At 44.1% G+C, this 142,581-nt stretch overlaps 1 protein-coding gene and 29 non-coding genes across 33 annotated transcripts in view; 1 reads left to right on the forward strand and 29 right to left on the reverse strand.

The window, feature by feature from the left end:
• LOC137381320 (zinc finger protein ZFP2-like) overlaps positions 1-11,316 on the forward strand; it is a 13,265-nt gene extending 1,949 nt beyond the window's left edge. For 2 of the 4 annotated variants that reach the window (XM_068053709.1, XM_068053710.1), the window contains 2 exons: positions 5,878-5,959; positions 9,009-11,316. In XM_068053709.1, coding sequence (XP_067909810.1) covers positions 9,343-10,254 — 912 coding nt within the window. In that variant the 5' untranslated portion in view covers positions 5,878-5,959; positions 9,009-9,342 and the 3' untranslated portion in view covers positions 10,255-11,316. The remainder of the gene's footprint in view (positions 1-5,877; positions 5,960-9,008) is intronic. The other 2 variants (XM_068053712.1, XM_068053711.1) reach the window with 1 other exon arrangement.
• Positions 11,317-32,704: 21,388 nt separating this feature from the next.
• Positions 32,705-32,777, reverse strand: trnav-cac (transfer RNA valine (anticodon CAC)). The gene has a single exon. It is a non-coding gene; the product is annotated as a tRNA-Val (tRNA).
• Positions 32,778-36,170: 3,393 nt separating this feature from the next.
• Positions 36,171-36,243, reverse strand: trnav-cac (transfer RNA valine (anticodon CAC)). The gene has a single exon. It is a non-coding gene; the product is annotated as a tRNA-Val (tRNA).
• Positions 36,244-46,583: 10,340 nt separating this feature from the next.
• trnav-cac (transfer RNA valine (anticodon CAC)) lies at positions 46,584-46,656 on the reverse strand. The gene has a single exon. It is a non-coding gene; the product is annotated as a tRNA-Val (tRNA).
• Positions 46,657-53,545: 6,889 nt separating this feature from the next.
• On the reverse strand, positions 53,546-53,618 carry trnav-cac (transfer RNA valine (anticodon CAC)). The gene has a single exon. It is a non-coding gene; the product is annotated as a tRNA-Val (tRNA).
• A 3,393-nt stretch (positions 53,619-57,011) lies between these two features.
• On the reverse strand, positions 57,012-57,084 carry trnav-cac (transfer RNA valine (anticodon CAC)). Its single transcript has one exon. It is a non-coding gene; the product is annotated as a tRNA-Val (tRNA).
• Positions 57,085-60,478: 3,394 nt separating this feature from the next.
• trnav-cac (transfer RNA valine (anticodon CAC)) lies at positions 60,479-60,551 on the reverse strand. The gene has a single exon. It is a non-coding gene; the product is annotated as a tRNA-Val (tRNA).
• Positions 60,552-63,960: 3,409 nt separating this feature from the next.
• trnav-cac (transfer RNA valine (anticodon CAC)) lies at positions 63,961-64,033 on the reverse strand. The gene has a single exon. It is a non-coding gene; the product is annotated as a tRNA-Val (tRNA).
• Positions 64,034-67,440: 3,407 nt separating this feature from the next.
• trnav-aac (transfer RNA valine (anticodon AAC)) lies at positions 67,441-67,513 on the reverse strand. Its single transcript has one exon. It is a non-coding gene; the product is annotated as a tRNA-Val (tRNA).
• A 3,407-nt stretch (positions 67,514-70,920) lies between these two features.
• Positions 70,921-70,993, reverse strand: trnav-aac (transfer RNA valine (anticodon AAC)). Its single transcript has one exon. It is a non-coding gene; the product is annotated as a tRNA-Val (tRNA).
• Positions 70,994-74,400: 3,407 nt separating this feature from the next.
• On the reverse strand, positions 74,401-74,473 carry trnav-cac (transfer RNA valine (anticodon CAC)). The gene has a single exon. It is a non-coding gene; the product is annotated as a tRNA-Val (tRNA).
• Positions 74,474-77,870: 3,397 nt separating this feature from the next.
• On the reverse strand, positions 77,871-77,943 carry trnav-aac (transfer RNA valine (anticodon AAC)). Its single transcript has one exon. It is a non-coding gene; the product is annotated as a tRNA-Val (tRNA).
• A 3,398-nt stretch (positions 77,944-81,341) lies between these two features.
• trnav-aac (transfer RNA valine (anticodon AAC)) lies at positions 81,342-81,414 on the reverse strand. The gene has a single exon. It is a non-coding gene; the product is annotated as a tRNA-Val (tRNA).
• A 3,402-nt stretch (positions 81,415-84,816) lies between these two features.
• On the reverse strand, positions 84,817-84,889 carry trnav-aac (transfer RNA valine (anticodon AAC)). The gene has a single exon. It is a non-coding gene; the product is annotated as a tRNA-Val (tRNA).
• Positions 84,890-88,298: 3,409 nt separating this feature from the next.
• On the reverse strand, positions 88,299-88,371 carry trnav-uac (transfer RNA valine (anticodon UAC)). The gene has a single exon. It is a non-coding gene; the product is annotated as a tRNA-Val (tRNA).
• Positions 88,372-91,780: 3,409 nt separating this feature from the next.
• trnav-cac (transfer RNA valine (anticodon CAC)) lies at positions 91,781-91,853 on the reverse strand. The gene has a single exon. It is a non-coding gene; the product is annotated as a tRNA-Val (tRNA).
• Positions 91,854-95,262: 3,409 nt separating this feature from the next.
• Positions 95,263-95,335, reverse strand: trnav-uac (transfer RNA valine (anticodon UAC)). The gene has a single exon. It is a non-coding gene; the product is annotated as a tRNA-Val (tRNA).
• A 3,407-nt stretch (positions 95,336-98,742) lies between these two features.
• On the reverse strand, positions 98,743-98,815 carry trnav-uac (transfer RNA valine (anticodon UAC)). Its single transcript has one exon. It is a non-coding gene; the product is annotated as a tRNA-Val (tRNA).
• A 3,400-nt stretch (positions 98,816-102,215) lies between these two features.
• trnav-uac (transfer RNA valine (anticodon UAC)) lies at positions 102,216-102,288 on the reverse strand. Its single transcript has one exon. It is a non-coding gene; the product is annotated as a tRNA-Val (tRNA).
• A 3,408-nt stretch (positions 102,289-105,696) lies between these two features.
• trnav-uac (transfer RNA valine (anticodon UAC)) lies at positions 105,697-105,769 on the reverse strand. The gene has a single exon. It is a non-coding gene; the product is annotated as a tRNA-Val (tRNA).
• A 3,407-nt stretch (positions 105,770-109,176) lies between these two features.
• On the reverse strand, positions 109,177-109,249 carry trnav-uac (transfer RNA valine (anticodon UAC)). Its single transcript has one exon. It is a non-coding gene; the product is annotated as a tRNA-Val (tRNA).
• Positions 109,250-112,656: 3,407 nt separating this feature from the next.
• On the reverse strand, positions 112,657-112,729 carry trnav-uac (transfer RNA valine (anticodon UAC)). Its single transcript has one exon. It is a non-coding gene; the product is annotated as a tRNA-Val (tRNA).
• Positions 112,730-116,129: 3,400 nt separating this feature from the next.
• On the reverse strand, positions 116,130-116,202 carry trnav-uac (transfer RNA valine (anticodon UAC)). The gene has a single exon. It is a non-coding gene; the product is annotated as a tRNA-Val (tRNA).
• Positions 116,203-119,609: 3,407 nt separating this feature from the next.
• On the reverse strand, positions 119,610-119,682 carry trnav-uac (transfer RNA valine (anticodon UAC)). Its single transcript has one exon. It is a non-coding gene; the product is annotated as a tRNA-Val (tRNA).
• A 3,692-nt stretch (positions 119,683-123,374) lies between these two features.
• On the reverse strand, positions 123,375-123,447 carry trnav-aac (transfer RNA valine (anticodon AAC)). Its single transcript has one exon. It is a non-coding gene; the product is annotated as a tRNA-Val (tRNA).
• A 3,692-nt stretch (positions 123,448-127,139) lies between these two features.
• Positions 127,140-127,212, reverse strand: trnav-aac (transfer RNA valine (anticodon AAC)). The gene has a single exon. It is a non-coding gene; the product is annotated as a tRNA-Val (tRNA).
• A 3,408-nt stretch (positions 127,213-130,620) lies between these two features.
• trnav-cac (transfer RNA valine (anticodon CAC)) lies at positions 130,621-130,693 on the reverse strand. Its single transcript has one exon. It is a non-coding gene; the product is annotated as a tRNA-Val (tRNA).
• Positions 130,694-134,085: 3,392 nt separating this feature from the next.
• On the reverse strand, positions 134,086-134,158 carry trnav-cac (transfer RNA valine (anticodon CAC)). The gene has a single exon. It is a non-coding gene; the product is annotated as a tRNA-Val (tRNA).
• Positions 134,159-137,565: 3,407 nt separating this feature from the next.
• Positions 137,566-137,638, reverse strand: trnav-cac (transfer RNA valine (anticodon CAC)). The gene has a single exon. It is a non-coding gene; the product is annotated as a tRNA-Val (tRNA).
• A 3,408-nt stretch (positions 137,639-141,046) lies between these two features.
• On the reverse strand, positions 141,047-141,119 carry trnav-cac (transfer RNA valine (anticodon CAC)). The gene has a single exon. It is a non-coding gene; the product is annotated as a tRNA-Val (tRNA).
• Between the last annotated feature and the right edge of the window lie 1,462 nt (positions 141,120-142,581).

Raw genomic sequence — 142,581 nt, forward strand, 5'->3', positions numbered from 1 at the left:
CTTCTCAAAGGCAATTAGGGATGAGCAATAAATGCTGACCTTGCCAGTGATGCTCACATCCCATGAAAGAATAAGAAAAACTCTATCTCTAATTATGAAGCCCGAGATCCCATATGCTTTGCTAACTACACTCTCAATATTTCCTTCCACCTGCAAAGTTCTAACTGTGCCATTAAGTATATGTTGCCACTCTCTAATCCTTCTGCCAAAATGCATCATCTCACTCTGAGGGATGTATTCACTGGAATTCAGAAGATTAAGGGGTGATTTGATCAAAGCTTTCAAGATATTAATTGGAGCTGACAGGGTATTTTATTTTATATTTAGAGATACAGCACTGAAACAAGCCCTTCGGCCCACCGAGTCTGTGCTGACCAAGAACAACCCATTTATACTAACCCTGCAGTAATCCCATATCCCCTACCACCTACCTACACTAGGGGCAATTTACAATGGCCAATTTACCTATCACCTGCAAGTCTTTGGCGGTGGGAGGAAACTGGAGCACCCGGCGAAAACCCACACGGTCACAGGGAGAACTTGCACAGGCAGTACCCAGAATTGAACCCGGGTCGCTGGAGCTGTGAGGCTGTGGTGCTAACCACTGCGCCGTAGTTGGAGAGAAACTGTTTCCACTGGTTGAGAATTTAAGACTAGGGGGATAGCCTAAAATTTAGAGCCAGACCGTTCAGGAGTGAAGTTAGGAAACACTTCTGCACACAAAGGGTGGTAGAAGTTTGGAATTCTCTTCCACAAACAGCAGTTCATGCTAGATCGATGTTAATTTTAAATCTGAGATTGATAAGATTTTTGCTAACCAAAGGTATTAAGGCAGGTATATAGAGTTAAGTCACAGATCAGCCATGATCTCATTGCATGGTGGAACAGGCTCAAGGGGCTAAATGGCCAATTCCTAGAATCATAGAAACTTACAGCACAGAGGGAGGCTGTTCAACCCTTTGTGCTTGTGCTGGCTCTTTGAAAGATTAGTCGTGCTTAGTCCCACACACCCAGTTATTGTTTGGAATCCTGTAAATTCCTCATTCTCAAATATCTGTCAACTTTCCTTTTAAAATTGCTGATAAAAAGGTGGTGGAACCTGATTCTAGATGGAGCATTCCAGATCTCAACAACTCTGGTACAGAAACTGCTGAATTCTGTTGAAATTGAAAGATGAGCTGTTGTTCCTCGAGCTCCCATTGAGCTTCATTGGAACAGTGCAGGAGGCCGAGGACAGGGAGGTCAGAGTAGGAGTGGGACAGAGAATTAAAATGACAAGTGTCCGGAAACTCGGGGTCAGCTCGCAATAAGTATACTAACAGATAAGAGTTTCTACAAGCATGTAAAAAGGAAGAGAGTAGCTGAAAGTATGTGTTGGTTCCTTCGAAGATGTATCTGTCTCCATGGTAGAAGACACTAAAAGCATCCCAAAAATAGTAGAGAATTAGGGGGCAAAAGAGAGGGTGGAATGATAAAAACAATCACTCGTAAAATGCTTTTTAAAATTTGTTCGTGGGATGTGTGCCTCACTGGCTAGGCCAGCATTTATTGCCCACCCCTAATTTCTCAAGAAGGTGATGGTGAGCTGCCTTCTTGAACCGCTGTAGTCCATGTGAGGTAGGTACACCCACAATGCTGTTAGGAAGGGAATTCCAGGATTTTGATCCAGCGACAGTGAAGGAACGGCGATATTTCCAAATCAGGATGGTGTGTGGCCTGGAGGGGAATTTGCAGGTGGTGGTGTTCGCATGCATCAGCTGCCCTTGTCCTTCTAGGCAATGGGGGTCGCGGGTTTGGAATGTGCTATCCAAGGAGCCTTGGCGCGATGCTGCAGTGCATCTTGTAGATGGGTCACACTGCTGCCACTGTACTCAGTGGTGGAGGGAATAAATGTTTGTAGATGGGGCGCCAGTCAAGCGGGCTGCTTTGTCCTGGATGGTGTCGAGCTTCGAGTGTTGGAGCTGCACCCATCCAGGCAAGTGGAGAGTATTCCATCACAATTATGACTTGTGCCTTGTAAATGGTGGACAGGCTTTGGGGAGTCAGGAGGTGAGTTACTCACCTCAGGATTCCTCGCCTCTGACCTGCTCTTGTAGCCATGCTCGTGATATGGCTACTCCAGTTCAGTTCTGGTCAATTGGTAACCCCCAGCATGTTGATAATGGGGGATTCAGTGATTGTAATGCCATTGAATATCAAGGGGAGATGGTTAGATTCTCTCTTGTTTGAGATAGTCTTTGCCTGGCACTTGTGTGGCATGAAAGTTACTTGTCACTTATCAGCCCAAGCCTGGATATTGTCCAGGTCTTGCTGCATTTCTACACTGACTGCTTCATTATTGGAGTTGTGAATGGTGCTGAAGATTGTATCATCAGCGAACATGCCCACTTCTGACCTTATGAATGAAGGAAGATCATTGATGAAGCAGCTCAAGATGGTTAGGCCTGGAACACTACCCTGAGGAACTCCTGCAATGATGTCCTTGAGCTCAGATGATTGACCTCCAACAACCACATCTCCTTTGCACTAGGTATGACTCCAACCAGTGGAGAGTTTCCCCCGATTCCCATTGACTCCAGTTTTGCTACGGCTCCTTGATGCCATACTCGGTCAAATACTGCCTTGATGTCAAGGAGAGTCACTCTCCCCTCACCTTGAGTTCAGCTCTTTTGTCCATTTTTGAACCAGGGCTGTAATGGGGTCAGGAGCTGATGGCCCCCGCGGTCACTGAGCAGGTAATTGCTAAGCAAGTGCAGCTTGAAAGCACTGTCGACAACACCATCTGTCACTTTGTTGATTGAGAGTAGACTGATGGGGCAGTAATTGATTGGGTTCGATATGCCCTGTTTTTTGTGTACAGGATAAACCTGGGCAATTTTCCACATTGCTGGGTAGATGTCAGTGTTATTCCTGTACTGGAACAGATTGGCTAGGGGCGTGGCAAGTTCTGAAGCACAGGTCTTCAGTACTACTGCTGGAATGTTGTCAGGGCCCATAGCTTTTGCAGTATCCAGTGCCTTCATTTCTTGATATCACATGGAGTGAGTCGAATTGGCTAAAGACTGGCATCTGTGATGCTGGGGGCCTCGAGGTAGGCGAGATGGATCATCCACTTGGCACTTCTGGCTGAAAATTGTTGCAAATGCCTTATCTTTTGCCCTCATGTACTGGGCTCCCCCATTATTGAGGTTGGGGATATTTGTGGAGCCACCTCCTCCAGTTAGTTGTTTAGTTGTCCACCACAATTCATGACTGGATGTGGCAGGACTGCAGAGCTTAGATCTGATCCGTTGGTTGTGGAATCGCCTAGCTCTGTCTATCGCATGCTGCTTACACTGTTTGGCATGCAAGTAGCCCTGGGTTTTAACTTCACCAGGTTGACACCTCATTTTGAGGTATGTATGGTGATGCTTCATTGAATCAGGGTTGGTCTCCCAGCTCGATGATGACGGTAGAGTGGGGGATATGCTGGGCCATGAGGTTACAGATTGTGATTGAGTACAATTCTGCTGTTGCTGATGGCCCAAGGCGCCTCATGGATGCCCAGTTTTGCATTGCTAGATCTGTTCGCAATCTATCCCATTTAGCACAGTGGTAGTGCCACACAACACGATGGAGGGGATCCTCAATATGAAGCCGGGACTTGGTCTCCACAAAGACTGTGCAGTGGTCACTCGTACCAATACTGTCATGGACAGATGCATGACAAAAGTACTCTGAAAACTAATGGGACTAAAGGCTGACAAGTCTCCTGGACCTGATGGCCTGCATCCTAGGGGTCTTAAAGGAAGTGGCTGCAGAGGCACTTGAAGGAAATAAACTTGCAGGGCTACGGGGATCGAGTGGGGGAGTGGGACTGACTGGATTGCTTGGTGGAGTGCTGGCATGGACTCAATGTACTGAATGGCCTCATTCTTTGGTGTAAGTGACTCTAATGATGCCTCTAATGAGAGATGACAGATGCACTGGTTGTAATCTTCCAAAATTCCCTAGATTCTGGAAAGGTCTCAAAGCGCAAGTGCCACTTTGGGAGGGTGTCTTATAAAATGAAGTATCCTCTCTGGGATTGGCCGGCAGCTGTTGGAAGTGGAATCCCCATCGTTAAAGGGATTGGGATACCCATGCGGGACACTTAGGCAGTAAAACAATGGAAGATTGCTCCGGGGGCAGGGGGGACAAAAATGCCTAGGTGGGGCTCCCGCCGCCGGGAACCCCGCCTCCTCCACAAAATCCAGTCCAAAGATTCTGCAGTGGCATTTAGATAGATTAAATGAGTGGGCAAAAATTTGGCAGATGAAGTCTAATGTGAGAAAATGTAAGGTTATCCATTTTGGTAGGAAAAATAGACGAGCAAAATATTATTTAAATGGGGAGAAACTGCAGAATTCTGCAGTACAGAGGCATTGGATGCACTCGTTCATGAATCACAAGAAGATAGCAAGTAATTAGGAGGCGGCATAGTGGTGCAGTGGTTAGCACCGCAGCCTCACAGCTCCAGCGACCCGGGTTCGATTCTGGGTACTGCCTGTGTGGAGTTTGCAAGTTCTCCCTGTGTCTGCGTGGGTTTCCTCCGGGTGCTCCGGTTTCCTCCCACAGCCAAAAGACTTGCAGGTTGATAGGTAAATCGGCCACTATAAATTGCCCCTAGTGTAGGTGGTAGGGGAATATAGGGACAGGTGAGGATGTGGTAGGAATATGGGATTAGTGTAGGATTAGTATAAATGGGTGGTTAATGGTCGGCACAGACTCGGTGGGCCGAAGGGCCTGTTTCAGTGCTGTGTCTCTAAATCAAATCAAAATCAAATTAGGAAGGCAAATGGCAAGTTGACCTTCATTTCAGGGAGATGGAGTATAGAAGTAGGGACTTCTTGCTGCAACTGTACAGGATGTTGGTGAGACCCCATCTACAGTTTTGGTCTCCTTATTTAAGGAGGGATATGCTTGCAATGGAGGCAGGTCGGAGAAGGTTCACTAGGCTGATTCCTGGGATGCAGGGGTTTGTTTTATGAGGAAAGGTTGAGCAGGTAGGGCCTGTATTCATTGGAGTTTAGATGAATGAGAGGTGATCTTATTGAAACATATAAGATTCCGAGGGGGCTTGATAGGGTGGATGCTGACAGGATGTTTCTCCTCATGGGGAAATCTAGAACTAGGAGAGCAGACTTTCAGAATAAGGAATGTCCCCTTTAAGACAACGATGAGGAGGAATTTCTTCTCTGAGGGTCATTAATCTTTGGAATTCTCTACCCCAGAGATCTGTGGAGACTGAGTCATTGAATATATTCAAGGCTGAGATAGACAGATGTTTGAACTATAGGGGAGTCAGGATTTGTAGGGGCAGGCAGAAAAGTGGATCTGATGCCAAGATAAGATCAGCCATGGTCTTATTGAAAGGCGGAGCAGGGTCAAGGAGCTGTAGGGGCAACCTCCTAGTCCGGCTCCTATTTCTTGGGTTTTCTTCAGTCCCTGCTACAAATTCTGCTCCCTCGCTGCCAACACCATCTCTCTCTCCCTGGCAACTACCTGAGGCTGAAACAGACTGTTTGCAACCTGAGTAATATGTTTGACCCTGAGATGCGCTTCCAACTACATACCCGCACCATCACTGAGACCACCTGTTTCCACCTGTGTAACATCGCCCGACTCTGCTCCTGCCTCAGTGCATCTGCTGCTCTAACCTTGACTATTCCACTGCAATCCTGCCGAGCCTCCCCCAATTTACACTCCCTAAGCTTGTGCTCACCCAAAACTCTGCTGACCCGTTCCTGTCCTTCCTGATGCTAAGATCTGTTCACCATCATGCCTGTGCTTACTGGCCAAAATTAGCTCCCAGTTAATTAATGCCTCAGTTTTAAAGTTGTCATCCTTGTTTTCAAGTTCCTCCATGGCTTCGCCCTCTCTATCTCTGTAATCTCCTCCAGCCCCACAACTGTCTGAGAACTGACTAAAAAGAGCAAAGGTAAGAAATGTAAGCAATTATAGATGAGCTGTTAAGCTTGCACTGTGTTACTGGTAGTCTACTGTTTTGAATTTGATGCTCTCTCCAATGTGGCTAGGGTGTGATTCCTGCTCCAGGGCTTAATATTTAACAAGATTGCTTGTCATTTTTAAACCTTTTCAAATTAATTACATTCATCTAATGAGGGGAAAATAGAATAACTGCACCAGAAAGGGCCTCAGATATTTACGATCTATTTTAATGACTTTGATGAAGAGAGCAAGAGTAATGCATCTAAGTTTGCTGATGATGCAAAGCTAGGTGTGAATGTGAGCTGTGAGGAGGACACAGAGAGGCTGCAAAGAGATATAGACAGGTTAAGTGAGTGGGCAACAAGATGACAGATGGAGTATAATGTGAGGAAGTGTGGGTTATTCACTTTGGTAGTAAGAATAGAAAAGCAGAATATTTTTTAAAGGGCTTGAAACTTGTAAATGTTGATGTCCAGAGGGACTTCGAAACACTCATGTAAGGAACACAGAAAGTTAGCATGCAGATACAACAAGCAATTCGGAAGACTAATAGCATGTTGGCCTTTGGAACAAGAGGATTGGAGTACAAGAATAAGGAAGTCTTGCTACAATAGTACAGGGTTTTGCTGAGACCACGCCTGGAATACTGTGTGCAATGTTAGTCTCCATATCCAAGGAAGGATATCCTTGCTTTGTAGGCAGTACAGCGAAGGTTCACTAAATTGGTTCCTGGGATGAGAGGGTTATCCTATGGTAGGCTGAGCAAATTGGGCCTTTAATCTCTGGAATTTAGAAGAATGAGAGATGATCGCATTGAAACGTACAAGATTCCGAAGGGGCTTGGCAGGGTAGACACTTAGAGGTTGTTTCTACTGGCTGGGGAATCTAAAACACGGGGGCGCAGTCCCAGGATAAGAGGCCAATCAGTTAGGACTGAGATGACGGGAAATTTCTTCACAACAGAGGGTTGTGAATCTTTGGAATTCTCTACCCCAGAGGGCTGCGGAGGCTCAGTCATTGAGCATGTTCAAGACAGAGATCGATAGATTTCTAGATATCAAGGGGATATGGGGATAGTGCAGGAAAATGGCTTTGAGGAAGAAGATCAGCCATGATCTAGTTGAATGGCGGAGCAGGCTCGAGGGGCTGCACGGCCTACTCCTGCTACTATTTCCTATGTTCCTATATAGAATGAAAAAGAACCAATCACAGGGTGAGAAATAGTGCACATATTCTGTAGGTCAACGCACGTTCAACTTGTCTGACCTATGTGACTCCTGCGTGCACCTGAATGAATAGTGTAAATGGGGTTAGGGGCAATTTATTGGCTTGGATCGAGGATTGGCTAACCAAGAGAAAACAGAGTTGGGATAAATGGGTCTTTTTCTGGTTGGCAAGATGTAACTAATGGGGTGCCACAGGGTTCGGTCCTCGGGTCCCAACTATTTACAATCTATATTAATGACTTGGCTGTAGGGATAGAAGGTACAAGAGCCAGATTTGCCGATGACACTAAAATAGGTGGGATGGTAAGTTGCAATAAAGAAATAAGAAATTTACAAATGGATATGGATAGGTTAGGTGAATGGGCCAAAATTTGGCAGATGGAGTTTAACGTGGATAAGTGTGAGATTATCTATTTTGGTCGGAAGAATAGAAAGGGATCTGGGCGTCATTGTGCATGAATCGCAGTAAACTAGTATGCAGGTGCAGCAGGTAATAAGGAAGGCAAATTGAATTTTGGCATTTATTGCTAAAGGAATAGAGTATAAAAGTAGGGAAGTGTTGCTGCAACTGTACAAGGCATTAGTGAGACCACAAACTAGAGTATTGCGTACAGTTTTGGTCCCCTTACTTGAGGAGGGATGTAGTTGCATTGGAGGCAGTTCAGAGGAGGTTCACTAGATTGATTCCAGAGATGAGGGGTTTATCTTATGAAGAGAGATTGAGCAGTTTAGGCCTTTACTCTGTCGAGTTTAGAAGAATGAGAAGAGATCTAATTGAGGTATATAAGATGATTAAGGGGATTGACAAAGTAGATATAGAGAGGATGTTTCCTCTTGTGGGGCAATCTAGAATGAGAGGTCATAGTTTTAGGATAAGGGGTAGCAGATTTAAAACAGAGATGAAGAGAAATTACTTCTCTCAAAGGGTCGTGAGTCTGTGGAATTCACTATCCCAGAGTGCATTGGGTGCCGGGACATTGGGTAAATTTGAGGAGAGAGACAGATTTTTAATTAGTAATGGGTTGAAGGGTTATGGAGAACGGGCAGGAAAGTGGAGTTGAGGCTGAGATGTGATCAGCCATGATCCTATTGAATGGCGGAGCAGGCTCGAGGGCTGAATTACCTACTCCTGCTCCTTGTTCTTACGTTCGTATGCGCTGTGGGAATGGATTCATTTGCCCATCTGAGCTGAAAACCCATTAATACAGTCATTTCAAGCGGATCACAGAAAATTATTTCCCATTCATGCTGGACTGTATCTGGAGCATGCGTAGTGTCACTTTGATTAGAGCCATGTGAGTGCTGGGTGAGAGTCTGTGGGGTGCAGGGGAGGAATGGAGCAGGCGGGTGGGCGAGGAGGCTTCAAAAACACCTGGTGTAGACCTCAAGCTCCGCATAAGAAGCTCCCAGTCCCGCATTTGCTCTGGGGCTATTTTCCTGGGAACAGGCCTAGGTTAATGGCTGCTGCCATGGTTGAGCGGCCATCTTGATGATGGCACAGTGTGGGTGGGGCTTCAGGCTCCCAGTGACCAGACAGAAAATCATTGACTCATTGATTTTATTCTCACTCTGCACACGGGCTGGAGAACTGAACCCAGCCAGAGTTGAGGGAGGGAGAAAGCTAGCAGTGGAGGAAAGTAATGGTGCAGATGGGTTTAGGTTTCAGCACAGGGAGAAGCGAGAATGTGTGGGACGGAGATTTACAGCTTTGGGGAACAAGAGAAGAAAAATTGTACCATAGAAACTAGAATTGTCTGTTCTGAATTTCTGTCCTGTACTTACGGTGATGACTTTTGTAAACTCCTTTTACAGGATATTTATTAGAAGGGAAGACTTTGCAGATGGGGGAAGCTCAAACCAAACATCACATCAAGATCTGACAGAGTTGGTCGATTCATTAGGACCTGATTGGCCTTTGAATGTGGAAGGAGAAATGTTTGTCAGTTCTGTGTGTGGAAAACGATTTCAAACATCAGTGTGACTGGAAAAGCACTGAGACACACACACCCGAGTGAGTGTTCCAGTGCACTGACTGTGGTAAAAGCTCTATCCTGTTACACAGCCTGAAAAAAGTATTGCACCATTCACATCGGGATGAAACTGCATGTGCTTTGTGTCTGGACGACGCTTCAATTGATCATCCAACATGGAGAAGCACAAGGATACCAGCATCAGGGAGAAACAGTGGAAATGTGAGGACTGTGGGAAGGAATTTATTTCCCTGTCCCAGCTGCAAACTCATGAGCACATTCACACTGTGGAGAGGCCATTCACCTGCTCCGTGTGTGGGAAGGGATTCACTAAGTCATCCAACCTTTTGAGACACCAGCAGATCCACACTGGGGAGAAGCCATTCACCTGCTCCATTTGTGGAAAGGGATTTAATCAATTATCCGCCCTGCAGACACACCAGCGAGTTCACACTGGGGAGAGGCCATTCACCTGCTCCATTTGTGGAAAGGGATTTAATCAATTATCCACCCTGCAGACACACCAGCGAGTTCACACTGGGGAGAGGCCATTCACCTGCTGTGTGTGTGGGAAGGGATTCACTCGGTCATCCCACCTGCTGACACACCAGCGAGTTCACACTGGCGAGAGGCCATTCACCTGCTCTGTGTGCGCGAAGGGATTCACTAAGTCATCCCACCTTGTGAGACACCAGCGCGTTCACACTCGGGAGAGGCTGTTCACCTGCTCTATATGTGGGAAGGGATTTAATCGATTGTCCAACCTTCAGATACACCAGCGAGCTCACATTGTGAACAAGCCATTCACCTGCGCCGTGTGTGAGAAGGGATTCACTCGGTCATCACTCCTGCTGACACATCAACGCATTCACGCTGGGGAGAGGCCTTTCACCTGTTATGTGTGTGGGAAGGGATTCACTCGTTCATGCACTGTCATTGAACACCAGCGCATTCACACTGGGGAGAGGCCGTTCAACTGTTCCGTGTGTGGGAAGAGATTCATTAGTTCATCCAACCTGCTGAGACATCAGCGAGTTCACAAATCAGTGATGGGGTTGGATTCTGCTGTTAATCCCATTCAGGACTGAACCATGTTAATTCGGATAGTTGGAGTTTGTTTCTGGTGATAACCCCAATGGTGGAGCAGGTCTGACTGGCTGAATGGCTTTCACTTTATCTCTCTGTCTGTCTGTCTATCTCTCACTTAGTGTCTGAACCTATCATATTTGGTCTCACTTTCAAATACACTGATTAGGATTCTCCACTTCAGATAGAGTAGCTGCTACTTCAAGGTCAACCTAAAAATCATCATCTGGCAAGTAAATCGTAAGTGGGTAGTAAAAGGTGGAGTTAGGCCTATTAGGGACAAATAGGGTAATATATGCTTAGAGGCACAGGACAAGGCTAAAATACTTAATGAATACTTTGTATCAGTGTTTACTAAGGAAGAGTAATCTGAAAAAATATTGGTAGAAGCAGTGAGAGGCAACGGACAGGGTACAAATTGAGAGGGAGGAGATAATGGAAAGGCTGCCTATCTGAGGGTAGATAAGTAACCTGGTCTGGATGGCTTGCCTCCAGGTTGCTAACGGAAGTTGTGGTGGAGATAGTGGAAGGGTTTACCATAATCTTCCAACCTTTCCTGGATATGGGGGAGGTGCCAGAGGATTGGAGAGCTGCAAATGTGACTCCTTATTCAAGAAAGGGTGTAAGAATAGACCTAACAACTGCAGGCAAGTTAGTTTAACATCAGCTTTTGGACAGAGCTGTTCATTATTCTGTCATTAACACTCTGCACTAATGCTTTGTCTTTCACCACACCATTAGCACACTGCCTTTGCCTCTTCCCCATGACCTCCTCGTCAGTTAATCTCTCCTGCCCTCTGCCCAATCACACACCTTCATTTTTGTTCTCTTCCACCCCCACACCCACTTCACTTGCTTAAAACCCGTAACAAGTAAATTGCTCCTAGTTTAGGTAGGTGGTAGGGGAATTGAGGGAAGGTGGGGATGTGGTAGGAATATGGGATTAATGTAGGATTAGTATAAATGGGTGGTTCATGGTCGACACAGACTCGGTAGGTTGAAGGGGCTGTTTCAGTGCTGTAATTCTAAATAAATAAAAATAAAAAAATAAAATAAATTTCTAACCTTTGCCAGTTCTGATGAAAGGTCACAGACCTGAAACGTTAACTCTGCTTCTCTCTCCACAGATGCTGCCAGTCATGCAGAGTATTTCCAGCACTTTCTGTTTGTATTTCAGAATTCCAGCATCTGCAGTATTTTGGTTTATTTTAGTTTAACATCAGTGGTGGGTAAGGTTTTAGAAACAATAATCATGGAAAATATCAATGAACGCTTAGAAAGGTTGAGTAAATTAAGGATAGCCAGCATGGACTTGTAAATGACAGATCATGCTTGACTAATCTAATTGAATTTTTTGATGAATAACAGTGAAGTTTGATGAAAGGAATGCGGTGGATGTTGTTTATATGGATTTTTAAAAAAAAAGCATTAGATGAGGTACCACATAAAAGGCTGGTTAACAAAACTGAGGCTCATGGAATAGGAGGGTCAGTGTCCAATTCAATAAAAAAATGGCTTAAGGACAGAAAACAGGGGGTCGCAGTAAGGTGGTAGACAGTGGTGTTCCCCAACAGTCGGTGCTAGGGCCATTGATGTTTTTGCTGCATGTAAAAGACTTGGATCTTGGAATACAGAGTAGAATTAAAAAATTTGCTGATGACGCCAAACTACGGGGTGCAGCAAACAGTAAGGATGATATATGAACAGCCTGCAACAAGACATAGATAGGCTAGTAGAATGGGCAGAGAGATGGCATTTAATACTGACAAGTGTGAGGTGATGCATTTTGCCCGAAGGAATAGGGAGAGGCAACATATACTTAATGTCACAGTTCTATAGAGTGTGCAGGAACCGAAGAACCTGGGGGTGCATGTGCATAGATCTTTGAGGGTGACAGGACATAGTGAGAGCATGGTTGGTAAAGCATATGGGATCTTGGGCTTCATAATTAGAGGTATTGAGTACAAAAGCAGGGAAATTATGCTAAACCTTTATAAAGTTCTGGCTAAGCCCTAACTAGAGTACTGCATCCGGTTCTGGTCACCACACTTTAGGAAGGATGTGAGGGTCCTTGAGAGGGTGCAGAGGGGATTTACTAGAATGGTTCCAGGGATGGAGGATTTTAGTTACAAGGTTAGGTTGGAAAAACTGGTTTCTTTTTTTTAATTTGTTCATGGGATGTGGGCATCGCTGGCTAGGCCAACATTTATTGCCCATCCCTAATTTCCCTTGAACTGAGTGACTTGCTAGGCCACTTCAGAGGGCATTAAGAGTCAACCACATTGCTGTGGCTTTGGAGTCACATGTAGGCCAGGCAGATTTCTTTCCCTAAAGGACATTAGTGAACCAAATGGGTTTGCACAACAATTGACAATGGTTTTATGGTCACCATTAGACTAGCTTTTAATTCTAGATTTATTGATTTCAAATTCCACCTTAGAACAAAGGAAATTGAGGGGAGGTTTAATAGAAGTGTACAGGATTATGACAGGCTTAGCTAAATTAAACAAGGAAACACTGTTCCCATTAACAAACCGTACAATGATTAGGGGGCACAGATTGAAAGTTTTGGGGAAAAATGCAGAGGGAACTTTTTTATGCAGCGGGTGGTAATGACTTGGAACTCACTTCCCACAAGGGTGGTGGAGGTGGAGACTATCAATGACTTCAAGAGGAGGTTGGATGGCCACCTGACAGAAATAGACTTGCAGGGCTACGGGGATGAAGCCGGGGACTGGAACTGACTGCACAGCTCCGTGGAGAGCCGGAATGGACTCTATGGGCCGAATGGTCTCCTTTTGCGCCATAAATGACCAACTCTAAGTGTTAAAAATCATGAACAGTTTTAGACTAAAAAATGTTACGACTGACCACTCCTGTCAGAGCCCCCCAATCAAAATATACGATTCTGATCGTGGTGGGACAAACGCACTGTTAATTCAATCTCATCGTTCCACAGATCGGCTAACATATCATTTAAAACTTTCCAAATTAAAGAAACGCCCAACCAAATTGTACCATCTGTTAACCCTCGAATGAGGCTAACCAAACCAGGTGTCTTTAAATCAATAAATTAACTCTTTAATTAGCAGAACTAAATTCTTAAACACTATGAAGATATAAACCACATTTAAAATAGAAATGTTAAGAGTCCTTGAAAATTTACAGTCCAGTGTTGCTCGAAGTCCTTACCGGATGTTGCTCGAAGTCCTCACAGGATGTTGCTTTCCTTCTCCAGTGAATTTAAACAATTAATGACTTGCAAACACTTTTAACAGAATCAATCTGACTTTAGAGTTTTTGAGGGATAAAAGATGGTCACAGTTTAACTTCCCTTCCTTCGGTTTAAATTACCAGAGTTCTCTGTTTTGGGCTTGAATTTTTCTTAGAAATTTGAGAGATAATAAAACAGACTAAAATCCTATTCCTTCAGTTTAAATAGTTGAGAGCTCTTTTTCAGGTGTCTGAACACCACAGCTGCGTCTTCTATCTGTGTGTTCTGTTTGGACAAACTGTCTCACTAAAAGCCAGTTCAAACTGAATTGAAACAAATGTATCGCATCAGGTTCACTCCCAGTGGCTGTTTCCATGGTATCAAGAATGCATCCTTTGCATCACAGTTTCCAAATGGCTGTTTCTAAGGCAATGAAAATGCACCTTTCTATAACTCCTGAGGCTTGTCGGCTCTTAAAGCAATACTGATCCCTTGCAGGCCTTAAAGGCAAATCGCATATTCTGAAAAAAACAAACAAACTACACGACCATGACAATAAGGAGAAAGATTTTCCAGTGGCAGAAGGATCAGTAACTAGTGGACACAGATTTAAGGTGATTGCCAAAAGAACCTGAACATTTTGTTATGCAGTGAGTTGTTGTGATCTGGAATGCCTTTCTTGAAAGGGTGGAGGAAGCAGGTTCAATAGTAACATTCAAGAGAGAGTTGAATAAACAGTTGAAGGGAAGACATTTCCAAGGCTATGAGTAAAGAGTAGGGGAGTAGGATGACTTTGGCACAATGGGCTGTACGGCTTCCGTTAGCTGCTGTACCATCTGACAACAATGGCAGATGATCTTACCCAAAATATTCCACACGGTAGAATATGACCTATCTCCATCAATAGGAATGCAATGCACAGGCTTGGGTTTTGCTATTTCTCTCCTGAAGATGCTGTGTGATGGTGGGATTCAATCCCAGTCACTGTTTAGCCTCCAGTACCTTACCAAATATAATTCTGAGCTTGTGATGCTATACTGAAGCTGCTGTGTAATGATGGGGTTCAATCCCAGTCGCTGTTCACCCTCCAGCAGCTTGCCAAGTGGGAATTCTGAGTTGCAATGCAGGAGGAGGCCATTCGGCCCATCGTGTCTGCAGCGGCTCTCCTAATTAGCATTTCACCTAGTGCCACTCCCCTGCCTTCTCCCCATAACCCTGCACATTCTTCCTTTTCATAGTCTAATTCCTTTTGAATGCTTCAATTGAACCTGCCTCCACCACACACTCAGGCAGTGCTTCCAGGACTTAACCACTCACTGTGTAAAGAAGTTTTTCCTCATGTTGCTTTTGCTTCTTTTACCAATTACTTTAAATCTGTGCCCTCTCGTTCTTGAACTTTTCATGAGTGGAAACTGTTTCTCCCTATCTACTCTGTCCAGACCCCTCACGATTTTGAATACCTCGATCAAATCTCCTCTCAGCCTTCTCCTCCAAGGAAAACAGTCCCAAGTTCTCCAATCTGTCTTCATAACTGAAGTTACGCATCCCTGGAACCAGTTTCATGAATCTTTTCTGCACCCATCACATCCTTCCTAAAACGCAGTGCCCAGAAATGGATGCAATACTCCAGCTGAGGCCAAACTAGTGTCTTATACAAGTGCAACATAATCTCCTTGCTTTTGCACTCTATTCCCCTATTAATAAAGCCCAGGACGCTGTATGCTTTATTAAACGCACTCTCAACTTGTCCTGCCACCTTCAATGACTCATGCAAATATACATCCAGGGCCCTCTGCTCCCCCACCCTTTAGAATTGTACCCTTTATTCTATATTGTCTCTCCATGTTCTTCTTACCAAAATCTATCATTTCACATTTCTCCACATTGAATTTCATTGCCACCTGTCCGCCCATTCCGCCAGCTTGTCTATTTCCTTTTGAAGTTTTATACTATCCTCCACATAGTTCACAATGTTTCCAAGTTTCGTATCATCCACAAACTTTGAAATTATGCCCTGTACACCAAGGTCCAGGTCATTAATATGTATCAGGAAAAGCAACAGTTCAAACACTGACCCCTGGAGAACTCCACTACAAACCTTCCTCCAGCCTGAAAAACATCCATTGACCATGACCTTTTGTTTTCTGTCACTCAGACAATTCCATATCCATGTTGCTACTTGTCCTGTTATTCCATGAGCTATAACCTTGCTCACAAGTTTGTTATGTAGCACTGTATCAAATGCCTTTTGAAAGTCCATGTCCACCACATCAACTGCAGTGCCCTCAGCAACCCTGTCTGTTACCTCCTCAAAAAACTCCAGCAAGTTAAACATGATTTTCCCTGAAGAAATCCATACTGGCTTTCTTTTATTAACCAACATTTGTCCATGTGATATTAATTTTGTCCTGAATTATTATTTCTAGAATTTTCCCCATCACTGAAGTTAAACTTGACTGACCTGTGGTTGCTGGGTTTATCATTACACCCTTCTTTGAACAAGGGTGTAACGTTTACAATTTTCCAATCCTCTGCCACCACCTCTGAGTCTAAGGAAGACTGAGAAATTATGGCCAGTGCCTCCGCAGTTTCCACTCTGACTTCCCTCGGTATCTTTGGATGCATCTGATCCAGTCCTGGTGCCTTATCCACTTTGAGTACAGACAACCTATGCAATACCTCCTCCTTATTAATCTTAAATCTTTCTAGTGTCTGAATTACCTCCTCTTTCACCATGGACTGGGTTGTACCTTCTTCCTTAGTAAAGACAAATGCAAAATATATATTTTTTATTATTTATGCGTTCATGGATGTGGGCATCACTGACTAGGCCAGCATTTATTTCCCACTCCTAATTTCCCTTGAGAAGGTAGTGGTGAGCTGCCGCCTTGAACTGCTGCAGTCCTTGGAGTGTAGATATACCAACAGTCCTGTTCGGAAGGGAGTTCCTGGAATTTGACCCATAAAGTCAGGATGGTGTATGGCTTGGAGGGGAACTTGCAGGTGGTGGTGTTCCCATGCATCTGCTGCCCTTGTCTTTCTAGGTGGTAAATGTCATGGGTGTGGAAGGTGCTGTCGTAGGAGCCTTGGTGAGGTGCTACAGTGCATTGTGTAGATGGTACACATTGCTGACACTGTGCATTGGTGGTGGAAGGAGTGAATGTTGAAGGTGGTGAATGGGGTGCCAAAAAGGTGGGCTGCTTTGTCCTGGATGGTGTTGAACTTCTTGAGTGTTGGAGCTGCACCCATGCAGGCAAATCACAATCCTGACCTGTGGCTTGTAGATAGTGGTCAGGCATTGGGGAGAGAGGAGGTGAGTTACTCACTGCAGAAGCCCTAGCCTCTGACCTACTCTGATAGTCATAGCATTTATGTGGCTGGTCCAGTTCAGTATCTGGACAATGGTAACCCCCAGGATGTTGTTCATGCCGGATTCAGCGATGGTAATGCCATCGAATATCAAGGGGAGATAATCAGATTCTCTCTTGTTTGAGATGGTCATTGCCTGGCATGAGTGGCACGCATGTTACTTGCCACTTATCAGCCCAAGCCTAGATGTTGTCCAGGCTTTGGTGCATCTGGGCATGGGCTGCTTGAGTATCTGAGGAATCATGAATGGTGCTGAACTTTGAGCAATCAGCTGTGAACAGTCCTACTTCTGACCTTATGATGGAGGGCAGGTCATTGATGAAGCAGCTGCAGATGACTGGACCTAGGACACTATCCTGAGGAACTCCTGCAGTGAGGTACTGGGACTGAGATGATTGACATCCAACAACCACAATCATCTTTCTTTGTGCTCGGTTTGACTCCAACCAGTGGAAAGTTTTTCCCTGATTCCCACAGACTCCAGTTTTGCTGGGGCTCCTTGATGCCTTGATGTCAAAGGCAGTCACTCTCATCTTTAATAACTCAGATATGCTCTCTGCCTTCATGCGCAAATCCCACTCCTTTTACCACCATTTTACTATTTATATTGCTACAGCCAGGTGAGGAGGGTGGTCACAGTTGCCCCTCTTGTCCTTCCTCTTATTTGACCGCAACAGAGTTTTTTTTTTAAACGGTAGTTGTACTTACCAACTCAGTGAGTGTTTTATCTTTCTTCTTTAAACCTGAGAAAGCCTGTTTCTTTGCATTATAATTGGAAAGCTATGAACAATGATTCACAAAAAGGGGGAGCTCAAAACACAGTGTGTTTAAAAATAAAACTCTGTTATAATAAGACCAGGTAATGACAACAAAAGACATCAAGATACATTTCTCACCTGGTCGTAACAGAAACTTGGGTGATAACGTCTGGAATTTTACCCACAGAGGAACGAGTGAAATTGGAAGTGGGAAGCCAAATTGTTCCCAAACAAAAAGAGCAAAATATCAATACAGGTTTTCCTGTGGTTGTGTGAGATTTAATACTAACATGTCTGCAACTGAAGTGAGTAGCTCTCCAAGCCAGGGTGAAGTAACTTGGGATAAGTCAAAATCACTGTCTATAGAGGAGCTGAGAAAAATGGCTGAGCAGTGTGGGATCACTGTACGTGGCAAGGCTAGGAAGTCTGAAAGGCTAGTGGCCGACCATTTTTCCCTTGAATCTGAAGATGCAGAAGCAGTTTTAGAAGCAGACAGGGTACTACTTGTAAAGTTACAATTGGAACAAAAGAAACTTGATTAGAAGATAAGGAAAGAGAAAGGGAGAGACAGGAAAAAGAGAGAGAGAGAGCCTTCCAAAAGGAATGTGAAGAGAATGAAAGGCAAGAGAGATAGAGAGAAAGAATATTCCAGAAAGAATCTGAAGAGAGAGAGAGCTAACGTGGCTTGAGTTAACGAGGGATGACAGAGTAACCCGAGTGAAAGCATAGCCATTATGGAGGAGCACAATTCAGGGCTGGGTACAAGATTGCTAAAAATCACTCAATTAATTCCAAAATTCAATGAGAAAGATGTGCAAGAATTTTTTGTGTCTTTCGAGAAACGGGCAAGGTAGCTAAAATTGCCAGCTGAGACCTGATCTCTTATACTGCAAAGCAAACTTACCAGAAAAGCACATGAGGTCTATTCCTTGTTGCCAGATGCGAGTTAATTAAATTATGAACTGAGGAAAAACTGCTATTCTCAGGGCATATGAATTAGTAACAGAAGCTTATCGCCAAAAGTTTAGAACCCTCAAAAAGCAAGCCAATCAAACTTATCTGGAGTTTGAAAGAAGTAAGCAGCTGGCTTTTGACCAGTGGCTGAGGGCTCTTAAAATAGAGTTCAGCTAGGAATTTAAAAACTGTCTCCCATTCCCAATAAAAACTCATGTAATAAAGCAGCGGGTTCAGGGAGCCTGGCAAGCAGACGTTTTGGCTGATGAGTTTGCTTTAATTTATAAGTCAGTTTCCCAGGGGAGGACCTTTCCTAATCACCCCCACAAATCCGAAAAGGACTAGGGGTAGGAAGGTGATAGAAGCCCAGGCAGTCCTGGTAGAGAAAGGAAAGCAGGAGACACAGGAGGCCCTCCTCCAGCCAAAAAAGAATGTGCTGTGAGCAAGGGTGAGACCTGGAGACCTTTGTGTTTCCATTGTAATAAGGCAGGGCATTTAAAAGCTGACTGCTGGAAACTAAAGGGGAAACTGGTAGGGTTAATCAGGGCACACCCGCTCAGTGAAGGTGTGACCCTGATGGAAAACACAGAACAAGCTGTGACTTTAACTACAGTAAGACTGCAACCCAGGAAGCTTACTATGGCCAGTGCAGGAAAAGTTAATAGGAGTCCTGAAGGTTATATCAGAGTTTTGTATTTGAAGGGAAAGTAACCCCAAATCCCTCGAGTGGAGCAAGCAAACCCATAGTGATTCTTAGGGACACAGTGCCACCAGATCCCTTCTACTGGGAAAAGGCCTGACCTTTCCTCCCAAAAGTGCAGTGAATACCAAAATGGTGGTGATTGGTATTGGAGGGAAATGTACAACTGTACCTGTACACCAGATGCACCTGGAGTGTGACCTGATTTTGGGTCCAGTGACTGTAGGGATTGTCCCTAGTTTGCCTGTGGATGGGGTTGACCTGCTCCTAGGTAATGATCTGGCAGGGGTAAAGGTGGTAGCCACCACCTCCTCACCCCGCCCCAGTAGTGAAAGAAAGACCACAGGAGGTCAGAGAGACAAGGCAGTGGTAGGAGACGGTCCCATGCAGAGTCCTTGAATGTGTAGTGGATCAGGCCATGATCAAACCAGCTCCTCCAGAGGAGATTGCATTGGCACTGTAGGCAAATGACCATGAGGTGTGCCTGTCCTGAGACTTTCTTTGGAAAGATAGGAGACCCAGGAAATTAATTAAATGGATTTTCCTTTGGTGAGGCTCAATGAGCCGACCCAGTATTGCAAGAATTAGCACAGGCTACCCAGTCTGAAAGTGAAGCAGAGGGTGTCCCTGATTGCTACTATTTAAAGAATGAGATACTGATGAGGAAATGGAGTTCTCCTCACAGACCTGAGAGCAAGGAATGGACAGTAGTTCACCAGTTAGTGGTGCCACAGAGGTACCGGAGAGAAATATTAAGAAGGGCCCACAAAGACTACAGCGGCTGTACATGCTGGTATACAAAAGATGAAAGCCCACATAAGACAATGGTTTGACTGGCCAAAACTCCACAAAGATGCAGTGGAGTACTGCAGGAGTTGCCACATGTGCCAGGTTGAGGGGAAACCCCAACCTACAGTGAAACCTGCACCCCTAAATCCTTACTGGTGTTAGGAGAACCCTCCAGCAGACAGCTGGTGAACTGTAAGGAACCCCCTCAAAAGGGGACAGGCAAGCACATGGCTGGCAAAAGTTTAGAAAGAGAAAGGGAAAAAGTGACCCAGAGGGCAGGTTAAAGGAAGTCCGGGAAGAATCCCAGATGAAAACCCCTTCTGTCCAGTCAACCAACCCCGAAAAATGTGAAAAGTTAGACCCCACATCCTCCTATGTAAATGCAGACTCTAGAAGCATCCCACCAAAGTTGTGAACAGCATTTACAGGAACCTGCAGAGACAAAGTGAGACCTCTTGGGGACACAGAAACCATGAGGGTGTTGCCGCACCTAGTCAAAATGCGACAGGAGAGTGCAGCCAAGTCTTCCCAAATACCTGCAGGTAGGACTGTCCTAGAGAACAAAGTGGGGAGTAACAAGACTCCTCCACCACAGTCAGAGGAAAAGGGAACCACCATCCCCTGAAGTCAGAAGTCTTTGCATGACTGAGAGTTCGGGATGGACCCGCCCACTACTGCTCTCCTGAGAAAAAAAGGGGAAGTTAAAGCCCTGGCACCCAGAACCAACCATTTTTAATAAGCTAGGACTGAGGCACACATTAACAGTAAAACTTAAAATTGCAAGCCCCTGACTGGAAAGACATTCGCATAGTAACCAACGGTGTTGGAACAGTGGGGACCCAGTTGTTGCTTCCCCAATACATAGAAGAAATGGTCTGACCAGTTTTAGTCACGCAACTAACTGGCTGTTGCAGAGATTTGAATTTCCAACAGGGATTTGGAAATCAGAAAGGCGTGTGCTCCCGGTTGGAACAGAATCTCCTGTCTGCCTGCTCACCTCTCAGGGAACTGAATCCTGTGAAGACACGTGAACCTCAAAGAGAGAATAGTCACCTACAGTGAACAAGGTTTAAAACGAATGCTGGGCCTCAACGAGAAGCAAGACTACTTACAAAAGGACTACAGTGAGCTCGAAGCACAGTAAACAAGAAACAGAAACTAGCCACAAAAACGCCACAATGGTTTGACTGGCTGAATCCAAGGTTTCAGTGCTGTGCTCACTGAGACTTCTCCTCCCAACGATGGGGTCATTGTCCAAAACAGGAGGGGGACCGGGTCACAAATAGCCACATTGGAAACAGGCAGTTCTGCACTAAGCTCACTAAGGCTTCCATTCCAGTGTGCGTGACTGGATAGGGTCAGGATTTTCATGATTGTATGTGTGCGCTTGAGTATCAGAGAATATGTAGTACTTAGAAGTGAAGCTTACAGGAACTCAGTGTTTTGGGGAAAACACCACATTTGGGGGCTGTTTTAAGGTCAGATAAGCATAAGCTTGTGTAGTGAGCAACATTAAGCAAGACCTCTACAGAAGTTTTTCTTTTTAGTAAAACACTTGTTAAATCTTTGTTAAAGTTAGATCTGTGACTTCAAGTGTGATTCATTTCAGACTGAGATGTGACAAGGGTCATAAGAGACCATCGAATAAAAGACCTTTATTTTTCACACAGGAACTACTTTTAGAGGAGGGTCGAATTTCTGACCTCTTTAAAGCTGTTTGGTAAAAATCAATATGACACATTTCAGTAAGCAAAACGTCCAGACACTTTCACTCCATTCTCACTGGTAAACTGATGTTTGCGATTATTTGACATGAATGAAACCTGTGTAACTGTATGGATTTCCCCTCTCCACGCCCCTGAATGATACATCACAATTGCATCAGCGGAGGATACAGCTATAGTCTCGGATAGGGGCCATTAGACAAGGGAATTAGATTGCTCTTTGCAGTTGAGTTCAGTTTATCAATGTTACTATGGAAACAGGGCATCTGTACGAATAGAACTTGGGGCAAAATACATAGTTCCGAAAGAAAAAAAATCACTCACTGTTCATAAGTTCCAGCAGGAAATCAATGTTCCAACAAAAAACAAAATCCTGCAGGTTGTAAGAAATGGGACCCTTTAATAAATGATACTTAGAGTGATATAAACTCGATAGAAACAGTAGGTATAGCATGAAACAGACTCACAGAGAAGCTGTTTTCCCCCTCTCTCTCTCTCTCAAAAGGGACGGAGAGGCAGTTTCTAAAGCCAGGGTCATTGCTGGTGTAAGCAAGATAAGGGGAAAGAAGTATGAAATTCCCCAGGGGGGTTATATAGAGGTCGCGAGACGCCATAGACGTTCTTAGGCTGATCCAAGGATTCTTCTAGTGCCTTGTGCACCCTCTTATCTGTAAAAGGGTCGAAAGAAAGCTAACATTTGGCCTCCATTAAGAGTTGAAATGATGGACAAGTGGGAGGTGACCACTCCTGACACCTCGGGTATTCATTGGTTAGAAGGGTTCGAACAAGTGATTGACATAGGGCGAACTACCATCCCCGAGAAATTAATTATTTAAACGGGTCCTCGGGAGGGAAATAGTCTTTTCAGGACAGAAAGGGAGCTTCCCGAAGAAACTAAGTTTGTAAGAGGTGGAGCAGCTGCTGCAGTGTTAATGCACAGTGTGCCATCATTGACAAAGATTCCCTTCCCCAACCACACCAAGACATCCACTTGGGATTCTCGCCAAGTTCTGGATTTCATTTCTCATTATTTACTGATTGCACTGACACATATTTGTGTTTTTAAACTCTTTATTTTGATCAAATGCGTCCTTATTTTGCTGAGTTGCTACATACAATGTGATTACCCTAGCAGTAGAATGCGAAACAGAGGCAGTTATATAATGGGGGCGAAGCTTCGCTACAGCTATATAATGTCCTGGTTAGACCCCACCTGGAGTACTCTGCATAGTTCTGGGCATTCCACTTTATAAAGTATACAAATTGGCCTTGGTATACAGGGCAGTTCAGATCCAGCAGAATGTTTTCAGAGTTCAAATGGTTAGATTAGGAGGCCATGTCCCCGCTTCCACAGAGACAGCTGTTGGTTTCCACCTGGTGCCTCACTTGCTTCTGAATTTCAAGGTGTAGAATGAAATCAAGCAACGTAACCCTAGTTTGCAATGCATTCCACGCAATCATCAACCACATCATTCCCGTCTTCCTCACCTTAGCTGCACAGCCCTCTAAACGTTGCAATCCACGTCACACAGGATTTGTTCCAGGATTAAACTTTCAGTAGGATTATATTAATATCTGTGCCCGCATCTTGAAATGAGATTCTCAGCGATATCCAACACAAATTGAATTGCATAGATGACAGGCAAATACAGGAAAACAGGTCAGAATGCAACACAATCCCATGGTGCCCATTTTCAGATGCACAATATTAATCTTTTCCAGCAAATGAAAGAATTTTTCAGTGAATCATTTGTAAAGTCAGTGTTAATGGCATTTGTGCCTTTCTTTCTTCTCGTTTTGCAACATACTGGCGCCTAAATCCAATTAATGTATATTCATGTTTATTGGGGAGACCAAACGCAGACTGGGTGACCGCTTTGCGGAACACGTCCGCTCAGTCCGCAAGCAGGACCCAGCTTCTGGTTGCTTGCCATTTCAAGACTCCCCCCTGCTCTCATGCTCAAATCTCTATCCTGGGCTTGCTGCAGTGTTTCAGTGAACATCAACGCAAGCTCGAAAAACAGCATCTCGTTGACCGATTAGTTTAGTTTCGTGATACAGCACTGAAACAGGCCCTTCGGCCCACCGAGTCTGTGCCGACCATCGACCACCCATTTATACTAATCCTACACGAATTCCATATTCCTACCACATCCCCACCTTCCCTATATTTCCCTACCACCTACCTTTACTAGGGGCAATTGAGAATGGCCAATTAACCGATCAACCAGCAAGTCTTTGGCATGTGGGAGGAAACCGGAGCACCCGGAGGAATCCCACGCAGACACAGGGAGAACTTGCAAACACCACACAGGCAGTGCCCAGAATTGAAACCGGGTCGCTGGAGCTGTGAGGCTGCGGTGCTAACCATTGCACACGAGAGCGTGCCGGACTGAATATTGAGTTCAATAATTTCAGATCATGACGGGCCCCCCATTTTACTTTCACTTTTTGTTATTTTTCTTTTTTACATTTTTAACATTTTTTTGTATGTTTATTTTATTTCATCTTAGTTTGTTCAGTTTACTTACCCACTGTTTTGTTTTCATGTTTGTACTTGCTGCTGTTCAATTTTCAGTCCGTTAACAGTCCTATCTGTATTAATGCTTTGTCTTTCAACACACCATTAACATATTGTTTGCCTTTGCTCCATGACCTTCTGGTCAGCTATTCTGTGGCCTTGTCCAATCTACACCTTCTCCTTTGTTATCTCTTGCTCCACCCCCGCTTTACTTGCTTCTAACCTTTGACTTTTCTAATATTTGCCAGTTCTGAAGAAGGGTCACTGAGCCGAAATTTTAACTCTGCTTCTCTCTCCACAGATGCTGCCAGACCTGCTGAGTATTTCCAGAATTTCTTGTTTTTATTTCAGATTTCCAGCATCCACAGTATTTTGCTTTTATTCATGTATATTCTTCCTCAGTTCAATATGAAGGAGCGGTTTGATATTGAGTGGAGCCGCAGTGCATCTCATTTTCAACGCCACCTTGTTCGTTTTCCTGTTACTCGCCGAATGAAGAACAATACAAAGTGATAATTTGGCACGTCTGCCTGTTTCCTTAGCTTCAGTTACAGAATCAGCTGTGTCCGTCTTTAAGGGAGGCAAAGTACTCCTCGCGGCTCTGTGTGACGCTGAATAGTTATGTTAAACTGCATCAATAAACCCAGGTATGTCTCTGTTACTGACTGAACAAAACGCTAATAAGTCTGTGAGCGACTGTCATAACTTAAATAACTTTTCCCCCTCTGCGTGTCATGAACCTTTACCCCTTGTCATAATTGCGGCTGCATGTTAAGAGCTGCGTTATCAAGGTGCTTAAGACACCAAGAATCTGCTGCAGCAGTGGTTAAATTGAAAAGGATTTTTGCCCCTTTTACCCAAAAAGAAATGTTCAGGAGGAGCATTTTCCCCAAACTTGTTTCCACCGGAGATTCATCATTGCAACTCAAAGAAAGTTTCAGTCACTTGGGTGTTCTGTTCGAGCTGCTCGGAGGTTTAGTGGCCCGGATATCATGTGCCTACGTTTTGCTGAGCCTGTGCTTGGTTTCTGGGGAGATTTGGCCCGGGTTGTGCTATTTTACCTCCCTGAGATGGCCAGTAACCTGTTGATTGAGGCAGCAGACCCCTCTTGCTGCTAGCAGCGAGTAATTGGACAGTGCGGGTCAAAATATTGCGGCGTGCCCCTGTCTCAACGAATGTGGAGCTGGCGAAAGTGAATTGCTGATGTGCTTTTGCCTCGTCTGAAATGAGACTTAGATCAGCTGTTACTCAGCAAGCTAGTGTTGCAGGTTTCTATTCTAATCTGAGCCAAATGAAGTGCAAGTGCTAGGTTTTGAGGAACTTTCTGCAGCATCAGGACAAGAAAGAGGAGCGATTGCAAGGCATTGTGCACACAATGTGCAAGAGAAATAGGACTTTGAGAAATTGTGCTGTGTTAATGGGGAATGTCAATGATCGCATACATCGTGGTCAGAAGTTTGGGTTTGTTTCGAAATTGTTTCTGCTCAGTTTCGAACTGGGGACCTTTTGCGTATTAGACAAACGTGATCACCACTAGACTACAGAAACCCAGCACGGTTGCAGGTCTGAGGAAGCTGCAAGTATTGTTAAACTATACAGTCAAGATCTATTTGTGGTGCTTGTTTCATTGAAATGCAATTCCACTGTGACATTTTGCAAGGCTGCAGAGGTATTGACCCAGCAATGGACGCTCAGCAGTGCACAACACATTGCCAGGCCATTGAGGCCATCGTACCATTGCCAGTTTTTTCAAAGACTTGCCAGTTGGGCCCATTTCCTTCGCTCTGCTTTTGTTTGCCTCTCCTTTCATGCAATTATCCAATTCCCTTTTTTGTCAACTCTCACTTAAGAAACTAAGTTTGTAAGAGGTGGAGCAGCTGCTGCAGTGTCAATGCACAGTGTGCCATCATTGACAAAGATTCCCTTCCCCAACCACTCCAAGACATCCACTTGGGATTCTTGCCAAGTTCTGGATTTCATTTCTCATTATTTACTGATTGCACTGACACATATTTGTGCTTTTAAACTCTTTATTTTTATCAAATGCGTCCTTATTTTGCTGATTTGCAACATACAATGTGATTACCCGAGCAGTAGAATGCGTAACAGAGGCAGTTAAATAATGGGGGCGAAGCTTCGCTACAGCTATATAATGTCCTGGTTAGACCCCACCTGGAGTGCTCTGCATAGTTCTGGGCATTCCACTTTATAAAGTAGACAAATTGGCCTTGGTATACAGGGCAGTTCAGATCCAGCAGAATGTTTTCAGAGTTCAAATGGTTAGATTAGGAAGCCATGTCCCCGCTTCCACAGAGACAGCTGTTGGTTTCCACCTGGTGCCTCACTTGCTTCTGAATTTCAAGGTGTAGAATGAAATCAAGCAACGTAACCCAAGTTTGCAATGCATTCCATGCAATCATCAACCACATCATTCCCGTCTTCCTCACCTTAGCTGCACAGCCCTCGAAACGTTGCAATCCACGTCACACAGGATTTGTTCCAGGATTAAACTTTCAGTAGGATTATATTAATATCTGTGCCCGCATCTTGAAATGAGATTCTCAGCGATATCCAACACAAATTGAATTGTATAGATGACAGGCAAATACAGGAAAACAGGTCAGTATGCAACACAATCTCATGGTGCCTATTTTCAGATGCACAATATTCATCTTTTCCAGCAAATGAAAGAATTTTTCAGTGAATCATTTGTAAAGTCAGAGTTAATGCCATTTGTGCCTTTCTTTCTTCTCGTTTTGCAACATACTGGCGCCTAAATCCAATTAATGTATATTCATGTTTATTGGGGAGACCAAACGCAGACTGGGTGACCGCTTTGCGGAACACGTCCGCTCAGTCCGCAAGCTGGACCCTGAGCTTCTGGTTGCTTGCCATTTCAAGACTCCCCGCTGCTCTCATGCTCACATCTCTATCCTGGGCTTGCTGCAGTGTTCAAGTGAACAACAACGCAAGCTCGAAAAACAGCATCTCGTTGACGATTAGTTTAGTTTCGTGATGCAGCACTGAAACAGGCCCTTCGGCCCACCGAGTCTGTGCCGACCATCGACCACCCATTTATACTAATCCTACACGAATTCCATATTCCTACCACATCCCCACCTTCCCTATATTTCCCTATCACCTACCTTTACTAGGGGCAATTGGGAATGGCCAATTAACCTATCAACCAGCAAGTCTTTGGCATGTGGGAGGAAACCGGAGCACCCGGAGGAATCCCACGCAGACACAGGGAGAACTTGCAAACACCACACAGGCAGTGCCCAGAATTGGAGCTGTGAGGCTGCGGTGCTAACCATTGCACACGAGAGCGTGCCGACCTGAATATTGAGTTCAATAATTTCAGTTCGTGACGGCCCCCCATTTTACTTTCACTTTTTGTTATTTTTCTTTTTTACATTTTTTGCATTTTTTTGTATGTTTATTTTATTTCATCTTAGTTTGTTCAGTTTACTTACCCACTGTTTTGTTTTCATGTTTGTACTTGCTGCTGTTCAATTTTCAGTCCGTTAACAGTCCTATCTGTACTAATGCTTTGTCTTTCAACACACCATTAACATATTGTTTGCCTTTGCTCCATGACCTTCTGGTCAGCTATTCTGTGGCCTTGCCCAATCTACACCTTCTCCTTTGTTATCTCTTGCTCCACCCCCGCTTTACTTGCTTCTAACCTTTGACTTTTCTAATATTTGCCAGTTCTGAAGAAGGGTCACTGAGCCGAAATGTTAACTCTGCTTCTCTCTCCACAGATGCTGCCAGACCTGCTGAGTAATTCCAGAATTTCTTGCTTTTATTTCAGATTTCCAGCATCCACAGTATTTTGCTTTTATTCATGTATAGTCTTCCTCAGTTCAATATGAAGGAGCGGGTTGATATTGAGCGGAGCCGCAGTGCATCTCATTTTCAACGCCACCTTGTTAGTTTTCCTGTTACTCGCCAAATGAAGAACAATACAAAGTGATAATTTGGCACGTCTGCCTGTTTCCTTCGCTTCAGTTACAGAATCAGCTGTGTCCGTCTTTAAGGGAGGCAAAGTACTCTTCGCGGCTCTGCGTGACGCTGAATAGTTATGTTAATCTGCATCAATAAACCCAGGTATGTCTCTGTTACTGACTGAACAAAACGCTAATAGGTCTGTGAGCGAATGTCATAACTTAAATAACTTTTTCCCCTCTGCGTGTCATGAACCTTTACCCCTTGTCATAATTGCGGCTGCATGTTCAGAGCTGCGTTGTCAAGGTGCTTAAGACACCAAGAATCTGCTGCAGCAGTGGTTAAATTGAAAAGGATTTTTGCCCCTTTTACCCAAAAAGAAATGTTCAGGAGGAGCATTTTCCCCAAACTTGTTTCCACCGGAGATTCATCATTGCAACTCAAAGAAAGTTTCAGTCACTTGGGTGTTCTGTTCGAGCTGCTCGGAGGTTTAGTGGCCCGGATATCATGTGCCTACGTTTTGCTGAGCCTGTGCTTGGTTTCTGGGGAGATTTGGCCCGGGTTGTGCTATTTTACCTCCCTGAGATGGCCAGTAACCTGTTGATTGAGGCAGCAGACCCCTCTTGCTGCTAGCAGCGAGTAATTGGACAGTGCGGGTCAAAATATTGCGGCGTGCCCCTGTCTCAACGAATGTGGAGCTGGCGAAAGTGAATTGCTGATGTGCTTTTGCCTCGTCTGAAATGAGACTGAGATCAGCTGTTACTCAGCAAGCTAGTGTTGCAGGTTTCTATTCTAATCTGAGCCAAATGAAGTGCAAGTGCTAGGTTTTGAGGAACTTTCTGCAGCATCAGGACAAGAAAGAGGAGCGATTGCAAGGCATTGTGCACACAATGTGCAAGAGAAATAGGACTTTGAGAAATTGTGTTGTGTTAATGGGGAATGTCCATGATTGCATATATCGTGGTCAGAAGTTTGGGTTTGTTTCGAAAATGTTTCTGCCCAGTTTCGTACTGGGGACTTTTTGCGTGTGAGATAAACGTGATCACCACTACACTACAGAAACTCAGCACGGTGGCAGATCTGAGGAAGCTGCAAGTATTGTTAAACTATACAGTCAAGATCTATTTGTGGTGCTTGTTTCATTGAAGTGCAATTCCACTGTGACATTTTGCAAGGCTGCAGAGGTATTGACCCAGCAATGGACGCTCAGCAGTGCACAACACATTGCCAGGCCATTGAGGCCATCGTACCATTGCCAGTTTTTTCAAAGACTTGCCAGTTGGGCCCATTTCCTTCGCTCTGCTTTTGTTTGCCTCTCCTTTCATGCAATTATCCAATTCCCTTTTTTGTCAACTCTCACTTAAGAAACTAAGTTTGTAAGAGGTGGAGCAGCTGCTGCAGTGTCAATGCACAGTGTGCCATCATTGACAAAGATTCCCTTCCCCAACCACTCCAAGACATCCACTTGGGATTCTTGCCAAGTTCTGGATTTCATTTCTCATTATTTACTGATTGCACTGACGCATATTTGTGCTTTTAAACTCTTTATTTTTATCAAATGCGTCCTTATTTTGCTGATTTGCAACATACAATGTGATTACCCGAGCAGTAGAATGCGTAACAGAGGCAGTTAAATAATGGGGGCGAAGCTTCGCTACAGCTATATAATGTCCTGGTTAGACCCCACCTGGAGTACTCTGCATAGTTCTGGGCATTCCACTTTATAAAGTATACAAATTGGCCTTGGTATACAGGGCAGTTCAGATCCAGCAGAATGTTTTCAGAGTTCAAATGGTTAGATTAGGAAGCCATGTCCCCGCTTCCACAGAGACAGCTGTTGGTTTCCACCTGGTGCCTCACTTGCTTCTGAATTTCAAGGTGTAGAATGAAATCAAGCAACGTAACCCAAGTTTGCAATGCATTCCATGCAATCATCAACCACATCATTCCCGTCTTCCTCACCTTAGCTGCACAGCCCTCTAAACGTTGCAATCCACGTCACACAGGATTTGTTCCAGGATTAAACTTTCAGTAGGATTATATTAATATCTGTGCCCGCATCTTGAAATGAGATTCTCAGCGATATCCAACACAAATTGAATTGTATAGATGACAGGCAAATACAGGAAAACAGGTCAGTATGCAACACAATCCCATGGTGCCTATTTTCAGATGCACAATATTCATCTTTTCCAGCAAATGAAAGAATTTTTCAGTGAATCATTTGTAAAGTCAGTGTTAATGCCATTTGTGCCTTTCTTTCTTCTCGTTTTGCAACATACTGGCGCCTAAATCCAATTAATGTATATTCATGTTTATTGGGGAGACCAAACGCAGACTGGGTGATCGCTTTGCGGAACACGTCCGCTCAGTCCGCAAGCTGGACCCTGAGCTTCTGGTTGCTTGCCATTTCAAGACTCCCCGCTGCTCTCATGCTCACATATCTATCCTGGGCTTGCTGCAGTGTTCCAGTGAACAACAACGCAAGCTCGAAAAACAGCATCTCGTTGACCGATTAGTATAGTTTCGTGATGCAGCACTGAAACAGGCCCTTCGGCCCACCGAGTCTGTGCCGACCATCGACCACCCATTTATACTAATCCTACACGAATTCCATATTCCTACCACATCCCCACCTTCCCTATATTTCCCTATCACCTACCTTTACTAGGGGCAATTGGGAATGGCCAATTAACCTATCAACCAGCAAGTCTTTGGCATGTGGGAGGAAACCGGAGCACCCGGAGGAATCCCACGCAGACACAGGGAGAACTTGCAAACACCACACAGGCAGTGCCCAGAATTGAAACCGGGTCGCTGGAGCTGTGAGGCTGCGGTGCTAACCATTGCACACGAGAGCGTGCCGGACTGAATATTGAGTTCAATAATTTCAGTTCGTGACGGGCCCCCCATTTTACTTTCACTTTTTGTTATTTTTCTTTTTTACATTTTTTGCATTTTTTTGTATGTTTATTTTATTTCATCTTAGTTTGTTCAGTTTACTTACCCACTGTTTTGTTTTCATGTTTGTACTTGCTGCTGTTCAATTTTCAGTCCGTTAACAGTCCTATCTGTACTAATGCTTTGTCTTTCAACACACCATTAACATATTGTTTGCCTTTGCTCCATGACCTTCTGGTCAGCTATTCTGTGGCCTTGCCCACTCTACACCTTCTCCTTTGTTATCTCTTGCTCCACCCCCGCTTTACTTGCTTCTAACCTTTGACTTTTCTAATATTTGCCAGTTCTGAAGAAGGGTCACTGAGCCGAAATGTTAACTCTGCTTCTCTCTCCACAGATGCTGCCAGACCTGCTGAGTAATTCCAGAATTTCTTGCTTTTATTTCAGATTTCCAGCATCCACAGTATTTTGCTTTTATTCATGTATATTCTTCCTCAGTTCAATATGAAGGAGCGGGTTGATATTGAGCGGAGCCGCAGTGCATCTCATTTTCAACGCCACCTTGTTAGTTTTCCTGTTACTCGCCAAATGAAGAACAATACAAAGTGATAATTTGGCACGTCTGCCTGTTTCCTTAGCTTCAGTTACAGAATCAGCTGTGTCCGTCTTTAAGGGAGGCAAAGTACTCTTCGCGGCTCTGCGTGACGCTGAATAGTTATGTTAATCTGCATCAATAAATCCAGGTATGTCTCTGTTACTGACTGAACAAAACGCTAATAGGTCTGTGAGCGAATGTCATAACTTAAATAACTTTTTCCCCTCTGCGTGTCATGAACCTTTACCCCTTGTCATAATTGCGGCTGCATGTTCAGAGCTGCGTTGTCAAGGTGCTTAAGACACCAAGAATCTGCTGCAGCAGTGGTTAAATTGAAAAGGATTTTTGCCCCTTTTACCCAAAAAGAAATGTTCAGGAGGAGCATTTTCCCCAAACTTGTTTCCACCGGAGATTCATCATTGCAACTCAAAGAAAGTTTCAGTCACTTGGGTGTTCTGTTCGAGCTGCTCGGAGGTTTAGTGGCCCGGATATCATGTGCCTACGTTTTGCTGAGCCTGTGCTTGGTTTCTGGGGAGATTTGGCCCGGGTTGTGCTATTTTACCTCCCTGAGATGGCCAGTAACCTGTTGATTGAGGCAGCAGACCCCTCTTGCTGCTAGCAGCGAGTAATTGGACAGTGCGGGTCAAAATATTGCGGCGTGACCCTGTCTCAACGAATGTGGAGCTGGCGAAAGTGAATTGCTGATGTGCTTTTGCTTCGTCTGAAATGAGACTTAGATCAGCTGTTACTCAGCAAGCTAGTGTTGCAGGTTTCTATTCTAATCTGAGCCAAATGAAGTGCAAGTGCTAGGTTTTGAGGAACTTTCTGCAGCATCAGGACAAGAAAGAGGAGCGATTGCAAGGCATTGTGCACACAATGTGCAAGAGAAATAGGACTTTGAGAAATTGTGTTGTGTTAATGGGGAATGTCCATGATTGCATATATCGTGGTCAGAAGTTTGGGTTTGTTTCGAAAATGTTTCTGCCCAGTTTCGTACTGGGGACTTTTTGCGTGTGAGACAAACGTGATCACCACTACACTACAGAAACTCAACACGGTTGCAGATCTGAGGAAGCTGCAAGTATTGTTAAACTATACAGTCAAGATCTATTTGTGGTGCTTGTTTCATTGAAGTGCAATTCCACTGTGACATTTTGCAAGGCTGCAGAGGTATTGACCCAGCAATGGACGCTCAGCAGTGCACAACACATTGCCAGGCCATTGAGGCCATCGTACCATTGCCAGTTTTTTCAAAGACTTGCCAGTTGGGCCCATTTCCTTCGCTCTGCTTTTGTTTGCCTCTCCTTTCATGCAATTATCCAATTCCCTTTTTTGTCAACTCTCACTTAAGAAACTAAGTTTGTAAGAGGTGGAGCAGCTGCTGCAGTGTCAATGCACAGTGTGCCATCATTGACAAAGATTCCCTTCCCCAACCACTCCAAGACATCCACTTGGGATTCTTGCCAAGTTCTGGATTTCATTTCTCATTATTTACTGATTGCACTGACGCATATTTGTGCTTTTAAACTCTTTATTTTTATCAAATGCGTCCTTATTTTGCTGATTTGCAACATACAATGTGATTACCCGAGCAGTAGAATGCGTAACAGAGGCAGTTAAATAATGGGGGCGAAGCTTCGCTACAGCTATATAATGTCCTGGTTAGACCCCACCTGGAGTGCTCTGCATAGTTCTGGGCATTCCACTTTATAAAGTAGACAAATTGGCCTTGGTATACAGGGCAGTTCAGATCCAGCAGAATGTTTTCAGAGTTCAAATGGTTAGATTAGGAAGCCATGTCCCCGCTTCCACAGAGACAGCTGTTGGTTTCCACCTGGTGCCTCACTTGCTTCTGAATTTCAAGGTGTAGAATGAAATCAAGCAACGTAACCCAAGTTTGCAATGCATTCCATGCAATCATCAACCACATCATTCCCGTCTTCCTCACCTTAGCTGCACAGCCCTCGAAACGTTGCAATCCACGTCACACAGGATTTGTTCCAGGATTAAACTTTCAGTAGGATTATATTAATATCTGTGCCCGCATCTTGAAATGAGATTCTCAGCGATATCCAACACAAATTGAATTGTATAGATGACAGGCAAATACAGGAAAACAGGTCAGTATGCAACACAATCTCATGGTGCCTATTTTCAGATGCACAATATTCATCTTTTCCAGCAAATGAAAGAATTTTTCAGTGAATCATTTGTAAAGTCAGAGTTAATGCCATTTGTGCCTTTCTTTCTTCTCGTTTTGCAACATACTGGCGCCTAAATCCAATTAATGTATATTCATGTTTATTGGGGAGACCAAACGCAGACTGGGTGACCGCTTTGCGGAACACGTCCGCTCAGTCCGCAAGCTGGACCCTGAGCTTCTGGTTGCTTGCCATTTCAAGACTCCCCGCTGCTCTCATGCTCACATCTCTATCCTGGGCTTGCTGCAGTGTTCAAGTGAACAACAACGCAAGCTCGAAAAACAGCATCTCGTTGACGATTAGTTTAGTTTCGTGATGCAGCACTGAAACAGGCCCTTCGGCCCACCGAGTCTGTGCCGACCATCGACCACCCATTTATACTAATCCTACACGAATTCCATATTCCTACCACATCCCCACCTTCCCTATATTTCCCTATCACCTACCTTTACTAGGGGCAATTGGGAATGGCCAATTAACCTATCAACCAGCAAGTCTTTGGCATGTGGGAGGAAACCGGAGCACCCGGAGGAATCCCACGCAGACACAGGGAGAACTTGCAAACACCACACAGGCAGTGCCCAGAATTGGAGCTGTGAGGCTGCGGTGCTAACCATTGCACACGAGAGCGTGCCGACCTGAATATTGAGTTCAATAATTTCAGTTCGTGACGGCCCCCCATTTTACTTTCACTTTTTGTTATTTTTCTTTTTTACATTTTTTGCATTTTTTTGTATGTTTATTTTATTTCATCTTAGTTTGTTCAGTTTACTTACCCACTGTTTTGTTTTCATGTTTGTACTTGCTGCTGTTCAATTTTCAGTCCATTAACAGTCCTCTCTGTACTAATGCTTTGTCTTTCAACACACCATTAACATATTGTTTGCCTTTGCTCCATGACCTTCTGGTCAGCTATTCTGTGGCCTTGCCCAATCTACACCTTCTCCTTTGTTATCTCTTGCTCCACCCCCGCTTTACTTGCTTCTAACCTTTGACTTTTCTAATATTTGCCAGTTCTGAAGAAGGGTCACTGAGCCGAAATGTTAACTCTGCTTCTCTCTCCACAGATGCTGCCAGACCTGCTGAGTAATTCCAGAATTTCTTGCTTTTATTTCAGATTTCCAGCATCCACAGTATTTTGCTTTTATTCATGTATAGTCTTCCTCAGTTCAATATGAAGGAGCGGGTTGATATTGAGCGGAGCCGCAGTGCATCTCATTTTCAACGCCACCTTGTTAGTTTTCCTGTTACTCGCCAAATGAAGAACAATACAAAGTGATAATTTGGCACGTCTGCCTGTTTCCTTCGCTTCAGTTACAGAATCAGCTGTGTCCGTCTTTAAGGGAGGCAAAGTACTCTTCGCGGCTCTGCGTGACGCTGAATAGTTATGTTAATCTGCATCAATAAACCCAGGTATGTCTCTGTTACTGACTGAACAAAACGCTAATAGGTCTGTGAGCGAATGTCATAACTTAAATAACTTTTTCCCCTCTGCGTGTCATGAACCTTTACCCCTTGTCATAATTGCGGCTGCATGTTCAGAGCTGCGTTGTCAAGGTGCTTAAGACACCAAGAATCTGCTGCAGCAGTGGTTAAATTGAAAAGGATTTTTGCCCCTTTTACCCAAAAAGAAATGTTCAGGAGGAGCATTTTCCCCAAACTTGTTTCCACCGGAGATTCATCATTGCAACTCAAAGAAAGTTTCAGTCACTTGGGTGTTCTGTTCGAGCTGCTCGGAGGTTTAGTGGCCCGGATATCATGTGCCTACGTTTTGCTGAGCCTGTGCTTGGTTTCTGGGGAGATTTGGCCCGGGTTGTGCTATTTTACCTCCCTGAGATGGCCAGTAACCTGTTGATTGAGGCAGCAGACCCCTCTTGCTGCTAGCAGCGAGTAATTGGACAGTGCGGGTCAAAATATTGCGGCGTGCCCCTGTCTCAACGAATGTGGAGCTGGCGAAAGTGAATTGCTGATGTGCTTTTGCCTCGTCTGAAATGAGACTGAGATCAGCTGTTACTCAGCAAGCTAGTGTTGCAGGTTTCTATTCTAATCTGAGCCAAATGAAGTGCAAGTGCTAGGTTTTGAGGAACTTTCTGCAGCATCAGGACTAGAAAGAGGAGCGATTGCAAGGCATTGTGCACACAATGTGCAAGAGAAATAGGACTTTGAGAAATTGTGTTGTGTTAATGGGGAATGTCCATGATTGCATATATCGTGGTCAGAAGTTTGGGTTTGTTTCGAAAATGTTTCTGCCCAGTTTCGAACTGGGGACCTTTTGCGTGTGAGACAAACGTGATCACCACTACACTACAGAAACTCAGCACGGTTGCAGATCTGAGGAAGCTGCAAGTATTGTTAAACTATACAGTCAAGATCTATTTGTGGTGCTTGTTTCATTGAAGTGCAATTCCACTGTGACATTTTGCAAGGCTGCAGAGGTATTGACCCAGCAATGGACGCTCAGCAGTGCACAACACATTGCCAGGCCATTGAGGCCATCGTACCATTGCCAGTTTTTTCAAAGACTTGCCAGTTGGGCCCATTTCCTTCGCTCTGCTTTTGTTTGCCTCTCCTTTCATGCAATTATCCAATTCCCTTTTTTGTCAACTCTCACTTAAGAAACTAAGTTTGTAAGAGGTGGAGCAGCTGCTGCAGTGTCAATGCACAGTGTGCCATCATTGACAAAGATTCCCTTCCCCAACCACTCCAAGACATCCACTTGGGATTCTTGCCAAGTTCTGGATTTCATTTCTCATTATTTACTGATTGCACTGACGCATATTTGTGCTTTTAAACTCTTTATTTTTATCAAATGCGTCCTTATTTTGCTGATTTGCAACATACAATGTGATTACCCGAGCAGTAGAATGCGTAACAGAGGCAGTTAAATAATGGGGGCAAAGCTTCGCTACAGCTATATAATGTCCTGGTTAGACCCCACCTGGAGTACTCTGCATAGTTCTGGGCATTCCACTTTATAAAGTATACAAATTGGCCTTGGTATACAGGGCAGTTCAGATCCAGCAGAATGTTTTCAGAGTTCAAATGGTTAGATTAGGAAGCCATGTCCCCGCTTCCACAGAGACAGCTGTTGGTTTCCACCTGGTGCCTCACTTGCTTCTGAATTTCAAGGTGTAGAATGAAATCAAGCAACGTAACCCAAGTTTGCAATGCATTCCATGCAATCATCAACCACATCATTCCCGTCTTCCTCACCTTAGCTGCACAGCCCTCTAAACGTTGCAATCCACGTCACACAGGATTTGTTCCAGGATTAAACTTTCAGTAGGATTATATTAATATCTGTGCCCGCATCTTGAAATGAGATTCTCAGCGATATCCAACACAAATTGAATTGTATAGATGACAGGCAAATACAGGAAAACAGGTCAGTATGCAACACAATCCCATGGTGCCCATTTTCAGATGCACAATATTCATCTTTTCCAGCAAATGAAAGAATTTTTCAGTGAATCATTTGTAAAGTCAGTGTTAATGCCATTTGTGCCTTTCTTTCTTCTCGTTTTGCAACATACTGGCGCCTAAATCCAATTAATGTATATTCATGTTTATTGGGGAGACCAAACGCAGACTGGGTGATCGCTTTGCGGAACACGTCCGCTCAGTCCGCAAGCAGGACCCAGCTTCTGGTTGCTTGCCATTTCAAGACTCCCCCCTGCTCTCATGCTCAAATCTCTATCCTGGGCTTGCTGCAGTGTTTCAGTGAACATCAACGCAAGCTCGAAAAACAGCATCTCGTTGACCGATTAGTTTAGTTTCGTGATACAGCACTGAAACAGGCCCTTCGGCCCACCGAGTCTGTGCCGACCATCGACCACCCATTTATACTAATCCTACACGAATTCCATATTCCTACCACATCCCCACCTTCCCTATATTTCCCTACCACCTACCTTTACTAGGGGCAATTGAGAATGGCCAATTAACCGATCAACCAGCAAGTCTTTGGCATGTGGGAGGAAACCGGAGCACCCGGAGGAATCCCACGCAGACACAGGGAGAACTTGCAAACACCACACAGGCAGTGCCCAGAATTGAAACCGGGTCGCTGGAGCTGTGAGGCTGCGGTGCTAACCATTGCACACGAGAGCGTGCCGGACTGAATATTGAGTTCAATAATTTCAGATCATGACGGGCCCCCCATTTTACTTTCACTTTTTGTTATTTTTCTTTTTTACATTTTTAACATTTTTTTGTATGTTTATTTTATTTCATCTTAGTTTGTTCAGTTTACTTACCCACTGTTTTGTTTTCATGTTTGTACTTGCTGCTGTTCAATTTTCAGTCCGTTAACAGTCCTATCTGTATTAATGCTTTGTCTTTCAACACACCATTAACATATTGTTTGCCTTTGCTCCATGACCTTCTGGTCAGCTATTCTGTGGCCTTGTCCAATCTACACCTTCTCCTTTGTTATCTCTTGCTCCACCCCCGCTTTACTTGCTTCTAACCTTTGACTTTTCTAATATTTGCCAGTTCTGAAGAAGGGTCACTGAGCCGAAATTTTAACTCTGCTTCTCTCTCCACAGATGCTGCCAGACCTGCTGAGTATTTCCAGAATTTCTTGTTTTTATTTCAGATTTCCAGCATCCACAGTATTTTGCTTTTATTCATGTATATTCTTCCTCAGTTCAATATGAAGGAGCGGTTTGATATTGAGTGGAGCCGCAGTGCATCTCATTTTCAACGCCACCTTGTTCGTTTTCCTGTTACTCGCCGAATGAAGAACAATACAAAGTGATAATTTGGCACGTCTGCCTGTTTCCTTAGCTTCAGTTACAGAATCAGCTGTGTCCGTCTTTAAGGGAGGCAAAGTACTCCTCGCGGCTCTGTGTGACGCTGAATAGTTATGTTAAACTGCATCAATAAACCCAGGTATGTCTCTGTTACTGACTGAACAAAACGCTAATAAGTCTGTGAGCGACTGTCATAACTTAAATAACTTTTCCCCCTCTGCGTGTCATGAACCTTTACCCCTTGTCATAATTGCGGCTGCATGTTAAGAGCTGCGTTATCAAGGTGCTTAAGACACCAAGAATCTGCTGCAGCAGTGGTTAAATTGAAAAGGATTTTTGCCCCTTTTACCCAAAAAGAAATGTTCAGGAGGAGCATTTTCCCCAAACTTGTTTCCACCGGAGATTCATCATTGCAACTCAAAGAAAGTTTCAGTCACTTGGGTGTTCTGTTCGAGCTGCTCGGAGGTTTAGTGGCCCGGATATCATGTGCCTACGTTTTGCTGAGCCTGTGCTTGGTTTCTGGGGAGATTTGGCCCGGGTTGTGCTATTTTACCTCCCTGAGATGGCCAGTAACCTGTTGATTGAGGCAGCAGACCCCTCTTGCTGCTAGCAGCGAGTAATTGGACAGTGCGGGTCAAAATATTGCGGCGTGCCCCTGTCTCAACGAATGTGGAGCTGGCGAAAGTGAATTGCTGATGTGCTTTTGCCTCGTCTGAAATGAGACTTAGATCAGCTGTTACTCAGCAAGCTAGTGTTGCAGGTTTCTATTCTAATCTGAGCCAAATGAAGTGCAAGTGCTAGGTTTTGAGGAACTTTCTGCAGCATCAGGACAAGAAAGAGGAGCGATTGCAAGGCATTGTGCACACAATGTGCAAGAGAAATAGGACTTTGAGAAATTGTGCTGTGTTAATGGGGAATGTCTATGATCGCATACATCGTGGTCAGAAGTTTGGGTTTGTTTCGAAATTGTTTCTGCTCAGTTTCGAACTGGGGACCTTTTGCGTATTAGACAAACGTGATCACCACTAGACTACAGAAACCCAGCACGGTTGCAGGTCTGAGGAAGCTGCAAGTATTGTTAAACTATACAGTCAAGATCTATTTGTGGTGCTTGTTTCATTGAAATGCAATTCCACTGTGACATTTTGCAAGGCTGCAGAGGTATTGACCCAGCAATGGACGCTCAGCAGTGCACAACACATTGCCAGGCCATTGAGGCCATCGTACCATTGCCAGTTTTTTCAAAGACTTGCCAGTTGGGCCCATTTCCTTCGCTCTGCTTTTGTTTGCCTCTCCTTTCATGCAATTATCCAATTCCCTTTTTTGTCAACTCTCACTTAAGAAACTAAGTTTGTAAGAGGTGGAGCAGCTGCTGCAGTGTCAATGCACAGTGTGCCATCATTGACAAAGATTCCCTTCCCCAACCACTCCAAGACATCCACTTGGGATTCTTGCCAAGTTCTGGATTTCATTTCTCATTATTTACTGATTGCACTGACGCATATTTGTGCTTTTAAACTCTTTATTTTTATCAAATGCGTCCTTATTTTGCTGATTTGCAACATACAATGTGATTACCCGAGCAGTAGAATGCGTAACAGAGGCAGTTAAATAATGGGGGCGAAGCTTCGCTACAGCTATATAATGTCCTGGTTAGACCCCACCTGGAGTGCTCTGCATAGTTCTGGGCATTCCACTTTATAAAGTAGACAAATTGGCCTTGGTATACAGGGCAGTTCAGATCCAGCAGAATGTTTTCAGAGTTCAAATGGTTAGATTAGGAAGCCATGTCCCCGCTTCCACAGAGACAGCTGTTGGTTTCCACCTGGTGCCTCACTTGCTTCTGAATTTCAAGGTGTAGAATGAAATCAAGCAACGTAACCCAAGTTTGCAATGCATTCCATGCAATCATCAACCACATCATTCCCGTCTTCCTCACCTTAGCTGCACAGCCCTCGAAACGTTGCAATCCACGTCACACAGGATTTGTTCCAGGATTAAACTTTCAGTAGGATTATATTAATATCTGTGCCCGCATCTTGAAATGAGATTCTCAGCGATATCCAACACAAATTGAATTGTATAGATGACAGGCAAATACAGGAAAACAGGTCAGTATGCAACACAATCTCATGGTGCCTATTTTCAGATGCACAATATTCATCTTTTCCAGCAAATGAAAGAATTTTTCAGTGAATCATTTGTAAAGTCAGAGTTAATGCCATTTGTGCCTTTCTTTCTTCTCGTTTTGCAACATACTGGCGCCTAAATCCAATTAATGTATATTCATGTTTATTGGGGAGACCAAACGCAGACTGGGTGACCGCTTTGCGGAACACGTCCGCTCAGTCCGCAAGCTGGACCCTGAGCTTCTGGTTGCTTGCCATTTCAAGACTCCCCGCTGCTCTCATGCTCACATCTCTATCCTGGGCTTGCTGCAGTGTTCAAGTGAACAACAACGCAAGCTCGAAAAACAGCATCTCGTTGACGATTAGTTTAGTTTCGTGATGCAGCACTGAAACAGGCCCTTCGGCCCACCGAGTCTGTGCCGACCATCGACCACCCATTTATACTAATCCTACACGAATTCCATATTCCTACCACATCCCCACCTTCCCTATATTTCCCTATCACCTACCTTTACTAGGGGCAATTGGGAATGGCCAATTAACCTATCAACCAGCAAGTCTTTGGCATGTGGGAGGAAACCGGAGCACCCGGAGGAATCCCACGCAGACACAGGGAGAACTTGCAAACACCACACAGGCAGTGCCCAGAATTGGAGCTGTGAGGCTGCGGTGCTAACCATTGCACACGAGAGCGTGCCGACCTGAATATTGAGTTCAATAATTTCAGTTCGTGACGGCCCCCCATTTTACTTTCACTTTTTGTTATTTTTCTTTTTTACATTTTTTGCATTTTTTTGTATGTTTATTTTATTTCATCTTAGTTTGTTCAGTTTACTTACCCACTGTTTTGTTTTCATGTTTGTACTTGCTGCTGTTCAATTTTCAGTCCGTTAACAGTCCTATCTGTACTAATGCTTTGTCTTTCAACACACCATTAACATATTGTTTGCCTTTGCTCCATGACCTTCTGGTCAGCTATTCTGTGGCCTTGCCCAATCTACACCTTCTCCTTTGTTATCTCTTGCTCCACCCCCGCTTTACTTGCTTCTAACCTTTGACTTTTCTAATATTTGCCAGTTCTGAAGAAGGGTCACTGAGCCGAAATGTTAACTCTGCTTCTCTCTCCACAGATGCTGCCAGACCTGCTGAGTAATTCCAGAATTTCTTGCTTTTATTTCAGATTTCCAGCATCCACAGTATTTTGCTTTTATTCATGTATAGTCTTCCTCAGTTCAATATGAAGGAGCGGGTTGATATTGAGCGGAGCCGCAGTGCATCTCATTTTCAACGCCACCTTGTTAGTTTTCCTGTTACTCGCCAAATGAAGAACAATACAAAGTGATAATTTGGCACGTCTGCCTGTTTCCTTCGCTTCAGTTACAGAATCAGCTGTGTCCGTCTTTAAGGGAGGCAAAGTACTCTTCGCGGCTCTGCGTGACGCTGAATAGTTATGTTAATCTGCATCAATAAACCCAGGTATGTCTCTGTTACTGACTGAACAAAACGCTAATAGGTCTGTGAGCGAATGTCATAACTTAAATAACTTTTTCCCCTCTGCGTGTCATGAACCTTTACCCCTTGTCATAATTGCGGCTGCATGTTCAGAGCTGCGTTGTCAAGGTGCTTAAGACACCAAGAATCTGCTGCAGCAGTGGTTAAATTGAAAAGGATTTTTGCCCCTTTTACCCAAAAAGAAATGTTCAGGAGGAGCATTTTCCCCAAACTTGTTTCCACCGGAGATTCATCATTGCAACTCAAAGAAAGTTTCAGTCACTTGGGTGTTCTGTTCGAGCTGCTCGGAGGTTTAGTGGCCCGGATATCATGTGCCTACGTTTTGCTGAGCCTGTGCTTGGTTTCTGGGGAGATTTGGCCCGGGTTGTGCTATTTTACCTCCCTGAGATGGCCAGTAACCTGTTGATTGAGGCAGCAGACCCCTCTTGCTGCTAGCAGCGAGTAATTGGACAGTGCGGGTCAAAATATTGCGGCGTGCCCCTGTCTCAACGAATGTGGAGCTGGCGAAAGTGAATTGCTGATGTGCTTTTGCCTCGTCTGAAATGAGACTGAGATCAGCTGTTACTCAGCAAGCTAGTGTTGCAGGTTTCTATTCTAATCTGAGCCAAATGAAGTGCAAGTGCTAGGTTTTGAGGAACTTTCTGCAGCATCAGGACAAGAAAGAGGAGCGATTGCAAGGCATTGTGCACACAATGTGCAAGAGAAATAGGACTTTGAGAAATTGTGTTGTGTTAATGGGGAATGTCCATGATTGCATATATCGTGGTCAGAAGTTTGGGTTTGTTTCGAAAATGTTTCTGCCCAGTTTCGTACTGGGGACTTTTTGCGTGTGAGATAAACGTGATCACCACTACACTACAGAAACTCAGCACGGTGGCAGATCTGAGGAAGCTGCAAGTATTGTTAAACTATACAGTCAAGATCTATTTGTGGTGCTTGTTTCATTGAAGTGCAATTCCACTGTGACATTTTGCAAGGCTGCAGAGGTATTGACCCAGCAATGGACGCTCAGCAGTGCACAACACATTGCCAGGCCATTGAGGCCATCGTACCATTGCCAGTTTTTTCAAAGACTTGCCAGTTGGGCCCATTTCCTTCGCTCTGCTTTTGTTTGCCTCTCCTTTCATGCAATTATCCAATTCCCTTTTTTGTCAACTCTCACTTAAGAAACTAAGTTTGTAAGAGGTGGAGCAGCTGCTGCAGTGTCAATGCACAGTGTGCCATCATTGACAAAGATTCCCTTCCCCAACCACTCCAAGACATCCACTTGGGATTCTTGCCAAGTTCTGGATTTCATTTCTCATTATTTACTGATTGCACTGACGCATATTTGTGCTTTTAAACTCTTTATTTTTATCAAATGCGTCCTTATTTTGCTGATTTGCAACATACAATGTGATTACCCGAGCAGTAGAATGCGTAACAGAGGCAGTTAAATAATGGGGGCGAAGCTTCGCTACAGCTATATAATGTCCTGGTTAGACCCCACCTGGAGTACTCTGCATAGTTCTGGGCATTCCACTTTATAAAGTATACAAATTGGCCTTGGTATACAGGGCAGTTCAGATCCAGCAGAATGTTTTCAGAGTTCAAATGGTTAGATTAGGAAGCCATGTCCCCGCTTCCACAGAGACAGCTGTTGGTTTCCACCTGGTGCCTCACTTGCTTCTGAATTTCAAGGTGTAGAATGAAATCAAGCAACGTAACCCAAGTTTGCAATGCATTCCATGCAATCATCAACCACATCATTCCCGTCTTCCTCACCTTAGCTGCACAGCCCTCTAAACGTTGCAATCCACGTCACACAGGATTTGTTCCAGGATTAAACTTTCAGTAGGATTATATTAATATCTGTGCCCGCATCTTGAAATGAGATTCTCAGCGATATCCAACACAAATTGAATTGTATAGATGACAGGCAAATACAGGAAAACAGGTCAGTATGCAACACAATCCCATGGTGCCTATTTTCAGATGCACAATATTCATCTTTTCCAGCAAATGAAAGAATTTTTCAGTGAATCATTTGTAAAGTCAGTGTTAATGCCATTTGTGCCTTTCTTTCTTCTCGTTTTGCAACATACTGGCGCCTAAATCCAATTAATGTATATTCATGTTTATTGGGGAGACCAAACGCAGACTGGGTGATCGCTTTGCGGAACACGTCCGCTCAGTCCGCAAGCTGGACCCTGAGCTTCTGGTTGCTTGCCATTTCAAGACTCCCCGCTGCTCTCATGCTCACATATCTATCCTGGGCTTGCTGCAGTGTTCCAGTGAACAACAACGCAAGCTCGAAAAACAGCATCTCGTTGACCGATTAGTATAGTTTCGTGATGCAGCACTGAAACAGGCCCTTCGGCCCACCGAGTCTGTGCCGACCATCGACCACCCATTTATACTAATCCTACACGAATTCCATATTCCTACCACATCCCCACCTTCCCTATATTTCCCTATCACCTACCTTTACTAGGGGCAATTGGGAATGGCCAATTAACCTATCAACCAGCAAGTCTTTGGCATGTGGGAGGAAACCGGAGCACCCGGAGGAATCCCACGCAGACACAGGGAGAACTTGCAAACACCACACAGGCAGTGCCCAGAATTGGAGCTGTGAGGCTGCGGTGCTAACCATTGCACACGAGAGCGTGCCGACCTGAATATTGAGTTCAATAATTTCAGTTCGTGACGGCCCCCCATTTTACTTTCACTTTTTGTTATTTTTCTTTTTTACATTTTTTGCATTTTTTTGTATGTTTATTTTATTTCATCTTAGTTTGTTCAGTTTACTTACCCACTGTTTTGTTTTCATGTTTGTACTTGCTGCTGTTCAATTTTCAGTCCATTAACAGTCCTCTCTGTACTAATGCTTTGTCTTTCAACACACCATTAACATATTGTTTGCCTTTGCTCCATGACCTTCTGGTCAGCTATTCTGTGGCCTTGCCCAATCTACACCTTCTCCTTTGTTATCTCTTGCTCCACCCCCGCTTTACTTGCTTCTAACCTTTGACTTTTCTAATATTTGCCAGTTCTGAAGAAGGGTCACTGAGCCGAAATGTTAACTCTGCTTCTCTCTCCACAGATGCTGCCAGACCTGCTGAGTAATTCCAGAATTTCTTGCTTTTATTTCAGATTTCCAGCATCCACAGTATTTTGCTTTTATTCATGTATAGTCTTCCTCAGTTCAATATGAAGGAGCGGGTTGATATTGAGCGGAGCCGCAGTGCATCTCATTTTCAACGCCACCTTGTTAGTTTTCCTGTTACTCGCCAAATGAAGAACAATACAAAGTGATAATTTGGCACGTCTGCCTGTTTCCTTCGCTTCAGTTACAGAATCAGCTGTGTCCGTCTTTAAGGGAGGCAAAGTACTCTTCGCGGCTCTGCGTGACGCTGAATAGTTATGTTAATCTGCATCAATAAACCCAGGTATGTCTCTGTTACTGACTGAACAAAACGCTAATAGGTCTGTGAGCGAATGTCATAACTTAAATAACTTTTTCCCCTCTGCGTGTCATGAACCTTTACCCCTTGTCATAATTGCGGCTGCATGTTCAGAGCTGCGTTGTCAAGGTGCTTAAGACACCAAGAATCTGCTGCAGCAGTGGTTAAATTGAAAAGGATTTTTGCCCCTTTTACCCAAAAAGAAATGTTCAGGAGGAGCATTTTCCCCAAACTTGTTTCCACCGGAGATTCATCATTGCAACTCAAAGAAAGTTTCAGTCACTTGGGTGTTCTGTTCGAGCTGCTCGGAGGTTTAGTGGCCCGGATATCATGTGCCTACGTTTTGCTGAGCCTGTGCTTGGTTTCTGGGGAGATTTGGCCCGGGTTGTGCTATTTTACCTCCCTGAGATGGCCAGTAACCTGTTGATTGAGGCAGCAGACCCCTCTTGCTGCTAGCAGCGAGTAATTGGACAGTGCGGGTCAAAATATTGCGGCGTGCCCCTGTCTCAACGAATGTGGAGCTGGCGAAAGTGAATTGCTGATGTGCTTTTGCCTCGTCTGAAATGAGACTGAGATCAGCTGTTACTCAGCAAGCTAGTGTTGCAGGTTTCTATTCTAATCTGAGCCAAATGAAGTGCAAGTGCTAGGTTTTGAGGAACTTTCTGCAGCATCAGGACTAGAAAGAGGAGCGATTGCAAGGCATTGTGCACACAATGTGCAAGAGAAATAGGACTTTGAGAAATTGTGTTGTGTTAATGGGGAATGTCCATGATTGCATATATCGTGGTCAGAAGTTTGGGTTTGTTTCGAAAATGTTTCTGCCCAGTTTCGAACTGGGGACCTTTTGCGTGTGAGACAAACGTGATCACCACTACACTACAGAAACTCAGCACGGTTGCAGATCTGAGGAAGCTGCAAGTATTGTTAAACTATACAGTCAAGATCTATTTGTGGTGCTTGTTTCATTGAAGTGCAATTCCACTGTGACATTTTGCAAGGCTGCAGAGGTATTGACCCAGCAATGGACGCTCAGCAGTGCACAACACATTGCCAGGCCATTGAGGCCATCGTACCATTGCCAGTTTTTTCAAAGACTTGCCAGTTGGGCCCATTTCCTTCGCTCTGCTTTTGTTTGCCTCTCCTTTCATGCAATTATCCAATTCCCTTTTTTGTCAACTCTCACTTAAGAAACTAAGTTTGTAAGAGGTGGAGCAGCTGCTGCAGTGTCAATGCACAGTGTGCCATCATTGACAAAGATTCCCTTCCCCAACCACTCCAAGACATCCACTTGGGATTCTTGCCAAGTTCTGGATTTCATTTCTCATTATTTACTGATTGCACTGACGCATATTTGTGCTTTTAAACTCTTTATTTTTATCAAATGCGTCCTTATTTTGCTGATTTGCAACATACAATGTGATTACCCGAGCAGTAGAATGCGTAACAGAGGCAGTTAAATAATGGGGGCGAAGCTTCGCTACAGCTATATAATGTCCTGGTTAGACCCCACCTGGAGTACTCTGCATAGTTCTGGGCATTCCACTTTATAAAGTATACAAATTGGCCTTGGTATACAGGGCAGTTCAGATCCAGCAGAATGTTTTCAGAGTTCAAATGGTTAGATTAGGAAGCCATGTCCCCGCTTCCACAGAGACAGCTGTTGGTTTCCACCTGGTGCCTCACTTGCTTCTGAATTTCAAGGTGTAGAATGAAATCAAGCAACGTAACCCAAGTTTGCAATGCATTCCATGCAATCATCAACCACATCATTCCCGTCTTCCTCACCTTAGCTGCACAGCCCTCTAAACGTTGCAATCCACGTCACACAGGATTTGTTCCAGGATTAAACTTTCAGTAGGATTATATTAATATCTGTGCCCGCATCTTGAAATGAGATTCTCAGCGATATCCAACACAAATTGAATTGTATAGATGACAGGCAAATACAGGAAAACAGGTCAGTATGCAACACAATCCCATGGTGCCCATTTTCAGATGCACAATATTCATCTTTTCCAGCAAATGAAAGAATTTTTCAGTGAATCATTTGTAAAGTCAGTGTTAATGCCATTTGTGCCTTTCTTTCTTCTCGTTTTGCAACATACTGGCGCCTAAATCCAATTAATGTATATTCATGTTTATTGGGGAGACCAAACGCAGACTGGGTGATCGCTTTGCGGAACACGTCCGCTCAGTCCGCAAGCAGGACCCAGCTTCTGGTTGCTTGCCATTTCAAGACTCCCCCCTGCTCTCATGCTCAAATCTCTATCCTGGGCTTGCTGCAGTGTTTCAGTGAACATCAACGCAAGCTCGAAAAACAGCATCTCGTTGACCGATTAGTTTAGTTTCGTGATACAGCACTGAAACAGGCCCTTCGGCCCACCGAGTCTGTGCCGACCATCGACCACCCATTTATACTAATCCTACACGAATTCCATATTCCTACCACATCCCCACCTTCCCTATATTTCCCTACCACCTACCTTTACTAGGGGCAATTGAGAATGGCCAATTAACCGATCAACCAGCAAGTCTTTGGCATGTGGGAGGAAACCGGAGCACCCGGAGGAATCCCACGCAGACACAGGGAGAACTTGCAAACACCACACAGGCAGTGCCCAGAATTGAAACCGGGTCGCTGGAGCTGTGAGGCTGCGGTGCTAACCATTGCACACGAGAGCGTGCCGGACTGAATATTGAGTTCAATAATTTCAGATCATGACGGGCCCCCCATTTTACTTTCACTTTTTGTTATTTTTCTTTTTTACATTTTTAACATTTTTTTGTATGTTTATTTTATTTCATCTTAGTTTGTTCAGTTTACTTACCCACTGTTTTGTTTTCATGTTTGTACTTGCTGCTGTTCAATTTTCAGTCCGTTAACAGTCCTATCTGTATTAATGCTTTGTCTTTCAACACACCATTAACATATTGTTTGCCTTTGCTCCATGACCTTCTGGTCAGCTATTCTGTGGCCTTGTCCAATCTACACCTTCTCCTTTGTTATCTCTTGCTCCACCCCCGCTTTACTTGCTTCTAACCTTTGACTTTTCTAATATTTGCCAGTTCTGAAGAAGGGTCACTGAGCCGAAATTTTAACTCTGCTTCTCTCTCCACAGATGCTGCCAGACCTGCTGAGTATTTCCAGAATTTCTTGTTTTTATTTCAGATTTCCAGCATCCACAGTATTTTGCTTTTATTCATGTATATTCTTCCTCAGTTCAATATGAAGGAGCGGTTTGATATTGAGTGGAGCCGCAGTGCATCTCATTTTCAACGCCACCTTGTTCGTTTTCCTGTTACTCGCCGAATGAAGAACAATACAAAGTGATAATTTGGCACGTCTGCCTGTTTCCTTAGCTTCAGTTACAGAATCAGCTGTGTCCGTCTTTAAGGGAGGCAAAGTACTCCTCGCGGCTCTGTGTGACGCTGAATAGTTATGTTAAACTGCATCAATAAACCCAGGTATGTCTCTGTTACTGACTGAACAAAACGCTAATAAGTCTGTGAGCGACTGTCATAACTTAAATAACTTTTCCCCCTCTGCGTGTCATGAACCTTTACCCCTTGTCATAATTGCGGCTGCATGTTCAGAGCTGCGTTGTCAAGGTGCTTAAGACACCAAGAATCTGCTGCAGCAGTGGTTAAATTGAAAAGGATTTTTGCCCCTTTTACCCAAAAAGAAATGTTCAGGAGGAGCATTTTCCCCAAACTTGTTTCCACCGGAGATTCATCATTGCAACTCAAAGAAAGTTTCAGTCACTTGGGTGTTCTGTTCGAGCTGCTCGGAGGTTTAGTGGCCCGGATATCATGTGCCTACGTTTTGCTGAGCCTGTGCTTGGTTTCTGGGGAGATTTGGCCCGGGTTGTGCTATTTTACCTCCCTGAGATGGCCAGTAACCTGTTGATTGAGGCAGCAGACCCCTCTTGCTGCTAGCAGCGAGTAATTGGACAGTGCGGGTCAAAATATTGCGGCGTGCCCCTGTCTCAACGAATGTGGAGCTGGCGAAAGTGAATTGCTGATGTGCTTTTGCCTCGTCTGAAATGAGACTGAGATCAGCTGTTACTCAGCAAGCTAGTGTTGCAGGTTTCTATTCTAATCTGAGCCAAATGAAGTGCAAGTGCTAGGTTTTGAGGAACTTTCTGCAGCATCAGGACAAGAAAGAGGAGCGATTGCAAGGCATTGTGCACACAATGTGCAAGAGAAATAGGACTTTGAGAAATTGTGTTGTGTTAATGGGGAATGTCCATGATTGCATATATCGTGGTCAGAAGTTTGGGTTTGTTTCGAAAATGTTTCTGCCCAGTTTCGTACTGGGGACTTTTTGCGTGTGAGATAAACGTGATCACCACTACACTACAGAAACTCAGCACGGTGGCAGATCTGAGGAAGCTGCAAGTATTGTTAAACTATACAGTCAAGATCTATTTGTGGTGCTTGTTTCATTGAAGTGCAATTCCACTGTGACATTTTGCAAGGCTGCAGAGGTATTGACCCAGCAATGGACGCTCAGCAGTGCACAACACATTGCCAGGCCATTGAGGCCATCGTACCATTGCCAGTTTTTTCAAAGACTTGCCAGTTGGGCCCATTTCCTTCGCTCTGCTTTTGTTTGCCTCTCCTTTCATGCAATTATCCAATTCCCTTTTTTGTCAACTCTCACTTAAGAAACTAAGTTTGTAAGAGGTGGAGCAGCTGCTGCAGTGTCAATGCACAGTGTGCCATCATTGACAAAGATTCCCTTCCCCAACCACTCCAAGACATCCACTTGGGATTCTTGCCAAGTTCTGGATTTCATTTCTCATTATTTACTGATTGCACTGACGCATATTTGTGCTTTTAAACTCTTTATTTTTATCAAATGCGTCCTTATTTTGCTGATTTGCAACATACAATGTGATTACCCGAGCAGTAGAATGCGTAACAGAGGCAGTTAAATAATGGGGGCGAAGCTTCGCTACAGCTATATAATGTCCTGGTTAGACCCCACCTGGAGTACTCTGCATAGTTCTGGGCATTCCACTTTATAAAGTATACAAATTGGCCTTGGTATACAGGGCAGTTCAGATCCAGCAGAATGTTTTCAGAGTTCAAATGGTTAGATTAGGAAGCCATGTCCCCGCTTCCACAGAGACAGCTGTTGGTTTCCACCTGGTGCCTCACTTGCTTCTGAATTTCAAGGTGTAGAATGAAATCAAGCAACGTAACCCAAGTTTGCAATGCATTCCATGCAATCATCAACCACATCATTCCCGTCTTCCTCACCTTAGCTGCACAGCCCTCTAAACGTTGCAATCCACGTCACACAGGATTTGTTCCAGGATTAAACTTTCAGTAGGATTATATTAATATCTGTGCCCGCATCTTGAAATGAGATTCTCAGCGATATCCAACACAAATTGAATTGTATAGATGACAGGCAAATACAGGAAAACAGGTCAGTATGCAACACAATCCCATGGTGCCTATTTTCAGATGCACAATATTCATCTTTTCCAGCAAATGAAAGAATTTTTCAGTGAATCATTTGTAAAGTCAGTGTTAATGCCATTTGTGCCTTTCTTTCTTCTCGTTTTGCAACATACTGGCGCCTAAATCCAATTAATGTATATTCATGTTTATTGGGGAGACCAAACGCAGACTGGGTGATCGCTTTGCGGAACACGTCCGCTCAGTCCGCAAGCTGGACCCTGAGCTTCTGGTTGCTTGCCATTTCAAGACTCCCCGCTGCTCTCATGCTCACATATCTATCCTGGGCTTGCTGCAGTGTTCCAGTGAACAACAACGCAAGCTCGAAAAACAGCATCTCGTTGACCGATTAGTATAGTTTCGTGATGCAGCACTGAAACAGGCCCTTCGGCCCACCGAGTCTGTGCCGACCATCGACCACCCATTTATACTAATCCTACACGAATTCCATATTCCTACCACATCCCCACCTTCCCTATATTTCCCTATCACCTACCTTTACTAGGGGCAATTGGGAATGGCCAATTAACCTATCAACCAGCAAGTCTTTGGCATGTGGGAGGAAACCGGAGCACCCGGAGGAATCCCACGCAGACACAGGGAGAACTTGCAAACACCACACAGGCAGTGCCCAGAATTGAAACCGGGTCGCTGGAGCTGTGAGGCTGCGGTGCTAACCATTGCACACGAGAGCGTGCCGGACTGAATATTGAGTTCAATAATTTCAGTTCGTGACGGGCCCCCCATTTTACTTTCACTTTTTGTTATTTTTCTTTTTTACATTTTTTGCATTTTTTTGTATGTTTATTTTATTTCATCTTAGTTTGTTCAGTTTACTTACCCACTGTTTTGTTTTCATGTTTGTACTTGCTGCTGTTCAATTTTCAGTCCGTTAACAGTCCTATCTGTACTAATGCTTTGTCTTTCAACACACCATTAACATATTGTTTGCCTTTGCTCCATGACCTTCTGGTCAGCTATTCTGTGGCCTTGCCCACTCTACACCTTCTCCTTTGTTATCTCTTGCTCCACCCCCGCTTTACTTGCTTCTAACCTTTGACTTTTCTAATATTTGCCAGTTCTGAAGAAGGGTCACTGAGCCGAAATGTTAACTCTGCTTCTCTCTCCACAGATGCTGCCAGACCTGCTGAGTAATTCCAGAATTTCTTGCTTTTATTTCAGATTTCCAGCATCCACAGTATTTTGCTTTTATTCATGTATATTCTTCCTCAGTTCAATATGAAGGAGCGGGTTGATATTGAGCGGAGCCGCAGTGCATCTCATTTTCAACGCCACCTTGTTAGTTTTCCTGTTACTCGCCAAATGAAGAACAATACAAAGTGATAATTTGGCACGTCTGCCTGTTTCCTTAGCTTCAGTTACAGAATCAGCTGTGTCCGTCTTTAAGGGAGGCAAAGTACTCTTCGCGGCTCTGCGTGACGCTGAATAGTTATGTTAATCTGCATCAATAAATCCAGGTATGTCTCTGTTACTGACTGAACAAAACGCTAATAGGTCTGTGAGCGAATGTCATAACTTAAATAACTTTTTCCCCTCTGCGTGTCATGAACCTTTACCCCTTGTCATAATTGCGGCTGCATGTTAAGAGCTGCGTTGTCAAGGTGCTTAAGACACCAAGAATCTGCTGCAGCAGTGGTTAAATTGAAAAGGATTTTTGCCCCTTTTACCCAAAAAGAAATGTTCAGGAGGAGCATTTTCCCCAAACTTGTTTCCACCGGAGATTCATCATTGCAACTCAAAGAAAGTTTCAGTCACTTGGGTGTTCTGTTCGAGCTGCTCGGAGGTTTAGTGGCCCGGATATCATGTGCCTACGTTTTGCTGAGCCTGTGCTTGGTTTCTGGGGAGATTTGGCCCGGGTTGTGCTATTTTACCTCCCTGAGATGGCCAGTAACCTGTTGATTGAGGCAGCAGACCCCTCTTGCTGCTAGCAGCGAGTAATTGGACAGTGCGGGTCAAAATATTGCGGCGTGACCCTGTCTCAACGAATGTGGAGCTGGCGAAAGTGAATTGCTGATGTGCTTTTGCCTCGTCTGAAATGAGACTTAGATCAGCTGTTACTCAGCAAGCTAGTGTTGCAGGTTTCTATTCTAATCTGAGCCAAATGAAGTGCAAGTGCTAGGTTTTGAGGAACTTTCTGCAGCATCAGGACAAGAAAGAGGAGCGATTGCAAGGCATTGTGCACACAATGTGCAAGAGAAATAGGACTTTGAGAAATTGTGTTGTGTTAATGGGGAATGTCCATGATTGCATATATCGTGGTCAGAAGTTTGGGTTTGTTTCGAAAATGTTTCTGCCCAGTTTCGTACTGGGGACTTTTTGCGTGTGAGACAAACGTGATCACCACTACACTACAGAAACTCAACACGGTTGCAGATCTGAGGAAGCTGCAAGTATTGTTAAACTATACAGTCAAGATCTATTTGTGGTGCTTGTTTCATTGAAGTGCAATTCCACTGTGACATTTTGCAAGGCTGCAGAGGTATTGACCCAGCAATGGACGCTCAGCAGTGCACAACACATTGCCAGGCCATTGAGGCCATCGTACCATTGCCAGTTTTTTCAAAGACTTGCCAGTTGGGCCCATTTCCTTCGCTCTGCTTTTGTTTGCCTCTCCTTTCATGCAATTATCCAATTCCCTTTTTTGTCAACTCTCACTTAAGAAACTAAGTTTGTAAGAGGTGGAGCAGCTGCTGCAGTGTCAATGCACAGTGTGCCATCATTGACAAAGATTCCCTTCCCCAACCACTCCAAGACATCCACTTGGGATTCTTGCCAAGTTCTGGATTTCATTTCTCATTATTTACTGATTGCACTGACGCATATTTGTGCTTTTAAACTCTTTATTTTTATCAAATGCGTCCTTATTTTGCTGATTTGCAACATACAATGTGATTACCCGAGCAGTAGAATGCGTAACAGAGGCAGTTAAATAATGGGGGCGAAGCTTCGCTACAGCTATATAATGTCCTGGTTAGACCCCACCTGGAGTGCTCTGCATAGTTCTGGGCATTCCACTTTATAAAGTAGACAAATTGGCCTTGGTATACAGGGCAGTTCAGATCCAGCAGAATGTTTTCAGAGTTCAAATGGTTAGATTAGGAAGCCATGTCCCCGCTTCCACAGAGACAGCTGTTGGTTTCCACCTGGTGCCTCACTTGCTTCTGAATTTCAAGGTGTAGAATGAAATCAAGCAACGTAACCCAAGTTTGCAATGCATTCCATGCAATCATCAACCACATCATTCCCGTCTTCCTCACCTTAGCTGCACAGCCCTCGAAACGTTGCAATCCACGTCACACAGGATTTGTTCCAGGATTAAACTTTCAGTAGGATTATATTAATATCTGTGCCCGCATCTTGAAATGAGATTCTCAGCGATATCCAACACAAATTGAATTGTATAGATGACAGGCAAATACAGGAAAACAGGTCAGTATGCAACACAATCTCATGGTCCCTATTTTCAGATGCACAATATTCATCTTTTCCAGCAAATGAAAGAATTTTTCAGTGAATCATTTGTAAAGTCAGAGTTAATGCCATTTGTGCCTTTCTTTCTTCTCGTTTTGCAACATACTGGCGCCTAAATCCAATTAATGTATATTCATGTTTATTGGGGAGACCAAACGCAGACTGGGTGACCGCTTTGCGGAACACGTCCGCTCAGTCCGCAAGCTGGACCCTGAGCTTCTGGTTGCTTGCCATTTCAAGACTCCCCGCTGCTCTCATGCTCACATCTCTATCCTGGGCTTGCTGCAGTGTTCAAGTGAACAACAACGCAAGCTCGAAAAACAGCATCTCGTTGACGATTAGTTTAGTTTCGTGATGCAGCACTGAAACAGGCCCTTCGGCCCACCGAGTCTGTGCCGACCATCGACCACCCATTTATACTAATCCTACACGAATTCCATATTCCTACCACATCCCCACCTTCCCTATATTTCCCTATCACCTACCTTTACTAGGGGCAATTGGGAATGGCCAATTAACCTATCAACCAGCAAGTCTTTGGCATGTGGGAGGAAACCGGAGCACCCGGAGGAATCCCACGCAGACACAGGGAGAACTTGCAAACACCACACAGGCAGTGCCCAGAATTGGAGCTGTGAGGCTGCGGTGCTAACCATTGCACACGAGAGCGTGCCGACCTGAATATTGAGTTCAATAATTTCAGTTCGTGACGGCCCCCCATTTTACTTTCACTTTTTGTTATTTTTCTTTTTTACATTTTTTGCATTTTTTTGTATGTTTATTTTATTTCATCTTAGTTTGTTCAGTTTACTTACCCACTGTTTTGTTTTCATGTTTGTACTTGCTGCTGTTCAATTTTCAGTCCATTAACAGTCCTCTCTGTACTAATGCTTTGTCTTTCAACACACCATTAACATATTGTTTGCCTTTGCTCCATGACCTTCTGGTCAGCTATTCTGTGGCCTTGCCCAATCTACACCTTCTCCTTTGTTATCTCTTGCTCCACCCCCGCTTTACTTGCTTCTAACCTTTGACTTTTCTAATATTTGCCAGTTCTGAAGAAGGGTCACTGAGCCGAAATGTTAACTCTGCTTCTCTCTCCACAGATGCTGCCAGACCTGCTGAGTAATTCCAGAATTTCTTGCTTTTATTTCAGATTTCCAGCATCCACAGTATTTTGCTTTTATTCATGTATAGTCTTCCTCAGTTCAATATGAAGGAGCGGGTTGATATTGAGCGGAGCCGCAGTGCATCTCATTTTCAACGCCACCTTGTTAGTTTTCCTGTTACTCGCCAAATGAAGAACAATACAAAGTGATAATTTGGCACGTCTGCCTGTTTCCTTCGCTTCAGTTACAGAATCAGCTGTGTCCGTCTTTAAGGGAGGCAAAGTACTCTTCGCGGCTCTGCGTGACGCTGAATAGTTATGTTAATCTGCATCAATAAACCCAGGTATGTCTCTGTTACTGACTGAACAAAACGCTAATAGGTCTGTGAGCGAATGTCATAACTTAAATAACTTTTTCCCCTCTGCGTGTCATGAACCTTTACCCCTTGTCATAATTGCGGCTGCATGTTCAGAGCTGCGTTGTCAAGGTGCTTAAGACACCAAGAATCTGCTGCAGCAGTGGTTAAATTGAAAAGGATTTTTGCCCCTTTTACCCAAAAAGAAATGTTCAGGAGGAGCATTTTCCCCAAACTTGTTTCCACCGGAGATTCATCATTGCAACTCAAAGAAAGTTTCAGTCACTTGGGTGTTCTGTTCGAGCTGCTCGGAGGTTTAGTGGCCCGGATATCATGTGCCTACGTTTTGCTGAGCCTGTGCTTGGTTTCTGGGGAGATTTGGCTCGGGTTGTGCTATTTTACCTCCCTGAGATGGCCAGTAACCTGTTGATTGAGGCAGCAGACCCCTCTTGCTGCTAGCAGCGAGTAATTGGACAGTGCGGGTCAAAATATTGCGGCGTGCCCCTGTCTCAACGAATGTGGAGCTGGCGAAAGTGAATTGCTGATGTGCTTTTGCCTCGTCTGAAATGAGACTGAGATCAGCTGTTACTCAGCAAGCTAGTGTTGCAGGTTTCTATTCTAATCTGAGCCAAATGAAGTGCAAGTGCTAGGTTTTGAGGAACTTTCTGCAGCATCAGGACTAGAAAGAGGAGCGATTGCAAGGCATTGTGCACACAATGTGCAAGAGAAATAGGACTTTGAGAAATTGTGTTGTGTTAATGGGGAATGTCCATGATTGCATATATCGTGGTCAGAAGTTTGGGTTTGTTTCGAAAATGTTTCTGCCCAGTTTCGAACTGGGGACCTTTTGCGTGTGAGACAAACGTGATCACCACTACACTACAGAAACTCAGCACGGTTGCAGATCTGAGGAAGCTGCAAGTATTGTTAAACTATACAGTCAAGATCTATTTGTGGTGCTTGTTTCATTGAAGTGCAATTCCACTGTGACATTTTGCAAGGCTGCAGAGGTATTGACCCAGCAATGGACGCTCAGCAGTGCACAACACATTGCCAGGCCATTGAGGCCATCGTACCATTGCCAGTTTTTTCAAAGACTTGCCAGTTGGGCCCATTTCCTTCGCTCTGCTTTTGTTTGCCTCTCCTTTCATGCAATTATCCAATTCCCTTTTTTGTCAACTCTCACTTAAGAAACTAAGTTTGTAAGAGGTGGAGCAGCTGCTGCAGTGTCAATGCACAGTGTGCCATCATTGACAAAGATTCCCTTCCCCAACCACTCCAAGACATCCACTTGGGATTCTTGCCAAGTTCTGGATTTCATTTCTCATTATTTACTGATTGCACTGACGCATATTTGTGCTTTTAAACTCTTTATTTTTATCAAATGCGTCCTTATTTTGCTGATTTGCAACATACAATGTGATTACCCGAGCAGTAGAATGCGTAACAGAGGCAGTTAAATAATGGGGGCGAAGCTTCGCTACAGCTATATAATGTCCTGGTTAGACCCCACCTGGAGTACTCTGCATAGTTCTGGGCATTCCACTTTATAAAGTATACAAATTGGCCTTGGTATACAGGGCAGTTCAGATCCAGCAGAATGTTTTCAGAGTTCAAATGGTTAGATTAGGAAGCCATGTCCCCGCTTCCACAGAGACAGCTGTTGGTTTCCACCTGGTGCCTCACTTGCTTCTGAATTTCAAGGTGTAGAATGAAATCAAGCAACGTAACCCAAGTTTGCAATGCATTCCATGCAATCATCAACCACATCATTCCCGTCTTCCTCACCTTAGCTGCACAGCCCTCTAAACGTTGCAATCCACGTCACACAGGATTTGTTCCAGGATTAAACTTTCAGTAGGATTATATTAATATCTGTGCCCGCATCTTGAAATGAGATTCTCAGCGATATCCAACACAAATTGAATTGTATAGATGACAGGCAAATACAGGAAAACAGGTCAGTATGCAACACAATCCCATGGTGCCCATTTTCAGATGCACAATATTCATCTTTTCCAGCAAATGAAAGAATTTTTCAGTGAATCATTTGTAAAGTCAGTGTTAATGCCATTTGTGCCTTTCTTTCTTCTCGTTTTGCAACATACTGGCGCCTAAATCCAATTAATGTATATTCATGTTTATTGGGGAGACCAAACGCAGACTGGGTGATCGCTTTGCGGAACACGTCCGCTCAGTCCGCAAGCTGGACCCTGAGCTTCTGGTTGCTTGCCATTTCAAGACTCCCCGCTGCTCTCATGCTCACATCTCTATCCTGGGCTTGCTGCAGTGTTCCAGTGAACAACAACGCAAGCTCGAAAAACAGCATCTCGTTGACCGATTAGTATAGTTTCGTGATGCAGCACTGAAACAGGCCCTTCGGCCCACCGAGTCTGTGCCGACCATCGACCACCCATTTATACTAATCCTACACGAATTCCATATTCCTACCACATCCCCACCTTCCCTATATTTCCCTATCACCTACCTTTACTAGGGGCAATTGGGAATGGCCAATTAACCTATCAACCAGCAAGTCTTTGGCATGTGGGAGGAAACCGGAGCACCCGGAGGAATCCCACGCAGACACAGGGAGAACTTGCAAACACCACACAGGCAGTGCCCAGAATTGGAGCTGTGAGGCTGCGGTGCTAACCATTGCACACGAGAGCGTGCCGACCTGAATATTGAGTTCAATAATTTCAGTTCGTGACGGCCCCCCATTTTACTTTCACTTTTTGTTATTTTTCTTTTTTACATTTTTTGCATTTTTTTGTATGTTTATTTTATTTCATCTTAGTTTGTTCAGTTTACTTACCCACTGTTTTGTTTTCATGTTTGTACTTGCTGCTGTTCAATTTTCAGTCCATTAACAGTCCTCTCTGTACTAATGCTTTGTCTTTCAACACACCATTAACATATTGTTTGCCTTTGCTCCATGACCTTCTGGTCAGCTATTCTGTGGCCTTGCCCAATCTACACCTTCTCCTTTGTTATCTCTTGCTCCACCCCCGCTTTACTTGCTTCTAACCTTTGACTTTTCTAATATTTGCCAGTTCTGAAGAAGGGTCACTGAGCCGAAATGTTAACTCTGCTTCTCTCTCCACAGATGCTGCCAGACCTGCTGAGTAATTCCAGAATTTCTTGCTTTTATTTCAGATTTCCAGCATCCACAGTATTTTGCTTTTATTCATGTATAGTCTTCCTCAGTTCAATATGAAGGAGCGGGTTGATATTGAGCGGAGCCGCAGTGCATCTCATTTTCAACGCCACCTTGTTAGTTTTCCTGTTACTCGCCAAATGAAGAACAATACAAAGTGATAATTTGGCACGTCTGCCTGTTTCCTTCGCTTCAGTTACAGAATCAGCTGTGTCCGTCTTTAAGGGAGGCAAAGTACTCTTCGCGGCTCTGCGTGACGCTGAATAGTTATGTTAATCTGCATCAATAAACCCAGGTATGTCTCTGTTACTGACTGAACAAAACGCTAATAGGTCTGTGAGCGAATGTCATAACTTAAATAACTTTTTCCCCTCTGCGTGTCATGAACCTTTACCCCTTGTCATAATTGCGGCTGCATGTTCAGAGCTGCGTTGTCAAGGTGCTTAAGACACCAAGAATCTGCTGCAGCAGTGGTTAAATTGAAAAGGATTTTTGCCCCTTTTACCCAAAAAGAAATGTTCAGGAGGAGCATTTTCCCCAAACTTGTTTCCACCGGAGATTCATCATTGCAACTCAAAGAAAGTTTCAGTCACTTGGGTGTTCTGTTCGAGCTGCTCGGAGGTTTAGTGGCCCGGATATCATGTGCCTACGTTTTGCTGAGCCTGTGCTTGGTTTCTGGGGAGATTTGGCCCGGGTTGTGCTATTTTACCTCCCTGAGATGGCCAGTAACCTGTTGATTGAGGCAGCAGACCCCTCTTGCTGCTAGCAGCGAGTAATTGGACAGTGCGGGTCAAAATATTGCGGCGTGCCCCTGTCTCAACGAATGTGGAGCTGGCGAAAGTGAATTGCTGATGTGCTTTTGCCTCGTCTGAAATGAGACTGAGATCAGCTGTTACTCAGCAAGCTAGTGTTGCAGGTTTCTATTCTAATCTGAGCCAAATGAAGTGCAAGTGCTAGGTTTTGAGGAACTTTCTGCAGCATCAGGACTAGAAAGAGGAGCGATTGCAAGGCATTGTGCACACAATGTGCAAGAGAAATAGGACTTTGAGAAATTGTGTTGTGTTAATGGGGAATGTCCATGATTGCATATATCGTGGTCAGAAGTTTGGGTTTGTTTCGAAAATGTTTCTGCCCAGTTTCGTACTGGGGACTTTTTGCGTGTGAGACAAACGTGATCACCACTACACTACAGAAACTCAGCACGGTTGCAGATCTGAGGAAGCTGCAAGTATTGTTAAACTATACAGTCAAGATCTATTTGTGGTGCTTGTTTCATTGAAGTGCAATTCCACTGTGACATTTTGCAAGGCTGCAGAGGTATTGACCCAGCAATGGACGCTCAGCAGTGCACAACACATTGCCAGGCCATTGAGGCCATCGTACCATTGCCAGTTTTTTCAAAGACTTGCCAGTTGGGCCCATTTCCTTCGCTCTGCTTTTGTTTGCCTCTCCTTTCATGCAATTATCCAATTCCCTTTTTTGTCAACTCTCACTTAAGAAACTAAGTTTGTAAGAGGTGGAGCAGCTGCTGCAGTGTCAATGCACAGTGTGCCATCATTGACAAAGATTCCCTTCCCCAACCACTCCAAGACATCCACTTGGGATTCTTGCCAAGTTCTGGATTTCATTTCTCATTATTTACTGATTGCACTGACGCATATTTGTGCTTTTAAACTCTTTATTTTTATCAAATGCGTCCTTATTTTGCTGATTTGCAACATACAATGTGATTACCCGAGCAGTAGAATGCGTAACAGAGGCAGTTAAATAATGGGGGCGAAGCTTCGCTACAGCTATATAATGTCCTGGTTAGACCCCACCTGGAGTACTCTGCATAGTTCTGGGCATTCCACTTTATAAAGTATACAAATTGGCCTTGGTATACAGGGCAGTTCAGATCCAGCAGAATGTTTTCAGAGTTCAAATGGTTAGATTAGGAAGCCATGTCCCCGCTTCCACAGAGACAGCTGTTGGTTTCCACCTGGTGCCTCACTTGCTTCTGAATTTCAAGGTGTAGAATGAAATCAAGCAACGTAACCCAAGTTTGCAATGCATTCCATGCAATCATCAACCACATCATTCCCGTCTTCCTCACCTTAGCTGCACAGCCCTCTAAACGTTGCAATCCACGTCACACAGGATTTGTTCCAGGATTAAACTTTCAGTAGGATTATATTAATATCTGTGCCCGCATCTTGAAATGAGATTCTCAGCGATATCCAACACAAATTGAATTGTATAGATGACAGGCAAATACAGGAAAACAGGTCAGTATGCAACACAATCCCATGGTGCCCATTTTCAGATGCACAATATTCATCTTTTCCAGCAAATGAAAGAATTTTTCAGTGAATCATTTGTAAAGTCAGAGTTAATGCCATTTGTGCCTTTCTTTCTTCTCGTTTTGCAACATACTGGCGCCTAAATCCAATTAATGTATATTCATGTTTATTGGGGAGACCAAACGCAGACTGGGTGATCGCTTTGCGGAACACGTCCGCTCAGTCCGCAAGCTGGACCCTGAGCTTCTGGTTGCTTGCCATTTCAAGACTCCCCGCTGCTCTCATGCTCACATCTCTATCCTGGGCTTGCTGCAGTGTTCCAGTGAACAACAACGCAAGCTCGAAAAACAGCATCTCGTTGACCGATTAGTATAGTTTCGTGATGCAGCACTGAAACAGGCCCTTCGGCCCACCGAGTCTGTGCCGACCATCGACCACCCATTTATACTAATCCTACACGAATTCCATATTCCTACCACATCCCCACCTTCCCTATATTTCCCTATCACCTACCTTTACTAGGGGCAATTGGGAATGGCCAATTAACCTATCAACCAGCAAGTCTTTGGCATGTGGGAGGAAACCGGAGCACCCGGAGGAATCCCACGCAGACACAGGGAGAACTTGCAAACACCACACAGGCAGTGCCCAGAATTGAAACCGGGTCGCTGGAGCTGTGAGGCTGCGGTGCTAACCATTGCACACGAGAGCGTGCCGGACTGAATATTGAGTTCAATAATTTCAGTTCGTGACGGGCCCCCCATTTTACTTTCACTTTTTGTTATTTTTCTTTTTTACATTTTTTGCATTTTTTTGTATGTTTATTTTATTTCATCTTAGTTTGTTCAGTTTACTTACCCACTGTTTTGTTTTCATGTTTGTACTTGCTGCTGTTCAATTTTCAGTCCGTTAACAGTCCTATCTGTACTAATGCTTTGTCTTTCAACACACCATTAACATATTGTTTGCCTTTGCTCCATGACCTTCTGGTCAGCTATTCTGTGGCCTTGCCCACTCTACACCTTCTCCTTTGTTATCTCTTGCTCCACCCCCGCTTTACTTGCTTCTAACCTTTGACTTTTCTAATATTTGCCAGTTCTGAAGAAGGGTCACTGAGCCGAAATGTTAACTCTGCTTCTCTCTCCACAGATGCTGCCAGACCTGCTGAGTAATTCCAGAATTTCTTGCTTTTATTTCAGATTTCCAGCATCCACAGTATTTTGCTTTTATTCATGTATATTCTTCCTCAGTTCAATATGAAGGAGCGGGTTGATATTGAGCGGAGCCGCAGTGCATCTCATTTTCAACGCCACCTTGTTAGTTTTCCTGTTACTCGCCAAATGAAGAACAATACAAAGTGATAATTTGGCACGTCTGCCTGTTTCCTTAGCTTCAGTTACAGAATCAGCTGTGTCCGTCTTTAAGGGAGGCAAAGTACTCTTCGCGGCTCTGCGTGACGCTGAATAGTTATGTTAATCTGCATCAATAAATCCAGGTATGTCTCTGTTACTGACTGAACAAAACGCTAATAGGTCTGTGAGCGAATGTCATAACTTAAATAACTTTTTCCCCTCTGCGTGTCATGAACCTTTACCCCTTGTCATAATTGCGGCTGCATGTTCAGAGCTGCGTTGTCAAGGTGCTTAAGACACCAAGAATCTGCTGCAGCAGTGGTTAAATTGAAAAGGATTTTTGCCCCTTTTACCCAAAAAGAAATGTTCAGGAGGAGCATTTTCCCCAAACTTGTTTCCACCGGAGATTCATCATTGCAACTCAAAGAAAGTTTCAGTCACTTGGGTGTTCTGTTCGAGCTGCTCGGAGGTTTAGTGGCCCGGATATCATGTGCCTACGTTTTGCTGAGCCTGTGCTTGGTTTCTGGGGAGATTTGGCCCGGGTTGTGCTATTTTACCTCCCTGAGATGGCCAGTAACCTGTTGATTGAGGCAGCAGACCCCTCTTGCTGCTAGCAGCGAGTAATTGGACAGTGCGGGTCAAAATATTGCGGCGTGCCCCTGTCTCAACGAATGTGGAGCTGGCGAAAGTGAATTGCTGATGTGCTTTTGCCTCGTCTGAAATGAGACTTAGATCAGCTGTTACTCAGCAAGCTAGTGTTGCAGGTTTCTATTCTAATCTGAGCCAAATGAAGTGCAAGTGCTAGGTTTTGAGGAACTTTCTGCAGCATCAGGACAAGAAAGAGGAGCGATTGCAAGGCATTGTGCACACAATGTGCAAGAGAAATAGGACTTTGAGAAATTGTGTTGTGTTAATGGGGAATGTCAATGATTGCATATATCGTGGTCAGAAGTTTGGGTTTGTTTCGAAAATGTTTCTGCCCAGTTTCGAACTGGGGACCTTTTGCGTGTGAGACAAACGTGATCACCACTACACTACAGAAACTCAACACGGTTGCAGTGCTGAGGAAGCTGCAAGTATTGTTAAACTATACAGTCAAGATCTATTTGTGGTGCTTGTTTCATTGAAATGCAATTCCACTGTGACATTTTGCAAGGCTGCAGAGGTATTGACCCAGCAATGGACGCTCAGCAGTGCACAACACATTGCCAGGCCATTGAGGCCATCGTACCATTGCCACTTTTTTCAAAGACTTGCCAGTTGGGCCCACTTCCTTCGCTCTGCTTTTGTTTGCCTCTCCTTTCATGCAATTATCCAATTCCCTTTTTTGTAAACTCTCACTTAAGAAACTAAGTTTGGAAGAGGTGCAGCAGCTGCTGCAGTGTCAATGCACAGTGTGCCATCATTGACAAGATTCCCTTCCCCAACCACTCCAAGACATCCACTTGGGATTCTTGCCAAGTTCTGGATTTCATTTCTCATTATTTACTGATTGCACTGACACATATTTGTGCTTTTAAACTCTTTATTTTTATCAAATGCGTCCTTATTTTGCTGATTTGCAACATACAATGTGATTACCCGAGCAGTAGAATGCGTAACAGAGGCAGTTAAATAATGGGGGCGAAGCTTCGCTACAGCTATATAATGTCCTGGTTAGACCCCACCTGGAGTGCTCTGCATAGTTCTGGGCATTCCACTTTATAAAGTATACAAATTGGCCTTGGTATACAGGGCAGTTCAGATCCAGCAGAATGTTTTCAGAGTTCAAATGGTTAGATTAGGAAGCCATGTCCCCGCTTCCACAGAGACAGCTGTTGGTTTCCACCTGGTGCCTCACTTGCTTCTGAATTTCAAGGTGTAGAATGAAATCAAGCAACGTAACCCAAGTTTGCAATGCTTTCCATGCAATCATCAACCACATCATTCCCGTCTTCCTCACCTTAGCTGCACAGCCCTCTAAACGTTGCAATCCACGTCACACAGGATTTGTTCCAGGATTAAACTTTCAGTAGGATTATATTAATATCTGTGCCCGCATCTTGAAATGAGATTCTCAGCGATATCCAACACAAATTGAATTGTATAGATGACAGGCAAATACAGGAAAACAGGTCAGTATGCAACACAATCCCATGGTGCCTATTTTCAGATGCACAATATTCATCTTTTCCAGCAAATGAAAGAATTTTTCAGTGAATCATTTGTAAAGTCAGTGTTAATGCCATTTGTGCCTTTCTTTCTTCTCGTTTTGCAACATACTGGCGCCTAAATCCAATTAATGTATATTCATGTTTATTGGGGAGACCAAACGCAGACTGGGTGATCGCTTTGCGGAACACGTCCGCTCAGTCCGCAAGCAGGACCCTGAGCTTCTGGTTGCTTGCCATTTCAAGACTCCCCGCTGCTCTCATGCTTACATCTCTATCCTGGGATTGCTGTAGTGTTCCAGTGAACAACAACGCAAGCTCGAAAAACAGCATCTCGTTGACCGATTAGTTTAGTTTCGTGATGCAGCACTGAAACAGGCCCTTCGGCCCACCGAGTCTGTGCCGACCATCGACCACCCATTTATACTAATCCTACACGAATTCCATATTCCTACCACATCCCCACCTTCCCTATATTTCCCTACCACCTACCTTTACTAGGGGCAATTGGGAATGGCCAATTAACCTATCAACCAGCAAGTCTTTGGCATGTGGGAGGAAACCGGAGCACCCGGAGGAATCCCACGCAGACACAGGGAGAACTTGCAAACACCACACAGGCAGTGCCCAGAATTGAAACCGGGTCGCTGGAGCTGTGAGGCTGCGGTGCTAACCATTGCACACGAGAGCGTGCCGGACTGAACATTGAGATCAATAATTTCAGATCATGACGGGCCCCCCATTTTACTTTCACTTTTTGTTATTTTTCTTTTTTACATTTTTTACATTTTTTTGTATGTTTATTTTATTTCATCTTAGTTTGTTCAGTTTACTTACCCACTGTTTTGTTTTCATGTTTGTACTTGCTGCTGTTCAATTTTCAATCCGTTAACAGTCCTATCTGTAATAATGCTTTGTCTTTCAACACACCATTAACATATTGTTTGCCTTTGCTCCATGACCTTCTGGTCAGCTATTCTGTGGCCTTGCCCAATCTGCACCTTCTCCTTTGTTATCTCTTGCTCCACCCCCGCTTTACTTGCTTCTAACCTTTGACTTTTCTAATATTTGCCAGTTCTGAAGAAGGGTCACTGAGCCGAAATGTTAACTCTGCTTCTCTCTCCACAGATGCTGCCAGACCTGCTGAGTAATTCCAGAATTTCTTGCTTTTATTTCAGATTTCCAGCATCCACAGTATTTTGCTTTTATTCATGTATATTCTTCCTCAGTTCAATATGAAGGAGCGGGTTGATATTGAGCGGAGCCGCAGTGCATCTCATTTTCAACGCCACCTTGTTAGTTTTCCTGTTACTCGCCGAATGAAGAACAATACAAAGTGATAATTTGGCACGTCTGCCTGTTTCCTTAGCTTCAGTTACAGAATCAGCTGTGTCCGTCTTTAAGGGAGGCAAAGTACTCTTCGAGCTCTGCGTGACGCTGAATAGTTATGTTAATCTGCATCAATAAACCCAGGTATGTCTCTGTTACTGACTGAACAAAACGCTAATAGGTCGGTGAGCGAATGTCATAACTTAAATAACTTTTTCCCCTCTGCGTGTCATGAACCTTTACCCCTTGTCATAATTGCGGCTGCATGTTAAGAGCTGCGTTTTCAAGGTGCTTAAGACACCAAGAATCTGCCGCAGCAGTGGTTAAATTGAAAAGGATTTTTGCTCCTTTTACCCAAAAAGAAATGTTCAGGAGGAGCATTTTCCCCAAACTTGTTTCCACCGGAGATTCATCATTGCAACTCAAAGAAAGTTTCAGTCACTTGGGTGTTCTGTTCGAGCTGCTCGGAGGTTTAGTGGCCCGGATATCATGTGCCTACGTTTTGCTGAGCCTGTGCTTGGTTTCTGGGGAGATTTTGCCCGGGTTGTGCTATTTTACCTCCCTGAGATGGCCAGTAACCTGTTGATTGAGGCAGCAGACCCCTCTTGCTGCTGACAGCGAGTAATTGGACAGTGCGGGTTAAAATATTGCGGCGTGCCCCTGTCTCAACGAATGTGGAGCTGGCGAAAGTGAATTGCTGATGTGCTTTTGCCTCGTCTGAAATGAGGCTCAGATCAGCTGTGACTTAGCAAGCTAGTGTTGCAGGTTTCTATTCTAATCTGAGCCAAATGAAGTGCAAGTGCTAGGTTTTGAGGAACTTTCTGCAGCATCAGGACTAGAAAGAGGAGCGATTGCAAGGCATTGTGCACACAATGTGCAAGAGAAATAGGACTTTGAGAAATTGTGTTGTGTTAATGGGGAATGTCAATGATTGCATATATCGTGGTCAGAAGTTTGGGTTTGTTTCGAAAATGTTTCTGCCCAGTTTCGAACTGGGGACCTTTTGCGTGTTAGACAAACGTGATCACCACTACACTACAGAAACTCAACACGGTTGCAGTGCTGAGGAAGCTGCAAGTATTGTTAAACTATACAGTCAAGATCTATTTGTGGTGCTTGTTTCATTGAAATGCAATTCCACTGTGACATTTCGCAAGGCTGCAGAGGTATTGACCCAGCAATGGACGCTCAGCAGTGCACAACACATTGCCAGGCCATTGAGGCCATCGTACCATTGCCACTTTTTTCAAAGACTTGCCAGTTGGGCCCACTTCCTTCGCTCTGCTTTTGTTTGCCTCTCCTTTCATGCAATTATCCAATTCCCTTTTTTGTAAACTCTCACTTAAGAAACTAAGTTTGGAAGAGGTGCAGCAGCTGCTGCAGTGTCAATGCACAGTGTGCCATCATTGACAAGATTCCCTTCCCCAACCACTCCAAGACATCCACTTGGGATTCTTGCCAAGTTCTGGATTTCATTTCTCATTATTTACTGATTGCACTGACACATATTTGTGCTTTTAAACTCTTTATTGTTATCAAATGCGTCCTTATTTTGCTGATTTGCAACATACAATGTGATTACCCGAGCAGTAGAATGCGTAACAGAGGCAGTTAAATAATGGGGGCGAAGCTTCGCTACAGCTATATAATGTCCTGGTTAGACCCCACCTGGAGTGCTCTGCATAGTTCTGGGCATTCCACTTTATAAAGTATACAAATTGGCCTTGGTATACAGGGCAGTTCAGATCCAGCAGAATGTTTTCAGAGTTCAAATGGTTAGATTAGGAAGCCATGTCCCCGCTTCCACAGAGACAGCTGTTGGTTTCCACCTGGTGCCTCACTTGCTTCTGAATTTCAAGGTGTAGAATGAAATCAAGCAACGTAACCCAAGTTTGCAATGCATTCCATGCAATCATCAACCACATCATTCCCGTCTTCCTCACCTTAGCTGCACAGCCCTCTAAACGTTGCAATCCACGTCACACAGGATTTGTTCCAGGATTAAACTTTCAGTAGGATTATATTAATATCTGTGCCCGCATCTTGAAATGAGATTCTCAGCGATATCCAACACAAATTGAATTGTATAGATGACAGGCAAATACAGGAAAACAGGTCAGTATGCAACACAATCCCATGGTGCCTATTTTCAGATGCACAATATTCATCTTTTCCAGCAAATGAAAGAATTTTTCAGTGAATCATTTGTAAAGTCAGTGTTAATGCCATTTGTGCCTTTCTTTCTTCTCGTTTTGCAACATACTGGCGCCTAAATCCAATTAATGTATATTCATGTTTATTGGGGAGACCAAACGCAGACTGGGTGATCGCTTTGCGGAACACGTCCGCTCAGTCCGCAAGCAGGACCCTGAGCTTCTGGTTGCTTGCCATTTCAAGACTCCCCGCTGCTCTCATGCTTACATCTCTATCCTGGGCTTGCTGCAGTGTTCCAGTGAACAACAACGCAAGCTCGAAAAACAGCATCTCGTTGACCGATTAGTTTAGTTTCGTGATGCAGCACTGAAACAGGCCCTTCGGCCCACCGAGTCTGTGCCGACCATCGACCACCCATTTATACTAATCCTACACGAATTCCATATTCCTACCACATCCCCACCTTCCCTATATTTCCCTACCATCTACCTTTACTAGGGGCAATTGGGAATGGCCAATTAACCTATCAACCAGCAAGTCTTTGGCATGTGGGAGGAAACCGGAGCACCCGGAGGAATCCCACGCAGACACAGGGAGAACTTGCAAACACCACACAGGCAGTGCCCAGAATTGAAACCGGGTCGCTGGAGCTGTGAGGCTGCGGTGCGAACCATTGCACACGAGAGCGTGCCGGACTGAACATTGAGTTCAATAATTTCAGATCATGACGGGCCCCCCATTTTACTTTCACTTTTTGTTATTTTTCTTTTTTACATTTTTTACATTTTTTTGTATGTTTATTTTATTTCATCTTAGTTTGTTCAGTTTACTTACCCACTGTTTTGTTTTCATGTTTGTACTTGCTGCTGTTCAATTTTCAATCCGTTAACAGTCCTATCTGTAATAATGCTTTGTCTTTCAACACACCATTAACATATTGTTTGCCTTTGCTCCATGACCTTCTGGTCAGCTATTCTGTGGCCTTGCCCAATCTGCACCTTCTCCTTTGTTATCTCTTGCTCCACCCCCGCTTTACTTGCTTCTAACCTTTGACTTTTCTAATATTTGCCAGTTCTGAAGAAAGGTCACTGAGCCGAAATGTTAACTCTGCTTCTCTCTCCACAGATGCTGCCAGACCTGCTGAGTAATTCCAGAATTTCTTGCTTTTATTTCAGATTTCCAGCATCCACAGTATTTTGCTTTTATTCATGTATATTCTTCCTCAGTTCAATATGAAGGAGCGGGTTGATATTGAGCGGAGCCGCAGTGCATCTCATTTTCAACGCCACCTTGTTAGTTTTCCTGTTACTCGCCGAATGAAGAACAATACAAAGTGATAATTTGGCACGTCTGCCTGTTTCCTTAGCTTCAGTTACAGAATCAGCTGTGTCCGTCTTTAAGGGAGGCAAAGTACTCTTCGAGCTCAGCGTGACGCTGAATAGTTATGTTAATCTGCATCAATAAACCCAGGTATGTCTCTGTTACTGACTGAACAAAACGCTAATAGGTCTGTGAGCGAATGTCATAACTTAAATAACTTTTTCCCCTCTGCGTGTCATGAACCTTTACCCCTTGTCATAATTGCGGCTGCATGTTAAGAGCTGCGTTTTCAAGGTGCTTAAGACACCAAGAATCTGCCGCAGCAGTGGTTAAATTGAAAAGGATTTTTGCTCCTTTTACCCAAAAAGAAATGTTCAGGAGGAGCATTTTCCCCAAACTTGTTTCCACCGGAGATTCATCATTGCAACTCAAAGAAAGTTTCAGTCACTTGGGTGTTCTGTTCGAGCTGCTCGGAGGTTTAGTGGCCCGGATATCATGTGCCTACGTTTTGCTGAGCCTGTGCTTGGTTTCTGGGGAGATTTTGCCCGGGTTGTGCTATTTTACCTCCCTGAGATGGCCAGTAACCTGTTGATTGAGGCAGCAGACCCCTCTTGCTGCTAGCAGCGAGTAATTGGACAGTGCGGGTTAAAATATTGCGGCGTGCCCCTGTCTCAACGAATGTGGAGCTGGCGAAAGTGAATTGCTGATGTGCTTTTGCCTCGTCTGAAATGAGGCTCAGATCAGCTGTGACTTAGCAAGCTAGTGTTGCAGGTTTCTATTCTAATCTGAGCCAAATGAAGTGCAAGTGCTAGGTTTTGAGGAACTTTCTGCAGCATCAGGACTAGAAAGAGGAGCGATTGCAAGGCATTGTGCACACAATGTGCAAGAGAAATAGGACTTTGAGAAATTGTGTTGTGTTAATGGGGAATGTCAATGATTGCATATATCGTGGTCAGAAGTTTGGGTTTGTTTCGAAAATGTTTCTGCCCAGTTTCGAACTGGGGACCTTTTGCGTGTTAGACAAACGTGATCACCACTACACTACAGAAACTCAACACGGTTGCAGTGCTGAGGAAGCTGCAAGTATTGTTAAACTATACAGTCAAGATCTATTTGTGGTGCTTGTTTCATTGAAATGCAATTCCACTGTGACATTTCGCAAGGCTGCAGAGGTATTGACCCAGCAATGGACGCTCAGCAGTGCACAACACATTGCCAGGCCATTGAGGCCATCGTACCATTGCCACTTTTTTCAAAGACTTGCCAGTTGGGCCCACTTCCTTCGCTCTGCTTTTGTTTGCCTCTCCTTTCATGCAATTATCCAATTCCCTTTTTTGTAAACTCTCACTTAAGAAACTAAGTTTGGAAGAGGTGCAGCAGCTGCTGCAGTGTCAATGCACAGTGTGCCATCATTGACAAGATTCCCTTCCCCAACCACTCCAAGACATCCACTTGGGATTCTTGCCAAGTTCTGGATTTCATTTCTCATTATTTACTGATTGCACTGACACATATTTGTGCTTTTAAACTCTTTATTTTTATCAAATGCGTCCTTATTTTGCTGATTTGCAACATACAATGTGATTACCCGAGCAGTAGAATGCGTAACAGAGGCAGTTAAATAATGGGGGCGAAGCTTCGCTACAGCTATATAATGTCCTGGTTAGACCCCACCTGGAGTGCTCTGCATAGTTCTGGGCATTCCACTTTATAAAGTATACAAATTGGCCTTGGTATACAGGGCAGTTCAGATCCAGCAGAATGTTTTCAGAGTTCAAATGGTTAGATTAGGAAGCCATGTCCCCGCTTCCACAGAGACAGCTGTTGGTTTCCACCTGGTGCCTCACTTGCTTCTGAATTTCAAGGTGTAGAATGAAATCAAGCAACGTAACCCAAGTTTGCAATGCATTCCATGCAATCATCAACCACATCATTCCCGTCTTCCTCACCTTAGCTGCACAGCCCTCTAAACGTTGCAATCCACGTCACACAGGATTTGTTCCAGGATTAAACTTTCAGTAGGATTATATTAATATCTGTGCCCGCATCTTGAAATGAGATTCTCAGCGATATCCAACACAAATTGAATTGTATAGATGACAGGCAAATACAGGAAAACAGGTCAGTATGCAACACAATCCCATGGTGCCTATTTTCAGATGCACAATATTCATCTTTTCCAGCAAATGAAAGAATTTTTCAGTGAATCATTTGTAAAGTCAGTGTTAATGCCATTTGTGCCTTTCTTTCTTCTCGTTTTGCAACATACTGGCGCCTAAATCCAATTAATGTATATTCATGTTTATTGGGGAGACCAAACGCAGACTGGGTGATCGCTTTGCGGAACACGTCCGCTCAGTCCGCAAGCAGGACCCTGAGCTTCTGGTTGCTTGCCATTTCAAGACTCCCCGCTGCTCTCATGCTTACATCTCTATCCTGGGCTTGCTGCAGTGTTCCAGTGAACAACAACGCAAGCTCGAAAAACAGCATCTCGTTGACCGATTAGTTTAGTTTCGTGATGCAGCACTGAAACAGGCCCTTCGGCCCACCGAGTCTGTGCCGACCATCGACCACCCATTTATACTAATCCTACACGAATTCCATATTCCTACCACATCCCCACCTTCCCTATATTTCCCTACCATCTACCTTTACTAGGGGCAATTGGGAATGGCCAATTAACCTATCAACCAGCAAGTCTTTGGCATGTGGGAGGAAACCGGAGCACCCGGAGGAATCCCACGCAGACACAGGGAGAACTTGCAAACACCACACAGGCAGTGCCCAGAATTGAAACCGGGTCGCTGGAGCTGTGAGGCTGCGGTGCGAACCATTGCACACGAGAGCGTGCCGGACTGAACATTGAGTTCAATAATTTCAGATCATGACGGGCCCCCCATTTTACTTTCACTTTTTGTTATTTTTCTTTTTTACATTTTTTACATTTTTTTGTATGTTTATTTTATTTCATCTTAGTTTGTTCAGTTTACTTACCCACTGTTTTGTTTTCATGTTTGTACTTGCTGCTGTTCAATTTTCAATCCGTTAACAGTCCTATCTGTAATAATGCTTTGTCTTTCAACACACCATTAACATATTGTTTGCCTTTGCTCCATGACCTTCTGGTCAGCTATTCTGTGGCCTTGCCCAATCTGCACCTTCTCCTTTGTTATCTCTTGCTCCACCCCCGCTTTACTTGCTTCTAACCTTTGACTTTTCTAATATTTGCCAGTTCTGAAGGAAGGTCACTGAGCCGAAATGTTAACTCTGCTTCTCTCTCCACAGATGCTGCCAGACCTGCTGAGTAATTCCAGAATTTCTTGCTTTTATTTCAGATTTCCAGCATCCACAGTATTTTGCTTTTATTCATGTATATTCTTCCTCAGTTCAATATGAAGGAGCGGGTTGATATTGAGCGGAGCCGCAGTGCATCTCATTTTCAACGCCACCTTGTTAGTTTTCCTGTTACTCGCCGAATGAAGAACAATACAAAGTGATAATTTGGCACGTCTGCCTGTTTCCTTAGCTTCAGTTACAGAATCAGCTGTGTCCGTCTTTAAGGGAGGCAAAGTACTCTTCGAGCTCTGCGTGACGCTGAATAGTTATGTTAATCTGCATCAATAAACCCAGGTATGTCTCTGTTACTGACTGAACAAAACGCTAATAGGTCTGTGAGCGAATGTCATAACTTAAATAACTTTTTCCCCTCTGCGTGTCATGAACCTTTACCCCTTGTCATAATTGCGGCTGCATGTTAAGAGCTGCGTTTTCAAGGTGCTTAAGACACCAAGAATCTGCCGCAGCAGTGGTTAAATTGAAAAGGATTTTTGCTCCTTTTACCCAAAAAGAAATGTTCAGGAGGAGCATTTTCCCCAAACTTGTTTCCACCGGAGATTCATCATTGCAACTCAAAGAAAGTTTCAGTCACTTGGGTGTTCTGTTCGAGCTGCTCGGAGGTTTAGTGGCCCGGATATCATGTGCCTACGTTTTGCTGAGCCTGTGCTTGGTTTCTGGGGAGATTTTGCCCGGGTTGTGCTATTTTACCTCCCTGAGATGGCCAGTAACCTGTTGATTGAGGCAGCAGACCCCTCTTGCTGCTAGCAGCGAGTAATTGGACAGTGCGGGTTAAAATATTGCGGCGTGCCCCTGTCTCAACGAATGTGGAGCTGGCGAAAGTGAATTGCTGATGTGCTTTTGCCTCGTCTGAAATGAGACTTAGATCAGCTGTGACTTAGCAAGCTAGTGTTGCAGGTTTCTAATCTAATCTGAGCCAAATGAAGTGCAAGTGCTAGGTTTTGAGGAACTTTCTGCAGCATCAGGACAAGAAAGAGGAGCGATTGCAAGGCATTGTGCACACAATGTGCAAGAGAAATAGGACTTTGAGAAATTGTGTTGTGTTAATGGGGAATGTCAATGATTGCCTCCATCGTGGTCAGACGTTTGGGTTTGTTTCGAAAATGTTTCTGCCCAGTTTCGAACTGGGGACCTTTTGCGTGTGAGACAAACGTGATCACCACTACACTACAGAAACTCAACACGATTGCAGTGCTGAGGAAGCTGCAAGTATTGTTAAACTATACAGTCAAGATCTATTTGTGGTGCTTGTTTCATTGAAATGCAATTCCACTGTGACATTTCGCAAGGCTGCAGAGGTATTGACCCAGCAATGGACGCTCAGCAGTGCACAACACATTGCCAGGCCATTCAGGCCATCGTACCATTGCCACTTTTTTCAAAGACTTGCCAGTTGGGCCCACTTCCTTCGCTCTGCTTTTGTTTGCCTCTCCTTTCATGCAATTATCCAATTCCCTTTTTTGTAAACTCTCACTTAAGAAACTAAGTTTGGAAGAGGTGCAGCAGCTGCTGCAGTGTCAATGCACAGTGTGCCATCATTGACAAGATTCCCTTCCCCAACCACTCCAAGACATCCACTTGGGATTCTTGCCAAGTTCTGGATTTCATTTCTCATTATTTACTGATTGCACTGACACATATTTGTGCTTTTAAACTCTTTATTTTTATCAAATGCGTCCTTATTTTGCTGATTTGCAACATACAATGTGATTACCCGAGCAGTAGAATGCGTAACAGAGGCAGTTAAATAATGGGGGCGAAGCTTCGCTACAGCTATATAATGTCCTGGTTAGACCCCACCTGGAGTGCTCTGCATAGTTCTGGGCATTCCACTTTATAAAGTATACAAATTGGCCTTGGTATACAGGGCAGTTCAGATCCAGCAGAATGTTTTCAGAGTTCAAATGGTTAGATTAGGAAGCCATGTCCCCGCTTCCACAGAGACAGCTGTTGGTTTCCACCTGGTGCCTCACTTGCTTCTGAATTTCAAGGTGTAGAATGAAATCAAGCAACGTAACCCAAGTTTGCAATGCATTCCATGCAATCATCAACCACATCATTCCCGTCTTCCTCACCTTAGCTGCACAGCCCTCTAAACGTTGCAATCCACGTCACACAGGATTTGTTCCAGGATTAAACTTTCAGTAGGATTATATTAATATCTGTGCCCGCATCTTGAAATGAGATTCTCAGCGATATCCAACACAAATTGAATTGTATAGATGACAGGCAAATACAGGAAAACAGGTCAGTATGCAACACAATCCCATGGTGCCTATTTTCAGATGCACAATATTCATCTTTTCCAGCAAATGAAAGAATTTTTCAGTGAATCATTTGTAAAGTCAGTGTTAATGCCATTTGTGCCTTTCTTTCTTCTCGTTTTGCAACATACTGGCGCCTAAATCCAATTAATGTATATTCATGTTTATTGGGGAGACCAAACGCAGACTGGGTGATCGCTTTGCGGAACACGTCCGCTCAGTCCGCAAGCAGGACCCTGAGCTTCTGGTTGCTTGCCATTTCAAGACTCCCCGCTGCTCTCATGCTTACATCTCTATCCTGGGCTTGCTGCAGTGTTCCAGTGAACAACAACGCAAGCTCGAAAAACAGCATCTCGTTGACCGATTAGTTTAGTTTCGTGATGCAGCACTGAAACAGGCCCTTCGGCCCACCGAGTCTGTGCCGACCATCGACCACCCATTTATACTAATCCTACACGAATTCCATATTCCTACCACATCCCCACCTTCCCTATATTTCCCTATCACCTACCTTTACTAGGGGCAATTGGGAATGGCCAATTAACCTATCAACCAGCAAGTCTTTGGCATGTGGGAGGAAACCGGAGCACCCGGAGGAATCCCACGCAGACACAGGGAGAACTTGCAAACACCACACAGGCAGTGCCCAGAATTGAAACCGGGTCGCTGGAGCTGTGAGGCTGCGGTGCTAACCATTGCACACGAGAGCGTGCCGGACTGAATATTGAGTTCAATAATTTCAGTTCGTGACGGGCCCCCCATTTTACTTTCACTTTTTGTTATTTTTCTTTTTTACATTTTTTGCATTTTTTTGTATGTTTATTTTATTTCATCTTAGTTTGTTCAGTTTACTTACCCACTGTTTTGTTTTCATGTTTGTACTTGCTGCTGTTCAATTTTCAGTCCGTTAACAGTCCTATCTGTACTAATGCTTTGTCTTTCAACACACCATTAACATATTGTTTGCCTTTGCTCCATGACCTTCTGGTCAGCTATTCTGTGGCCTTGCCCACTCTACACCTTCTCCTTTGTTATCTCTTGCTCCACCCCCGCTTTACTTGCTTCTAACCTTTGACTTTTCTAATATTTGCCAGTTCTGAAGAAGGGTCACTGAGCCGAAATGTTAACTCTGCTTCTCTCTCCACAGATGCTGCCAGACCTGCTGAGTAATTCCAGAATTTCTTGCTTTTATTTCAGATTTCCAGCATCCACAGTATTTTGCTTTTATTCATGTATAGTCTTCCTCAGTTCAATATGAAGGAGCGGGTTGATATTGAGCGGAGCCGCAGTGCATCTCATTTTCAACGCCACCTTGTTAGTTTTCCTGTTACTCGCCAAATGAAGAACAATACAAAGTGATAATTTGGCACGTCTGCCTGTTTCCTTAGCTTCAGTTACAGAATCAGCTGTGTCCGTCTTTAAGGGAGGCAAAGTACTCTTCGCGGCTCTGCGTGACGCTGAATAGTTATGTTAATCTGCATCAATAAACCCAGGTATGTCTCTGTTGCTGACTGAACAAAACGCTAATAGGTCTGTGAGCGAATGTCATAACTTAAATAACTTTTTCCCCTCTGCGTGTCATGAACCTTTACCCCTTGTCATAATTGCGGCTGCATGTTCAGAGCTGCGTTGTCAAGGTGCTTAAGACACCAAGAATCTGCTGCAGAAGTGGTTAAATTGAAAAGGATTTTTGCCCCTTTTACCCAAAAAGAAATGTTCAGGAGGAGCATTTTCCCCAAACTTGTTTCCACCGGAGATTCATCATTGCAACTCAAAGAAAGTTTCAGGGTGTTCTGTTCGAGCTGCTCGGAGGTTTAGTGGCCCGAATATCATGTGCCTACGTTTTGCTGAGCCTGTGCTTGGTTTCTGGGGAGATTTGGCCCGGGTTGTGCTATTTTACCTCCCTGAGATGGCCAGTAGCCTGTTGATTGAGGCAGCAGACCCCTCTTGCTGCTAGCAGCGAGTAATTGGACAGTGCGGGTCAAAATATTGCGGCGTGCCCGTGTCTCAACGAATGTGGAGCTGGCGAAAGTGAATTGCTGATGTGCTTTTGCCTCGTCTGAAATGAGACTTAGATCAGCTGTTACTCAGCAAGCTAGTGTTGCAGGTTTCTATTCTAATCTGAGCCAAATGAAGTGCAAGTGCTAGGTTTTGAGGAACTTTCTGCAGCATCAGGACAAGAGGAGCGATTGCAAGGCATTGTGCACACAATGTGCAAGAGAAATAGGACTTTGAGAAATTGTGTTGTGTTCATGGGGAATGTCAATGATTGCATATATCGTGGTCAGAAGTTTGGGTTTGTTTCGAAAATGTTCCTGCCCAGTTTCGAACTGGGGACCTTTTGCGTGTTAGTCAAACGTGATCACCACTACACTACAGAAACTCAGCACGGTTGCAGATCTGAGGAAGCTGCGAGTATTGTTAAACTATACAGTCAGGATCTATTTGTGGTGCTTGTTTCATTGAAATGCAATTCCACTGTGACATTTTGCAAGGCTGCAGAGGTATTGATCCAGCAATGGACGCTCAGCAGTGCACAAAACATTGCCAGGCCATTGAGGCCATCGTACCATTGCCAGTATTTTCAAAGACTTGCCAGTTGGGCCCATTTCCTTCGCTCTGCTTTTGTTTGCCTCTCCTTTCATGCAATTATCCAATTCCCTTTTTTGTCAACTCTCACTTAAGAAACTAAGTTTGTAAGAGGTGGAGCAGCTGCTGCAGTGTCAATGCACAGTGTGCCATCATTGACAAAGATTCCCTTCCCCAACCACTCCAAGACATCCACTTGGGATTCTTGCCAAGTTCTGGATTTCATTTCTCATTATTTACTGATTGCACTGACGCATATTTGTGCTTTTAAACTCTTTATTTTTATCAAATGCGTCCTTATTTTGCTGATTTGCAACATACAATGTGATTACCCGAGCAGTAGAATGCGTAACAGAGGCAGTTAAATAATGGGGGCGAAGCTTCGCTACAGCTATATAATGTCCTGGTTAGACCCCACCTGGAGTACTCTGCATAGTTCTGGGCATTCCACTTTATAAAGTATACAAATTGGCCTTGGTATACAGGGCAGTTCAGATCCAGCAGAATGTTTTCAGAGTTCAAATGGTTAGATTAGGAAGCCATGTCCCCGCTTCCACAGAGACAGCTGTTGGTTTCCACCTGGTGCCTCACTTGCTTCTGAATTTCAAGGTGTAGAATGAAATCAAGCAACGTAACCCAAGTTTGCAATGCATTCCATGCAATCATCAACCACATCATTCCCGTCTTCCTCACCTTAGCTGCACAGCCCTCTAAACGTTGCAATCCACGTCACACAGGATTTGTTCCAGGATTAAACTTTCAGTAGGATTATATTAATATCTGTGCCCGCATCTTGAAATGAGATTCTCAGCGATATCCAACACAAATTGAATTGTATAGATGACAGGCAAATACAGGAAAACAGGTCAGTATGCAACACAATCCCATGGTGCCCATTTTCAGATGCACAATATTCATCTTTTCCAGCAAATGAAAGAATTTTTCAGTGAATCATTTGTAAAGTCAGTGTTAATGCCATTTGTGCCTTTCTTTCTTCTCGTTTTGCAACATACTGGCGCCTAAATCCAATTAATGTATATTCATGTTTATTGGGGAGACCAAACGCAGACTGGGTGACCGCTTTGCGGAACACGTCCGCTCAGTCCGCAAGCTGGACCCTGAGCTTCCGGTTGCTTGCCATTTCAAGACTCCCCGCTGCTCTCATGCTCACATCTCTATCCTGGGCTTGCTGCAGTGTTCCAGTGAACAACAACGCAAGCTCGAAAAACAGCATCTCGTTGACCGATTAGTTTAGTTTCGTGATGCAGCACTGAAACAGGCCCTTCGGCCCACCGAGTCTGTGCCGACCATCGACCACCCATTTATACTAATCCTACACGAATTCCATATTCCTACCACATCCCCACCTTCCCTATATTTCCCTATCACCTACCTTTACTAGGGGCAATTGGGAATGGCCAATTAACCTATCAACCAGCAAGTCTTTGGCATGTGGGAGGAAACCGGAGCACCCGGAGGAATCCCACGCAGACACAGGGAGAACTTGCAAACACCACACAGGCAGTGCCCAGAATTGAAACCGGGTCGCTAGAGCTGTGAGGCTGCGGTGCTAACCATTGCACACGAGAGCGTGCCGGACTGAATATTGAGTTCAATAATTTCAGTTCGTGACGGGCCCCCCATTTTACTTTCACTTTTTGTTATTTTTCTTTTTTACATTTTTTGCATTTTTTTGTATGTTTATTTTATTTCATCTTAGTTTGTTCAGTTTACTTACCCACTGTTTTGTTTTCATGTTTGTACTTGCTGCTGTTCAATTTTCAGTCCGTTAACAGTCCTATCTGTACTAATGCTTTGTCTTTCAACACATCATTAACATATTGTTTGCCTTTGCTCCATGACCTTCTGGTCAGCTATTCTGTGGCCTTGCCCACTCTACACCTTCTCCTTTGTTATCTCTTGCTCCACCCCCGCTTTACTTGCTTCTAACCTTTGACTTTTCTAATATTTGCCAGTTCTGAAGAAGGGTCACTGAGCCGAAATGTTAACTCTGCTTCTCTCTCCACAGATGCTGCCAGACCTGCTGAGTAATTCCAGAATTTCTTGCTTTTATTTCAGATTTCCAGCATCCACAGTATTTTGCTTTTATTCATGTATAGTCTTCCTCAGTTCAATATGAAGGAGCGGGTTGATATTGAGCGGAGCCGCAGTGCATCTCATTTTCAACGCCACCTTGTTAGTTTTCCTGTTACTCGCCAAATGAAGAACAATACAAAGTGATAATTTGGCACGTCTGCCTGTTTCCTTAGCTTCAGTTACAGAATCAGCTGTGTCCGTCTTTAAGGGAGGCAAAGTACTCTTCGCGGCTCTGCGTGACGCTGAATAGTTATGTTAATCTGCATCAATAAACCCAGGTATGTCTCTGTTGCTGACTGAACAAAACGCTAATAGGTCTGTGAGCGAATGTCATAACTTAAATAACTTTTTCCCCTCTGCGTGTCATGAACCTTTACCCCTTGTCATAATTGCGGCTGCATGTTCAGAGCTGCGTTGTCAAGGTGCTTAAGACACCAAGAATCTGCTGCAGAAGTGGTTAAATTGAAAAGGATTTTTGCCCCTTTTACCCAAAAAGAAATGTTCAGGAGGAGCATTTTCCCCAAACTTGTTTCCACCGGAGATTCATCATTGCAACTCAAAGAAAGTTTCAGGGTGTTCTGTTCGAGCTGCTCGGAGGTTTAGTGGCCCGAATATCATGTGCCTACGTTTTGCTGAGCCTGTGCTTGGTTTCTGGGGAGATTTGGCCCGGGTTGTGCTATTTTACCTCCCTGAGATGGCCAGTAGCCTGTTGATTGAGGCAGCAGACCCCTCTTGCTGCTAGCAGCGAGTAATTGGACAGTGCGGGTCAAAATATTGCGGCGTGCCCGTGTCTCAACGAATGTGGAGCTGGCGAAAGTGAATTGCTGATGTGCTTTTGCCTCGTCTGAAATGAGACTTAGATCAGCTGTTACTCAGCAAGCTAGTGTTGCAGGTTTCTATTCTAATCTGAGCCAAATGAAGTGCAAGTGCTAGGTTTTGAGGAACTTTCTGCAGCATCAGGACAAGAGGAGCGATTGCAAGGCATTGTGCACACAATGTGCAAGAGAAATAGGACTTTGAGAAATTGTGTTGTGTTCATGGGGAATGTCAATGATTGCATATATCGTGGTCAGAAGTTTGGGTTTGTTTCGAAAATGTTTCTGCCCAGTTTCGAACTGGGGACCTTTTGCGTGTTAGTCAAACGTGATCACCACTACACTACAGAAACTCAGCACGGTTGCAGATCTGAGGAAGCTGCGAGTATTGTTAAACTATACAGTCAGGATCTATTTGTGGTGCTTGTTTCATTGAAATGCAATTCCACTGTGACATTTTGCAAGGCTGCAGAGGTATTGATCCAGCAATGGACGCTCAGCAGTGCACAACACATTGCCAGGCCATTGAGGCCATCGTACCATTGCCAGTATTTTCAAAGACTTGCCAGTTGGGCCCATTTCCTTCGCTCCGCTTTTGTTTGCCTCTCCTTTCATGCAATTATCCAATTCCCTTTTTTGTCAACTCTCACTTAAGAAACTAAGTTTGTAAGAGGTGGAGCAGCTGCTGCAGTGTCAATGCACAGTGTGCCATCATTGACAAAGATTCCCTTCCCCAACCACTCCAAGACATCCACTTGGGATTCTTGCCAAGTTCTGGATTTCATTTCTCATTATTTACTGATTGCACTGACGCATATTTGTGCTTTTAAACTCTTTATTTTTATCAAATGCGTCCTTATTTTGCTGATTTGCAACATACAATGTGATTACCCGAGCAGTAGAATGCGTAACAGAGGCAGTTAAATAATGGGGGCGAAGCTTCGCTACAGCTATATAATGTCCTGGTTAGACCCCACCTGGAGTACTCTGCATAGTTCTGGGCATTCCACTTTATAAAGTATACAAATTGGCCTTGGTATACAGGGCAGTTCAGATCCAGCAGAATGTTTTCAGAGTTCAAATGGTTAGATTAGGAAGCCATGTCCCCGCTTCCACAGAGACAGCTGTTGGTTTCCACCTGGTGCCTCACTTGCTTCTGAATTTCAAGGTGTAGAATGAAATCAAGCAACGTAACCCAAGTTTGCAATGCATTCCATGCAATCATCAACCACATCATTCCCGTCTTCCTCACCTTAGCTGCACAGCCCTCTAAACGTTGCAATCCACGTCACACAGGATTTGTTCCAGGATTAAACTTTCAGTAGGATTATATTAATATCTGTGCCCGCATCTTGAAATGAGATTCTCAGCGATATCCAACACAAATTGAATTGTATAGATGACAGGCAAATACAGGAAAACAGGTCAGTATGCAACACAATCCCATGGTGCCCATTTTCAGATGCACAATATTCATCTTTTCCAGCAAATGAAAGAATTTTTCAGTGAATCATTTGTAAAGTCAGTGTTAATGCCATTTGTGCCTTTCTTTCTTCTCGTTTTGCAACATACTGGCGCCTAAATCCAATTAATGTATATTCATGTTTATTGGGGAGACCAAACGCAGACTGGGTGACCGCTTTGCGGAACACGTCCGCTCAGTCCGCAAGCTGGACCCTGAGCTTCCGGTTGCTTGCCATTTCAAGACTCCCCGCTGCTCTCATGCTCACATCTCTATCCTGGGCTTGCTGCAGTGTTCCAGTGAACAACAACGCAAGCTCGAAAAACAGCATCTCGTTGACCGATTAGTTTAGTTTCGTGATGCAGCACTGAAACAGGCCCTTCGGCCCACCGAGTCTGTGCCGACCATCGACCACCCATTTATACTAATCCTACACGAATTCCATATTCCTACCACATCCCCACCTTCCCTATATTTCCCTATCACCTACCTTTACTAGGGGCAATTGGGAATGGCCAATTAACCTATCAACCAGCAAGTCTTTGGCATGTGGGAGGAAACCGGAGCACCCGGAGGAATCCCACGCAGACACAGGGAGAACTTGCAAACACCACACAGGCAGTGCCCAGAATTGAAACCGGGTCGCTAGAGCTGTGAGGCTGCGGTGCTAACCATTGCACACGAGAGCGTGCCGGACTGAATATTGAGTTCAATAATTTCAGTTCGTGACGGGCCCCCCATTTTACTTTCACTTTTTGTTATTTTTCTTTTTTACATTTTTTGCATTTTTTTGTATGTTTATTTTATTTCATCTTAGTTTGTTCAGTTTACTTACCCACTGTTTTGTTTTCATGTTTGTACTTGCTGCTGTTCAATTTTCAGTCCGTTAACAGTCCTATCTGTACTAATGCTTTGTCTTTCAACACACCATTAACATATTGTTTGCCTTTGCTCCATGACCTTCTGGTCAGCTATTCTGTGGCCTTGCCCACTCTACACCTTCTCCTTTGTTATCTCTTGCTCCACCCCCGCTTTACTTGCTTCTAACCTTTGACTTTTCTAATATTTGCCAGTTCTGAAGAAGGGTCACTGAGCCGAAATGTTAACTCTGCTTCTCTCTCCACAGATGCTGCCAGACCTGCTGAGTAATTCCAGAATTTCTTGCTTTTATTTCAGATTTCCAGCATCCACAGTATTTTGCTTTTATTCATGTATAGTCTTCCTCAGTTCAATATGAAGGAGCGGGTTGATATTGAGCGGAGCCGCAGTGCATCTCATTTTCAACGCCACCTTGTTAGTTTTCCTGTTACTCGCCAAATGAAGAACAATACAAAGTGATAATTTGGCACGTCTGCCTGTTTCCTTAGCTTCAGTTACAGAATCAGCTGTGTCCGTCTTTAAGGGAGGCAAAGTACTCTTCGCGGCTCTGCGTGACGCTGAATAGTTATGTTAATCTGCATCAATAAACCCAGGTATGTCTCTGTTGCTGACTGAACAAAACGCTAATAGGTCTGTGAGCGAATGTCATAACTTAAATAACTTTTTCCCCTCTGCGTGTCATGAACCTTTACCCCTTGTCATAATTGCGGCTGCATGTTCAGAGCTGCGTTGTCAAGGTGCTTAAGACACCAAGAATCTGCTGCAGAAGTGGTTAAATTGAAAAGGATTTTTGCCCCTTTTACCCAAAAAGAAATGTTCAGGAGGAGCATTTTCCCCAAACTTGTTTCCACCGGAGATTCATCATTGCAACTCAAAGAAAGTTTCAGGGTGTTCTGTTCGAGCTGCTCGGAGGTTTAGTGGCCCGAATATCATGTGCCTACGTTTTGCTGAGCCTGTGCTTGGTTTCTGGGGAGATTTGGCCCGGGTTGTGCTATTTTACCTCCCTGAGATGGCCAGTAGCCTGTTGATTGAGGCAGCAGACCCCTCTTGCTGCTAGCAGCGAGTAATTGGACAGTGCGGGTCAAAATATTGCGGCGTGCCCGTGTCTCAACGAATGTGGAGCTGGCGAAAGTGAATTGCTGATGTGCTTTTGCCTCGTCTGAAATGAGACTTAGATCAGCTGTTACTCAGCAAGCTAGTGTTGCAGGTTTCTATTCTAATCTGAGCCAAATGAAGTGCAAGTGCTAGGTTTTGAGGAACTTTCTGCAGCATCAGGACAAGAAAGAGGAGCGATTGCAAGGCATTGTGCACACAATGTGCAAGAGAAATAGGACTTTGAGAAATTGTGTTGTGTTCATGGGGAATGTCAATGATTGCATATATCGTGGTCAGAAGTTTGGGTTTGTTTCGAAAATGTTTCTGCCCAGTTTCGAACTGGGGACCTTTTGCGTGTTAGTCAAACGTGATCACCACTACACTACAGAAACTCAGCACGGTTGCATATCTGAGGAAGCTGCGAGTATTGTTAAACTATACAGTCAGGATCTATTTGTGGTGCTTGTTTCATTGAAATGCAATTCCACTGTGACATTTCGCAAGGCTGCAGAGGTATTGACCCAGCAATGGACGCTCAGCAGTGCACAACACATTGCCAGGCCATTGAGGCCATCGTACCATTGCCACTTTTTTCAAAGACTTGCCAGTTGGGCCCACTTCCTTCGCTCTGCTTTTGTTTGCCTCTCCTTTCATGCAATTATCCAATTCCCTTTTTTGTCAACTCTCACTTAAGAAACTAAGTTTGTAAGAGGTGGAGCAGCTGCTGCAGTGTCAATGCACAGTGTGCCATCATTGACAAAGATTCCCTTCCCCAACCACTCCAAGACATCCACTTGGGATTCTTGCCAAGTTCCTGATTTCATTTCTCATTTTTTACTGATTGCACTGACGCATATTTGTGCTTTTAAACTCTTTATTTTTATCAAATGCGTCCTTATTTTGCTGATTTGCAACATACAATGTGATTACCCGAGCAGTAGAATGCGTAACAGAGGCAGTTAAATAATGGGGGCGAAGCTTCGCTACAGCTACATAATGTCCTGGTTCGACCCCACCTGGAGTACTCTGCATAGTTCTGGGCATTCCACTTTATAAAGTATACAAATTGGCCTTGGTATACAGGGCAGTTCAGATCCAGCAGAATGTTTTCAGAGTTCAAATGGTTAGATTAGGAAGCCATGTCCCCGCTTCCACAGAGACAGCTGTTGGTTTCCACCTGGTGCCTCACTTGCTTCTGAATTTCAAGGTGTAGAATGAAATCAAGCAACGTAACCCAAGTTTGCAATGCATTCCATGCAATCATCAACCACATCATTCCCGTCTTCCTCACCTTAGCTGCACAGCCCTCTAAACGTTGCAATCCACGTCACACAGGATTTGTTCCAGGATTAAACTTTCAGTAGGATTATATTAATATCTGTGCCCGCATCTTGAAATGAGATTCTCAGCGATATCCAACACAAATTGAATTGTATAGATGACAGGCAAATACAGGAAAACAGGTCAGTACGCAACACAATCTCATGGTGCCTATTTTCAGATGCACAATATTCATCTTTTCCAGCAAATGAAAGAATTTTTCAGTGAATCATTTGTAAAGTCAGTGTTAATGCCATTTGTGCCTTTCTTTCTTCTCGTTTTGCAACATACTGGCGCCTAAATCCAATTAATGTATATTCATGTTTATTGGGGAGACCAAACGCAGACTGGGTGATCGCTTTGCGGAACACGCCCGCTCAGTCCGCAAGCTGGACCCTGAGCTTCTGGTTGCTTGCCATTTCAAGACTCCCCGCTGCTCTCATGCTCACATCTCTATCCTGGGCTTGCTGCAGTGTTCCAGTGAACAACAACGCAAGCTCGAAAAACAGCATCTCGTTGACCGATTAGTTTAGTTTCGTGATGCAGCACTGAAACAGGCCCTTCGGCCCACCGAGTCTGTGCCGACCATCGACCACCCATTTATACTAATCCTACACGAATTCCATATTCCTACCACATCCCCACCTTCCCTATATTTCCCTATCACCTACCTTTACTAGGGGCAATTGGGAATGGCCAATTAACCTATCAACCAGCAAGTCTTTGGCATGTGGGAGGAAACCGGAGCACCCGGAGGAATCCCACGCAGACACAGGGAGAACTTGCAAACACCACACAGGCAGTGCCCAGAATTGAAACCGGGTCGCTGGAGCTGTGAGGCTGCGGTGCTAACCATTGCACACGAGAGCGTGCCGGACTGAATATTGAGTTCAATAATTTCAGTTCGTGACGGGCCCCCCATTTTACTTTCACTTTTTGTTATTTTTCTTTTTTACATTTTTTGCATTTTTTTGTATGTTTATTTTATTTCATCTTAGTTTGTTCAGTTTACTTACCCACTGTTTTGTTTTCATGTTTGTACTTGCTGCTGTTCAATTTTCAGTCCGTTAACAGTCCTATCTGTACTAATGCTTTGTCTTTCAACACACCATTAACATATTGTTTGCCTTTGCTCCATGACCTTCTGGTCAGCGATTCTGTGGCCTTGCCCACTCTACACCTTCTCCTTTGTTATCTCTTGCTCCACCCCCGCTTTACTTGCTTCTAACCTTTGACTTTTCTAATATTTGCCAGTTCTGAAGAAGGGTCACTGAGCCGAAATGTTAACTCTGCTTCTCTCTCCACAGATGCTGCCAGACCTGCTGAGTAATTCCAGAATTTCTTGCTTTTATTTCAGATTTCCAGCATCCACAGTATTTTGCTTTTATTCATGTATAGTCTTCCTCAGTTCAATATGAAGGAGCGGGTTGATATTGAGCGGAGCCGCAGTGCATCTCATTTTCAACGCCACCTTGTTAATTTTCCTGTTACTCGCCAAATGAAGAACAATACAAAGTGATAATTTGGCACGTCTGCCTGTTTCCTTAGCTTCAGTTACAGAATCAGCTGTGTCCGTCTTTAAGGGAGGCAAAGTACTCTTCGCGGCTCTGCGTGACGCTGAATAGTTATGTTAATCTGCATCAATAAACCCAGGTATGTCTCTGTTACTGACTGAACAAAACGCTAATAGGTCTGTGAGCGAATGTCATAACTTAAATAACTTTTTCCCCTCTGCGTGTCATGAACCTTTACCCCTTGTCATAATTGCGGCTGCATGTTCAGAGCTGCGTTGTCAAGGTGCTTAAGACACCAAGAATCTGCTGCAGCAGTGGTTAAATTGAAAAGGATTTTTGCCCCTTTTACCCAAAAAGAAATGTTCAGGAGGAGCATTTTCCCCAAACTTGTTTCCACCGGAGATTCATCATTGCAACTCAAAGAAAGTTTCAGTCACTTGGGTGTTCTGTTCGAGCTGCTCGGAGGTTTAGTGGCCCGGATATCACGTGCCTACGTTTTGCTGAGCCTGTGCTTGGTTTCTGGGGAGATTTGGCCCGGGTTGTGCTATTTTACCTCCCTGAGATGGCCAGTAACCTGTTGATTGAGGCAGCAGACCCCTCTTGCTGCTAGCAGCGAGTAATTGGACAGTGCGGGTTAAAATATTGCGGCGTGCCCCTGTCTCAACGAATGTGGAGCTGGCGAAAGTGAATTGCTGATGTGCTTTTGCCTCGTCTGAAATGAGACTTAGATCAGCTGTGACTTAGCAAGCTAGTGTTGCAGGTTTCTAATCTAATCTGAGCCAAATGAAGTGCAAGTGCTAGGTTTTGAGGAACTTTCTGCAGCATCAGGACAAGAAAGAGGAGCGATTGCAAGGCATTGTGCACACAATGTGCAAGAGAAATAGGACTTTGAGAAATTGTGTTGTGTTAATGGGGAATGTCAATGATTGCATCCATCGTGGTCAGACGTTTGGGTTTGTTTCGAAAATGTTTCTGCCCAGTTTCGAACTGGGGACCTTTTGCGTGTAAGACAAACGTGATCACCACTACACTACAGAAACTCAACACGGCTGCAGTGCTGAGGAAGCTGCGAGTATTGTTAAACTATACAGTCATGATCTTTTTGTGGTGCTTGTTTCATTGAAATGCAATTCCACTGTGACATTTCGCAAGGCTGCAGAGGTATTGACCCAGCAATGGACGCTCAGCAGTGCACAACACATTGCCAGGCCATTCAGGCCATCGTACCATTGCCACTTTTTTCAAAGACTTGCCAGTTGGGCCCACTTCCTTCGCTCTGCTTTTGTTTGCCTCTCCTTTCATGCAATTATCCAATTCCCTTTTTTGTAAACTCTCACTTAAGAAACTAAGTTTGGAAGAGGTGCAGCAGCTGCTGCAGTGTCAATGCACAGTGTGCCATCATTGACAAGATTCCCTTCCCCAACCACTCCAAGACATCCACTTGGGATTCTTGCCAAGTTCTGGATTTCATTTCTCATTATTTACTGATTGCACTGACACATATTTGTGCTTTTAAACTCTTTATTTTTATCAAATGCGTCCTTATTTTGCTGATTTGCAACATACAATGTGATTACCCGAGCAGTAGAATGCGTAACAGAGGCAGTTAAATAATGGGGGCGAAGCTTCGCTACAGCTATATAATGTCCTGGTTAGACCCCACCTGGAGTGCTCTGCATAGTTCTGGGCATTCCACTTTATAAAGTATACAAATTGGCCTTGGTATACAGGGCAGTTCAGATCCAGCAGAATGTTTTCAGAGTTCAAATGGTTAGATTAGGAAGCCATGTCCCCGCTTCCACAGAGACAGCTGTTGGTTTCCACCTGGTGCCTCACTTGCTTCTGAATTTCAAGGTGTAGAATGAAATCAAGCAACGTAACCCAAGTTTGCAATGCATTCCATGCAATCATCAACCACATCATTCCCGTCTTCCTCACCTTAGCTGCACAGCCCTCTAAACGTTGCAATCCACGTCACACAGGATTTGTTCCAGGATTAAACTTTCAGTAGGATTATATTAATATCTGTGCCCGCATCTTGAAATGAGATTCTCAGCGATATCCAACACAAATTGAATTGTATAGATGACAGGCAAATACAGGAAAACAGGTCAGTATGCAACACAATCCCATGGTGCCCATTTTCAGATGCACAATATTCATCTTTTCCAGCAAATGAAAGAATTTTTCAGTGAATCATTTGTAAAGTCAGTGTTAATGCCATTTGTGCCTTTCTTTCTTCTCGTTTTGCAACATACTGGCGCCTAAATCCAATTAATGTATATTCATGTTTATTGGGGAGACCAAACGCAGACTGGGTGATCGCTTTGCGGAACACGCCCGCTCAGTCCGCAAGCTGGACCCTGAGCTTCTGGTTGCTTGCCATTTCAAGACTCCCCGCTGCTCTCATGCTCACATCTCTATCCTTTGGTTTGCTGCAGTGTTCCAGTGAACAACAACGCAAGCTCGAAAAACAGCATCTCGTTGACCGATTAGTTTAGTTTCGTGATGCAGCACTGAAACAGGCCCTTCGGCCCACCGAGTCTGTGCCGACCATCGACCACCCATTTATACTAATCCTACACGAATTCCATATTCCTACCACATCCCCACCTTCCCTATATTTCCCTATCACCTACCTTTACTAGGGGCAATTGGGAATGGCCAATTAACCTATCAACCAGCAAGTCTTTGGCATGTGGGAGGAAACCGGAGCACCCGGAGGAATCCCACGCAGACACAGGGAGAACTTGCAAACACCACACAGGCAGTGCCCAGAATTGAAACCGGGTCGCTGGAGCTGTGAGGCTGCGGTGCTAACCATTGCACACGAGAGCGTGCCGGACTGAATATTGAGTTCAATAATTTCAGTTCGTGACGGGCCCCCCATTTTACTTTCACTTTTTGTTATTTTTCTTTTTTACATTTTTTGCATTTTTTTGTATGTTTATTTTATTTCATCTTAGTTTGTTCAGTTTACTTACCCACTGTTTTGTTTTCATGTTTGTACTTGCTGCTGTTCAATTTTCAGTCCGTTAACAGTCCTATCTGTACTAATGCTTTGTCTTTCAACACACCATTAACATATTGTTTGCCTTTGCTCCATGACCTTCTGGTCAGCTATTCTGTGGCCTTGCCCACTCTACACCTTCTCCTTTGTTATCTCTTGCTCCACCCCCGCTTTACTTGCTTCTAACCTTTGACTTTTCTAATATTTGCCAGTTCTGAAGAAGGGTCACTGAGCCGAAATGTTAACTCTGCTTCTCTCTCCACAGATGCTGCCAGACCTGCTGAGTAATTCCAGAATTTCTTGCTTTTATTTCTGATTTCCAGCATCCACAGTATTTTGCTTTTATTCATGTATAGTCTTCCTCAGTTCAATATGAAGGAGCGGGTTGATATTGAGCGGAGCCGCAGTGCATCTCATTTTCAACGCCACCTTGTTAATTTTCCTGTTACTCGCCAAATGAAGAACAATACAAAGTGATAATTTGGCACGTCTGCCTGTTTCCTTAGCTTCAGTTACAGAATCAGCTGTGTCCGTCTTTAAGGGAGGCAAAGTACTCTTCGCGGCTCTGCGTGACGCTGAATAGTTATGTTAATCTGCATCAATAAACCCAGGTATGTCTCTGTTACTGACTGAACAAAACGCTAATAGGTCTGTGAGCGAATGTCATAACTTAAATAACTTTTTCCCCTCTGCGTGTCATGAACCTTTACCCCTTGTCATAATTGCGGCTGCATGTTCAGAGCTGCGTTGTCAAGGTGCTTAAGACACCAAGAATCTGCTGCAGCAGTGGTTAAATTGAAAAGGATTTTTGCCCCTTTTACCCAAAAAGAAATGTTCAGGAGGAGCATTTTCCCCAAACTTGTTTCCACCGGAGATTCATCATTGCAACTCAAAGAAAGGTTCAGTCACTTGGGTGTTCTGTTCGAGCTGCTCGGAGGTTTAGTGGCCCGGATATCATGTGCCTACGTTTTGCTGAGCCTGTGCTTGGTTTCTGGGGAGATTTGGCCCGGGTTGTGCTATTTTACCTCCCTGAGATGGCCAGTAACCTGTTGATTGAGGCAGCAGACCCCTCTTGCTGCTAGCAGCGAGTAATTGGACAGTGCGGGTTAAAATATTGCGGCGTGCCCCTGTCTCAACGAATGTGGAGCTGGCGAAAGTGAATTGCTGATGTGCTTTTGCCTCGTCTGAAATGAGACTTAGATCAGCTGTGACTTAGCAAGCTAGTGTTGCAGGTTTCTAATCTAATCTGAGCCAAATGAAGTGCAAGTGCTAGGTTTTGAGGAACTTTCTGCAGCATCAGGACAAGAAAGAGGAGCGATTGCAAGGCATTGTGCACACAATGTGCAAGAGAAATAGGACTTTGAGAAATTGTGTTGTGTTAATGGGGAATGTCAATGATTGCATTCATCGTGGTCAGACGTTTGGGTTTGTTTCGAAAATGTTTCTGCCCAGTCTCGAACTGGGGACCTTTTGCGTGTGAAACAAACGTGATCACCACTACACTACAGAAACTCAACATGGCTGCAGTGCTGAGGAAGCTGCGAGTATTGTTAAACTATACAGTCATGATCTTTTTGTGGTGCTTGTTTCATTGAAATGCAATTCCACTGTGACATTTCGCAAGGCTGCAGAGGTATTGACCCAGCAATGGACGCTCAGCAGTGCACAACACATTGCCAGGCCATTCAGGCCATCGTACCATTGCCACTTTTTTCAAAGACTTGCCAGTTGGGCCCACTTCCTTCGCTCTGCTTTTGTTTGCCTCTCCTTTCATGCAATTATCCAATTCCCTTTTTTGTAAACTCTCACTTAAGAAACTAAGTTTGGAAGAGGTGCAGCAGCTGCTGCAGTGTCAATGCACAGTGTGCCATCATTGACAAGATTCCCTTCCCCAACCACTCCAAGACATCCACTTGGGATTCTTGCCAAGTTCTGGATTTCATTTCTCATTATTTACTGATTGCACTGACACATATTTGTGCTTTTAAACTCTTTATTTTTATCAAATGCGTCCTTATTTTGCTGATTTGCAACATACAATGTGATTACCCGAGCAGTAGAATGCGTAACAGAGGCAGTTAAATAATGGGGGCGAAGCTTCGCTACAGCTATATAATGTCCTGGTTAGACCCCACCTGGAGTGCTCTGCATAGTTCTGGGCATTCCACTTTATAAAGTATACAAATTGGCCTTGGTATACAGGGCAGTTCAGATCCAGCAGAATGTTTTCAGAGTTCAAATGGTTAGATTAGGAAGCCATGTCCCCGCTTCCACAGAGACAGCTGTTGGTTTCCACCTGGTGCCTCACTTGCTTCTGAATTTCAAGGTGTAGAATGAAATCAAGCAACGTAACCCAAGTTTGCAATGCATTCCATGCAATCATCAACCACATCATTCCCGTCTTCCTCACCTTAGCTGCACAGCCCTCTAAACGTTGCAATCCACGTCACACAGGATTTGTTCCAGGATTAAACTTTCAGTAGGATTATATTAATATCTGTGCCCGCATCTTGAAATGAGATTCTCAGCGATATCCAACACAAATTGAATTGTATAGATGACAGGCAAATACAGGAAAACAGGTCAGTATGCAACACAATCCCATGGTGCCCATTTTCAGATGCACAATATTCATCTTTTCCAGCAAATGAAAGAATTTTTCAGTGAATCATTTGTAAAGTCAGTGTTAATGCCATTTGTGCCTTTCTTTCTTCTCGTTTTGCAACATACTGGCGCCTAAATCCAATTAATGTATATTCATGTTTATTGGGGAGACCAAACGCAGACTGGGTGATCGCTTTGCGGAACACGCCCGCTCAGTCCGCAAGCTGGACCCTGAGCTTCTGGTTGCTTGCCATTTCAAGACTCCCCGCTGCTCTCATGCTCACATCTCTTTCCTTTGGTTTGCTGCAGTGTTCCAGTGAACAACAACGCAAGCTCGAAAAACAGCATCTCGTTGACCGATTAGTTTAGTTTCGTGATGCAGCACTGAAACAGGCCCTTCGGCCCACCGAGTCTGTGCCGACCATCGACCACCCATTTATACTAATCCTACACGAATTCCATATTCCTACCACATCCCCACCTTCCCTATATTTCCCTATCACCTACCTTTACTAGGGGCAATTGGGAATGGCCAATTAACCTATCAACCAGCAAGTCTTTGGCATGTGGGAGGAAACCGGAGCACCCGGAGGAATCCCACGCAGACACAGGGAGAACTTGCAAACACCACACAGGCAGTGCCCAGAATTGAAACCGGGTCGCTGGAGCTGTGAGGCTGCGGTGCTAACCATTGCACACGAGAGCGTGCCGGACTGAATATTGAGTTCAATAATTTCAGTTCGTGACGGGCCCCCCATTTTACTTTCACTTTTTGTTATTTTTCTTTTTTACATTTTTTGCATTTTTTTGTATGTTTATTTTATTTCATCTTAGTTTGTTCAGTTTACTTACCCACTGTTTTGTTTTCATGTTTGTACTTGCTGCTGTTCAATTTTCAGTCCGTTAACAGTCCTATCTGTACTAATGCTTTGTCTTTCAACACACCATTAACATATTGTTTGCCTTTGCTCCATGACCTTCTGGTCAGCTATTCTGTGGCCTTGCCCACTCTACACCTTCTCCTTTGTTATCTCTTGCTCCACCCCCGCTTTACTTGCTTCTAACCTTTGACTTTTCTAATATTTGCCAGTTCTGAAGAAGGGTCACTGAGCCGAAATGTTAACTCTGCTTCTCTCTCCACAGATGCTGCCAGACCTGCTGAGTAATTCCAGAATTTCTTGCTTTTATTTCTGATTTCCAGCATCCACAGTATTTTGCTTTTATTCATGTATAGTCTTCCTCAGTTCAATATGAAGGAGCGGGTTGATATTGAGCGGAGCCGCAGTGCATCTCATTTTCAACGCCACCTTGTTAATTTTCCTGTTACTCGCCAAATGAAGAACAATACAAAGTGATAATTTGGCACGTCTGCCTGTTTCCTTAGCTTCAGTTACAGAATCAGCTGTGTCCGTCTTTAAGGGAGGCAAAGTACTCTTCGCGGCTCTGCGTGACGCTGAATAGTTATGTTAATCTGCATCAATAAACCCAGGTATGTCTCTGTTACTGACTGAACAAAACGCTAATAGGTCTGTGAGCGAATGTCATAAATTAAATAACTTTTTCCCCTCTGCGTGTCATGAACCTTTACCCCTTGTCATAATTGCGGCTGCATGTTCAGAGCTGCGTTGTCAAGGTGCTTAAGACACCAAGAATCTGCTGCAGCAGTGGTTAAATTGAAAAGGATTTTTGCCCCTTTTACCCAAAAAGAAATGTTCAGGAGGAGCATTTTCCCCAAACTTGTTTCCACCGGAGATTCATCATTGCAACTCAAAGAAAGTTTCAGTCACTTGGGTGTTCTGTTCGAGCTGCTCGGAGGTTTAGTGGCCCGGATATCATGTGCCTACGTTTTGCTGAGCCTGTGCTTGGTTTCTGGGGAGATTTTGCCCGGGTTGTGCTATTTTACCTCCCTGAGATGGCCAGTAACCTGTTGATTGAGGCAGCAGACCCCTCTTGCTGCTAGCAGCGAGTAATTGGACAGTGCGGGTTAAAATATTGCGGCGTGCCCCTGTCTCAACGAATGTGGAGCTGGCGAAAGTGAATTGCTGATGTGCTTTTGCCTCGTCTGAAATGAGACTTAGATCAGCTGTGACTTAGCAAGCTCGTGTTGTAGGTTTCTAATCTAATCTGAGCCAAATGAAGTGCAAGTGCTAGGTTTTGAGGAACTTTCTGCAGCATCAGGACAAGAAAGAGGAGCGATTGCAAGGCATTGTGCACACAATGTGCAAGAGAAATAGGACTTTGAGAAATTGTGTTGTGTTAATGGGGAATGTCAATGATTGCATCCATCGTGGTCAGACGTTTGGGTTTGTTTCGAAAATGTTTCTGCCCAGTTTCGAACTGGGGACCTTTTGCGTGTAAGACAAACGTGATCACCACTACACTACAGAAACTCAACACGGCTGCAGTGCTGAGGAAGCTGCGAGTATTGTTAAACTATACAGTCATGATCTTTTTGTGGTGCTTGTTTCATTGAAATGCAATTCCACTGTGACATTTCGCAAGGCTGCAGAGGTATTGACCCAGCAATGGACGCTCAGCAGTGCACAACACATTGCCAGGCCATTCAGGCCATCGTACCATTGCCACTTTTTTCAAAGACTTGCCAGTTGGGCCCACTTCCTTCGCTCTGCTTTTGTTTGCCTCTCCTTTCATGCAATTATCCAATTCCCTTTTTTGTAAACTCTCACTTAAGAAACTAAGTTTGGAAGAGGTGCAGCAGCTGCTGCAGTGTCAATGCACAGTGTGCCATCATTGACAAGATTCCCTTCCCCAACCACTCCAAGACATCCACTTGGGATTCTTGCCAAGTTCTGGATTTCATTTCTCATTATTTACTGATTGCACTGACACATATTTGTGCTTTTAAACTCTTTATTTTTATCAAATGCGTCCTTATTTTGCTGATTTGCAACATACAATGTGATTACCCGAGCAGTAGAATGCGTAACAGAGGCAGTTAAATAATGGGGGCGAAGCTTCGCTACAGCTATATAATGTCCTGGTTAGACCCCACCTGGAGTGCTCTGCATAGTTCTGGGCATTCCACTTTATAAAGTATACAAATTGGCCTTGGTATACAGGGCAGTTCAGATCCAGCAGAATGTTTTCAGAGTTCAAATGGTTAGATTAGGAAGCCATGTCCCCGCTTCCACAGAGACAGCTGTTGGTTTCCACCTGGTGCCTCACTTGCTTCTGAATTTCAAGGTGTAGAATGAAATCAAGCAACGTAACCCAAGTTTGCAATGCATTCCATGCAATCATCAACCACATCATTCCCGTCTTCCTCACCTTAGCTGCACAGCCCTCTAAACGTTGCAATCCACGTCACACAGGATTTGTTCCAGGATTAAACTTTCAGTAGGATTATATTAATATCTGTGCCCGCATCTTGAAATGAGATTCTCAGCGATATCCAACACAAATTGAGTTGTATAGATGACAGGCAAATACAGGAAAACAGGTCAGTATGCAACACAATCCCATGGTGCCCATTTTCAGATGCACAATATTCATCTTTTCCAGCAAATGAAAGAATTTTTCAGTGAATCATTTGTAAAGTCAGTGTTAATGCCATTTGTGCCTTTCTTTCTTCTCGTTTTGCAACATACTGGCGCCTAAATCCAATTAATGTATATTCATGTTTATTGGGGAGACCAAACGCAGACTGGGTGATCGCTTTGCGGAACACGTCCGCTCAGTCCGCAAGCAGGACCCTGAGCTTCTGGTTGCTTGCCATTTCAAGACTCCCCGCTGCTCTCATGCTTACATCTCTATCCTGGGCTTGCTGCAGTGTTCCAGTGAACAACAACGCAAGCTCGAAAAACAGCATCTCGTTGACCGATTAGTTTAGTTTCGTGATGCAGCACTGAAACAGGCCCTTCGGCCCACCGAGTCTGTGCCGACCATCGACCACCCATTTATACTAATCCTACACGAATTCCATATTCCTACCACATCCCCACCTTCCCTATATTTCCCTATCACCTACCTTTACTAGGGGCAATTGGGAATGGCCAATTAACCTATCAACCAGCAAGTCTTTGGCATGTGGGAGGAAACCGGAGCACCCGGAGGAATCCCACGCAGACACAGGGAGAACTTGCAAACACCACACAGGCAGTGCCCAGAATTGAAACCGGGTCGCTGGAGCTGTGAGGCTGCGGTGCTAACCATTGCACACGAGAGCGTGCCGGACTGAACATTGAGTTCAATAATTTCAGATCATGACGGGCCCCCCATTTTACTTTCACTTTTTGTTATTTTTCTTTTTTACATTTTTTACATTTTTTTGTATGTTTATTTTATTTCATCTTCGTTTGTTCAGTTTACTTACCCACTGTTTTGTTTTCATGTTTGTACTTGCTGCTGTTCAATTTTCAATCCGTTAACAGTCCTATCTGTAATAATGCTTTGTCTTTCAACACACCATTAACATATTGTTTGCCTTTGCTCCATGACCTTCTGGTCAGCTATTCTGTGGCCTTGCCCAATCTGCACCTTCTCCTTTGTTATCTCTTGCTCCACCCCCGCTTTACTTGCTTCTAACCTTTGACTTTTCTAATATTTGCCAGTTCTGAAGAAGGGTCACTGAGCCGAAATGTTAACTCTGCTTCTCTCTCCACAGATGCTGCCAGACCTGCTGAGTAATTCCAGAATTTCTTGCTTTTATTTCAGATTTCCAGCATCCACAGTATTTTGCTTTTATTCATGTATATTCTTCCTCAGTTCAATATGAAGGAGCGGGTTGATATTGAGCGGAGCCGCAGTGCATCTCATTTTCAACGCCACCTTGTTAGTTTTCCTGTTACTCGCCGAATGAAGAACAATACAAAGTGATAATTTGGCACGTCTGCCTGTTTCCTTAGCTTCAGTTACAGAATCAGCTGTGTCCGTCTTTAAGGGAGGCAAAGTACTCTTCGAGCTCTGCGTGACGCTGAATAGTTATGTTAATCTGCATCAATAAACCCAGGTATGTCTCTGTTACTGACTGAACAAAACGCTAATAGGTCTGTGAGCGAATGTCATAACTTAAATAACTTTTTCCCCTCTGCGTGTCATGAACCTTTACCCCTTGTCATAATTGCGGCTGCATGTTAAGAGCTGCGTTTTCAAGGTGCTTAAGACACCAAGAATCTGCCGCAGCAGTGGTTAAATTGAAAAGGATTTTTGCTCCTTTTACCCAAAAAGAAATGTTCAGGAGGAGCATTTTCCCCAAACTTGTTTCCACCGGAGATTCATCATTGCAACTCAAAGAAAGTTTCAGTCACTTGGGTGTTCTGTTCGAGCTGCTCGGAGGTTTAGTGGCCCGGATATCATGTGCCTACGTTTTGCTGAGCCTGTGCTTGGTTTCTGGGGAGATTTTGCCCGGGTTGTGCTATTTTACCTCCCTGAGATGGCCAGTAACCTGTTGATTGAGGCAGCAGACCCCTCTTGCTGCTAGCAGCGAGTAATTGGACAGTGCGGGTTAAAATATTGCGGCGTGCCCCTGTCTCAACGAATGTGGAGCTGGCGAAAGTGAATTGCTGATGTGCTTTTGCCTCGTCTGAAATGAGACTTAGATCAGCTGTGACTTAGCAAGCTAGTGTTGCAGGTTTCTAATCTAATCTGAGCCAAATGAAGTGCAAGTGCTAGGTTTTGAGGAACTTTCTGCAGCATCAGGACAAGAAAGAGGAGCGATTGCAAGGCATTGTGCACACAATGTGCAAGAGAAATAGGACTTTGAGAAATTGTGTTGTGTTCATGGGGAATGTCAATGATTGCATCCATCGTGGTCAGACGTTTGGGTTTGTTTCGAAAATGTTTCTGCCCAGTTTCGAACTAGGGACTTTTTGCTTGTAAGACAAACGTGATCACCACTACACTACAGAAACTCAGCACGATTGCAGTGCTGAGGAAGCTGCGAGTATTGTTAAACTATACAGTCAAGATCTATTTGTGGTGCTTGTTTCATTGAAATGCAATTCCACTGTGACATTTCGCAAGGCTGCAGAGGTATTGACCCAGCAATGGACGCTCAGCAGTGCACAACACATTGCCAGGCCATTCAGGCCATCGTACCATTGCCACTTTTTTCAAAGACTTGCCAGTTGGGCCCACTTCCTTCGCTCTGCTTTTGTTTGCCTCTCCTTTCATGCAATTATCCAATTCCCTTTTTTGTAAACTCTCACTTAAGAAACTAAGTTTGGAAGAGGTGCAGCAGCTGCTGCAGTGTCAATGCACAGTGTGCCATCATTGACAAGATTCCCTTCCCCAACCAGTCCAAGACATCCACTTGGGATTCTTGCCAAGTTCTGGATTTCATTTCTCATTATTTACTGATTGCACTGACACATATTTGTGCTTTTAAACTCTTTATTTTTATCAAATGCGTCCTTATTTTGCTGATTTGCAACATACAATGTGATTACCCGAGCAGTAGAATGCGTAACAGAGGCAGTTAATTAATGGGGGCGAAGCTTCGCTACAGCTATATAATGTCCTGGTTAGACCCCACCTGGAGTGCTCTGCATAGTTCTGGGCATTCCACTTTATAAAGTATACAAATTGGCCTTGGTATACAGGGCAGTTCAGATCCAGCAGAATGTTTTCAGAGTTCAAATGGTTAGATTAGGAAGCCATGTCCCCGCTTCCACAGAGACAGCTGTTGGTTTCCACCTGGTGCCTCACTTGCTTCTGAATTTCAAGGTGTAGAATGAAATCAAGCAACGTAACCCAAGTTTGCAATGCATTCCATGCAATCATCAACCACATCATTCCCGTCTTCCTCACCTTAGCTGCACAGCCCTCTAAACGTTGCAATCCACGTCACACAGGATTTGTTCCAGGATTAAACTTTCAGTAGGATTATATTAATATCTGTGCCCGCATCTTGAAATGAGATTCTCAGCGATATCCAACACAAATTGAATTGTATAGATGACAGGCAAATACAGGAAAACAGGTCAGTATGCAACACAATCCCATGGTGCCTATTTTCAGATGCACAATATTCATCTTTTCCAGCAAATGAAAGAATTTTTCAGTGAATCATTTGTAAAGTCAGTGTTAATGCCATTTGTGCCTTTCTTTCTTCTCGTTTTGCAACATACTGGCGCCTAAATCCAATTAATGTATATTCATGTTTATTGGGGAGACCAAACGCAGACTGGGTGATCGCTTTGCGGAACACGTCCGCTCAGTCCGCAAGCAGGACCCTGAGCTTCTGGTTGCTTGCCATTTCAAGACTCCCCGCTGCTCTCATGCTCACATCTCTATCCTGGGCTTGCTGCAGTGTTCCAGTGAACAACAACGCAAGCTCGAAAAACAGCATCTCGTTGACCGATTAGTTTAGTTTCGTGATGCAGCACTGAAACAGGCCCTTCGGCCCACCGAGTCTGTGCCGACCATCGACCACCCATTTATACTAATCCTACACGAATTCCATATTCCTACCACATCCCCACCTTCCCTATATTTCCCTATCACCTACCTTTACTCGGGGCAATTGGGAATGGCCAATTAACCTATCAACCAGCAAGTCTTTGGCATGTGGGAGGAAACCGGAGCACCCGGAGGAATCCCACGCAGACACAGGGAGAACTTGCAAACACCACACAGGCAGTGCCCAGAATTGAAACCGGGTCGCTGGAGCTGTGAGGCTGCGGTGCTAACCATTGCACACGAGAGCGTGCCGGAATGAACATTGAGATCAATAATTTCAGATCATGACGGGCCCCCCATTTTACTTTCACTTTTTGTTATTTTTCTTTTTTACATTTTTTACATTTTTTTGTATGTTTATTTTATTTCATCTTAGTTTGTTCAGTTTACTTACCCACTGTTTTGTTTTCATGTTTGTACTTGCTGCTGTTCAATTTTCAATCCGTTAACAGTCCTATCTGTAATAATGCTTTGTCTTTCAACACACCATTAACATATTGTTTGCCTTTGCTCCATGACCTTCTGGTCAGCTATTCTGTGGCCTTGCCCAATCTGCACCTTCTCCTTTGTTATCTCTTGCTCCACCCCCGCTTTACTTGCTTCTAACCTTTGACTTTTCTAATATTTGCCAGTTCTGAAGAAGGGTCACTGAGCCGAAATGTTAACTCTGCTTCTCTCTCCACAGATGCTGCCAGACCTGCTGAGTAATTCCAGAATTTCTTGCTTTTATTTCAGATTTCCAGCATCCACAGTATTTTGCTTTTATTCATGTATATTCTTCCTCAGTTCAATATGAAGGAGCGGGTTGATATTGAGCGGAGCCGCAGTGCATCTCATTTTCAACGCCACCTTGTTAGTTTTCCTGTTACTCGCCGAATGAAGAACAATACAAAGTGATAATTTGGCACGTCTGCCTGTTTCCTTAGCTTCAGTTACAGAATCAGCTGTGTCCGTCTTTAAGGGAGGCAAAGTACTCTTCGAGCTCTGCGTGACGCTGAATAGTTATGTTAATCTGCATCAATAAACCCAGGTATGTCTCTGTTACTGACTGAACAAAACGCTAATAGGTCTGTGAGCGAATGTCATAACTTAAATAACTTTTTCCCCTCTGCGTGTCATGAACCTTTCCCCCTTGTCATAATTGCGGCTGCATGTTAAGAGCTGCGTTTTCAAGGTGCTTAAGACACCAAGAATCTGCCGCAGCAGTGGTTAAATTGAAAAGGATTTTTGCTCCTTTTACCCAAAAAGAAATGTTCAGGAGGAGCATTTTCCCCAAACATGTTTCCACCGGAGATTCATCATTGCAACTCAAAGAAAGTTTCAGGGTGTTCTGTTCGAGCTGCTCGGAGGTTTAGTGGCCCGGATATCATGTGCCTACGTTTTGCTGAGCCTGTGCTTGGTTTCTGGGGAGATTTTGCCCGGGTTGTGCTATTTTACCTCCCTGAGATGGCCAGTAACCTGTTGATTGAGGCAGCAGACCCCTCTTGCTGCTAGCAGCGAGTAATTGGACAGTGCGGGTTAAAATATTGCGGCGTGCCCCTGTCTCAACGAATGTGGAGCTGGCGAAAGTGAATTGCTGATGTGCTTTTGCCTCGTCTGAAATGAGACTTAGATCGGCTGTGACTTAGCAAGCTAGTGTTGCAGGTTTCTAATCTAATCTGAGCCAAATGAAGTGCAAGTGCTAGGTTTTGAGGAACTTTCTGCAGCATCAGGACAAGAAAGAGGAGCGATTGCAAGGCATTGTGCACACAATGTGCAAGAGAAATAGGACTTTGAGAAATTGTGTTGTGTTCATGGGGAATGTCAATGATTGCATCCATCGTGGTCAGACGTTTGGGTTTGTTTCGAAAATGTTTCTGCCCAGTTTCGAACTGGGGACCTTTTGCGTGTAAGACAAACGTGATCACCACTACACTACAGAAACTCAGCACGGTTGCAGTGCTGAGGAAGCTGCGAGTATTGTTAAACTATACAGTCATGATCTATTTGTGGTGCTTGTTTCATTGAAATGCAATTCCACTGTGACATTTCGCAAGGCTGCAGAGGTATTGACCCAGCAATGGACGCTCAGCAGTGCACAACACATTGCCAGGCCATTCAGGCCATCGTACCATTGCCACTTTTTTCAAAGACTTGCCAGTTGGGCCCACTTCCTTCGCTCTGCTTTTGTTTGCCTCTCCTTTCATGCAATTATCCAATTCCCTTTTTTGTAAACTCTCACTTAAGAAACTAAGTTTGGAAGAGGTGCAGCAGCTGCTGCAGTGTCAATGCACAGTGTGCCATCATTGACAAGATTCCCTTCCCCAACCACTCCAAGACATCCACTTGGGATTCTTGCCAAGTTCTGGATTTCATTTCTCATTATTTACTGATTGCACTGACACATATTTGTGCTTTTAAACTCTTTATTTTTATCAAATGCGTCCTTATTTTGCTGATTTGCAACATACAATGTTACAACCCGAGCAGTAGAATGCGTAACAGAGGCAGTTAAATAATGGGGGCGAAGCTTCGCTACAGCTATATAATGTCCTGGTTAGACCCCACCTGGAGTGCTCTGCATAGTTCTGGGCATTCCACTTTATAAAGTATACAAATTGGCCTTGGTATACAGGGCAGTTCAGATCCAGCAGAATGTTTTCAGAGTTCAAATGGTTAGATTAGGAAGCCATGTCCCCGCTTCCACAGAGACAGCTGTTGGTTTCCACCTGGTGCCTCACTTGCTTCTGAATTTCAAGGTGTAGAATGAAATCAAGCAACGTAACCCAAGTTTGCAATGCATTCCATGCAATCATCAACCACATCATTCCCGTCTTCCTCACCTTAGCTGCACAGCCCTCTAAACGTTGCAATCCACGTCACACAGGATTTGTTCCAGGATTAAACTTTCAGTAGGATTATATTAATATCTGTGCCCGCATCTTGAAATGAGATTCTCAGCGATATCCAACACAAATTGAATTGTATAGATGACAGGCAAATACAGGAAAACAGGTCAGTATGCAACACAATCCCATGGTGCCTATTTTCAGATGCACAATATTCATCTTTTCCAGCAAATGAAAGAATTTTTCAGTGAATCATTTGTAAAGTCAGTGTTAATGCCATTTGTGCCTTTCTTTCTTCTCGTTTTGCAACATACTGGCGCCTAAATCCAATTAATGTATATTCATGTTTATTGGGGAGACCAAACGCAGACTGGGTGATCGCTTTGCGGAACACGTCCGCTCAGTCCGCAAGCAGGACCCTGAGCTTCTGGTTGCTTGCCATTTCAAGACTCCCCGCTGCTCTCATGCTTACATCTCTATCCTGGGATTGCTGTAGTGTTCCAGTGAACAACAACGCAAGCTCGAAAAACAGCATCTCGTTGACCGATTAGTTTAGTTTTGTGATGCAGCACTGAAACAGGCCCTTCAGCCCACCGAGTCTGTGCCGACCATCGACCACCCATTTATACTAATCCTACACGAATTCCATATTCCTACCACATCCCCACCTTCCCTATATTTCCCTACCACCTACCTTTACTAGGGGCAATTGGGAATGGCCAATTAACCTATCAACCAGCAAGTCTTTGGCATGTGGGAGGAAACCGGAGCACCCGGAGGAATCCCACGCAGACACAGGGAGAACTTGCAAACACCACACAGGCAGTGCCCAGAATTGAAACCGGGTCGCTGGAGCTGTGAGGCTGCGGTGCTAACCATTGCACACGAGAGCGTGCCGGACTGAACATTGAGATCAATAATTTCAGATCATGACGGGCCCCCCATTTTACTTTCACTTTTTGTTATTTTTCTTTTTTACATTTTTTACATTTTTTTGTATGTTTATTTTATTTCATCTTCGTTTGTTCAGTTTACTTACCCACTGTTTTGTTTTCATGTTTGTACTTGCTGCTGTTCAATTTTCAATCCGTTAACAGTCCTATCTGTAATAATGCTTTGTCTTTCAACACACCATTAACATATTGTTTGCCTTTGCTCCATGACCTTCTGGTCAGCTATTCTGTGGCCTTGCCCAATCTGCACCTTCTCCTTTGTTATCTCTTGCTCCACCCCCGCTTTACTTGCTTCTAACCTTTGACTTTTCTAATATTTGCCAGTTCTGAAGAAGGGTCACTGAGCCGAAATGTTAACTCTGCTTCTCTCTCCACAGATGCTGCCAGACCTGCTGAGTAATTCCAGAATTTCTTGCTTTTATTTCAGATTTCCAGCATCCACAGTATTTTGCTTTTATTCATGTATATTCTTCCTCAGTTCAATATGAAGGAGCGGGTTGATATTGAGCGGAGCCGCAGTGCATCTCATTTTCAACGCCACCTTGTTAGTTTTCCTGTTACTCGCCGAATGAAGAACAATACAAAGTGATAATTTGGCACGTCTGCCTGTTTCCTTAGCTTCAGTTACAGAATCAGCTGTGTCCGTCTTTAAGGGAGGCAAAGTACTCTTCGCGGCTCTGCGTGACGCTGAATAGTTATGTTAATCTGCATCAATAAACCCAGGTATGTCTCTGTTACTGACTGAACAAAACGCTAATAGGTCTGTGAGCGAATGTCATAAATTAAATAACTTTTTCCCCTCTGCGTGTCATGAACCTTTACCCCTTGTCATAATTGCGGCTGCATGTTCAGAGCTGCGTTGTCAAGGTGCTTAAGACACCAAGAATCTGCTGCAGCAGTGGTTAAATTGAAAAGGATTTTTGCCCCTTTTACCCAAAAAGAAATGTTCAGGAGGAGCATTTTCCCCAAACTTGTTTCCACCGGAGATTCATCATTGCAACTCAAAGAAAGTTTCAGTCACTTGGGTGTTCTGTTCGAGCTGCTCGGAGGTTTAGTGGCCCGGATATCATGTGCCTACGTTTTGCTGAGCCTGTGCTTGGTTTCTGGGGGGATTTTGCCCGGGTTGTGCTATTTTACCTCCCTGAGATGGCCAGTAACCTGTTGATTGAGGCAGCAGACCCCTCTTGCTGCTAGCAGCGAGTAATTGGACAGTGCGGGTTAAAATATTGCGGCGTGCCCCTGTCTCAACGAATGTGGAGCTGGCGAAAGTGAATTGCTGATGTGCTTTTGCCTCGTCTGAAATGAGACTTAGATCAGCTGTGACTTAGCAAGCTAGTGTTGTAGGTTTCTAATCTAATCTGAGCCAAATGAAGTGCAAGTGCTAGGTTTTGAGGAACTTTCTGCAGCATCAGGACAAGAAAGAGGAGCGATTGCAAGGCATTGTGCACACAATGTGCAAGAGAAATAGGACTTTGAGAAATTGTGTTGTGTTAATGGGGAATGTCAATGATTGCATCCATCGTGGTCAGACGTTTGGGTTTGTTTCGAAAATGTTTCTGCCCAGTTTCGAACTGGGGACCTTTTGCGTGTAAGACAAACGTGATCACCACTACACTACAGAAACTCAACACGGCTGCAGTGCTGAGGAAGCTGCGAGTATTGTTAAACTATACAGTCATGATCTTTTTGTGGTGCTTGTTTCATTGAAATGCAATTCCACTGTGACATTTCGCAAGGCTGCAGAGGTATTGACCCAGCAATGGACGCTCAGCAGTGCACAACACATTGCCAGGCCATTCAGGCCATCGTACCATTGCCACTTTTTTCAAAGACTTGCCAGTTGGGCCCACTTCCTTCGCTCTGCTTTTGTTTGCCTCTCCTTTCATGCAATTATCCAATTCCCTTTTTTGTAAACTCTCACTTAAGAAACTAAGTTTGGAAGAGGTGCAGCAGCTGCTGCAGTGTCAATGCACAGTGTGCCATCATTGACAAGATTCCCTTCCCCAACCACTCCAAGACATCCACTTGGGATTCTTGCCAAGTTCTGGATTTCATTTCTCATTATTTACTGATTGCACTGACACATATTTGTGCTTTTAAACTCTTTATTTTTATCAAATGCGTCCTTATTTTGCTGATTTGCAACATACAATGTGATTACCCGAGCAGTAGAATGCGTAACAGAGGCAGTTAAATAATGGGGGCGAAGCTTCGCTACAGCTATATAATGTCCTGGTTAGACCCCACCTGGAGTGCTCTGCATAGTTCTGGGCATTCCACTTTATAAAGTATACAAATTGGCCTTGGTATACAGGGCAGTTCAGATCCAGCAGAATGTTTTCAGAGTTCAAATGGTTAGATTAGGAAGCCATGTCCCCGCTTCCACAGAGACAGCTGTTGGTTTCCACCTGGTGCCTCACTTGCTTCTGAATTTCAAGGTGTAGAATGAAATCAAGCAACGTAACCCAAGTTTGCAATGCATTCCATGCAATCATCAACCACATCATTCCCGTCTTCCTCACCTTAGCTGCACAGCCCTCTAAACGTTGCAATCCACGTCACACAGGATTTGTTCCAGGATTAAACTTTCAGTAGGATTATATTAATATCTGTGCCCGCATCTTGAAATGAGATTCTCAGCGATATCCAACACAAATTGAGTTGTATAGATGACAGGCAAATACAGGAAAACAGGTCAGTATGCAACACAATCCCATGGTGCCCATTTTCAGATGCACAATATTCATCTTTTCCAGCAAATGAAAGAATTTTTCAGTGAATCATTTGTAAAGTCAGTGTTAATGCCATTTGTGCCTTTCTTTCTTCTCGTTTTGCAACATACTGGCGCCTAAATCCAATTAATGTATATTCATGTTTATTGGGGAGACCAAACGCAGACTGGGTGATCGCTTTGCGGAACACGTCCGCTCAGTCCGCAAGCAGGACCCTGAGCTTCTGGTTGCTTGCCATTTCAAGACTCCCCGCTGCTCTCATGCTTACATCTCTATCCTGGGCTTGCTGCAGTGTTCCAGTGAACAACAACGCAAGCTCGAAAAACAGCATCTCGTTGACCGATTAGTTTAGTTTCGTGATGCAGCACTGAAACAGGCCCTTCGGCCCACCGAGTCTGTGCCGACCATCGACCACCCATTTATACTAATCCTACACGAATTCCATATTCCTACCACATCCCCACCTTCCCTATATTTCCCTATCACCTACCTTTACTAGGGGCAATTGGGAATGGCCAATTAACCTATCAACCAGCAAGTCTTTGGCATGTGGGAGGAAACCGGAGCACCCGGAGGAATCCCACGCAGACACAGGGAGAACTTGCAAACACCACACAGGCAGTGCCCAGAATTGAAACCGGGTCGCTGGAGCTGTGAGGCTGCGGTGCTAACCATTGCACACGAGAGCGTGCCGGACTGAACATTGAGTTCAATAATTTCAGATCATGACGGGCCCCCCATTTTACTTTCACTTTTTGTTATTTTTCTTTTTTACATTTTTTACATTTTTTTGTATGTTTATTTTATTTCATCTTCGTTTGTTCAGTTTACTTACCCACTGTTTTGTTTTCATGTTTGTACTTGCTGCTGTTCAATTTTCAATCCGTTAACAGTCCTATCTGTAATAATGCTTTGTCTTTCAACACACCATTAACATATTGTTTGCCTTTGCTCCATGACCTTCTGGTCAGCTATTCTGTGGCCTTGCCCAATCTGCACCTTCTCCTTTGTTATCTCTTGCTCCACCCCCGCTTTACTTGCTTCTAACCTTTGACTTTTCTAATATTTGCCAGTTCTGAAGAAGGGTCACTGAGCCGAAATGTTAACTCTGCTTCTCTCTCCACAGATGCTGCCAGACCTGCTGAGTAATTCCAGAATTTCTTGCTTTTATTTCAGATTTCCAGCATCCACAGTATTTTGCTTTTATTCATGTATATTCTTCCTCAGTTCAATATGAAGGAGCGGGTTGATATTGAGCGGAGCCGCAGTGCATCTCATTTTCAACGCCACCTTGTTAGTTTTCCTGTTACTCGCCGAATGAAGAACAATACAAAGTGATAATTTGGCACGTCTGCCTGTTTCCTTAGCTTCAGTTACAGAATCAGCTGTGTCCGTCTTTAAGGGAGGCAAAGTACTCTTCGAGCTCTGCGTGACGCTGAATAGTTATGTTAATCTGCATCAATAAACCCAGGTATGTCTCTGTTACTGACTGAACAAAACGCTAATAGGTCTGTGAGCGAATGTCATAACTTAAATAACTTTTTCCCCTCTGCGTGTCATGAACCTTTACCCCTTGTCATAATTGCGGCTGCATGTTAAGAGCTGCGTTTTCAAGGTGCTTAAGACACCAAGAATCTGCCGCAGCAGTGGTTAAATTGAAAAGGATTTTTGCTCCTTTTACCCAAAAAGAAATGTTCAGGAGGAGCATTTTCCCCAAACTTGTTTCCACCGGAGATTCATCATTGCAACTCAAAGAAAGTTTCAGTCACTTGGGTGTTCTGTTCGAGCTGCTCGGAGGTTTAGTGGCCCGGATATCATGTGCCTACGTTTTGCTGAGCCTGTGCTTGGTTTCTGGGGAGATTTTGCCCGGGTTGTGCTATTTTACCTCCCTGAGATGGCCAGTAACCTGTTGATTGAGGCAGCAGACCCCTCTTGCTGCTAGCAGCGAGTAATTGGACAGTGCGGGTTAAAATATTGCGGCGTGCCCCTGTCTCAACGAATGTGGAGCTGGCGAAAGTGAATTGCTGATGTGCTTTTGCCTCGTCTGAAATGAGACTTAGATCAGCTGTGACTTAGCAAGCTAGTGTTGTAGGTTTCTAATCTAATCTGAGCCAAATGAAGTGCAAGTGCTAGGTTTTGAGGAACTTTCTGCAGCATCAGGACAAGAAAGAGGAGCGATTGCAAGGCATTGTGCACACAATGTGCAAGAGAAATAGGACTTTGAGAAATTGTGTTGTGTTAATGGGGAATGTCAATGATTGCATCCATCGTGGTCAGACGTTTGGGTTTGTTTCGAAAATGTTTCTGCCCAGTTTCGAACTAGGGACTTTTTGCTTGTAAGACAAACGTGATCACCACTACACTACAGAAACTCAGCACGATTGCAGTGCTGAGGAAGCTGCGAGTATTGTTAAACTATACAGTCAAGATCTATTTGTGGTGCTTGTTTCATTGAAATGCAATTCCACTGTGACATTTCGCAAGGCTGCAGAGGTATTGACCCAGCAATGGACGCTCAGCAGTGCACAACACATTGCCAGGCCATTCAGGCCATCGTACCATTGCCACTTTTTTCAAAGACTTGCCAGTTGGGCCCACTTCCTTCGCTCTGCTTTTGTTTGCCTCTCCTTTCATGCAATTATCCAATTCCCTTTTTTGTAAACTCTCACTTAAGAAACTAAGTTTGGAAGAGGTGCAGCAGCTGCTGCAGTGTCAATGCACAGTGTGCCATCATTGACAAGATTCCCTTCCCCAACCAGTCCAAGACATCCACTTGGGATTCTTGCCAAGTTCTGGATTTCATTTCTCATTATTTACTGATTGCACTGACACATATTTGTGCTTTTAAACTCTTTATTTTTATCAAATGCGTCCTTATTTTGCTGATTTGCAACATACAATGTGATTACCCGAGCAGTAGAATGCGTAACAGAGGCAGTTAATTAATGGGGGCGAAGCTTCGCTACAGCTATATAATGTCCTGGTTAGACCCCACCTGGAGTGCTCTGCATAGTTCTGGGCATTCCACTTTATAAAGTATACAAATTGGCCTTGGTATACAGGGCAGTTCAGATCCAGCAGAATGTTTTCAGAGTTCAAATGGTTAGATTAGGAAGCCATGTCCCCGCTTCCACAGAGACAGCTGTTGGTTTCCACCTGGTGCCTCACTTGCTTCTGAATTTCAAGGTGTAGAATGAAATCAAGCAACGTAACCCAAGTTTGCAATGCATTCCATGCAATCATCAACCACATCATTCCCGTCTTCCTCACCTTAGCTGCACAGCCCTCTAAACGTTGCAATCCACGTCACACAGGATTTGTTCCAGGATTAAACTTTCAGTAGGATTATATTAATATCTGTGCCCGCATCTTGAAATGAGATTCTCAGCGATATCCAACACAAATTGAGTTGTATAGATGACAGGCAAATACAGGAAAACAGGTCAGTATGCAACACAATCCCATGGTGCCCATTTTCAGATGCACAATATTCATCTTTTCCAGCAAATGAAAGAATTTTTCAGTGAATCATTTGTAAAGTCAGTGTTAATGCCATTTGTGCCTTTCTTTCTTCTCGTTTTGCAACATACTGGCGCCTAAATCCAATTAATGTATATTCATGTTTATTGGGGAGACCAAACGCAGACTGGGTGATCGCTTTGCGGAACACGTCCGCTCAGTCCGCAAGCAGGACCCTGAGCTTCTGGTTGCTTGCCATTTCAAGACTCCCCGCTGCTCTCATGCTTACATCTCTATCCTGGGCTTGCTGCAGTGTTCCAGTGAACAACAACGCAAGCTCGAAAAACAGCATCTCGTTGACCGATTAGTTTAGTTTCGTGATGCAGCACTGAAACAGGCCCTTCGGCCCACCGAGTCTGTGCCGACCATCGACCACCCATTTATACTAATCCTACACGAATTCCATATTCCTACCACATCCCCACCTTCCCTATATTTCCCTATCACCTACCTTTACTAGGGGCAATTGGGAATGGCCAATTAACCTATCAACCAGCAAGTCTTTGGCATGTGGGAGGAAACCGGAGCACCCGGAGGAATCCCACGCAGACACAGGGAGAACTTGCAAACACCACACAGGCAGTGCCCAGAATTGAAACCGGGTCGCTGGAGCTGTGAGGCTGCGGTGCTAACCATTGCACACGAGAGCGTGCCGGACTGAACATTGAGTTCAATAATTTCAGATCATGACGGGCCCCCCATTTTACTTTCACTTTTTGTTATTTTTCTTTTTTACATTTTTTACATTTTTTTGTATGTTTATTTTATTTCATCTTCGTTTGTTCAGTTTACTTACCCACTGTTTTGTTTTCATGTTTGTACTTGCTGCTGTTCAATTTTCAATCCGTTAACAGTCCTATCTGTAATAATGCTTTGTCTTTCAACACACCATTAACATATTGTTTGCCTTTGCTCCATGACCTTCTGGTCAGCTATTCTGTGGCCTTGCCCAATCTGCACCTTCTCCTTTGTTATCTCTTGCTCCACCCCCGCTTTACTTGCTTCTAACCTTTGACTTTTCTAATATTTGCCAGTTCTGAAGAAGGGTCACTGAGCCGAAATGTTAACTCTGCTTCTCTCTCCACAGATGCTGCCAGACCTGCTGAGTAATTCCAGAATTTCTTGCTTTTATTTCAGATTTCCAGCATCCACAGTATTTTGCTTTTATTCATGTATATTCTTCCTCAGTTCAATATGAAGGAGCGGGTTGATATTGAGCGGAGCCGCAGTGCATCTCATTTTCAACGCCACCTTGTTAGTTTTCCTGTTACTCGCCGAATGAAGAACAATACAAAGTGATAATTTGGCACGTCTGCCTGTTTCCTTAGCTTCAGTTACAGAATCAGCTGTGTCCGTCTTTAAGGGAGGCAAAGTACTCTTCGAGCTCTGCGTGACGCTGAATAGTTATGTTAATCTGCATCAATAAACCCAGGTATGTCTCTGTTACTGACTGAACAAAACGCTAATAGGTCTGTGAGCGAATGTCATAACTTAAATAACTTTTTCCCCTCTGCGTGTCATGAACCTTTACCCCTTGTCATAATTGCGGCTGCATGTTAAGAGCTGCGTTTTCAAGGTGCTTAAGACACCAAGAATCTGCCGCAGCAGTGGTTAAATTGAAAAGGATTTTTGCTCCTTTTACCCAAAAAGAAATGTTCAGGAGGAGCATTTTCCCCAAACTTGTTTCCACCGGAGATTCATCATTGCAACTCAAAGAAAGTTTCAGTCACTTGGGTGTTCTGTTCGAGCTGCTCGGAGGTTTAGTGGCCCGGATATCATGTGCCTACGTTTTGCTGAGCCTGTGCTTGGTTTCTGGGGAGATTTTGCCCGGGTTGTGCTATTTTACCTCCCTGAGATGGCCAGTAACCTGTTGATTGAGGCAGCAGACCCCTCTTGCTGCTAGCAGCGAGTAATTGGACAGTGCGGGTTAAAATATTGCGGCGTGCCCCTGTCTCAACGAATGTGGAGCTGGCGAAAGTGAATTGCTGATGTGCTTTTGCCTCGTCTGAAATGAGACTTAGATCAGCTGTGACTTAGCAAGCTAGTGTTGCAGGTTTCTAATCTAATCTGAGCCAAATGAAGTGCAAGTGCTAGGTTTTGAGGAACTTTCTGCAGCATCAGGACAAGAAAGAGGAGCGATTGCAAGGCATTGTGCACACAATGTGCAAGAGAAATAGGACTTTGAGAAATTGTGTTGTGTTAATGGGGAATGTCAATGATTGCATCCATCGTGGTCAGACGTTTGGGTTTGTTTCGAAAATGTTTCTGCCCAGTTTCGAACTAGGGACTTTTTGCTTGTAAGACAAACGTGATCACCACTACACTACAGAAACTCAGCACGATTGCAGTGCTGAGGAAGCTGCGAGTATTGTTAAACTATACAGTCAAGATCTATTTGTGGTGCTTGTTTCATTGAAATGCAATTCCACTGTGACATTTCGCAAGGCTGCAGAGGTATTGACCCAGCAATGGACGCTCAGCAGTGCACAACACATTGCCAGGCCATTCAGGCCATCGTACCATTGCCACTTTTTTCAAAGACTTGCCAGTTGGGCCCACTTCCTTCGCTCTGCTTTTGTTTGCCTCTCCTTTCATGCAATTATCCAATTCCCTTTTTTGTAAACTCTCACTTAAGAAACTAAGTTTGGAAGAGGTGCAGCAGCTGCTGCAGTGTCAATGCACAGTGTGCCATCATTGACAAGATTCCCTTCCCCAACCAGTCCAAGACATCCACTTGGGATTCTTGCCAAGTTCTGGATTTCATTTCTCATTATTTACTGATTGCACTGACACATATTTGTGCTTTTAAACTCTTTATTTTTATCAAATGCGTCCTTATTTTGCTGATTTGCAACATACAATGTGATTACCCGAGCAGTAGAATGCGTAACAGAGGCAGTTAATTAATGGGGGCGAAGCTTCGCTACAGCTATATAATGTCCTGGTTAGACCCCACCTGGAGTGCTCTGCATAGTTCTGGGCATTCCACTTTATAAAGTATACAAATTGGCCTTGGTATACAGGGCAGTTCAGATCCAGCAGAATGTTTTCAGAGTTCAAATGGTTAGATTAGGAAGCCATGTCCCCGCTTCCACAGAGACAGCTGTTGGTTTCCACCTGGTGCCTCACTTGCTTCTGAATTTCAAGGTGTAGAATGAAATCAAGCAACGTAACCCAAGTTTGCAATGCATTCCATGCAATCATCAACCACATCATTCCCGTCTTCCTCACCTTAGCTGCACAGCCCTCTAAACGTTGCAATCCACGTCACACAGGATTTGTTCCAGGATTAAACTTTCAGTAGGATTATATTAATATCTGTGCCCGCATCTTGAAATGAGATTCTCAGCGATATCCAACACAAATTGAATTGTATAGATGACAGGCAAATACAGGAAAACAGGTCAGTATGCAACACAATCCCATGGTGCCTATTTTCAGATGCACAATATTCATCTTTTCCAGCAAATGAAAGAATTTTTCAGTGAATCATTTGTAAAGTCAGTGTTAATGCCATTTGTGCCTTTCTTTCTTCTCGTTTTGCAACATACTGGCGCCTAAATCCAATTAATGTATATTCATGTTTATTGGGGAGACCAAACGCAGACTGGGTGATCGCTTTGCGGAACACGTCCGCTCAGTCCGCAAGCAGGACCCTGAGCTTCTGGTTGCTTGCCATTTCAAGACTCCCCGCTGCTCTCATGCTCACATCTCTATCCTGGGCTTGCTGCAGTGTTCCAGTGAACAACAACGCAAGCTCGAAAAACAGCATCTCGTTGACCGATTAGTTTAGTTTCGTGATGCAGCACTGAAACAGGCCCTTCGGCCCACCGAGTCTGTGCCGACCATCGACCACCCATTTATACTAATCCTACACGAATTCCATATTCCTACCACATCCCCACCTTCCCTATATTTCCCTATCACCTACCTTTACTCGGGGCAATTGGGAATGGCCAATTAACCTATCAACCAGCAAGTCTTTGGCATGTGGGAGGAAACCGGAGCACCCGGAGGAATCCCACGCAGACACAGGGAGAACTTGCAAACACCACACAGGCAGTGCCCAGAATTGAAACCGGGTCGCTGGAGCTGTGAGGCTGCGGTGCTAACCATTGCACACGAGAGCGTGCCGGAATGAACATTGAGATCAATAATTTCAGATCATGACGGGCCCCCCATTTTACTTTCACTTTTTGTTATTTTTCTTTTTTACATTTTTTACATTTTTTTGTATGTTTATTTTATTTCATCTTAGTTTGTTCAGTTTACTTACCCACTGTTTTGTTTTCATGTTTGTACTTGCTGCTGTTCAATTTTCAATCCGTTAACAGTCCTATCTGTAATAATGCTTTGTCTTTCAACACACCATTAACATATTGTTTGCCTTTGCTCCATGACCTTCTGGTCAGCTATTCTGTGGCCTTGCCCAATCTGCACCTTCTCCTTTGTTATCTCTTGCTCCACCCCCGCTTTACTTGCTTCTAACCTTTGACTTTTCTAATATTTGCCAGTTCTGAAGAAGGGTCACTGAGCCGAAATGTTAACTCTGCTTCTCTCTCCACAGATGCTGCCAGACCTGCTGAGTAATTCCAGAATTTCTTGCTTTTATTTCAGATTTCCAGCATCCACAGTATTTTGCTTTTATTCATGTATATTCTTCCTCAGTTCAATATGAAGGAGCGGGTTGATATTGAGCGGAGCCGCAGTGCATCTCATTTTCAACGCCACCTTGTTAGTTTTCCTGTTACTCGCCGAATGAAGAACAATACAAAGTGATAATTTGGCACGTCTGCCTGTTTCCTTAGCTTCAGTTACAGAATCAGCTGTGTCCGTCTTTAAGGGAGGCAAAGTACTGTTCGAGCTCTGCGTGACGCTGAATAGTTATGTTAATCTGCATCAATAAACCCAGGTATGTCTCTGTTACTGACTGAACAAAACGCTAATAGGTCTGTGAGCGAATGTCATAACTTAAATAACTTTTTCCCCTCTGCGTGTCATGAACCTTTCCCCCTTGTCATAATTGCGGCTGCATGTTAAGAGCTGCGTTTTCAAGGTGCTTAAGACACCAAGAATCTGCCGCAGCAGTGGTTAAATTGAAAAGGATTTTTGCTCCTTTTACCCAAAAAGAAATGTTCAGGAGGAGCATTTTCCCCAAACATGTTTCCACCGGAGATTCATCATTGCAACTCAAAGAAAGTTTCAGGGTGTTCTGTTCGAGCTGCTCGGAGGTTTAGTGGCCCGGATATCATGTGCCTACGTTTTGCTGAGCCTGTGCTTGGTTTCTGGGGAGATTTTGCCCGGGTTGTGCTATTTTACCTCCCTGAGATGGCCAGTAACCTGTTGATTGAGGCAGCAGACCCCTCTTGCTGCTAGCAGCGAGTAATTGGACAGTGCGGGTTAAAATATTGCGGCGTGCCCCTGTCTCAACGAATGTGGAGCTGGCGAAAGTGAATTGCTGATGTGCTTTTGCCTCGTCTGAAATGAGACTTAGATCGGCTGTGACTTAGCAAGCTAGTGTTGCAGGTTTCTAATCTAATCTGAGCCAAATGAAGTGCAAGTGCTAGGTTTTGAGGAACTTTCTGCAGCATCAGGACAAGAAAGAGGAGCGATTGCAAGGCATTGTGCACACAATGTGCAAGAGAAATAGGACTTTGAGAAATTGTGTTGTGTTCATGGGGAATGTCAATGATTGCATCCATCGTGGTCAGACGTTTGGGTTTGTTTCGAAAATGTTTCTGCCCAGTTTCGAACTGGGGACCTTTTGCGTGTAAGACAAACGTGATCACCACTACACTACAGAAACTCAGCACGGTTGCAGTGCTGAGGAAGCTGCGAGTATTGTTAAACTATACAGTCATGATCTATTTGTGGTGCTTGTTTCATTGAAATGCAATTCCACTGTGACATTTCGCAAGGCTGCAGAGGTATTGACCCAGCAATGGACGCTCAGCAGTGCACAACACATTGCCAGGCCATTCAGGCCATCGTACCATTGCCACTTTTTTCAAAGACTTGCCAGTTGGGCCCACTTCCTTCGCTCTGCTTTTGTTTGCCTCTCCTTTCATGCAATTATCCAATTCCCTTTTTTGTAAACTCTCACTTAAGAAACTAAGTTTGGAAGAGGTGCAGCAGCTGCTGCAGTGTCAATGCACAGTGTGCCATCATTGACAAGATTCCCTTCCCCAACCACTCCAAGACATCCACTTGGGATTCTTGCCAAGTTCTGGATTTCATTTCTCATTATTTACTGATTGCACTGACACATATTTGTGCTTTTAAACTCTTTATTTTTATCAAATGCGTCCTTATTTTGCTGATTCGCAACATACAATGTGATTACCCGAGCAGTAGAATGCGTAACAGAGGCAGTTAATTAATGGGGACGAAGCTTCGCTACAGCTATATAATGTCCTGGTTAGACCCCACCTGGAGTGCTCTGCATAGTTCTGGGCATTCCACTTTATAAAGTATACAAATTGGCCTTGGTATACAGGGCAGTTCAGATCCAGCAGAATGTTTTCAGAGTTCAAATGGTTAGATTAGGAAGCCATGTCCCCGCTTCCACAGAGACAGCTGTTGGTTTCCACCTGGTGCCTCACTTGCTTCTGAATTTCAAGGTGTAGAATGAAATCAAGCAACGTAACCCAAGTTTGCAATGCATTCCATGCAATCATCAACCACATCATTCCCGTCTTCCTCACCTTAGCTGCACAGCCCTCTAAACGTTGCAATCCACGTCACACAGGATTTGTTCCAGGATTAAACTTTCAGTAGGATTATATTAATATCTGTGCCCGCATCTTGAAATGAGATTCTCAGCGATATCCAACACAAATTGAATTGTATAGATGACAGGCAAATACAGGAAAACAGGTCAGTATGCAACACAATCCCATGGTGCCTATTTTCAGATGCACAATATTCATCTTTTCCAGCAAATGAAAGAATTTTTCAGTGAATCATTTGTAAAGTCAGTGTTAATGCCATTTGTGCCTTTCTTTCTTCTCGTTTTGCAACATACTGGCGCCTAAATCCAATTAATGTATATTCATGTTTATTGGGGAGACCAAACGCAGACTGGGTGATCGCTTTGCGGAACACGTCCGCTCAGTCCGCAAGCAGGACCCTGAGCTTCTGGTTGCTTGCCATTTCAAGACTCCCCGCTGCTCTCATGCTTACATCTCTATCCTGGGATTGCTGTAGTGTTCCAGTGAACAACAACGCAAGCTCGAAAAACAGCATCTCGTTGACCGATTAGTTTAGTTTTGTGATGCAGCACTGAAACAGGCCCTTCAGCCCACCGAGTCTGTGCCGACCATCGACCACCCATTTATACTAATCCTACACGAATTCCATATTCCTACCACATCCCCACCTTCCCTATATTTCCCTACCACCTACCTTTACTAGGGGCAATTGGGAATGGCCAATTAACCTATCAACCAGCAAGTCTTTGGCATGTGGGAGGAAACCGGAGCACCCGGAGGAATCCCACGCAGACACAGGGAGAACTTGCAAACACCACACAGGCAGTGCCCAGAATTGAAACCGGGTCGCTGGAGCTGTGAGGCTGCGGTGCTAACCATTGCACACGAGAGCGTGCCGGACTGAACATTGAGATCAATAATTTCAGATCATGACGGGCCCCCCATTTTACTTTCACTTTTTGTTATTTTTCTTTTTTACATTTTTTACATTTTTTTGTATGTTTATTTTATTTCATCTTAGTTTGTTCAGTTTACTTACCCACTGTTTTGTTTTCATGTTTGTACTTGCTGCTGTTCAATTTTCAATCCGTTAACAGTCCTATCTGTAATAATGCTTTGTCTTTCAACACACCATTAACATATTGTTTGCCTTTGCTCCATGACCTTCTGGTCAGCTATTCTGTGGCCTTGCCCAATCTGCACCTTCTCCTTTGTTATCTCTTGCTCCACCCCCGCTTTACTTGCTTCTAACCTTTGACTTTTCTAATATTTGCCAGTTCTGAAGAAGGGTCACTGAGCCGAAATGTTAACTCTGCTTCTCTCTCCACAGATGCTGCCAGACCTGCTGAGTAATTCCAGAATTTCTTGCTTTTATTTCAGATTTCCAGCATCCACAGTATTTTGCTTTTATTCATGTATATTCTTCCTCAGTTCAATATGAAGGAGCGGGTTGATATTGAGCGGAGCCGCAGTGCATCTCATTTTCAACGCCACCTTGTTAGTTTTCCTGTTACTCGCCGAATGAAGAACAATACAAAGTGATAATTTGGCACGTCTGCCTGTTTCCTTAGCTTCAGTTACAGAATCAGCTGTGTCCGTCTTTAAGGGAGGCAAAGTACTCTTCGAGCTCTGCATGACGCTGAATAGTTATGTTAATCTGCATCAATAAACCCAGGTATGTCTCTGTTACTGACTGAACAAAACGCTAATAGGTCTGTGAGCGAATGTCATAACTTAAATAACTTTTTCCCCTCTGCGTGTCATGAACCTTTACCCCTTGTCATAATTGCGGCTGCATGTTAAGAGCTGCGTTTTCAAGGTGCTTAAGACACCAAGAATCTGCCGCAGCAGTGGTTAAATTGAAAAGGATTTTTGCCCCTTTTACCCAAAAAGAAATGTTCAGGAGGAGCATTTTCCCCAAACTTGTTTCCACCGGAGATTCATCATTGCAACTCAAAGAAAGTTTCAGTCACTTGGGTGTTCTGTTCGAGCTGCTCGGAGGTTTAGTGGCCCGGATATCATGTGCCTACGTTTTGCTGAGCCTGTGCTTGGTTTCTGGGGAGATTTTGCCCGGGTTGTGCTATTTTACCTCCCTGAGATGGCCAGTAACCTGTTGATTGAGGCAGCAGACCCCTCTTGCTGCTAGCAGCGAGTAATTGGACAGTGCGGGTTAAAATATTGCGGCGTGCCCCTGTCTCAACGAATGTGGAGCTGGCGAAAGTGAATTGCTGATGTGCTTTTGCCTCGTCTGAAATGAGACTCAGATCAGCTGTGACTTAGCAAGCTAGTGTTGCAGGTTTCTATTCTAATCTGAGCCAAATGAAGTGCAAGTGCTAGGTTTTGAGGAACTTTCTGCAGCATCACGACTAGAAAGAGGAGCGATTGCAAGGCATTGTGCACACAATGTGCAAGAGAAATAGGACTTTGAGAAATTGTGTTGTGTTAATGGGGAACGTCAATGATTGCATATATCGTGGTCAGAAGTTTGGGTTTGTTTCGAAAATGTTTCTGCCCAGTTTCGAACTGGGGACCTTTTGCGTGTAAGACAAACGTGATCACCACTACACTACAGAAACTCAACACGATTGCAGTGCTGAGGAAGCTGCAAGTATTGTTAAACTATACAGTCAAGATCTATTTGTGGTGCTTGTTTCATTGAAATGCAATTCCACTGTGACATTTTGCAAGGCTGCAGAGGTATTGACCCAGCAATGGACGCTCAGCAGTGCACAACACATTGCCAGGCCATTCAGGCCATCGTACCATTGCCACTTTTTTCAAAGACTTGCCAGTTGGGCCCACTTCCTTCGCTCTGCTTTTGTTTGCCTCTCCTTTCATGCAATTATCCAATTCCCTTTTTTCTCAACTCTCACTTAAGAAACTAAGTTTGTAAGAGGTGGAGCAGCTGCTGCAGTGTCAATGCACAGTGTGCCATCATTGACAAAGATTCCCTTCCCCAACCACTCCAAGACATCCACTTGGGATTCTTGCCAAGTTCTGGATTTCATTTCTCATTATTTACTGATTGCACTGACACATATTTGTGCTTTTAAACTCTTTATTTTTATCAAATGCGTCCTTATTTTGCTGATTTGCAACATACAATGTGATTACCCGAGCAGTAGAATGCGTAACAGAGGCAGTTAAATAATGGGGGCGAAGCTTCGCTACAGCTATATAATGTCCTGGTTAGACCCCACCTGGAGTGCTCTGCATAGTTCTGGGCATTCCACTTTATAAAGTATACAAATTGGCCTTGGTATACAGGGCAGTTCAGATCCAGCAGAATGTTTTCAAGTTCAAATGGTTAGATTAGGAAGCCATGTCCCCGCTTCCACAGAGACAGCTGTTGGTTTTCACCTGGTGCCTCACTTGCTTCTGAATTTCAAGGTGTAGAATGAAATCAAGCAACGTAACCCAAGTTTGCAATGCATTCCATGCAATCATCAACCACATCATTCCCGTCTTCCTCACCTTTGCTGCACAGCCCTCCAAACGTTGCAATCCACGTCACACAGGATTTGTTCCAGGATTAAACTTTCAGTAGGATTATATTAATATCTGTGCCCGCATCTTGAAATGAGATTCTCAGCGATATCCAACACAAATTGAATTGTATAGATGACAGGCAAATACAGGAAAACAGGTCAGTATGCAACACAATCCCATGGTGCCTATTTTCAGATGCACAATATTCATCTTTTCCAGCAAATGAAAGGATTTTTCAGTGAATCATTTGTAAAGTCAGTGTTAATGCCATTTGTGCCTTTCTTTCTTCTCGTTTTGCAACATACTGGCGCCTACATCCAATTAATGTATATTCATGTTTATTGGGGAGACCAAACGCAGACTGGGTGATCGCTTTGCGGAACACGTCCGCTCAGTCAGCAAGCAGGACCCTGAGCTTCTGGTTGCTTGCCATTTCAAGACTCCCCGCTGCTCTCATGCTTACATCTCTATCCTGGGCTTGCTGCAGTGTTCCAGTGAACAACAACGCAAGCTCGAAAAACAGCATCTCGTTGACCGATTAGTTTAGTTTCGTGATGCAGCACTGAAACAGGCCCTTCGGCCCACCGAGTCTGTGCCGACCATCGACCACCCATTTATACTAATCCTACACGAATTCCATATTCCTACCACATCCCCACCTTCCCTATATTTCCCTACCACCTACCTTTTCTAGGGGCAATTGGGAATGGCCAATTAACCTCTCAACCAGCAAGTCTTTGGCATGTGGGAGGAAACCGGAGCACCCGGAGGAATCCCACGCAGACACAGGGAGAACTTGCAAACACCACACAGTTTAGATTAGATTAGATTAGAGATACAGCACTGAAACAGGCCCTTCGGCCCACCGAGTCTGTGCCGAACATCAACCACCCATTTATACTAATCCTACACTAATCCCATATTCCTACCAAACATCCCCACCTGTCCCTATATTTCCCTACCACCTACCTATATCAGTGACAATTTATAATGGCCAATTTACCTATCAACCTGCAAGTCTTTTGGCTTGTGGGAGGAAACCGGAGCACCCGGAGAAAACCCACGCAGACATAGGGAGAACTTGCAAACTCCACATAGGCAGTGCCCAGAATTGAAACCGGGTCGCTGGAGCTGTGAGGCTGCGGTGCTAACCATTGCACACGAGAGCGTGCCGGACTGAACATTGAGATCAATAATTTCAGATCATGACGGGCCCCCCATTTTACTTTCACTTTTTGTTATTTTTCTTTTTTACATTTTTTACATTTTTTTGTATGTTTATTTTATTTCATCTTAGTTTGTTCAGTTTACTTACCCACTGTTTTGTTTTCATGTTTGTACTTGCTGCTGTTCAATTTTCAATCCGTTAACAGTCCTATCTGTAATAATGCTTTGTCTTTCAACACACCATTAACATATTGTTTGCCTTTGCTCCATGACCTTCTGGTCAGCTATTCTGTGGCCTTGCCCAATCTGCACCTTCTCCTTTGTTATCTCTTGCTCCACCCCCGCTTTACTTGCTTCTAACCTTTGACTTTTCTAATATTTGCCAGTTCTGAAGAAGGGTCACTGAGCCGAAATGTTAACTCTGCTTCTCTCTCCACAGATGCTGCCAGACCTGCTGAGTAATTCCAGAATTTCTTGCTTTTATTTCAGATTTCCAGCATCCACAGTATTTTGCTTTTATTCATGTATATTCTTCCTCAGTTCAATATGAAGGAGCGGGTTGATATTGAGCGGAGCCGCAGTGCATCTCATTTTCAACGCCACCTTGTTAGTTTTCCTGTTACTCGCCGAATGAAGAACAATACAAAGTGATAATTTGGCACGTCTGCCTGTTTCCTTAGCTTCAGTTACAGAATCAGCTGTGTCCGTCTTTAAGGGAGGCAAAGTACTCTTCGAGCTCTGCGTGACGTTGAATAGTTATGTTAATCTACATCAATAAACCCAGGTATGTCTCTGTTACTGACTGAACAAAACGCTAATAGGTCGGTGAGCGAATGTCATAACTTAAATAACTTTTTCCCCTCTGCGTGTCATGAACCTTTACCCCTTGTCATAATTGCGGCTGCATGTTAAGAGCTGCGTTTTCAAGGTGCTTAAGACACCAAGAATCTGCCGCAGCAGTGGTTAAATTGAAAAGGATTTTTGCTCCTTTTACCCAAAAAGAAATGTTCAGGAGGAGCATTTTCCCCAAACTTGTTTCCACCGGAGATTCATCATTGCAACTCAAAGAAAGTTTCAGTCACTTGGGTGTTCTGTTCGAGCTGCTCGGAGGTTTAGTGGCCCGGATATCATGTGCCTACGTTTTGCTGAGCCTGTGCTTGGTTTCTGGGGAGATTTTGCCCGGGTTGTGCTATTTTACCTCCCTGAGATGGCCAGTAACCTGTTGATTGAGGCAGCAGACCCCTCTTGCTGCTAGCAGCGAGTAATTGGACAGTGCGGGTTAAAATATTGCGGCGTGCCCCTGTCTCAACGAATGTGGAGCTGGCGAAAGTGAATTGCTGATGTGCTTTTGCCTCGTCTGAAATGAGACTCAGATCAGCTGTGACTTAGCAAGCTAGTGTTGCAGGTTTCTATTCTAATCTGAGCCAAATGAAGTGCAAGTGCTAGGTTTTGAGGAACTTTCTGCAGCATCAGGACTAGAAAGAGGAGCGATTGCAAGGCATTGTGCACACAATGTGCAAGAGAAATAGGACTTTGAGAAATTGTGTTGTGTTAATGGGGAATGTCAATGATTGCATATATCGTGGTCAGAAGTTTGGGTTTGTTTCGAAAATGTTTCTGCCCAGTTTCGAACTGGGGACCTTTTGCGTGTTAGACAAACGTGATCACCACTACACTACAGAAACTCAACACGGTTGCAGTGCTGAGGAAGCTGCAAGTATTGTTAAACTATACAGTCAAGATCTATTTGTGGTGCTTGTTTCATTGAAATGCAATTCCACTGTGACATTTTGCAAGGCTGCAGAGGTATTGACCCAGCAATGGACGCTCAGCAGTGCACAACACATTGCCAGGCCATTCAGGCCATCGTACCATTGCCACTTTTTTCAAAGACTTGCCAGTTGGGCCCACTTCCTTCGAACTGCTTTTGTTTACCTCTCCTTTCATGCAATTATCCAATTCCCTTTTTTGTCAACTCTCACTTAAGAAACTAAGTTTGTAAGAGGTGGAGCAGCTGCTGCAGTGTCAATGCACAGTGTGCCATCATTGACAAAGATTCCCTTCCCCAACCACTCCAAGACATCCACTTGGGATTCTTGCCAAGTTCTGGATTTCATTTCTCATTATTTACTGATTGCACTGACACATATTTGTGCTTTTAAACTCTTTATTTTTATCAAATGCGTCCTTATTTTGCTGATTTGCAACATACAATGTGATTACCCGAGCAGTAGAATGCGTAACAGAGGCAGTTAAATAATGGGGGCGAAGCTTCGCTACAGCTATATAATGTCCTGGTTAGACCCCACCTGGAGTGCTCTGCATAGTTCTGGGCATTCCACTTTATAAAGTATACAAATTGGCCTTGGTATACAGGGCAGTTCAGATCCAGCAGAATGTTTTCAAGTTCAAATGGTTAGATTAGGAAGCCATGTCCCCGCTTCCACAGAGACAGCTGTTGGTTTTCACCTGGTGCCTCACTTGCTTCTGAATTTCAAGGTGTAGAATGAAATCAAGCAACGTAACCCAAGTTTGCAATGCATTCCATGCAATCATCAACCACATCATTCCCGTCTTCCTCACCTTTGCTGCACAGCCCTCCAAACGTTGCAATCCACGTCACACAGGATTTGTTCCAGGATTAAACTTTCAGTAGGATTATATTAATATCTGTGCCCGCATCTTGAAATGAGATTCTCAGCGATATCCAACACAAATTGAATTGTATAGATGACAGGCAAATACAGGAAAACAGGTCAGTATGCAACACAATCCCATGGTGCCTATTTTCAGATGCACAATATTCATCTTTTCCAGCAAATGAAAGAATTTTTCAGTGAATCATTTGTAAAGTCAGTGTTAATGCCATTTGTGCCTTTCTTTCTTCTCGTTTTGCAACATACTGGCGCCTACATCCAATTAATGTATATTCATGTTTATTGGGGTGACCAAACGCAGACTGGGTGATCGCTTTGCGGAACACGTCCGCTCAGTCAGCAAGCAGGACCCTGAGCTTCTGGTTGCTTGCCATTTCAAGACTCCCCGCTGCTCTCATGCTTACATCTCTATCCTGGGCTTGCTGCAGTGTTCCAGTGAACAACAACGCAAGCTCGAAAAACAGCATCTCGTTGACCGATTAGTTTAGTTTCGTGATGCAGCACTGAAACAGGCCCTTCGGCCCACCGAGTCTGTGCCGACCATCGACCACCCATTTATACTAATCCTACACGAATTCCATATTCCTACCACATCCCCACCTTCCCTATATTTCCCTACCACCTACCTTTTCTAGGGGCAATTGGGAATGGCCAATTAACCTATCAACCAGCAAGTCTTTGGCATGTGGGAGGAAACCGGAGCACCCGGAGGAATCCCACGCAGACACAGGGAGAACTTGCAAACACCACACAGTTTAGATTAGATTAGATTAGAGATACAGCACTGAAACAGGCCCTTCGGCCCACCGAGTCTGTGCCGAACATCAACCACCCATTTATACTAATCCTACACTAATCCCATATTCCTACCAAACATCCCCACCTGTCCCTATATTTCCCTACCACCTACCTATATCAGTGACAATTTATAATGGCCAATTTACCTATCAACCTGCAAGTCTTTTGGCTTGTGGGAGGAAACCGGAGCACCCGGAGAAAACCCACGCAGACATAGGGAGAACTTGCAAACTCCACATAGGCAGTGCCCAGAATTGAAACCGGGTCGCTGGAGCTGTGAGGCTGCGGTGCTAACCATTGCACACGAGAGCGTGCCGGACTGAACATTGAGATCAATAATTTCAGATCATGACGGGCCCCCCATTTTACTTTCACTTTTTGTTATTTTTCTTTTTTACATTTTTTACATTTTTTTGTATGTTTATTTTATTTCATCTTAGTTTGTTCAGTTTACTTACCCACTGTTTTGTTTTCATGTTTGTACTTGCTGCTGTTCAATTTTCAATCCGTTAACAGTCCTATCTGTAATAATGCTTTGTCTTTCAACACACCATTAACATATTGTTTGCCTTTGCTCCATGACCTTCTGGTCAGCTATTCTGTGGCCTTGCCCAATCTGCACCTTCTCCTTTGTTATCTCTTGCTCCACCCCCGCTTTACTTGCTTCTAACCTTTGACTTTTCTAATATTTGCCAGTTCTGAAGAAGGGTCACTGAGCCGAAATGTTAACTCTGCTTCTCTCTCCACAGATGCTGCCAGACCTGCTGAGTAATTCCAGAATTTCTTGCTTTTATTTCAGATTTCCAGCATCCACAGTATTTTGCTTTTATTCATGTATATTCTTCCTCAGTTCAATATGAAGGAGCGGGTTGATATTGAGCGGAGCCGCAGTGCATCTCATTTTCAACGCCACCTTGTTAGTTTTCCTGTTACTCGCCGAATGAAGAACAATACAAAGTGATAATTTGGCACGTCTGCCTGTTTCCTTAGCTTCAGTTACAGAATCAGCTGTGTCCGTCTTTAAGGGAGGCAAAGTACTCTTCGAGCTCTGCGTGACGTTGAATAGTTATGTTAATCTACATCAATAAACCCAGGTATGTCTCTGTTACTGACTGAACAAAACGCTAATAGGTCGGTGAGCGAATGTCATAACTTAAATAACTTTTTCCCCTCTGCGTGTCATGAACCTTTACCCCTTGTCATAATTGCGGCTGCATGTTAAGAGCTGCGTTTTCAAGGTGCTTAAGACACCAAGAATCTGCCGCAGCAGTGGTTAAATTGAAAAGGATTTTTGCTCCTTTTACCCAAAAAGAAATGTTCAGGAGGAGCATTTTCCCCAAACTTGTTTCCACCGGAGATTCATCATTGCAACTCAAAGAAAGTTTCAGTCACTTGGGTGTTCTGTTCGAGCTGCTCGGAGGTTTAGTGGCCCGGATATCATGTGCCTACGTTTTGCTGAGCCTGTGCTTGGTTTCTGGGGAGATTTTGCCCGGGTTGTGCTATTTTACCTCCCTGAGATGGCCAGTAACCTGTTGATTGAGGCAGCAGACCCCTCTTGCTGCTAGCAGCGAGTAATTGGACAGTGCGGGTTAAAATATTGCGGCGTGCCCCTGTCTCAACGAATGTGGAGCTGGCGAAAGTGAATTGCTGATGTGCTTTTGCCTCGTCTGAAATGAGACTCAGATCAGCTGTGACTTAGCAAGCTAGTGTTGCAGGTTTCTATTCTAATCTGAGCCAAATGAAGTGCAAGTGCTAGGTTTTGAGGAACTTTCTGCAGCATCAGGACAAGAAAGAGGAGCGATTGCAAGGCATTGTGCACACAATGTGCAAGAGAAATAGGACTTTGAGAAATTGTGTTGTGTTAATGGGGAATGTCAATGATTGCATATATCGTGGTCAGAAGTTTGGGTTTGTTTCGAAAATGTTTCTGCCCAGTTTCGAACTGGGGACCTTTTGCGTGTTAGACAAACGTGATCACCACTACACTACAGAAACTCAACACGGTTGCAGTGCTGAGGAAGCTGCAAGTATTGTTAAACTATACAGTCAAGATCTATTTGTGGTGCTTGTTTCATTGAAATGCAATTCCACTGTGACATTTCGCAAGGCTGCAGAGGTATTGACCCAGCAATGGACGCTCAGCAGTGCACAACACATTGCCAGGCCATTCAGGCCATCGTACCATTGCCAGTTTTTTCAAAGACTTGCCAGTTGGGCCCACTTCCTTCGCTCTGCTTTTGTTTGCCTCTCCTTTCATGCAATTATCCAATTCCCTTTTTTGTAAACTCTCACTTAAGAAACTAAGTTTGGAAGAGGTGCAGCAGCTGCTGCAGTGTCAATGCACAGTGTGCCATCATTGACAAGATTCCCTTCCCCAACCACTCCAAGACATCCACTTGGGATTCTTGCCAAGTTCTGGATTTCATTTCTCATTATTTACTGATTGCACTGACACATATTTGTGCTTTTAAACTCTTTATTTTTATCAAATGCGTCCTTATTTTGCTGATTTGCAACATACAATGTGATTACCCGAGCAGTAGAATGCGTAACAGAGGCAGTTAAATAATGGGGGCGAAGCTTCGCTACAGCTATATAATGTCCTGGTTAGACCCCACCTGGAGTGCTCTGCATAGTTCTGGGCATTCCACTTTATAAAGTATACAAATTGGCCTTGGTATACAGGGCAGTTCAGATCCAGCAGAATGTTTTCAGAGTTCAAATGGTTAGATTAGGAAGCCATGTCCCCGCTTCCACAGAGACAGCTGTTGGTTTCCACCTGGTGCCTCACTTGCTTCTGAATTTCAAGGTGTAGAATGAAATCAAGCAACGTAACCCAAGTTTGCAATGCATTCCATGCAATCATCAACCACATCATTCCCGTCTTCCTCACCTTAGCTGCACAGCCCTCTAAACGTTGCAATCCACGTCACACAGGATTTGTTCCAGGATTAAACTTTCAGTAGGATTATATTAATATCTGTGCCCGCATCTTGAAATGAGATTCTCAGCGATATCCAACACAAATTGAATTGTATAGATGACAGGCAAATACAGGAAAACAGGTCAGTATGCAACACAATCCCATGGTGCCTATTTTCAGATGCACAATATTCATCTTTTCCAGCAAATGAAAGAATTTTTCAGTGAATCATTTGTAAAGTCAGTGTTAATGCCATTTGTGCCTTTCTTTCTTCTCGTTTTGCAACATACTGGCGCCTAAATCCAATTAATGTATATTCATGTTTATTGGGGAGACCAAACGCAGACTGGGTGATCGCTTTGCGGAACACGTCCGCTCAGTCAGCAAGCAGGACCCTGAGCTTCTGGTTGCTTGCCATTTCAAGACTCCCCGCTGCTCTCATGCTTACATCTCTATCCTGGGCTTGCTGCAGTGTTCCAGTGAACAACAACGCAAGCTCGAAAAACAGCATCTCGTTGACCGATTAGTTTAGTTTCGTGATGCAGCACTGAAACAGGCCCTTCGGCCCACCGAGTCTGTGCCGACCATCGACCACCCATTTATACTAATCCTACACGAATTCCATATTCCTACCACATCCCCACCTTCCCTATATTTCCCTACCACCTACCTTTACTAGGGGCAATTGGGAATGGCCAATTAACCTATCAACCAGCAAGTCTTTGGCATGTGGGAGGAAACCGGAGCACCCGGAGGAATCCCACGCAGACACAGGGAGAACTTGCAAACACCACACAGGCAGTGCCCAGAATTGAAACCGGGTCGCTGGAGCTGTGAGGCTGCGGTGCTAACCATTGCACATGAGAGCGTGCCGGACTGAACATTGAGTTCAATAATTTCAGATCATGACGGGCCCCCCATTTTACTTTCACTTTTTGTTATTTTTCTTTTTTACATTTTTTACATTTTTTTGTATGTTTATTTTATTTCATCTTAGTTTGTTCAGTTTACTTACCCACTGTTTTGTTTTCATGTTTGTACTTGCTGCTGTTCAATTTTCAATCCGTTAACAGTCCTATCTGTAATAATGCTTTGTCTTTCAACACACCATTAACATATTGTTTGCCTTTGCTCCATGACCTTCTGGTCAGCTATTCTGTGGCCTTGCCCAATCTGCACCTTCTCCTTTGTTATCTCTTGCTCCACCCCCGCTTTACTTGCTTCTAACCTTTGACTTTTCTAATATTTGCCAGTTCTGAAGAAGGGTCACTGAGCCGAAATGTTAACTCTGCTTCTCTCTCCACAGATGCTGCCAGACCTGCTGAGTAATTCCAGAATTTCTTGCTTTTATTTCAGATTTCCAGCATCCACAGTATTTTGCTTTTATTCATGTATATTCTTCCTCAGTTCAATATGAAGGAGCGGGTTGATATTGAGCGGAGCCGCAGTGCATCTCATTTTCAACTCCACCTTGTTAGTTTTCCTGTTACTCGCCGAATGAAGAACAATACAAAGTGATAATTTGGCACGTCTGCCTGTTTCCTTAGCTTCAGTTACAGAATCAGCTGTGTCCGTCTTTAAGGGAGGCAAAGTACTCTTCGCGGCTCTGCGTGACGCTGAATAGTTATGTTAATCTGCATCAATAAACCCAGGTATGTCTCTGTTACTGACTGAACAAAACGCTAATAGGTCTGTGAGCGAATGTCATAACTTAAATAACTTTTTCCCCTCTGCGTGTCATGAACCTTTACCCCTTGTCATAATTGCGGCTGCATGTTCAGAGCTGCGTTGTCAAGGTGCTTAAGACACCAAGAATCTGCTGCAGCAGTGGTTAAATTGAAAAGGATTTTTGCCCCTTTTACCCAAAAAGAAATGTTCAGGAGGAGCATTTTCCCCAAACTTGTTTCCACCGGAGATTCATCATTGCAACTCAAAGAAAGGTTCAGTCACTTGGGTGTTCTGTTCGAGCTGCTCGGAGGTTTAGTGGCCCGGATATCATGTGCCTACGTTTTGCTGAGCCTGTGCTTGGTTTCTGGGGAGATTTGGCCCGGGTTGTGCTATTTTACCTCCCTGAGATGGCCAGTAACCTGTTGATTGAGGCAGCAGACCCCTCTTGCTGCTAGCAGCGAGTAATTGGACAGTGCGGGTTAAAATATTGCGGCGTGCCCCTGTCTCAACGAATGTGGAGCTGGCGAAAGTGAATTGCTGATGTGGTTTTGCCTCGTCTGAAATGAGACTTAGATCAGCTGTTACTCAGCAAGCTAGTGTTGCAGGTTTCTATTCTAATCTGAGCCAAATGAAGTGCAAGTGCTAGGTTTTGAGGAACTTTCTGCAGCATCAGGACAAGAAAGAGGAGCGATTGCAAGGCATTGTGCACACAATGTGCAAGAGTAATAGGACTTTGAGAAATTGTGTTGTGTGAATGGGGAATGTCAATGATTGCAGATATCGTGGTCAGACGTTTATATTTGTTTCGAAAATGCTTCTGCGCAGTTTCGAACTGTGGACCTTTTGCGTGTGAGACAAACGTGATCACCACTACACTACAGAAACTCAGCACGGTTGCAGGGCTGAGGAAGCTGCAAGTATTGTTAAACTATACAGTCATGATCTATTTGTGGTGCTTGTTTCATTGAAATGCAATTCCACTGTGACATTTTGCAAGGCTGCAGAGGTATTGACCCAGCAATGGACGCTCAGCAGTGCACAACACATTGCCAGGCCATTCAGGCCATCGTACCATTGCCACTTTTTTCAAAGACTTGCCAGTTGGGCCCACTTCCTTCGCTCTGCTTTTGTTTGCCTCTCCTTTCATGCAATTATCCAATTCCCTTTTTTGTAAACTCTCACTTAAGAAACTAAGTTTGGAAGAGGTGCAGCAGCTGCTGCAGTGTCAATGCACAGTGTGCCATCATTGACAAGATTCCCTTCCCCAACCACTCCAAGACATCCACTTGGGATTCTTGCCAAGTTCTGGATTTCATTTTTCATTATTTACTGATTGCACTGACACATATTTGTGCTTTTAAACTCTTTATTTTTATCAAATGCGTCCTTATTTTGCTGATTTGCAACATACAATGTGATTACCCGAGCAGTAGAATGCGTAACAAAGGCAGTTAAATAATGGGGGCGAAGCTTCGCTACAGCTATATAATGTCCTGGTTGGACCCCACCTGGAGTGCTCTGCATAGTTCTGGGCATTCCACTTTATAAAGTATACAAATTGGCCTTGGTATACAGGGCAGTTCAGATCCAGCAGAATGTTTTCAGAGTTCAAATGGTTAGATTAGGAAGCCATGTCCCCGCTTCCACAGAGACATCTGTTGGTTTCCACCTGGTGCCTCACTTGCTTCTGAATTTCAAGGTGTAGAATGAAATCAAGCAACGTAACCCAAGTTTGCAATGCATTCCATGCAATCATCAACCACATCATTCCCGTCTTCCTCACCTTAGCTGCACAGCCCTCTAAACGTTGCAATCCACGTCACACAGGATTTGTTCCAGGATTAAACTTTCAGTAGGATTATATTAATATCTGTGCCCGCATCTTGAAATGAGATTCTCAGCGATATCCAACACAAATTGAATTGTATAGATGACAGGCAAATACAGGAAAACAGGTCAGTATGCAACACAATCCCATGGTGCCTATTTTCAGATGCACAATATTCATCTTTTCCAGCAAATGAAAGAATTTTTCAGTGAATCATTTGTAAAGTCAGTGTTAATGCCATTTGTGCCTTTCTTTCTTCTCGTTTTGCAACATACTGGCGCCTAAATCCAATTAATGTATATTCATGTTTATTGGGGAGACCAAACGCAGACTGGGTGATCGCTTTGCGGAACACGTCCACTCAGTCCGCAAACAGGACCCTGAGCTTCTGGTTGCTTGCCATTTCAAGACTCCCCGCTGCTCTCATGCTTACATCTCTATCCTGGGCTTGCTGCAGTGTTCCAGTGAACAACAACGCAAGCTCGAAAAACAGCATCTCGTTGACCGATTAGTTTAGTTTCGTGATGCAGCACTGAAACAGGCCCTTGTGCCGACCATCGACCACCCATTTATACTAATCCTACACGAATTCCATATTCCTACCACATCCCCACCTTCCCTATATTTCCCTCCCACCTACCTTTACTAGGGGCAATTGGGAACGGCCAATTAACCTATCAACCAGCAAGTCTTTGGCATGTGGGAGGAAACCGGAGCACCCGGAGGAATCCCACGCAGACACAGGGAGAACTTGCAAACACCACACAGGCAGTGCCCAGAATTGAAACCGGGTCGCTGGAGCTGTGAGGCTGCGGTGCTAACCATTGCACACGAGAGCGTGCCGGACTGAACATTGAGTTCAATAATTTCAGATCATGACGGGCCCCCCATTTTACTTTCACTTTTTGTTATTTTTCTTTTTTACATTTTTTACATTTTTTTGTATGTTTATTTTATTTCATCTTAGTTTGTTCAGTTTACTTACCCACTGTTTTGTTTTCATGTTTGTACTTGCTGCTGTTCAATTTTCAGTCCATTAACAGTCCTATCTGTACGAATGCTTTGTCTTTCAACACACCATTAACATATTGTTTGCCTTTGCTCCATGACCTTCTGGTCAGCTATTCTGTGGCCTTGCCCAATCTGCACCTTCTCCTTTGTTATCTCTTGCTCCACCCCCGCTTTACTTGCTTCTAACCTTTGACTTTTCTAATATTTGCCAGTTCTGAAGAAGGGTCACTGAGCCGAAATGTTAACTCTGCTTCTCTCTCCACAGATGCTGCCAGACCTGCTGAGTATTTCCAGAATTTCTTGTTTTTATTTCAGATTTCCAGCATCCACAGTATTTTGCTTTTATTCATGTATATTCTTCCTCAGTTCAATATGAAGGAGCGGGTTGATATTGAGCGGAGCCGCAGTGCATCTCATTTTCAACGCCACCTTGTTAGTTTTCCTGTTACTCGCCGAATGAAGAACAATACAAAGTGATAATTTGGCACGTCTGCCTGTTTCCTTAGCTTCAGTTACAGAATCAGCTGTGTCCGTCTTTAAGGGAGGCAAAGTGCTCTTCGAGCTCTGCGTGACGCTGAATAGTTATGTTAATCTGCATCAATAAACCCAGGTATGTCTCTGTTACTGACTGAACAAAACGCTAATAGGTCTGTGAGCGAATGTCATAACTTAAATAACTTTTTCCCCTCTGCGTGTCATGAACCTTTACCCCTTGTCATAATTGCGGCTGCATGTTCAGAGCTGCGTTGTCAAGGTGCTTAAGACACCAAGAATCTGCTGCAGCAGTGGTTAAATTGAAAAGGATTTTTGCCCCTTTTACCCAAAAAGAAATGTTCAGGAGGAGCATTTTCCCCAAACTTGTTTCCACCGGAGATTCATCATTGCAACTCAAAGAAAGTTTCAGTCACTTGGGTGTTCTGTTCGAGCTGCTCGGAGGTTTAGTGGCCCGGATATCATGTGCCTACGTTTTGCTGAGCCTGTGCTTGGTTTCTGGGGAGATTTGGCCCGGGTTGTGCTATTTTACCTCCCTGAGATGGCCAGTAACCTGTTGATTGAGGCAGCAGACCCCTCTTGCTGCTAGCAGCGAGTAATTGGACAGTGCGGGTTAAAATATTGCGGCGTGCCCCTGTCTCAACGAATGTGGAGCTGGCGAAAGTGAATTGCTGATGTGCTTTTGCCTCGTCTGAAATGAGACTTAGATCAGCTGTGACTTCGCAAGCTAGTGTTGCAGGTTTCTATTCTAATCTGAGCCAAATGAAGTGCAAGTGCTAGGTTTTGAGGAACTTTCTGCAGCATCAGGACTAGAAAGAGGAGCGATTGCAAGGCATTGTGCACACAATGTGCAAGAGAAATAGGACTTTGAGAAATTGTGCTGTGTGAATGGGGGATGTCAATGATTGCATCTTTCGTGGTCAGACGTTTGGGTTTGTTTCGAAAATGTTCCTGCCCAGTTTCGAACTGGGGACTTTTTGCGTGTGAGACAAACGTGATCACCACTACACTACAGAAACTCAGCACGTTTGCAGGGCTGAGGAAGCTGCAAGTATTGTTAAACTATACAGTCATGATCTTTTTGTGGTGCTTGTTTCATTGAAATGCAATTCCACTGTGACATTTCGCAAGGCTGCAGAGGTATTGACCCAGCAATGGACGCTCAGCAGTGCACAACACATTGCCAGGCCATTCAGGCCATCGTACCATTGCCACTTTTTTCAAAGACTTGCCAGTTGGGCCCACTTCCTTCGCTCTGCTTTTGTTTGCCTCTCCTTTCATGCAATTATCCAATTCCCTTTTTTGTAAACTCTCACTTAAGAAACTAAGTTTGGAAGAGGTGCAGCAGCTGCTGCAGTGTCAATGCACAGTGTGCCATCATTGACAAGATTCCCTTCCCCAACCACTCCAAGACATCCACTTGGGATTCTTGCCAAGTTCTGGATTTCATTTCTCATTATTTACTGATTGCACTGACACATATTTGTGCTTTTAAACTCTTTATTTTTATCAAATGCGTCCTTATTTTGCTGATTTGCAACATACAATGTGATTACCCGAGCAGTAGAATGCGTAACAGAGGCAGTTAAATAATGGGGGCGAAGCTTCGCTACAGCTATATAATGTCCTGGTTAGACCCCACCTGGAGTACTCTGCATAGTTCTGGGCATTCCACTTTATAAAGTATACAAATTGGCCTTGGTATACAGGGCAGTTCAGATCCAGCAGAATGTTTTCAGAGTTCAAATGGTTAGATTAGGAAGCCATGTCCCCGCTTCCACAGAGACAGCTGTTGGTTTCCACCTGGTGCCTCACTTGCTTCTGAATTTCAAGGTGTAGAATGAAATCAAGCAACGTAACCCAAGTTTGCAATGCATTCCATGCAATCATCAACCACATCATTCCCGTCTTCCTCACCTTAGCTGCACAGCCCTCTAAACGTTGCAATCCACGTCACACAGGATTTGTTCCAGGATTAAACTTTCAGTAGGATTATATTAATATCTGTGCCCGCATCTTGAAATGAGATTCTCAGCGATATCCAACACAAATTGAATTGTATAGATGACAGGCAAATACAGGAAAACAGGTCAGTATGCAACACAATCCCATGGTGCCCATTTTCAGATGCACAATATTCATCTTTTCCAGCAAATGAAAGAATTTTTCAGTGAATCATTTGTAAAGTCAGTGTTAATGCCATTTGTGCCTTTCTTTCTTCTCGTTTTGCAACATACTGGCGCCTAAATCCAATTAATGTATATTCATGTTTATTGGGGAGACCAAACGCAGACTGGGTGATCGCTTTGCGGAACACGTCCGCTCAGTCCGCAAGCAGGACCCTGAGCTTCTGGTTGCTTGCCATTTTAAGACTCCCCGCTGCTCTCATGCTTACATCTCTATCCTGGGCTTGCTGCAGTGTTCCAGTGAACAACAACGCAAGCTCGAAAAACAGCATCTCGTTGACCGATTAGTTTAGTTTCGTGATGCAGCACTGAAACAGGCCCTTCGGCCCACAGAGTCTGTGCTGACCATCGACCACCCATTTATACTAATCCTACACGAATTCCATATTCCTACCACATCCCCACCTTCCCTATATTTCCCTACCACCTACCTTTACTAGGGGCAATTGGGAATGGCCAATTAACCTATCAACCAGCAAGTCTTTGGCATGTGGGAGGAAACCGGAGCACCCGGAGGAATCCCACGCAGACACAGGGAGAACTTGCAAACACCACACAGGCAGTGCCCAGAATTGAAACCGGGTCGCTGGAGCTGTGAGGCTGCGGTGCTAACCATTGCACACGAGAGCGTGCCGGACTGAACATTGAGTTCAATAATTTCAGATCATGACGGGCCCCCCATTTTACTTTCACATTTTGTTATTTTTCTTTTTTACATTTTTTACATTTTTTTGTATGTTTATTTTATTTCATCTTAGTTTGTTCAGTTTACTTACCCACTGTTTTGTTTTCATGTTTGTACTTGCTGCTGTTCAATTTTCAGTCCATTAACGGTCCTATCTGTACGAATGCTTTGTCTTTCAACACACCATTAACATATTGTTTGCCTTTGCTCCATGACCTTCTGGTCAGCTATTCTGTGGCCTTGCCCAATCTGCACCTTCTCCTTTGTTATCTCTTGCTCCACCCCCGCTTTACTTGCTTCTAACCTTTGACTTTTCTAATATTTGCCAGTTCTGAAGAAGGGTCACTGAGCCGAAATGTTAACTCTGCTTCTCTCTCCACAGATGCTGCCAGACCTGCTGAGTATTTCCAGAATTTCTTGTTTTTATTTCAGATTTCCAGCATCCACAGTATTTTGCTTTTATTCATGTATATTCTTCCTCAGTTCAATATGAAGGAGCGGGTTGATATTGAGCGGAGCCGCAGTGCATCTCATTTTCAACGCCACCTTGTTAGTTTTCCTGTTACTCGCCAAATGAAGAACAATACAAAGTGATAATTTGGCACGTCTGCCTGTTTCCTTAGCTTCAGTTACAGAATCAGCTGTGTCCGTCTTTAAGGGAGGCAAAGTACTCTTCGCGGCTCTGCGTGACGCTGAATAGTTATGTTAATCTGCATCAATAAACCCAGGTATGTCTCTGTTACTGACTGAACAAAACGCTAATAGGTCTGTGAGCGAATGTCATAACTTAAATAACTTTTTCCCCTCTGCGTGTCATGAACCTTTACCCCTTGTCATAATTGCGGCTGCATGTTCAGAGCTGCGTTGTCAAGGTGCTTAAGACACCAAGAATCTGCTGCAGCAGTGGTTAAATTGAAAAGGATTTTTGCCCCTTTTACCCAAAAAGAAATGTTCAGGAGGAGCATTTTCCCCAAACTTGTTCCACCGGAGATTCATCTTTGCAACTCAAAGAAAGTTTCAGTCACTTGGGTGTTCTGTTCGAGCTGCTCGGAGGTTTAGTGGCCCGGATATCATGTGCCTACGTTTTGCTGAGCCTGTGCTTGGTTTCTGGGGAGATTTGGCCCGGGTTGTGCTATTTTACCTCCCTGAGATGGCCAGGAACCTGTTGATTGAGGCAGCAGACCCCTCTTGCTGCTAGCAGCGAGTAATTGGACAGTGCGGGTCAAAATATTGCGGCGTGCCCCTGTCTCAACGAATGTGGAGCTGGCGAAAGTGAATTGCTGATGTGGTTTTGCCTCTTCTGAAATGAGACTTAGATCAGCTGTTACTCAGCAAGCTAGTGTTGCAGGTTTCTATTCTAATCTGAGCCAAATGAAGTGCAAGTGCTAGGTTTTGAGGAACTTTCTGCAGCATCAGGACTAGAAAGAGGAGCGATTGCAAGGCTTTGTGCACACAATGTGCAAGAGAAATAGGACTTTGAGAAATTGTGTTGTGTGAATGGGGAATGTCAATGATTGCATCTTTCGTGGTCAGACGTTTGGCTTTGTTTCGAAAATGTTTCTGCCCAGTTTCTAACTGGGGACCTATTGCGTGTGAGACAAACGTGATCACCACTACACTACAGAAACTCAGCACGGTTGCAGGGCTGAGGAAGCTGCAAGTATTGTTAAACTATACAGTCATGATCTATTTGTGGTGCTTGTTTCATTGAAATGCAATTCCACTGTGACATTTTGCAAGGCTGCAGAGGTATTGACCCAGCAATGGACGCTCAGCAGTGCACAACACATTGCCAGGCCATTCAGGCCATCGTACCATTGCCAGTTTTTTCAAAGACTTGCCAGTTGGGCCCACTTCCTTCGCTCTGCTTTTGTTTGCCTCTCCTTTCATGCAATTATCCAATTCCCTTTTTTGTCAACTCTCACTTCAGAAACTAAGTTTGTAAGAGGTGGAGCAGCTGCTGCAGTGTCAATGCACAGTGTGCCATCATTGACAAATATTCCCTTCCCCAACCACTCCAAGACATCCACTTGGGATTCTTGCCAAGTTCCTGATTTCATTTCTCATTATTTACTGATTGCACTGACACATATTTGTGCTTTTAAACTCTTTATTTTTATCAAATGCGTTCTTATTTTGCTGATTTGCAACATACAATGTGATTACCCGAGCAGTAGAATGCGTAACAGAGGCAGTTAAATAATGGGGGCGAAGCTTCGCTACAGCTATATAATGTCCTGGTTAGACCCCACCTGGAGTACTCTGCATAGTTCTGGGCATTCCACTTTATAAAGTATACAAATTGGCCTTGGTATACAGGGCAGTTCAGATCCAGCAGAATGTTTTCAGAGTTCAAATGGTTAGATTAGGAAGCCATGTCCCCGCTTCCACAGAGACAGCTGTTGGTTTCCACCTGGTGCCTCACTTGCTTCTGAATTTCAAGGTGTAGAATGAAATCAAGCAACGTAACCCAAGTTTGCAATGCATTCCATGCAATCATCAACCACATCATTCCCGTCTTCCTCACCTTAGCTGCACAGCCCTCTAAACGTTGCAATCCACGTCACACAGGATTTGTTCCAGGATTAAACTTTCAGTAGGATTATATTAATATCTGTGCCCGCATCTTGAAATGAGATTCTCAGCGATATCCAACACAAATTGAATTGTGTAGATGACAGGCAAATGCAGGAAAACAGGTCAGTGTGCAACACAATCCCATGGTGCCTATTTTCAGATGCACAATATTCATCTTTTCCAGCAAATGAAAGAATTTTTCAGTGAATCATTTGTAAAGTCAGTGTTAATGCCATTTGTGCCTTTCTTTCTTCTCGTTTTGCAACATACTGGCGCCTAAATCCAATTAATGTATATTCATGTTTATTGGGGAGACCAAACGCAGACTGGGTGATCGCTTTGCGGAACACGTCCGCTCAGTCCGCAAGCAGGACCCTGAGCTTCTGGTTGCTTGCCATTTCAAGACTCCCCGCTGCTCTCATGCTTACATCTCTATCCTGGGCTTGCTGCAGTGTTCCAGTGAACAACAACGCAAGCTCGAAAAACAGCATCTCGTTGACCGATTAGTTTAGTTTCGTGATGCAGCACTGAAACAGGCCCTTCGGCCCACCGAGTCTGTGCCGACCATCGACCACCCATTTATACTAATCCTACACGAATTCCATATTCCTACCACATCCCCACCTTCCCTATATTTCCCTCCCACCTACCTTTACTAGGGGCAATTGGGAATGGCCAATTAACCTCTCAACCAGCAAGTCTTTGGCATGTGGGAGGAAACCGGAGCACCCGGAGGAATCCCACGCAGACACAGGGAGAACTTGCAAACACCACACAGGCAGTGCCCAGAATTGAAACCGGGTCGCTGGAGCTGTGAGGCTGCGGTGCTAACCATTGCACACGAGAGCGTGCCGGACTGAACATTGAGTTCAATAATTTCAGATCATGACGGGCCCCCCATTTTACTTTCACTTTTTGTTATTTTTCTTTATTACGTTTTTTACATTTTTTTGTATGTTTATTTTATTTCATCTTAGTTTGTTCAGTTTACTTACCCACTGTTTTGTTTTCATGTTTGTACTTGCTGCTGTTCAATTTTCAGTCCATTAACAGTCCTATCTGTACGAATGCTTTGTCTTTCAACACACCATTATCATATTGTTTGCCTTTGCTCCATGACCTTCTGGTCAGCTATTCTGTGGCCTTGCCCAATCTGCACCTTCTCCTTTGTTATCTCTTGCTCCACCCCCGCTTTACTTGCTTCTAACCTTTGACTTTTCTAATATTTGCCAGTTCTGAAGAAGGGTCACTGAGCCGAAATGTTAACTCTGCTTCTCTCTCCACAGATGCTGCCAGACCTGCTGAGTATTTCCAGAATTTCTTGTTTTTATTTCAGATTTCCAGCATCCACAGTATTTTGCTTTTATTCATGTATATTCTTCCTCAGTTCAATATGAAGGAGCGGGTTGATATTGAGCGGAGCCGCAGTGCATCTCATTTTCAACGCCACCTTGTTAGTTTTCCTGTTACTCGCCGAATGAAGAACAATACAAAGTGATAATTTGGCACGTCTGCCTGTTTCCTTAGCTTCAGTTACAGAATCAGCTGTGTCCGTCTTTAAGGGAGGCAAAGTACTCTTCGAGCTCTGCGTGACGCTGAATAGTTATGTTAATCTGCATCAATAAACCCAGGTATGTCTCTGTTACTGACTGAACAAAACGCTAATAAGTCTGTGAGCGACTGTCATAACTTCAATAACTTTTTCCCCTCTGCGTGTCATGAACCTTTACCCCTTGTCATAATTGCGGCTGCATGTTAAGAGCTGCGTTTTCAAGGTGCTTAAGACACCAAGAATCTGCCGCAGCAGTGGTTAAATTGAAAAGGATTTTTGCCCCTTTTACCCAAAAAGAAATGTTCAGGAGGAGCATTTTCCCCAAACTTGTTTCCACCGGAGATTCACCATTGCAACTCAAAGAAAGTTTCAGTCACTTGGGTGTTCTGTTCGAGCTGCTCGGAGGTTTAGTGGCCCGGATATCATGTGCCTACGTTTTGCTGAGCCTGTGCTTGGTTTCTGGGGAGATTTGGCCCGGGTTGTGCTATTTTACCTCCCTGAGATGGCCAGGAACCTGTTGATTGAGGCAGCAGACCCCTCTTGCTGCTAGCAGCGAGTAATTGGGCAGTGCGGGTCAAAATATTGCGGCGTGCCCCTGTCTCAACGAATGTGGAGCTGGCGAAAGTGAATTGCTGATGTGGTTTTGCCTCGTCTGAAATGAGACTTAGATCAGCTGTTACTCAGCAAGCTAGTGTTGCAGGTTTCTATTCTAATCTGAGCCAAATGAAGTGCAAGTGCGAGGTTTTGAGGAACTTTCTGCAGCATCAGGACAAGAAAGAGGAGCGATTGCAAGGCATTGTGCACACAATGTGCAAGAGAAATAGGACTTTGAGAAATTGTGTTGTGTGAATGGGGAATGTCAATGATTGCATCTTTCGTGGTCAGACGTTAGGCTTTATTTCGAAAATGTTTCTGCCCAGTTTCGAAATGGGGACCTTTTGCGTGTGAGACAAACGTGATCACCACTACACTACAGAAACTCAGCACGGTTGCAGGGCTGAGGAAGCTGCGAGTATTGTTAAACTATACAGTCATGATCTATTTGTGGTGCTTGTTTCATTGAAATGCAATTCCACTGTGACATTTTGCAAGGCTGCAGAGGTATTGACCCAGCAATGGACGCTCAGCAGTGCACAACACATTGCCAGGCCATTCAGGCCATCGTACCATTGCCACTTTTTTCAAAGACTTGCCAGTTGGGCCCACTTCCTTCGCTCTGCTTTTGTTTGCCTCTCCTTTCATGCAATTATCCAATTCCCTTTTTTGTAAACTCTCACTTAAGAAACTAAGTTTGGAAGAGGTGCAGCAGCTGCTGCAGTGTCAATGCACAGTGTGCCATCATTGACAAGATTCCCTTCCCCAACCACTCCAAGACATCCACTTGGGATTCTTGCCAAGTTCTGGATTTCATTTCTCATTATTTACTGATTGCACTGACACATATTTGTGCTTTTAAACTCTTTATTTTTATCAAATGCGTCCTTATTTTGCTGATTTGCAACATACAATGTGATTACCCGAGCAGTAGAATGCGTAACAGAGGCAGTTAAATAATGGGGGCGAAGCTTCGCTACAGCTATATAATGTCCTGGTTAGACCCCACCTGGAGGGCTCTGCATAGTTCTGGGCATTCCACTTTATAAAGTATACAAATTGGCCTTGGTATACAGGGCAGTTCAGATCCAGCAGAATGTTTTCAGAGTTCAAATGGTTAGATTAGGAAGCCATGTCCCCGCTTCCACAGAGACAGCTGTTGGTTTCCACCTGGTGCCTCACTTGCTTCTGAATTTCAAGGTGTAGAATGAAATCAAGCAACGTAACCCAAGTTTGCAATGCATTCCATGCAATCATCAACCACATCATTCCCGTCTTCCTCACCTTAGCTGCACAGCCCTCTAAACGTTGCAATCCACGTCACACAGGATTTGTTCCAGGATTAAACTTTCAGTAGGATTATATTAATATCTGTGCCCGCATCTTGAAATGAGATTCTCAGCGATATCCAACACAAATTGAATTGTATAGATGACAGGCAAATACAGGAAAACAGGTCAGTATGCAACACAATCCCATGGTGCCTATTTTCAGATGCACAATATTCATCTTTTCCAGCAAATGAAAGAATTTTTCAGTGAATCATTTGTAAAGTCAGTGTTAATGCCATTTGTGCCTTTCTTTCTTCTCGTTTTGCAACATACTGGCGCCTACATCCAATTAATGTATATTCATTTTTATTGGGGAGACCAAACGCAGACTGGGTGATCGCTTTGCGGAACACGTCCGCTCAGTCCGCAAGCAGGACCCTGAGCTTCTGGTTGCTTGCCATTTCAAGACTCCCCGCTGCTCTCATGCTTACATCTTTATCCTGGGCTTGCTGCAGTGTTCCAGTGAACAACAACGCAAGCTTGAAAAACAGCATCTCGTTGACCGATTAGTTTAGTT

This window comes from Heterodontus francisci, chromosome 22, assembly GCF_036365525.1.
Source record: "Heterodontus francisci isolate sHetFra1 chromosome 22, sHetFra1.hap1, whole genome shotgun sequence".
NCBI lineage: Eukaryota > Metazoa > Chordata > Chondrichthyes > Heterodontiformes > Heterodontidae > Heterodontus > Heterodontus francisci.